This window comes from Primulina huaijiensis, chromosome 8 (genome assembly GCF_012295235.1).
Source record: "Primulina huaijiensis isolate GDHJ02 chromosome 8, ASM1229523v2, whole genome shotgun sequence".
NCBI classification, from domain to species: Eukaryota; Viridiplantae; Streptophyta; class Magnoliopsida; order Lamiales; family Gesneriaceae; genus Primulina; species Primulina huaijiensis.
This window is the reverse complement of record NC_133313.1, coordinates 15,336,782-15,461,416: the sequence shown is the minus strand read 5'-3', so window position 1 is coordinate 15,461,416 and position 124,635 is coordinate 15,336,782. Positions and strand designations below refer to the sequence as shown.

General features: G+C 35.4%; 5 protein-coding genes and 2 pseudogenes across 10 annotated transcripts; 3 read left to right on the top strand and 4 right to left on the bottom strand.

Annotated features, from left to right (window-relative positions):
- Positions 1–11,769: 11,769 nt before the first annotated feature.
- On the bottom strand, positions 11,770–16,662 carry LOC140982778 (uncharacterized). 4 transcript variants are annotated; one of them, XM_073449470.1, is made up of 5 exons: positions 16,581–16,662; positions 15,859–15,927; positions 12,839–13,785; positions 12,527–12,563; positions 11,770–12,094 (listed from the first exon to the last, which is right to left on the bottom strand). In XM_073449470.1, the coding sequence occupies exons 3-4, from the start codon at positions 13,681–13,683 to the stop codon at positions 12,527–12,529; spliced, it is 882 nt and encodes a 293-aa protein (XP_073305571.1). In that variant the 5' UTR covers positions 13,684–13,785; positions 15,859–15,927; positions 16,581–16,662; the 3' UTR covers positions 11,770–12,094. The 4 variants fall into 4 exon arrangements, with proteins under 4 accessions (XP_073305571.1, XP_073305573.1, XP_073305574.1 ...); XM_073449472.1 differs by having other exon boundaries at positions 12,839–13,754; XM_073449473.1 differs by lacking the exon at positions 16,581–16,662 and adding an exon at positions 16,470–16,484 and having other exon boundaries at positions 12,839–13,754.
- Positions 16,663–17,303: 641 nt separating this feature from the next.
- Positions 17,304–21,622, top strand: LOC140983454 (COP9 signalosome complex subunit 5b-like; annotated as a pseudogene).
- A 13,184-nt stretch (positions 21,623–34,806) lies between these two features.
- On the top strand, positions 34,807–40,753 carry LOC140982984 (probable plastid-lipid-associated protein 8, chloroplastic; annotated as a pseudogene).
- LOC140982983 (gamma-glutamylcyclotransferase 2-1-like) lies at positions 39,304–59,790 on the bottom strand. Of its 2 annotated transcripts, XM_073449797.1 has the most exons (10): positions 59,576–59,790; positions 59,373–59,505; positions 59,047–59,123; positions 58,389–58,445; positions 58,189–58,245; positions 58,007–58,047; positions 57,527–57,675; positions 56,984–57,413; positions 40,536–40,572; positions 39,304–40,487 (listed from the first exon to the last, which is right to left on the bottom strand). In XM_073449797.1, exons 2-8 carry the CDS (start codon positions 59,479–59,481, stop codon positions 57,259–57,261), a joined length of 645 nt encoding a protein of 214 aa, XP_073305898.1. In that variant the 5' UTR covers positions 59,482–59,505; positions 59,576–59,790; the 3' UTR covers positions 39,304–40,487; positions 40,536–40,572; positions 56,984–57,258. The 2 variants fall into 2 exon arrangements, with proteins under 2 accessions (XP_073305898.1, XP_073305899.1); XM_073449798.1 differs by lacking the exons at positions 39,304–40,487; positions 40,536–40,572 and having other exon boundaries at positions 57,007–57,242; positions 57,328–57,413.
- Positions 52,207–53,859, top strand: LOC140982103 (uncharacterized). Its single transcript, XM_073448519.1, has 2 exons — positions 52,207–52,449; positions 52,792–53,859. The coding sequence occupies exons 1-2, from the start codon at positions 52,207–52,209 to the stop codon at positions 53,857–53,859; spliced, it is 1,311 nt and encodes a 436-aa protein (XP_073304620.1).
- Positions 59,791–61,361: 1,571 nt separating the features above from the next.
- On the bottom strand, positions 61,362–66,367 carry LOC140982524 (U-box domain-containing protein 35-like). Its single transcript, XM_073449066.1, has 10 exons — positions 65,866–66,367; positions 65,029–65,129; positions 64,829–64,950; positions 64,542–64,756; positions 64,379–64,454; positions 63,650–63,941; positions 63,178–63,279; positions 62,673–63,101; positions 61,704–62,459; positions 61,362–61,563 (listed from the first exon to the last, which is right to left on the bottom strand). Exons 1-10 carry the CDS (start codon positions 66,080–66,082, stop codon positions 61,549–61,551), a joined length of 2,325 nt encoding a protein of 774 aa, XP_073305167.1. The 5' UTR covers positions 66,083–66,367; the 3' UTR covers positions 61,362–61,548.
- Positions 66,368–79,034: 12,667 nt separating this feature from the next.
- Positions 79,035–88,433, bottom strand: LOC140982661 (uncharacterized). Of its 2 annotated transcripts, none has more exons than XM_073449292.1 (19): positions 88,241–88,433; positions 87,845–87,959; positions 87,465–87,692; positions 86,821–86,907; positions 86,305–86,394; positions 86,085–86,211; positions 85,899–85,996; positions 84,362–84,530; positions 84,149–84,270; positions 83,695–83,823; positions 83,524–83,622; positions 83,382–83,439; positions 82,644–82,719; positions 82,433–82,562; positions 81,891–82,048; positions 81,576–81,648; positions 81,122–81,316; positions 80,551–80,644; positions 79,035–79,969 (listed from the first exon to the last, which is right to left on the bottom strand). In XM_073449292.1, exons 2-19 carry the CDS (start codon positions 87,917–87,919, stop codon positions 79,152–79,154), a joined length of 2,826 nt encoding a protein of 941 aa, XP_073305393.1. In that variant the 5' UTR covers positions 87,920–87,959; positions 88,241–88,433; the 3' UTR covers positions 79,035–79,151. The 2 variants fall into 2 exon arrangements, with proteins under 2 accessions (XP_073305393.1, XP_073305394.1); XM_073449293.1 differs by lacking the exon at positions 88,241–88,433 and adding an exon at positions 88,135–88,153.
- Positions 88,434–124,635: the final 36,202 nt, after the last annotated feature.

The window sequence follows — 124,635 nt, the reverse complement described above, 5'->3', positions numbered from 1 at the left end:
TTTTTACCGTAAATTTTTACTTTTTCACAACACGTTATCAGCACGAAGCTCTAAAAGTCCTCCATATTTTTCCAAGCTCCAAAACAGAAGAAAAAGGTAACAAAAGTAATAATATTTATTTTATTGTTTATTTATTTATTGTTTATATATTTAATATATAATATAATGTTATTATAAATAATAAAAATAAATTTTTCAAAAAACTTGTTATAAATCCTGCGAGGATGTTAAGACGACATCCAACACTCACGGTAAGGGATACGACAAGTATAAAAGTCTATAAGGTTTTTAAACAAAATATCTTATGACACCTCATTATAATATTGTGATATGATATACATAATTATTTAAAATATTACTAATATTATATACACCATATTATTACCATAAAATTATACAAATACATACATTTATTTTCTTGTACACCAACGGTCATAAACGGTAACAAAACGGCTAGTTTTTGCCCTATAAATATGATATCACAAACACATTCAATCACTCCAATTTTCTCTTCTTCTCTAAAATTATTCATCAAATTTTTGAAAAAAAAAAGAAGATGACTTTCACAAAATTATTTTTAATTACTTTGGTTATCATACTCACGAGTCTTGTATTTATCGGAGAATATCTTCCTCGTGTGTTTTCTTTATTTTTACTAATGCTTGTACTTGTTGTTTATCCATTACTTTGTATTGAAATATTCATTAACTAATAAAATGCATCATAATTCTTTTTAGTACCACCATGGCTAACTTGGCAAAGCTCGAATTCATTGCACTCGACATAACGGGGAAAAATTATATGCCATGGACTATCGATGTAGAAATGCATCTTGAGTCATTGGGTCTAAGCGAGACTATTAAAGAAAATGGTATATCTTCATCACAAGAAAAAGCAAAAGCTATAATATTTTTGCGCCGACAACTTGATGAAGGTTTGAAATGTGAATATCTCATCGAAAAAGATCTCATGGCTCTGTGGAAAGAATTAAAAGAAAGATTTGAACATATAAGGGAAGTTATACTTCCGACCGCCCGTGATGAATGGAATATGTTGAGATTCCAAAATTTCAAGAAAGTAAATGATTACAATTCGGCGATGTATCGAATAATCTCGCAATTAAAATTTTGTGGACATGAGGTTACAGAATCAGAAATTCTTGAAAAAACATTTTCCACGTTTCACGCATCAAATATAACTCTACAGCAACAATATAGAGTGCGTGGATTTGCGAGATATTCTGAGCTCATCGCCTGTCTTCTTGTGGCGGAAAAGAACAACTAGCTATTAATGAGAAATCATCAGTCCCGACCCACTGGATCAACAGCATTTCCAGAAGTAAATGCTGTAAGTAAAAATGAATTTAAACCTGGAAACCAAAATCAAATTCAAAGACAAGGTTTTTGTCGAGGTCGAGGTCGAGGTCGTGGTCGTGGTCGTGGACGTGGACGTGGAATTGGTCATGGTCGTGGTCGAGGCCGTGATTTTGAAAACAATTGAGATAGTTATTTTTATAACTCATCTCAAAAGGGAGTCACGAACCACCCACTGAAAAGGCATCAAAAGAACATGAGTGTTAATGAAAATCACTCGAAAAGATTTGAAAGTTCTTGTTTCAGATGCGGCACTCCAGGACATTGGTCTCGTATTTGTCGAACCCCCGAGCACCTTTGCAAGATCTATAAAGAATCGATAAAGGGGAAAAAAAAAGAACCAACTTCACTGAACGCAGTGACCGTTTGAGTAATTCAATTCATTTTGATGCTGCTGATTTTCTGAATGATTTCTCTGGAAATGATCAATATGCTGGTGGGATAGAAATGAAAAATATTGATGCTGCAGATTTTCTTAATGATTTCTTTGAAAATGAACAATATACTGGTGGAATATAAATGCACAATATTTTATTTTTCTTGTATTCATATGATAATGTTTTATAGTGTGTTATATTTTTGAATATGTATTGTATTGTATTTTTATAAATGTATTGTTAGTAATTTTATTTCATTGCATATTTTTTTTGAAGTTCAAATATGGAAAATGCTATGAACCAAGCTGAAGTATGCATACCTGATAGTGATACAACGTACACTATCCTCCGAGATAAAAGATATTTCTTGGAACTAAAACCAACAAAAACAATGGTGAATACAGTATCAGGTCCTGTAGACTTGATTAAAAGATGTGGTAAAGCACAATTTTTGTTACCTAATGGTACAAAATTTTTGATCAATGATGCTTTACATTCAGCACAATCGAAAAGAAATTTGTTGAGTTTTAATGATATATATTCACATGGGTATGATACTCAAACAATGAATGAAAGGAATAAGAAATATATGTGTCTTACCACATATAAATCAAGAAAGAAATATGTGATTGAAAAACTACCAATGCTCCCTACTGGATTACATTATACACATATAAGTCCCATTGAATCAAACATTGTAGTTGATAATTTTCAATATTAACTAATTGGCATGATCGATTAGGACATCTTGGTTCAACAATGATGGGAAGAATTATAGAAAATACACATGGTCATCCGTTGAAAGACCAGAAGATCTTTCAGAATAATAAGTTTCAATGTAAAGCATGTTCTCTTGGAAAACTTATTATAAGACCATCACCAGCCAAAATCCAAACTGAATCACCAATGTTTCTTGAACGTATTCAGGGTGATATTTGTGGACCAATCCATCCACCATGTGGACCATTCAGATACTTTATAGTATTGATTGATGCCTCCAGCAGATAGTCACATGTATGTTTATTGTCAACTCGAAATGTTGCATTTGAAAGAATACTTGCTCAAATAATAAAATTGAGGAATCAATTTCTCGATTATACAATCAAGAAAATTAGACTTGATAATGCTGGTGAATTTACTTCCCAGACTTTCAATGATTATTGTATGTCTATGGGAATCGTTGTTGAGCATCATGTTGCCCATGTACATACACAGAATGGATTGGCTGAATAATTGATTAAACGTCTGCAAATGATTGCTAGACCAATGATTATAAAAACAAAGCTCCCTATTTCTATATGGGGACATGTAATTTTACATGCTGCTGTATTAATTCGCATCAGACCAAGTGCATATCATAAATACTCCCCATTGCAGCTTGCATTTGGTAAAGAACCAGACATTTCTCATCTGAGAATTTTTGGATGTATGGTGTATGTGCCTATTGCACCACCGCAACGAAAGAAAATGGGACCTCAAAGAAAGATTGGAATTTATATCGGTTATGATAGTCCATCAATTATTCGCTATCTTGAACCTCAGACAGGCGACGTGTTCACAGCACGTTTTGCTGATTGTTATTTTAATTAGGAAATCTTCCCAATGTTAGGGGGAGACAATAAACATACCGAAAAAGAAATTACATGGTATATATCATCATTGTTACATCTGGATCCAAGAACACAACAATGTGAAAAAGATGTACACCAAATTGTGCACTTGCAAAGAATAACAAATTAAATATAGATGCATTTATAGATGCAAAAAGGGTAACTAAATCATATATACATGCTGTAAATAATCCTGCTCGAATTGAAATTCCAAAGAAACAAATTGAACAAAGTCATGATGTCGTAAAACGCCTGAAGCGTGGAAGGCCAGTCGGTTCCAAGGATAAAAATCCTCGAAAAAAAAATTCATAGAGAAACACAATGATCACAAAATAGAGAATGATGTTCCTGAAGAAACACATGATGATCACAAAATAGAAAATGTTGTTCCTGAAGAAACACATGATGATGAAAATATTCTGTCATAAGCACAAACTGACGAGAATCATGAAATCTCTATCAATTATATTAATACTAGAAAAATATGGAACCGAAAAGATATAGAAGAAATTGATGATATATTTTCTTATCATGTGGCAATCGACATCATAAATGATAATGAAGATCATGAACCAAAATTTTTTGGTGAATGTAAAAATCGGCAGGATTGGATAAAATGGAAAGATGCCATCAAGGTTGAATTAGATTCGTTAAATAAACGTAATGTTTTTGGACCTATAGTCCTTACACCTGAAGGTGTAAAATCTGATGGATACAAATGGGTTTTTATTCGAAAGCGAAATGAGAAAAATGAAATCGTAAGATATAAAGCTCGACTTGTTGCACACGGTTTTTCTCAAAGGCCTTGAATTGATTATGAAGAAACGTATTCTACCGTGATGGATGCAATTATGTTTTGGTATTTGATTAGCCTGGCAGTATCTGAAAATTTAGAAATGTGTTTTATGGATGTTGTTACAGCTTACTTATATGGATCACTTGATAGTAATATATATATGAAAATCCCTGAAGGATTTAAGATGCCTGAAGCACAAAGTTCAAAACCCAGAGAATGTTATTCTGTGAAATTACAAAGATTATTATATGGGTTAAAGCAATACGACCGAATGTGGTATAATCGGCTAAGTGATCACTTGATGAAAAAGAGATATGTAAATAATTCAATATGCCATTGTGTTTTCATTAAGAAAACAACATCATGATGCGTAATTATTGCTGTATATGTTGATGATTTAAACATCATTAGAACGAATAAAGAAATTCAAGAAGTTGTTTCATACTTGAATGAAGAATTTGAAATGAATGATCTTGGAAAAAGCAAGTATTGACTGGGTTTACAAATAGAACAAAAAGAATGTGGAATATTTGTTCACCAGACAAATTATACAGAAAAGATCCTTAAACATTTTAATACGGATAAATCAAATCCTCTAAGTACTCCAATGGTTGTTAGATCATTGAACATAGAAAATGATCCATTCCGTCCATGTGAAGATGATGAAGATATTCTTGGTCCAGAAGTACCATATTTAAGTGCTATTGGTGCCCTTATGTATCTTACAAATTGTACAAGGCCTGATATATCTTTTGCCGTAAATTTATTGGCAAGATTTAGCACATATCCAACAAAGAGACACTGGAACGGAATTAAACATATATTCCGTTATCTACGAGGAACGACAGACTTGGGACTTTTGTATTCAAAAGATGCTAATCCAAGTATAATTGGTTATGCCGATGCTGGATACTTATCTGATCCACACAAGGCACGTTCTCAAACTGGATATGTATTTACTCGTGGAGGCACTGCAATTTCTTGGCGTTCACAGAAACAAACACTTGTAACAACTTCATCAAATCATGCCGAGATTATTGCACTACATGAAGCAAGCCGTGAATGTGTGTGGTTAAAATCAATGACTCAACATATCCAAATCTCATGCGGATTATCATTCGACGAGAAGCCTGTGATACTATATGAAGATAATGCTGCATGTGTTGCTCAAATGAAAGAAGGATACATAAAAAGCGACAGAACTAAACATATTCCTCCTAAGTTCTTCGCATTCACCAAGGAGCTTGAGAAGAATAAATGTATTGATGTTCGTCACATTCAATCAAGTGAAAACTCATCAGATCTCTTCACAAAGGCACTTCCTACGACAATATTCAGAAAGCACATATATAATATTGGGATGCGCAATCTACGAAATCTGTGAAGAATTGTTCGTGTCAACATGAGGGGGAGTTTACGTGACTGCACTCTTTTTCCCTTACTATGGTTTTTATCTCAATGGGTTTTTCCTAGTAAAGTTTTTAACGAGACAATATAAAAACACGTAATGAAGACAATCATTATGATCATCATCACAAGGGGGAGTGTTGAAAATTAATATTGAATATTTGAATATTGAATGTTGAATATTTGAATGTTGAAAATTAGGTAAAATTAGGTGTTGAATATTGAAATTTGTGTGTGATGATGAAGGTAATGATGTAATTTATTTTTGGATTATTTGTAAAAATTTTCTATAAATAGATCTCTCATTTGTGAAGAAAATCACAATTGAGTTGAGAGAAAAATATTATAAAGTGTGTAGTGTGATAATTTTCAAAGTTTGAGATTTTTACTTTTTACCGTAAATTTTTACTTTTTCACAACACTACTAACTCAATAGTTATGTGTGATTTTTCAAAAAACAACTACCAACTATGCTTTTTTCCCCCTTAAAAAAAAGAACTACTGACTCAATAGTTATGTTCATTTGAAAAAAAAAAAAAAACTCAATAGTTATGCGTGATTTTTCAATAGAAAACTATAGCAAGGGCTACATGCACCAATTACCATCCAACTCCAAATTCCTGCAAGGCTACACCAAAGTTTATGTCGGAGAAAATCCATAAACCATAGAATTTATAATGCTAAATCATTAAAAAATTGACTATAAACTTAAGCGAAAGAATACTTGAAACCACAATCTTGGATTCTTTAAAACGTGTCTTGATCTTCCAGGTCTACGTGCTCTTTTCATCGAGAGAATCCTTTACTTTTTTTCTTAACTATTTTTTTAATGGGTGAGAGAATATGAAACATGATAACGTGCGATCTGGGGATCATGACCCATACATAGATAATGTCTATCATTATCTTCTGATATTTCTGTTTTAGCTCATCATAAAAACAGAAAGTACACTTATGTCTACATTAAAGATCTACAACCTATTAGATATATTAAAACTCAATAGCCAAAAATCTTAACCGATCACTTTAATTTTGGACTTAACTTAATAGACAACCCACAACACATAATTATTCACATATAAGCCCATATAAATTAAATTGATCCAATAATATCCCACTTGAGCTATATGTCTAACATTAAAATTTATGTTTGTGAAAATAACCTTATGAGTTCAAAAAATATTGTCATTTCAAAATGTATTTATAATCATACGATCCATCAATCACATCAACATAGGATCAAAGTAGTGTTCGCTACACTCATGGTAACTAGACCCATCAATGATCATATATGTCAACACAACTGAATGACATTGATTAAGAAGTGAATGTGTAACATGCAAATTTCATGCATTGTGATCATAACAAGTCTATTTCCAACTGGTCCTCCTTAAACTTTATTGAGATCAAACTTTAGCCATAATCAGAGTGTGATTTAACTTGAAATTTGTTTCTGTAGAAAATAAATTTATATATCCATAAACCGAATTACTGAACATATCTATAAAAAATTTAAAATTACAAACTCTCGCTGAAGCTGAATATCATTTATCGACCAAACACTCATACAAATAATGTGCACAAAAATCTTTTGGGTGATAATCCCTTAATAATTGAATCAATAATTATGGAGTTTGTACCAAAGTAATTTATAAATAACTATCCACTCTGACTATTCCTTTAACGATCACAAACTTGATTGCATGCAATACAAAAAACTATAAAATCTAGTGTTATGATAAACGATGCTATAATAACCTTTTAGCACTATTTCATGAGACAACACCTTCTGCCAGAAAATAAATATCGCCCAATGTAGTTTTTCATAATATCTTAGCATCCCATGAAATCAGAGTTAGTATACCAAATTATCTCAAACCGATCTAACATCTGATACATGAGCATGTAATCTTTTTTATCATGTAAATATCATAAGAGTCATTTGACTGCTCTCCAATACTTTACTCCTGAATTATTTAAATATTTTCCCGACATTCCATTCACGTATTCATATCATAACATATATAAACCCGAGTAATGCATTAGATTCCTCACTGCTGAGGCATTGAGATTCCGTTGCATTTCTTTTTTTAAAAAAATAATTCTTAAGGTACTGATTGAGACTAAAATTTATCTCTCTTAGCCACAGAGTGATCCGTTGGCTTCCAGTCTTGCATCCTATATCGCTTGAGAACTTTCTCAATATAGTCTTTCTCAGATAATCCAAGAATACCTCGAGAACGATCTCGATGTATCTAGATACCTAGTAAAAAAGATGCATCACCAAGATCTTTCAACTCAAAATTCTTAGCTAGAAATATCTTGACGTCATGTAACAACTCTATATCGTTGCTAACAAGTAGGACATCGTCAACATATAAAACCAAAAAAAATATTTTTGCTCCCACTGAAGTTATGGTACACACAATCATCGACCAAATTCATCTCAAAACCAAACTAAATGATCATTTGATGAAATTTGAAATATCATTGTCTGCTTGAGCATATAGATGGATTTATTTAATCTGCCAACTATATTATTTGTGTATTTGGACACAAAATTTTCTGGTTGCACCATAAATTGTTTTATCAATGTCACCATTTAGAAACACAATATTTACATCCATCTGATAAAGCTCAAGATCGAAATGAGCTATCAAAGCCATTATTATCCTTAAAGAGTCTTTCAAAGAATCCAGAGAAAAAGTCTCTTTATAATCAATGTGTTTTTCTGTGTAAAGCCTTTAACGAAAATACAAGCCTTATATTTTTCCAGATTTCTTTTCGAATTCTTCTTGATTTTAAATATCTATTTGCAACCAATGAGCTTCGCATCTTTAGGCTATGTGACAAGATCTCATACGTCATTGTCCTTCATGGACTTTATCTCCTCATTCATGGCATCATTCCATTTTTGAGAGTTAGAATTTTTCATGGTTTGACGGAAGTTGATAGGATCAGCATCCATCATTCCAATGTCTGCCTCATGTTCTTGAAGAAATACAATATAATCATCTGACATTGTATTTCTCCGCTCTCTAGTGGATCTCTTTAATATAATAGGTTTGGAGGTGCTTGAGTTTGTTCATCTGGAAAGAGAGGATCTCCTATATTGTCTTGTATTGTGTTTTGGTCAAAGTGAGAAATATCACCCTGATCAATGTTCGAGACACCTGTGGGAATATTTACATATTCCTCTTCAAAACAATCACTTTCTTTATCTCCTCTTGAAAATTTAGCATCTCAAAAAACCAAACATTTTCCAACTCGAAAACCGACTTACCTGTGGTATTATAAAACTTGTACCCCTTGGATCTTTCGGAGTATCCAATAAAATAACAATTGACCATCCTTGAGTCCAGTTTCTTTTCATTAGGCTTATAAGACATTGCCTCAGCTGGACATCCTCAAATGTACAAATGTTTAAGACTGTGTTTTTTTTCTGTCCAAAGTTCATAAAAGGTTTTGGTTGTTGTCTTAGTTGGAACTCTGTTAAGGATATATATCGGGGTCTTTAGTGCCTCTCCCTATAGTGACTCTGTAGAATGACTAATCATACGCCTCATCATGTCCTTAAGCCTTCGGTTTCGTCTTTCAGCAACACTATTCATAGTGGGCGAACCCGACATAGTGTATTGTGGGAAAATACCGCATTCATATAAGAATCTAGCAAAAGGTCATGGACGTTGTTCATCTGAACCGTCATATCTACCATAGTATTTATCACCACGGTCAGATCTAACGCTTTTAATATTTAAGCCAAGTTGATTTTGAACTTCAGGTTTATAATTTTTGAGCGCATCCAATGACTGTGTCTTTTCATAAATGAGATAAATGAAGTCATATATTGAAAAATCGTCTGTAAACATTATAAAATATTGTTTGATCATTCCAAGAAGCCAAAGGGAATGATCCACAAACGCATGAACACCTGTTGACTTCAAATCTCTTTTTGTTGGTTTGTTTTTCCTTTATACAATTAATACAATTATTAAAATATGTGTAATCTAAAGGTTCGAGAATTTCGTCTGACACAAGTCTCCTTATTCTATTTTCAGAGATATAACCCAATGTATTATGCCATAACGCAGATGAATTCTCATTGGTTAATTTTTTTAGCGCCTCTACTTTGTTGCAGTGATTCATTAAATGAAGCAATAACATCCAATGAATAAAGATTATAGTATCCTAATAAAGAATAAGAACCAATTAATAAATGAACAAGATAACCAAATTTGTCCTATACAGAAATAGAAATCAAATTTAATCTAAAAGACGGTACAATAAATATTTCAAAAAGATCCGAAATTTGTTGATTGTGTGTAAGGCCTTGAGAAGGCTTCCTGCATGAATAAACATGGTCAAAAGGTAGAACTTGGGAAATATCTGGTGGGTTTGTGTGTATTGTATCAATATCAAGGGTATGATGCGCCTGAGGTTGGCCACTTGGTATGTGGAGAGGATCTAGATTCTGAGGTTCATTGTTCACTTAGCTACCCGGAATTGAGGAAGGTGGAAAGAAAGGGTCGGACTCATTGAAGGTGACATCCATTGAATTGTAGAATTTCTTTATGGTCGGTGAATAACACTTGTACCCTTATTGATTTGGTAAATACCCAAGAAAAATACATTTGGTTGAATGTGGATCAAGATTTCTCTATGTTGAGAATGAATATGCACAAATGATGAGCACCCAAAAATACATGAGGGAATGCTGTGTAGCAAATGTGAGTTAGGGTAGATGCTGAGGAGAGATTGGATAGGTGTTTGGAACTTAAAGACTCTAGAAGACATTCGATTGATCAGGTAAATGGCTGTGACTACAGCATCACCCCAGAAATGATGAGGGTCATTATGTGTGAACAATCAAGAATGAGCCACCTTGAGAAGATGACGATTTTTGCGTTCTGCGACACTATTTTGTTGAGGTGTGTCAACGCAGGAGCTTTGATGAATTATTCCCTGAGTGGTTAGGTAATACCCAAGGTCTATGTTTAAGGGACTGTACGATGTGAACAACTGCAATTGACTGGACATATGAACTGATGCACAAGAATTGACTATCCAATAACTCGATAAATCATTCTGTGAGACAAGAGCAAGGGGAATATCACTTGTAATTGCAGTGCTGTCCATTCCAACGATCCTATCGGAGGAAAGAGAAGTGTGATGGCCAAAAAGCTTCTCGTGCTGGTTTCCAATCCATTGGTTTACCACGTATCTTCCAGCAACTATCGATATTATGAGTAGGTTTCTTGCAAAAATCGCACCAAGGATGTCCGGAAATCATTTTTCCTTTATTATTGTATGAAGATTGTCCGTGGCGAATTCCGTGAGAGGCATGACCATAAGTAGTAGGAGATGATGTAGGTTGACGTCGAAGGACGAGAACAGAGCTATCAGATGATTGTTGCAATGAGCCCAACATCACTTTGTGTCAAATTTCCTCCTGACGCATTGCCGAGAAAACCGCACGCAGGCTGGGCAAAGGCTTTGTGCTAAGGACTCTGCCCCGGACATCATCAAAATCATTATGTAGGCTCATGAGGAACTTGAATACCAGTCTGTTTTCGATAATGGATCTGTACATCTCGTCTGTGGAGCACTTCCAGTCAATGTGTCTTAAGTCAAATCAATTATTTGCCAATTTCGAGTGAGGGCACAGGAATACTCAGTCACAGTGGAATCATCTTGTTGGAGATCGCGTATGGCCGACTCAATTGCAAAGAGTTCAATCGTACTGTCGCTACATGAATAGAATTCACGAGCAACGTCCCAGATCTCTGAGGCAGGGATATCATGTTGTTTTTATGAGGGGAATAGATATGTGGATGGAAGGGATAATCTTGTTATTCTTACTTATTCTCAATGAATACCGTCCTACATATATATATATATATATATATATATATACACACACACACACACACACACACACACACACACACACTACACAAAATGAATGCTAGCAACCTAATCTATTTGAAGATTTAAATTACAAACTAAAGGATAAAAGTTTAAATATGAAAAACATCTTATCCGAGTTTATCTAATCAAATCTTCAACACTTTTTTTTCATACGAAGGATTGGGTACACACAAGTAGCACAATCAATCATCTATATGTACTTGAATACCAAAATTATACATGAAACGACAAAGAATTACTGCGTAACAACCACCATCAAGAACATTGATTCCAGAGTATTCTGAAAATGTAATGAACTCGCATAAAATGGAATTATACATGATACAATATCCCTGTGCACAAACTATTTTAATGGGAACTAAGAAACAAATAATTATACAAGTACGTTATCCATAAATTTCAAACCTCAAACAAACTTTCCTCCAAGAGAGGAAATGTAAATTAGACAAGCACTAACTTAAAAAAGGAAATGGAAATCTGAGTAAATAAGTCAACTAGGAATTTTACATGTAATTAAAGTTCCAATCATGATTCCATTCACTAACCGGTGAAGTGAGATTTGCAAGCTTCTATTCGCATTCCATATCCAAGATTAGCTGTATTCTGTTATAGAATGGACATAGAGATCACTGATAGGTAGAAACAAGAATCCGGACATTGAATGAAGCTAAATGAATGTAGAAGTTGATTCACCGGGGCGTGTATAGTGAGAGACAGTGCAAAGAAAAAAGACATGGTGTTGCTTGGACTAAACTAGATCATCGGTGACTCAGGAGGCAGTGTAAAAAAACATCACAGAACTTCAGGGACAATTGAAAAAAGATTTTCTCGTGTCGGCTAGATTCTTGTATTCAAGAAATTAAAGTGAAATTTAAACATTTTGTAGCCAATTATCAATTTGCCTACCACCTTCTCAATGAGTCAACTCCCGATCCAATGCGAAGCAATATAATACAAATTATTTCACCTAACATGCATCTTACTCTAAACATAATTGTAAATCATGGAGGTGTTTCTTCCTGTAATACTGCTTACCTAGATGTCGTAGAACCGAGAGTGACGCCTTCGAGAGCTGTGTGAGAAAAATTACATGAGAGAGATGATATCCAAGCAACAAAATAAAAATTGAAGGTAGCCATTTTATTATGGTTTTGTCAACAAACAAGACTGACAAATCAGCAAAAAATTTTAAAACATCAACAGATATGTAAAACACATAAAGAAATGAACCATCCAGAAATTTAATTTGCTCATAATCTCAATTTTTATTGAGTTATCTGAAAGATAAAAATAACAAACTGCCACATCATGGGAAACAAAATAGTAACACACTATGCATCCACTCACCTGTTTTGACCAACTCTTCCCCTTGAAACTTCTCTGGCACTCACAAACTCGTCAACCGTGTTTACAGGGGATCTAAAATCGGGATATTCTACAGATGATATAGAACCCTCATCAGAGTTTGAAGTGTCAAAACTCAAACGATTATTTCCTCTTCTGGAAACACCGAGTCTTGATCTTCTTCTGTTTCTAGATGCCCGAAAATTTTCAAATACTTGATATAACATGCAAGATGTCCACCAATTTCTTTTGTCTCCAGGGATGTCGTCAAAATCATCTCCCGAGTTATCTCCATATTCTATCACATAATCACCTAGAACCACTCCACGAGGGACTTCCGACTGGATAGTGCTTAACACATCAATTATCTCGGAAGATTGCTGGAAATTCTCCCAATCCAGTTGGCGGGCAGGATCGATTTTTGAAGGGCAAGCATGAGGATGCTCTACTTGTGCATGTTTTTGAAGTTCCGCGTACGTACCCGAGAATGCACATTTTTCCTCTTCACAGCGGCGTTTCTTGTCATCCAGGTGTACACGAGCAATATCAATCACTATCCATCCAGTAACTTCTCCTCTACACAAGGGGCATGCCGGTTTGCAATCCGATTCCAGATCCAAAGACTGCATAGTTTCAACAGAACTTGGTGATTTAGATCCAGATGGCATCCCACTTGCTTGCTTGAAGCGATAGAGACAATTTGATTGCAAATGGTCTGTGTCGCACACAAATGGCCGACATCCATTATGGTACGACGTACAATGGAGGAGAACACTATTGTGTGGAAACTCCAAGCAGATAGGACAAATAACATCATCCCAGTTCGTATACAGCTGAATCTCATCCATTCCAGTTCTGTTTGGGCTAAAGGCCTCTTTTCCAGTGTCTCAAAACAGACGCAGAGAATCAAACTTTAAGTCTCTAGAAACATGGAGCAAAAACCTTCATGCCTTTTGATAAAAATATTAGAGTCAGAATAATGAATGGTAGATTAACAATAATCCTATAAGTTCACCATGCAAAAAAGTCTTACAAGCAATGGAAAAAAAAATTGAAAATGATAGTAGGAAAGGGCGTTGGGGGAGTGTGACGCCTGGACCCAACCGACTAAGCAATTATTCTCGAAGAATATGCTTCAGAAGAGTTAGCAAATTGCCATAACTGAAGTGGAAATTGAAATGAGATGAAAATATCACATTTTGGTTTGTTTGCGGACTGTTGTGCGGAGGTGAGAAGCACGGCCATGCAATGAATGTGTGTGATATTTTTGCTCATAGACACCTTCATGTTAGCGCACAAATACTAAAATTATGGGACATGTATTTGGTGGTTACATATAATTCCAGATGTCATAATATACTAAATTAAGATGGAAAAAAATAGGGTTCCTTGGTTAGAGGTTTTGTAGAGTTTAAAAGCTTTTTAATCTCCTTTTAAGTAATCTGTAATCGCCAACCAAACAAAACACATATTCGTAATCTACGAGATGAAAGAGCTATATTTTGATGCTACTTTCAAATGATCGATGTTGTTTCTAATTAACCGAAATTTCACAGTAATAATGTACAATGATGTATATGGTTTATTATTCAGTTTACACCTGCCAACATGTTTATATTTTCGGAATTATCATATTGATTTTATATTAAATTTTGAATAAATGATAAAGTGGGGTTCATTTGGATAATGATCTATATCAATTTTATGGTCGTGTTATGTTGTTTGGATAATCGTTTTACAGTCATGGTGTCAAAAATTTACTTAATCAGTGATATTCCTGTACTTGAGTTATTCATTGACACTACAATTGACTACGATGATGTCTGCTAATTTACTTAATCGATGATATCCCGTACTTTGAGTTATTCATTGACACTAGAATTGATTATGATGCTGCTTGCTGGTATTTTAGTATTATATATATAGATATCATGGGAACTCACAAGGGCCGGGAGTAGCTGTCGCAGTAGATGATGTGATATGATGTTAGTTAGATATGATGCACAAATGATGGTTATATGATGATGTTTAATGATGTAGCTTGTGATGGACTGCAAGCATGTGATGCTTAATGATATTGTTCTTCTATGGTGTGCATTTGTGCAATGCATAATGATGTTAGTCTAATATGACACAAAAATGTAAAATGTAGCTGCTGTGATAAGCTAACATTTTACATAAAGATGTTAGCTGATCCTGATGTTTGATATCAATAGATATAGCAAATGGATTTTGATTTCAGATGGTATGATGTGAACCACTTCGAGCAGGGATTTATTGATTAGATGTGAATAGCGATCTTTAATAGAGTATCAAGTGTCTCGTTAATTCATTACCTCCTTTTATTTGTTAGTTGCTATCTATAAGTTGATTTGTGATGATACATCACTATGTTGATGTTGTGTTCACAAGTGGGATTATTTCTGATGAAAAGGTAACAAGTCAGCTCGTGAAGAGTCTATGGGGTAGTGACACATGATATAACTCGTAAAGGTACTTGAGTTACAGGCGATATTTAGTCTTATCCAAGCCTGTAAGTTTTTGGATATTTTCAAATGGCATAAACCTATGTTCAGATTTATTGTTACGTTAATATAGTGCATGATGATCGTGCTGAATTTAGTTTAGGGAAAATGCATTAGGTTTGTGGGATTATATGTATTGATTAGGATTGATGTTTTGGTGGTGTTGAGCTTCAACTTATGCGAAGATTACGCGAAATTTTTACGAAGTCCTAGCTCATAATTGCCTGTTACAACGGTGAATTTGTGGGACATCACATGGAGGATGTAAAGCTTTCTTTTCCTAGTCATCTGAATAATCACAAAGAGGCAGCTGTTAAAACAATCTGCTTTACGAGGAGAAACATGTCTACCTCTCATTACTCATTTATTCCTTACCTTTACTCTGTTTTCAAATCACTTTTCGGCCATTCCCCTGATTCTATATGTGATTCGCCAAAATAAAACAAAAAGGCAGAAACACTAACGCCGAATCTTTGCAGATATTAAAACATTTCTTACGAGATATTTAGGAATAACAATCAATCAGTCGGATCGCCACTTCTTTCCTCAAAGCAAGCTTAAGTACGTCTGCATGAAGAATGAACATCAACTCAAAGAGGAAGTATCACTGCCCTCAATCATAACCGAAATAAAACAAAAATTTCAGGGGAAACACAATACAAACAAATGGAAAATTTTCAAGAAACAACACATGGTCTATTGCAACCGATGATATAAGTAAGTGGGAAAAGACTTGAAACTAAAATTTTGCCTCGCATTTAATAGTTTTTTCTTACATCAACTTCTTCAAATGGAGGTACCATGAATCCAAAAACTACCTCGATGTACCTCACAACAATCCCAGTCTCCCCAAGAGAAAATCTTTTTTTTTAATGATAAAAAATGGAAACAAATCTCAACCAGTCCCCATCCTCAACATTTCACATAGAAATGAGGCCAAAGAACGGGGAAATTCCACACGGGTTGGATGATGAACACTTGTAAAATCCGAAAAACAGCAATCAAACCCAAAAATCAACCAAAAAAACATGAATTAAACCCATTAAAGCAACCCACGGCCATCATGGGATAATCAAAGAAATCCAATCCACTGTTACCCAAAAGTCAACCTAGGCAATTGATTAACATGCAACATCCAACCCCCATCCGCGAATAAAAAGAATCGGAATCTCCCTCGAGTTTGTACATATAATACATGTAAAAGAGGAAGAGAGATGAACCTGGTTATTCTCAAAGTCCGAGGATGGAGAAGTAAAGTGGAGACGATAGGGTCTGTCTATTTTCTGATGAAATTAAATGAATATTCATTCATGGTTGGTGATGTGAACTTTATTGTCTTTTCCTTTTGTTCCCCATTCATTTGATCATATTCATTAATAAAATAATAATAATAATAATATACTCCATTTTATAAATTTGTCATAGTAATTTTATAACTTTTACAAGAAAAAGCAGAATTTTTTTTATTATTTTTTCTTGTTTTTATTTTAAAAATATATAATTCGATATTACAATTGTGTTTCTTCCAAAACGATTCGAAATATTTGGTTTTGACAATTATTTAATCAGTAATTAAATATATTTTAAAATATAATATATTGCTTTTTTAGTTAATGTTTTTTTTAGTAAAACATTATTTAAAATCTTAATGAATTAAATAAATAACCATAAACTAAAAATTGGCAAAGATAATTTTTAATGGACTAAATGATCATTTCATAAAATATACAATATAAATACAATTATTAATCTAATTAAATTGCAATTTTTTTTTGTCGGTTTGTTTTATTTTATTTATATATAATGCGAAATCGAACTATATAAATTCGATTTTCATGTTCCGTTTGAATTTATGATTTTTTCCGGGTTAAACTAAAATTGGAACACTTCGAGTAATTAATATATTCTTTAGAAAATATAAATATTTATTAGGTCAGATATGACAACAAAAAATGAGGAAAATAACAGATTGGCATGAGGTTTTAGCTTTCTACTGCGACAATGGATCCCTTTTCGTCGGCGGCGATTGCTCGGAAAACATGGGAGCTGGAGAACAATATCATCTCTGCCTCCTCCAACGATTCCTCGGCGGCGGCGGCATCCGACGCTATCTTCTTCTACGACTCCGCGGCGCAAGATAAGTTCCAGCAAGAAGCCTTGGGTTAACGATCCTCACTACTTCAAGTGGGTGAAAATCTCTGCTCTGGCGCTCCTCAAGATGGTTGTCCATGCGCGTTCTGGAGGAACCATTGAAGTTATGGGCCTAATGCAGGGCAAAACTGACGGAGATACGATTATTGTGATAGATGCTTTTGCCCTTCCCGTTGAGGGCACTGAAACTAGGGTTAATGCACAGAACGATGCGTACGAGTATATGGTGGAATATTCACAGAACAATAAGCAGGTTCTTATGCTTGATATTATTGGAGTTTAAGATTCCATGCTTATGTTATCGTGATATAGAAATGTCGGGGAGTTAGCGAGAAGTCTTAGGATTGTGTATGCGGAGAATAAATAGGAATTTGGTCGTTAATCAATACACCTTATGAAGAATATTGTAAGTCTGGTTGGCTTGGAGTGCTATTGTCGCGACTGGAATCAGGGGAGATGAGAAGGGAAGGGTGACTCACTGGAATTTGGGACGGTGATATTTTAATTTTTAGTAAAATTCACATAATGTTTTTTAGAGCGTCAGCCGCCCCCCCTGCTGGGTCCTAGTTTACCTTTGATTGTAAGCTTAATGGAAGCTATCATTTATGTTCTGGTGTGTAACAAAGACAAATTATGTACCAAAAGGACTGTAATGGATGATATGAATCAGCTGATGAATCAGATGATAGTGAAATTTGATTTTGTGCCTGTGCATTGGTTTTATTTTATGCGGTACTTTCTTTTAAAAGAATGTGGTATTTATTTAGTCACAAATGTATTATTGTTCCAGGGCATTGTGTTTGTAAACTGAAATGATGCCACCGTCTCTGCCTTCACACAAGCACAACTATTAGTATTAATTCTGATATTGAGAAAAAAATAACAGGATTGTTTTTGTGAGGCTGTAAGGCATGAAAGGTGAGAAGGTCTTTCAAATTCCGATGATTTGTGGACTTTTCGACATCATATCTGATTTTTTAATGTATTGTTGGCTTATAACATTACTCGTGAAATCTTATCTTTCTCGTGGTTATAATAACGCTGTTAATGTATTAATTTGTAGTTGGCACCAACAAAAGTATGGAGGAGTTCTTGTGGTTAAATCCATGGGGTGGTTTATTTTTGTTATATAAGTGGCTTTCCCGCTAGGTGAAAAGAGATCTCACTTTAACATTTATGGTCAAAACGCAAATCCTATAGTTGTAGAATGTTAAAAACATCTAACTTTATTTATTTCCAACGCAATGATATCTTATATAAGTGGCTTTCCCGCTAAGTGAATAGAGATCTCACTTTAACATTTATGGTCAAACCAAACACGAATCCTATAGTTGTAAAATGCTAAAAATATCTAACTTTATTTATTTCCAACAAAATGCTATCAGCGCATACGGTTTGTGCTATTTCCTGTTTGTTTTCTCTGTGAGCTAACTGTCAGGGAGTTGACTGTATTAGTTATTGGACATCAGACCATTTCTCTATGAAAATGTAAAGAGGGATTTTGATTATTTTAGATCATGTAAACACAGAGTGTTTTGTAAGTGATTATGTCATATCAAAATCTTCCGTTAGCTATTTTGGTTGTCATTTCTCATTGCAATTTTTCTCACTTTGATTTTGTTTATTAAGGCGGGCCGGTTAGAGAACGTAGTTGGGTGGTACCATTCCCATCCTGGTTATGGATGTTGGCTTTCTGGTATAGATGTTTCTACACAAATGCTTAACCAACAATTCCAGGAGCCTTTTCTGGCTGTTGTTATTGATCCAACGAGGACTGTTTCTGCTGGAAAAGTTGAGATCGGTGCTTTTAGAACATACCCCGAAGGGTATAAGCCTCCAGATGAACCAGTTTCTGAATATCAGACAATCCCCTTGAACAAAATCGAGGATTTTGGTGTTCATTGCAAACAGGTAAAAGTTTATGTTTCCGTACAAATCCAAAGCACTCTATACTGAATTTGCTCACTTACTCGTGTCTTTTCTTTTATGTAGTATTATTCATTGGATATCACATACTTCAAGTCATCTCTTGATTCTCATCTTTTGGACCTACTATGGAATAAGTATTGGGTTAACACCCTATCGTCATCTCCTTTGCTTGGCAATGGAGACTATGTCGCTGGTCAAATATCAGATTTAGGTAATTTCCTTGGATATGTAAGTTGACGTTTGGTTGGGTGTTTTTCATTATCAACTGATATGTTTTGAGAATAATTTTGAATTACTCGTTGGAAATGTGTTCTGAAACTTTTGGAAGGTTGTATGATTTTTTTGTCATTTTGAAGCTTGAACGATTCAGTTACTTTTTGAAATCGTTGAAATGATTTGTAATTGAAAGAGAATTGTTTTGAAAGTGAGCGATAGTTGATTTTGAAAGCTGATAAAAAAAAAATTAGTCAGAACATTCAGATATTCGTGGAAAATGAATTCAGTCGAAAGTGTTTTTCCCCCCAGCTTGAGCTGTTGGCAATCAGTCTGTGCATTTAATTATTTCGGCATCTACACCTTCTGATATTGCAACCTTATATATCGTGGCACTGTTTATTAATACTAGTTAAATGGAACTTGTGCAGCTGAGAAACTAGAGCAAGCTGAAAATCAATTAGCTCATTCACGTTTTGGTCCTTTGATACCAGCCCCACAACGGAGGAAAGAGGTCAGTGCATTTGACAGCAATTTACTTGTGCATAAAACTAGAACTGCTGTCGGAGTGTGCTAATGCTGTTTTCTGCTGTATTTTGTTTTGTATGCAAAACCCTCTTTTGGTTTCCCATACTCTTTGTTTACAAATTTCTTCCTCTAATACATAACACTTCCAAGTAACGATGTGAATAGTAGTATACTGCTTTGTTAGCACTTGAATTTTTGCGCAATTTATGCTTACAACTGTAGGATTGTGGACGGAAAACTGAAAATACAACATATAAATAATTTTATATTCTGCATATCCGTTATTTTCCTACCATTTTGCTTTATATAGCAAAAGTCACTAAGTCCAGATATTCCGAACTCCACTAATCATATTTTGCCACAGGCAGTGTAAAACTAATTATCTTTTTGAAATTACATGTGTCACATGTCATTACATCGTCTCAAATTGGGGTCATCACATTCATTTTTGCCAATTTGTTGATTTGCACAAAATCAAGATTAGGGAAAATTTTGTGATCCTGACAAATTAATAATGACATTTATTCGTGGATTGTTTTAGTGAGCAATGAACACATTGGACTGCCTTAAAGACAGGCCTGGTGTTTCTTCACTACATCCTGTGAAGTGCTTAAAAAACACCTGCTTGCTTTGGATGATTTTGTGTATGTTATTCTCCGTAGCTACTTAGTAACCAACTATTAATATGTTGGTGAAACTTTTATATAATTCCAAAAATACTATTTAACCACTCGATCACATATTCCACAATTCTCTTTAAATCATATTTTTCTCCTACCATTTTAATTTTAAAAATTGATGCCGTTTATTTTTTTAAAAAAAATTAATTACTTTCTTCATTTTTCCATGGACATGCGATGTCTGTGCCACGATCCGCTATTGTGTATACAAATAATTCAGCATGCAAATATTGCTATAATCTGTGGATGCTTGCCTTTGTGTATTTCAGGAAGAATCTCAGCTTAACAAGATCTCTCGTGACAGTGAAAAGATCACTGTGGAGCAGGTTCATGGTTTGATGTCCCAGGTATCTGTGATTCAACACTTCGCCAACATTTTTATGTCCGCAATACATATGTTGAGTTCTATTGATCTGTACCTTGTTAAACTTCAATTCTAGGTAATCAAGGATATACTTTTCAATTCCGTTTGCCAGTGCAATAGATCTGGGCCAGAACCAATGGTTGAAACCTGAGCCATAAAGCCTTAACATCGTTTTTCCGGTGGTGTACACTCGCTCACTGCAGAACTAAACAGAGGATTTAATGAGTCTCTTCTATTATTACCTAGCCAAGACTCGGCTAATTTTCCCACCTGTTGGCTCTTCGTACATAATCTGCGGCTTTGTTATCGGGAGCTTTATTTGGTTAAAGTTTTTGTAAATTCTTGAAAATGGATTTGAATCTAAATTGTTCACACAGATATTACCATTTAAATACTAGTATTTTAGTTGCTTGAGCCTAATTTAGACGAAACAAAATAAAATGAGAGATTTAATATAATCAATAAAAATGTAATTTTAAAGCAAAGTAGTCAAGGAGTTCAAATGATAACTGGGTAAAACAGAAGGTTCGAACAAGTTATTAAAAGTTATGTCAGTATCTAAAATGTTGTAGTGGCCATTTCTTCCAAAATAATGGTCTACGGCAAAAACACTATCAGATGATTTCTAGAATTAATAAATTTATTTTTATATAATTTTCTATGATATGTCTATTAGGATTTCTTAGATAAAAAAAAATGCAAGAACATATGAAATTCGAACCCTTTATCAAAGGAGTAATGTAGGAAGGCTTCGGAACAAATTCACAAAAGTTAAAAATAATCTCAATGTTGTAAGGTTTACTTTCTCACATTCTCAATTCAAATTCTATCTTGAATGAACAGAAAATCCAAAAGATATGCAGCAATCGGATTAGAGAATTCTTCGACTCAGTCATGAATAAACTAGTTTTTATTCGATCATACACTTTGAATAATATCTCAAATGTTGATCCAGTAGTTGTAAGAGGTCACATGTGTTTTGTGGATTTATGCGTGCATCACTTAAAAAAATACATGCGACCCCTTGAACTAAATCTATTACATTTTTTAATATGGTTAATGTTAGAGTAGATGTCTTGCAAGCCAACGGTTGGCTAGGAAATTTATTGACTCAAGTGAAATAATCAATCTTTATTTTAATATAATTTAACTTTTAATGGTTTCGTTTCACTTTATCTGTATACTCATGCGATCAGCATAGATAAAATCCTTGATTATGCTTTAATACAAATGAATCGTAATTCGATGTTGAAACTCATTTGTAAACACTACATATTCTAAATTTGTTCTTAGTCGATTCAGCCGCCTAAAACATGGATAAAGGTCGTTTGAGCTCGAGACTAGCATATGTGATGTTGTGTACTCCGTTTCTTTGTAAGGGCATAGAGACGTCCAAACATGCAGATGGGTAGTCATATGATGATTATACCGAACAACCCTCCGTCGGACTTTCCAAGTGGTTATGATTCATCGAGAGGATAAGTCCGTGGTTATGATTGTACACCATTAGTCCTTACGACCCGGGACAACACTGAGGCTCTATATGCTATGGATGTGCTTTGACTCGTTAACCGGCTCCAGGAGAGTCATCATGTGGCGAGGTTGGGTACAGTTGCGACACATATAGGAGCCAGTGCATTGTAGTCGGGGATTCACCGCTCACCTACGGGTGTAGATATCCTATGTGATATGATGAAATAATAGTGCATGGAATCTCTCGCCAAAGTATGAGATGTACATTGGAGAAGGAGTTCTCCAATAGTACATGCAATGCCACTATTCATATGTGCCACGTAGTTATCGAATTAATATGCAACCCTCGATAAATCAATGGTTGCAGATTTGATCGGGATATATGAGATGAAGGGACCGTACTGTACATTAATCATAATCGACTGATTCTTGCAGGCACTATCAGTTATACCTAGGGAATCATTGGGCGATGCTACTAGACGCACTTACCATGATTCGATGGGTTTAATCAGAAATATGATTTCTGACATTCTCATGATCAATTATTGATACATAGAATGAGACAAATAAGGGTAAGCCCGAATAAAGGATTATGTCCTGAATCACAAAGAGTTGTGAACCCACGGCTAGCTGTATCCCTGAACTATCGAGGGTCACACAAGCACTGGATCGTTTGTTCCCGTTAAGAGAATAAATTCAAGGAGTTGAATTTATACTATGATATAGTAAATTCAAGCAGTTGAATTTATGATAATTAAATTTTGAGAAAATAAATTCAAGGAGTTGAATTTATGAGATAGTGAATTCAAGAAGTTGAATTTATGAAATTTGGAGAGAATAAATTCAAGGAGTTGAATTTATAAAATTTGAGAATTTAATTTATTAAACTCAAATTTTGAGTTTATTAAATATTAAATTTTGGAGGTGATAAATTTAAAGAGTTGAATTTATAATTTAAATATTAAATTCAAATGTTGAATTTATAATGTATTTATTTTATTAAGCTCAAAGGTTGAGTTTATTAAATATTAAATTAAAATTGGTGGTAAGTATGTTTGAATGGGTTTGTAGGAGTACAAGTCCAACATACTAAATAATTAAAGTTTAATGGGNATATGTATAATGGACTTGTAGGAGTACAAGACCAACATACATATTACTAAGGTTTNGGTCCAATTATTTTATTATGGTAATTATGTCATAGATATTTTATTTAAATGGGAGACCTTAAATTAACCTAGCCTCCATCCATAGACTCCCCATCTTTGAAATTCTCAAAAAGNTATTTAATTTTATTAATGGGTCCTAAGCTTATATATATGTGTATTAAGCTTAAGGTTAAACACGATTCATTCACAATTTTGAAAAACCCTAGCCTCCACACTTTGGAATTTTCAAAATTCTCCTCTCCTCCTCCTCTCCAAAATTCGGCCACTTCTCTTCAGGGAAAAGTTTGAGCCGTCTCTCATACTTTGATCTCCAACGTAAAATCTCTTCTAATTTTTATAGTGCAAATTAGAAGAGGAACAAATCATCTAGTCGTGGACCTGATTAGAAGAATAAAGAAAGGAGTTTCTGAAGAACGTTCGTAGGGAATTTATAAAGAGCTATATCCGCCAACCCTGGATTAGTTGGTGTCAAGTGAAATTATTCACCAAAGGTATAATTCTTTAACATCCTATGAATGTTTATTCATAAAACCATACGAGTGCTCAAACATATATATTTTGATTGTCAAAATAAAATAAAAATTTTAAAACTTTCGCTGCGTTTGGGCACGAGAAAACCGAGATCCAACAGTTAAGAACACATAATTTTGTGCCTAAAGATGTTCAAAAACATAGTGTTTGATATCTATAACTTTTTTTCTTCATTCAACGTTCGGGTATGATTTTAATTTTTCCGATAACAAGCAACAAAAACAAGAAACGACCCAACAAATACATCATCATCCAAATCAAGAAATTATGAATAATCTGAAGACGCCTAAAACTTGAGTAATGCATCGCCCCACATCTAACATCTTCACCAAACATTTCGAAAAAAATGACGCTTCCATCCAGTGATTAACAAGCTAAATGCAAATATTTTTCGAAAAATAACAAATTTCAACAAAAGGTGGTTATGGAATTTTAACGTGACATGTCGAAAAAAATTATATGGTGAAAATTGGTATTGATCGTTCTCAAACTCAAATGCCGACATTCTCGTCTCAAACGGATAACGATTCTCAACTATCTAAATATTCCGAATATAATTTTGAGAAGAAACAGATATATATTGTCCGATTGAACAACTTTCTTTTAGTTTTGTGATAAATTTTTTTTATTGAAAATTAGCTTTCAACAAGTGCAAATTTTTCTATTAAACGTTTTCTACGGAAACCACATATGGAAAAAGACAACGGTTTTTTGAATTTTTTTTTATAAAATTTGTAGTTAATATTAAATTTTGCGACGATTTTGCAAACCCGTCGTTAAATTTAGCGATGGTTGTTTACCAAACCGTCGCTAATTTAAAAATTACGACGATTTTGTTTAACTGTCGCTAATTTTAGCGACGGTTTTACAAAACCGTCGCTATATATAGCGACGTTTTTAAACAAAACCGTCGCAAATTTTAAATTAGCGACGGTTTGATAAAGAACCGTCGCTATTATAATAGCGACGGTGTTTGTTTAACTGTCGCTAGAAGCGACGGTTTTTGAAATTACTGTCGCTAATAGCGACGGTTAAACCAAAAATCGTCGCAAACTGTCTATAAATATCCGGGTTTTCAATCCATTTTCTTCCAGACCACTTCACAACACTTAAACGTTTTCTCTCTTACACGATTTTAGTTTCGAGTTAGGGTAAATTTTTTCGCTTTAATTTTGGTAAATTTTTAAGATCAGGAATATTGTTAGCATAGTAAGATTGTAAGTTTTTTTTTATATTTATTAAATTATTAAATGTAATTTTTTTTTATTTTACTGAAAAAATTAGCGACGGAAATCATGTCAAACCGTCGCTAAAATTAGTGACGAACTTTATAAACAAATCGTCGCTAATTTTAGCGACGGTTTTTCATAAACCGTCGCTAATTAATTTGAAAAATCTTCGCAAATTGTAGCTACGACAATACTCCAAACCGTCGTCTTCGAGCTTTCTCTTTAACCTCAAGGCCTTTAATAACAGTTTTACAGACCTACAACAACGGTTTTCCACCGTCGTCTTTAGACGTCTACGACAACGATTTTTCACCGTTGTCTTTGAGCACACCCTTTGACCATGTGCACATGGCCTTTAACAACGGTTTTATTTGACAGCATACACATGCACGATCAATTCTAATAACTCAGCATGCATAAACCGTAAATAACAAGTAATACGTAGCACGCGCATGCGGTGTACATCGACTCCAGCAAATTCGCCGACATACTAGGCCATAACCGACCCATACCAGGCCTACCCCGGAACCTTAAGACCCTGCCTAGACCCTAGCCACGAGCCCTGGTCCAGCCAAGCAACCAGCTGTGAACTAACCAAGTGCGTGTTGTGCACTTGTTTTAATTTCTGTTGCACCAGAAGCCTATCGGCCCATCCCGGACCACCTAATGGCATCAAAACACGTCCTAAAATATAACCATACAAAGCAGCAAACCATAGGATCGGTCCAGTGAATACGACAATTAAAAACGTGATAAAACGAATAAGTTCAAACGTAATATGTATCGAAACTAGTTTTAATCACGTTCTAGCATATATATAATTAAACCAATGAGTTTTCATGCATATTTTATAAAAAAAAATACAGTATATAACATGATCGATACATAAAAGAAATGTTTAGATATGTTTTTGCGTTTTATATCAACAAATGAACACGTGGGAGAATGGAGGCCGAACGGAGACAGATTGCTATTTTTAATGGCTTGAAAACTGGCTAAATAAATCAAAGATTGTAGTGTAATAGTTGACTTAAGCTTTCTGATGGAGAAAATTGAAAAAATCCAAGCCTTTGCCTTGCAACACTATGGCCGAGAGTTTGAGTCTTGTGTGTCTGTGATTTGGTGTTCAATGTGTGAGTGCGTGTGATGTGTTTTGAATAAAGGTAGGGTTAAGTCTCTTTTATAGATTGATTATGATGTTTATTAGGTGTTTCGGTTTAATTAAAACACTAATTAAATATACTAATTAAGTTCTTACAATTTAAATTACTAATTTAGCCTTCCAACTTTTGAAATTAAGGGTCCTACAAATTTTAAATTCTACCCTTAATTAAATACTACCTAGTTTAATTAATTAAGTCATAAAAATAATTATTAAAACATTTTAAAATACTAAATCTCTTTACTTAAAATAAAAATTATAACTTTAAATTTTTAACATCTTAACCGCTCAAGTCTCCTTTCTTGGTTCGGCATCGAATATTTGTCTGTAAACTAAAACTCGAGAAAATATTTGAAATTGCATAATAAAAATAAATATATATACATTTAAAATAATTTAATATATAGCATGCATTGCTTATATTATTAATTAAATAGATTAATTAATTCAATCATGCATGCGGTTTACGTGTACTAGTTTTTGGGCACTGCACTTCTAGTTTTATTGAGCTTATTAAAATATTTAAATCATTACTAAGTGGTAAATTTTTCATATTAGGTGCATATGTCATATTTTAAATTTGTGTGTTGAAGATGAACTAAAAAAAATATAGAATAACATATCAAACCAATTAGAACAACAATTCATTATATATGGACACATCCTCCATTTATAAAACAATGTGGTAAATTTTGCAAAATCAATGGTATGAGGCCTAAATAGTTTACACGGGACGTTTCAACACGTTGAAATTCAATATATAATACACTAGTATCTATCAAATTTTAAAAGTGTTTAATAATATTAGTGACCAATTATCTGGTATTTATTATCCTACTTCTCTTTTAGTTTTAAAATATTGTTGTAATATTGCATGTATTTTTATTGAACATATTAAATCTAGTGATGTAGATGATGACACTTTCGACATATTGTGATGGAGGTCGTAACAAACACAAGTATATCCAAATTTTTTTATAATGACAAAATAAATTTTAGTTTGCCCCTTTTCATCGGTTGCAGTAGAGCAAAATTTTAGTATCGTGTGAAATAAATTAGATAAGAGACATTCTAGCTTAAGGTCGGAAAATTTGAAAGCCCGATGTTTGCTCAATAATTGGTCTAAAGCTGTTATCGGAACAAAAAATGTTAAAAATGATGAAGACTAGGAAAAAACTGAGGAAACATTCGTAACGACGGGAGAAAATGTGAATTATTGAGCAACGCTACTCCTAAAGATAAATATGTAAAGATAAGCGAACTACGAAGACTTCGATTCATCTACATCAAAAGAGGATACGTAGCCAACTTATATAATTATACTATATAATTATAATTACATAAGTGTAAACCCTTTATATATATATACTATAAAAATGCACGTGTGTTGCACGTGAGAACCAACTGCTGAAAATATATGTACGAAATTTTGATCATATTTAAATTAATTAAACATGGCTAATAGCATTTATCAATTGAAACAAACCAAGTCACAAAAAATAAAAAAACCATGACCATAGACGTTATATATATGAATCGGAGAAGTTATCTTATCCACTTGACACACTTTTTAATATGCTTCTTGGTTGATTTTGACAACTCAACACCTCTTTGTCGTATTTTGTTATAATATGCATATAACCATTTTGGTATACTCAACAAGTAACTGATCGTTTTTAACATCTATTATGTTATTCACAATCCTCATCTGTGATCTGACATGCTCGTAGTTTGCTTCCTTATCACGATAATTTTTCGGTTTTCTACATTGTTTTTATCTGATAATCTTATTTTTCCGACTATTTGTTTTGTTGTTAAATGATTTTTCAGTTTTTGACAATCAATTGTAACTCTTAAGAAAAAATAATTTTAGTCGTGATAGATTTTCACTTGTGACTAAAAATATGCATAACATGTATATTTTTCAACAACATAATCAATTAATAGTGTTGCACCTTCTTCAAACATTGTGATATTTGTGATATCATTTTTATATATTTAGTATCATTATTGTCAACATATAGCTATAATGTTAATAAATTATTAACAACTATTTCTCAATCACTGTGACAAAAAATACTTGAAGATCTCTTTAAATGAATATATCTTAGAATTGTGTCTTCGTTTAATTTGACGCAATTCAGGAAAGTCATCTCGTTCGTCATTTTTTTGAAAGCTTTAGAACAATGATTGCGTGCATCATATCATGAGAATGATATAGTTTCAATCTAATTTATTGAGTCTAGAACATAATATTATATTATTCATTTAAACAAAACGAATTTTCTTCTATTGAGTTGATATTTTGTTTTATAATATTTTATATCTTATAGAACGACATACAAAATTAATAATTGTATTTAAAAAATCTTGAGAAAAGACACAGATAACGTAATTAAGATATGCGTATGAGATATCATTCAAATATATGTCAACATATTTGTTTTATTCAATATCACATCTAATAATACAATTGTTTATATTTCATAAGCATTTTATGATAGTCAAAATTAATTTTATGAAATATTGTAGAATTCTATTTGAATTTCAATATTTGGCTAAGTGAATTTTTTTGGCGAGGAGTTTTCTATGCTAGCATCGTATATCATATTGATTAGTTGGCTAGACACTTTAACTAAAAAAAGTGACAAAAACAACCTTTTAGCCACCTCGAAATATATCGAGATAATATTGGAGAAAATAAAGTGAAACTGGCTCAATGTCTCAACAAAATGAAATAAAATTGATCTATTGTGTCCACAACGCTTTAGAATTATTCTCATACCATTATAAATAAAATGAGAAATATGCACATTTTGTTTTTCATGTATTTTTTTTTCTGAATTAAGAAATTTTTTCTTTTTGAAAAACTATTTTATTTTTTAGAAATATTGACATTTTATATGATATCCATATATCGCAAACCATGAAGTAGCAACATAATCACTATATAACACTTGCGTTAACGTACACATTCAATTCTTCAATATCTTCTTCATTGTGCTTCATTGAAATTTAAATCTGAATCATTCTTGATCTTAACATTTTGCTTTAAATACGAATTAATATATATGTATATGTTTCATGTTGCTTAGTTAGACCTAATTTCAAATATCTATAAAAAAAATGTGCCTAAATTATATCATACAGAAATTAGGACATAGTAATATGTAACATTATTTTTTTATTTAACATGTCTTTTATTCATCCACTATATTTGTCTTAACTTTTTTATTCAAAATCTGACGCATTTCGTAGACTATATGTATGAAGAACCAATAAATTACATATTTCACAGAAACCATCTATTATCCTCTTCGTAGGACAGAAGACCCAAAATATGTGGCTTTGATTGGTGTACTCTCATACTTATTTTCATATAAACAACAAGACACATCATATAATATCATAAAAATCAATTACCGCCAACAATATTAATCAAATGAATAAAAAAATATAACACAAACAACCTCGATAAGAGAAAAATGATGAGTCAAAGTTTAAAAATAATTTATTTAGTACAATAACACAGAAATGGAAATATATATGAGCAACAAAAAGTATAAATCACTCTCAAATTAAATACTAACTTATATTATTCACAATTTGTATAATTTTTCCAATATTTTTTTCAAATAAAGAGAAAGTACTTTATTAACGTCATTATTTCATAGATATTCCACATATGTTTTTAGGAAAAAAAACACACGAAGGGAAAAATGGTGCCTGGAAATCATCATAAAAAAATCATTTAATAAAACCATTAAGAAAATAGTTGTAAAAATATAATATAAAGTCACACAATTTTTCTTAAACCAAAAAAAAAAATTAGACCATTGACAAAATATATCTAGCAACAACAAAACATGTGTTAACTGGTGATATAATTAAAATTTAGAATCATGCATAATCATTGAATTAGAACAAAATCGCATGCCAAAAATCTATTGGATATTATATTTTTTAATAATTTATCCATGTTTGTCGTCCACAAGAGTACTCCTAAATGTACCAAATTTTTTTTAGTCCACCTATTATTTTCACAATAAATAATACTACAAAAATAATATAAGCAAGCACATAAAAACTCAAATTCAAATACCTTCTATCAATCTAAATACAAAAATTTTGAATAGACAATACAATAATGTAGTAAAAATTTTAAATATTGATTTATAGACACGAGTCTGGAAATACATTTGCCCCAATAAATAAAAAAATATTATCTCTTGATATTCTGAGACATAAGGTAAAAAAAAAATATTTCGGCATTTTCAATATTTTCTAAATCACTTCAAACTATATAATCTAAGCAAACAACAAACATGCATTATGTGTTTAAAAATTAACAAAATATCTCAACAATAAAAAATTGAAAAATAACCAATTTTGTGGGATATGTGGCTTTTTTTCTATTTTCTTTCGGTGAACAAAGAAATCACACATACAATCCAAACACAACATGATCAATACAAATGACATATAATAATAAAACATGTTAACTCTAGGCTAAAAAAACTCATCTCATTGCAAGAAAACAAAATGATTATATGGATCATATTATTTAGTAATATTTATTTAGCATCACATATAACAAATAAAAGATAATAATAGTAAGCTCACATTTCAAACTCATATATTTATATTTTCTATGAATTTAATGTCAATGTAAATATTAAAGTGATTAATTTTATATTTTAAATTAAAATAAAATTAAAGTAAAATTAATAAATAACTTGATTGAGTTAAGCTTATGATAGTGATTTTTTTTATGATTTTGATGTCAATATATAAATTAAAGTAATTAAATTTAAAAATAAAATTAAATTGAATTTGAAAATAAAATCAAAATAATAATTATATTGTTTGAGTTAAGTACATTATTAATGACTATATTAAATCAACATAGAAAATGACTTAAATAACCTCATGAACATGATAAATTGTAAAACAAATAAAATGGTAAAATAGTAAACTCACATTTCAAACTCATATATTTATAATAGTATTAGATATTACATTAGATTAGATTAGCAGCACATATAACAAAAAATTGACTAAATAGGTTAAAAACAGTGTTTGAAATCACTTATATACAAATATTTCTCTCAATCATGTATCTCTATTGACACATAAAAAGTCTTAAAATATCTCTATTCTAAATGGGAGAAAGAAGTTTTATATGACCTTAATATTTATTAATAATTTATTTTTATTCAATCCGACTAATCTCCCTTCGTCTTCCCATTATACCCTCAATGTTTGTAATATCAACAATTTATTTAAATTTATAACATTATGATAGTGATTTTCTATGAATTTAATGTCAATGTAAATATTAAAGTGATTAATTTTATATTTTAAATTAAAATAAAATTAAAGTAAAATTAATAAATAACTTGATTGAGTTAAGCTTATGATAGTGATTTTTTTTATGATTTTGATGTCAATATATAAAATAAAGTAATTAAATTTAAAAGTAAAATTAAATTGAATTTAAAAATAAAATCAAAATAATAATTATATTGTTTGAGTTAAGTACATTATTAATGACTATATTAAATCAAAATAGAAAATGACTTAAATAACCTCATGAACATGATAAATTGTAAAACAAATAAAATGGTAAAATAGTAAGCTCACATTTCAAACTCATATATTTATAATAGTATTAAATATTAGATTAGATTTGATTAGCAGCACATATAACAAAAAATTGACTAAATAGCTTAAAAACAGTGTTTGAAATTAATAATTTATTTTTATTCAATCCGACTAATCTCCCTTCGTCTTCCCATTATACCCTCAATGTTTGTAATATCAAAAATTTATTTAAATTTATAACATTACGATAGTGATTTTCTATGAATTTAATGTCAAAGTAAATATTAAAGTGATTAATTTTAAATTTTAAATTAAAATAAAATTAATAAATAACTTGATTGAGTTAAGCTTATGATAGTGATTTTTTTTATGATTTTGATGTCAATATATAAATTAAAGTAATTAAATTTAAAAATAAAATTAAATTGAATTTGAAAATAAAATCAAAATAATAATTATATTGTTTGAGTTAAGTACATTATTAATGACTCTATTAAATCAACATAGAAAATGACTTAAATAACCTCATGAACATGATAAATTGTAAAACAAATAAAAGGATAAAATAGTAAGCTCACATTTCAAACTCATATATTTATAATAGTATTATATTAGATTAGATATTAGATTAGATAGATAGATTAGATTAGATAGATAGATTTTATTGTATGTGATATCTTGAATTTGAAAACTTGAATACTCATTCATGAAACTGTGCTGGGCGACCAACCCTTCACTGCTTGAAAAATCCAGGTCGTGTACCCCGTGTTGGGGTGGCCAAAAATGGTTGCCCTAGCATGGAACATGATCTAGGCAGCACTCTTTGCATGGCCATTGATGACTGCCCCGACCCAAATCATGTTGTTTGGAATTTTTCAGGCTCCAATTGCTATCATCCCCGAGATCGATATGAATCATTGGCGTTGTTTAACAATTTAAAATCGTGAAACAACAAACCATGTAGTACATAAAATAGCCAAAAGTCGGTATATTACATAAATTAGGACTGTTTTTAAAGAGCATAACGTAAATACAAAAGCTATAACGTAACTAAAAATAAAATTAAAATTGATGCTTGAAAATTCATGTATCAAATTTAAACACCAACTCCAAAACATGTGTTATTCATTTTCTTCTAATTGATCTTCGTCTTTATCTAGGGAGATAAGTTAGGGGTGTTTGTTTCGGAAACTTTCAGCATGTGGGCTCCAATAGTACACAAGAATATCAAATATACATGTAAGCCAACTTACCTGATTATTATATATGTGTTTGGGAAACTCTCAGCATAAGGAATCGCGTGGAATGAAACATATACAAAATCAGAGGACATGAAACGAGTAATGTACGATTAAGAACATCATTATTTTAAATTATACATATAAGCCAAATTACCTGATTATTATTTTCAAAATGTGAGAATGATTAATGGAAGCTATTGAAAGTAAAGGCTGTCAAATTGCTTCGAAAATGGACAGAAACTTGGCTTTGAAAAGTTGTTGCTAGGCTTTGATTTTTGCTTCAAAACCTGGACAGAAAGTTAACCTCGGAATGCTGTTGAAAGGCTTCGAAAATGGACAGCAACTTGGACAGGTTTTTGCTTCGAAACGCTGCTGAATACTCGAGTATTTTGACAACAATCATGCTCGAAACAATATAATGGAAGAAATGTAACTTGAAAATGAGCAGAATTTAGGTTTCAAAAGGATGCTGAAATCTGGAGACTTTGACAGCACATAAGCTCGACAAACTCAACTCTTGTGCTCGAAGGTGGCATGGCGTTTGGTGTGGTTTTCTTCTAATCCAATGTCTCTATTTATCGGCTACGAGAGGTGAGCTGAAAGGGTAATGGTCATAAATTGGTTTTTATGAGTAATAAGCAGCCTTGAATTTGCTTGTCAAATTCAGCAATTATCTCGTGCCAAATCAAGCTTTTAGAATTTTAAAATGCAAGGCTTGGATGATTGTTGCATGGTCGGGAGAATGTGGTCAACACCATCATAGTAAATGAATATAATCATGATTGTTGCACAATGTATCTATTTCTAATTCTTGGCTTGGTACAAGAGTGTATGCATAAATGGTGTAATGAATGTCAAATTGATTTCCCTTAAATTCAAAAAATGAAATAAGATATGCACTTTGTCATTTGATATAGAGAAAAATCTCAGATTAGGTCTTTGCACGTTGATTACAATTTTGGGTCTTCACACAGGAAGCTCATTTGTGCACTTTGACTGCGGATTCAAACTTCGAATCCCGGTTGTTATCGTTTCGAGTTTTTCTTAACTATCTTGCTTAATTTTCATTCATTAAAGCATAAATATTAAAAAAATATTTGTTACTTTTAAAATTTAATAAGTAATTTTTTGGAAAAAAAGCGTAAGGGTTGAATCGGATATCGGGCCTAGACCCAGACCGTTGAGTTCAAAACCAGGACCACCGAGTTTAGAACTCGGATTGTAACCATCCCGGCTCTAACCATCTTCTATCATATGGACAAAATTTCCAAACTGATTTCGACAAAAACCGATATGAGGAAAGAAAATCGAACCGGGTAACAAGAAAAAAGAAATAAGTAGTGGCGCGTTCAGGTTCATGGATTAGAATTTCGATCCGCCCCAGGTAGATTTTTATGTGACTGAAGACTGGCTGCTTGCCGACAAAACTCGTCGAGAATGGCGACCGTGGCTGTGTATATCTTCTCTGCTGCAAATGCCTCTGTTAGAATCCCCACGCCTTTTCCTCGGAGAAGGAATTTGGGCAAGCCCTCGTGATTTCTCCTCGTCGCTTGTCGGCCACCGCTGCCTCGGGAATATATGCGTCGATGTCGGGGGCGACGACTCCACTGTTGACTAAGCCTGATGAATTGGTGGAATCCATTCTATCACAGGTGCAAGTTTCATCTTTTTGTTATAAAATCGATGTGTTGTTTACGGGAAATGTATTTTGGGAAAAATAATCCTTTTTCCATGTATTGCTTTTCTTCTGAGTTTCATTTGGGGTGATCAAATAGATCGATTAAGCCACCTGCTTGATTTGTTTTCTGACTAGAATTTGGCGTAGAGGAGGAGGGGCAAAATAGCACAGCCCCATTGGAGAATATTCACACTATTTTAGTGCAGGGTTGGAGTTGTCCAAAGGTGGGGGAGGGGAAGAGAAGTTAGAGTTCCTTGCAACAAAATATTAACCGTTACCTTATTTTTGTTGTAAATAAAACTTTTGTTTTGTTTGATCATAATTGTAAGCTTTTCCATATGTCGTTACTACTTTTTTTTTTGAAAAGACGATAATTTTATTAATTGGAAGAGTTATTACAATCCTCATGCATAGCATCAACAATAAAGTCTGGTATTGAGGTCAAGACTATGGGACAAGCATGAAAACAAGATTCCCTAGCTAGATTGTGGGCAACTTTGTTTGCTTGTCTACGGGTGAAGCGGACCTTATAAGATGGTCTTTGACTGAGAATTTCGCGGCACGCGAAGGTGATGTTCCCAAATTCCGAGTCGTCTTCTCTATGCGAATCTATTGTGTCGACTACTAATTTGGAATCTGATTCAAAGATGACTTCTTGGAGTCCCATGCCTTCAGTCCAACTAAGCGCCTCCTTGAGTGTCATAGCTTCTGCTTCTTTGATTCCCACTAGGCCCAGAAATGCATTGGTTCTAGCTGATATAAAGGAGCCGGTTGAGTCTCGGAGTGCCATACCCATTCCTGTAGTTCTCAAGTCGTACTGTATAGTCGCGTCTATGTTACATTTGAGCGCAGGTGCTTGTGGTTTCTGCCAGTTAAGCGTCTGACTTGTTGTTTCCTGTCTGCTGTCACTTGAATTCCCATTGCTACGCACACCTCTCCAATCCGATAGAAACTTCAACGCTGGTTCAATTACTTGGGTTGCTGACTGAGAGTTCCTATTCCACAACATGTCATTTCTTGCTCTCCATATTCCCCATAAAACCATAGTAATTTTGTCTGTGACAAGTTCAGGAGTGTTGCTGATAATTTGAAAGAACCATTGCACAAATCCTTCCGCTTCGTTTGTACAGGAAAGCACGCGGTTCCATAAGCCAAGTTTTTCCCAGCAATCTTTTGCCAGAGGGCAGAAAATGAACAGGTGCCAAGAATTTTCCCACTCACCTCCGCAGGTAGCACACGAGATGGGCACGTTGATGTGTTTCTTTTGGAGGTTTCCTCTGTTAGGGAGGATGTCCCTTGCTACACGCCATAGGAAAGTCTTCACCTTAGGTGGGATATTTAAGCTCCACAGCTTCTGCCAATTTCCTTGTAGTCGGTAGTCCTCACCGTCTGCGTGAATCTCTTGAACAATTTTATATCCTGAGCGTACGGAGTATTTTCCATTACTTCCGTGATGCCATATGCATTTGTCCCGCCCCATACCCATGTGTACAGGGATGTTCAAGATTTCCTTAGCATCTCGATCGCAGAAGATCTCTTGAATCAGACTTGTATTCCATTGATGGGTGGATGGAGTAAGGAGCTCACTTACTAGCATTGATTCAGTGCCACTAGGTGGATTGGATACTATAGAGAAGTTGTATGGGTCTCGAAGCCATGGATCTTTCCACACACGAATGCTGTGACCATCTCCCACTCGCCATCTAACTCCTTTGTTCATTATAATCTTAGAGCTCCACAAACTCCGCCAGATGAAGCTGGGTTTGTGACCGAGTTGAGCCTCAAGGAAACTCGAGTTGGGATAGTATTTGGCTTTAAGAATTCTGGCCATAAGAGAGTTCGGTTTAGAGATTAGGTTCCATGCTTGTTTACCCAACATTTCCAGGTTGAATGATTCCAGATTCCTAAAGCCCATTCCCCCATGAATCTTTCTAGGGCAGAGGCGCTCCCACTTTATCCATTTAATACCTCGATTGCCATTTGGTCGAGAACCCCACCAGAACGAGTTCATGATACGTTTAAGTTCGTCGGTTGTAGACTTAGGCAGTAGAAATACATTCATGCAGTAAGTTGGTAGAGCTTGGGCCACCACCTTGATCATGATTTCTCGGCCTGCTTTGGAGAGAAACTTGTCTCTCCAGCTTTGGATCTTCTGCCAGAGTCTATCCTTTATGTATCTGAATATATCTTTCTTATTTCTTCTAATGAGCGAGGGGAGCCCAAGGTATTTTCCTGAACGCAGATCATTTGTAATTCCAAAGATATTAGCTAACATGTGTTGCTGTTCTTGGTTCACATTGCCACTAAACATGATTCCAGATTTTGTGAAATTGATAGGCTGGCCTGAAGCATCTTCATACTCACGTAAGAGCTGCTTCATAGTCTCACACTCATCCTCTTTCGCTTTGCAAAACAGAAGGCTATCATCAGCGAACAAGAGGTGAGAAATGGTCGGTCTTCCCCTACTAACTTTGCAGCCGTGAATAAATCCTCTTCTCTCTGCATCCAGGATCAGGGAAGATAATCCGTGAGCGCAAAGAATAAAAAGGTAGGTTGATAACGGACATCCTTGACGTAAACCCCGGAAAGGTTGGATAGGGCCGACCACTCTATCGTTTACTAGCACCGAATAGGATACTGATGAAGTGCAAAGCATTATAAGATTCACCCACTGTCTGTCAAACCCAAGCTTGATCATCATCTTCTCCAGAAATTCCCAACTTAGACGGTCGTATGCTTTTCTAACATCGAGTTTTAATGCCACAATCCCCTCTTTACCCTTAGTCTTTCTTTTGGGGTGATGTATCATCTCAAAAGCTACCACCACGTTGTCAATAATAGATCTCCCTTGAACAAATGCCAATTGGAAATCTGATATTATCTTCTTGAGGAGAGGCTTCATGCGATTTGCCAAGACTTTGGCGAACACTTTATAGAGGACGTTGCAGAGGGAAATGGGGCGGTAGTCCTTCATGCTGCTTTGATTCTCTCCTTTGGGAATAAGGACTATATGTGTGTCGTTCAAGTGGTCTGGGAAGCGACCATTTTGAGCGCCATTTGTTGAATTCAGTGAAGATGTCTTGTCCAACCAAACTCCAGAATTTTTTAAAGAAAGCAGGGTTGTATCGTTCGGGGCCAGGTGATTTGTCACCATTCATCTGGAAAAGAGCTTTTTTTACTTCCTCAATGCGGAACGGAGCAATAATTTCACTGTTATCTGTAGCGGAGACCACTGGCATAGTTTTGGAAATGATAAGATCGCAATCTGCCACTATCGAGGAATACAATTCGTTGAAATATTGCTTAGCGATACAGCACAAATCATCGATATGATCATAAGAATTTCCGGTGTCATCTCTAAGTTTTTTTATTCTGTTTACCTCCCTTCGGGTTGTGGCTGTTCTGTGGAAGAATCTTGAATTTAGATCCCCATCCTTTAACCAATAAGTTTTAGCTCTTTGCTTCCAAAAGTCTTCTTCTTGAGTTAGAAGTCTTATAAGCTTAGAGTTCAAATCTTGATGGTGATGCACTGATTCGCTGTCATTCCTGAATCGGAGTTCCTCTATTTCTCTTTTGCACTTGTCTATCTCGTCTCGAAACTTCCGAGATACCCGTTTTCCCCATTGTTGTAAAGTTTCTGCGATTCTAGCCAATCTGTCAGGGAAAGTCTGGTTGGGTGCATTTCCCAATTTTCTCGAACTATATCGCTAAACCCAGGTTCGTTTAGCCATGAATTTTCAAATCGAAATCCCTTTCTTTTAGCATAATGAAGCTTGTTTTCGGTAGTGAGTAGGATTGGATTATGGTCTGAGAGGGGGGCGCTGTGGTTAACCAGCTTGGCCTGGGGAAAAAGCGAGGACCAACTTGGTGCAACAAGTGCTCGGTCAATCCTTTCTTCGATGACATTCGGTGTTCCCCTGCTCTTGGCCCATGTGAAAGGGTAGCCTATCATGGGTAAATCAATCAATCCACAAGTCGAGATTGTTTCCCGAAATAAAACTTTTGTTTTGTTTGATCATAATTGTAAGCTTTTCCATATGTCGTTGCTACTTTTAGTGAAGAGAAACTAAGATCTTTGGCTTCATTAGGTTGTGCAAAATTATAGAGGAGTTATTCTGTCAAGAAATGAACACCAATGGGTAGCTGAAGTGGCTAATTCATTGCAAAAATTGTGTTGCTGAGCCTACAAAGTGCCCGCTTATATTTAGAGGTCAAAATCCCTATTAACTATAGTTATTTGCCACTGTGATGCTAATTTCAATTTGAATTCTACTGAATGTTTGAGCTATCATTTCTAACTATTATCAAAATGGTGTATCCAAAGTTTGTCAGCTAACAACCTCTCTTTTCACTATGCTTCGTGAACCGAGTTTCCACTTGATGCTCATCCAAGGACTTTTTAATCCCCATATTTTCCAATTTAAATGATGGCCTACTTCCACACTAGATATATTGCATAACCAATGAAGAATAGCCCTTTTCGCTTTCTACTTTATTTTGAGCTACTTCCATGAAAGGAAGACCGAAGACTTTCTTTTGCCTTTATTCTTTTATGTATAACTACTCTTTGATTCCATTTTAGCTTTCAAAAAATGTGAAGATCTTTCCTATAAAAACTTATTTGCAGATGGGATGTGCAGTATTGCTCAAATCCTACATCACCAGGTGGTGGATATCGAAATGCATTCGGAAGTCTGATATTCAAAACCAAGGAAACGATTCAGGTCATGAATCCATGGATACTGTAAAAAACAGAGTAACTTTTTCTGTGCTGGGATTATTCGATGGAGATGTTTCTTTGAACCGTAATTTTTCCCTTGTGATCATAAGCATTTATGTTTTTCTTTTATTCCTCCATCGTATGATAACAATCAGGTTATAGCCATGACTTCATTGAATGACACCATATGAGTTGATGCTCATATTTATTCAAGATGAAGCTGAATTCCATGCTCTAAAACGAACTATTTTGGATAGAGCTCAACTTTTGTAAGAGTTGGAGCTTGCTATGCAATTCCAAGCCTAAAAGATTGAGCCTCGGCTCATGATTCGAGTTTTATTTGAAGTAGTTTCACATGTATCAGAGCTCGACTCATGTTTATTGTCTATATGTATATAGAAAATAACTAGTATTTGAACCTGCTGGAGTAGTTCATAGTCTTGACCTTTGTTGAACTCCGTGAGACTATCTGAATAGTTTGGCTGATAAACAGGAAAATTGACAGCTCTGGATGGAGAATGTGTTCGACTCGTATTCTAGCTTCCAGAACTCAAAGTTGGAGGACGGGAATTAAAAAATGGTGGTGAGTGAAGTGAAGATTCAAATAACATACATTGATGATAAGATTAGGCTTGGAAAGGGTTCCAGAGGTTCTCTCTTCTTCCTCCTTGATTACTATAAAAGCAAAGAGGTTTAGAGTATACTTTGATCAGTCTGCAATTTGATAAGATGACACAATAATGACTAGCTATTAATGGTACTTTAAGAAAAAGTGACACGTATCAGAAAAAGAATAAACGTGTAGGAAATGGTGACGGCCATTGCCAACATCTTTTGACAAAACATGCGTACGACGCCTCAACTTTAGAAAATTGAGACGCGCATGCGCCTCTTCATTTGACAATAAGGCTCCCGCAATCATTCATTGATGGTATGAGAGGCCTATAAATATCGGTGATTGAGGTCCCTAAGCACACATCTCATAAGAAAAAAAATACACCATCTAAGGAGAGAATTGGAGTGCTTAGAAGGTTTCAACTGGAAGGAAATCAGAAAACTTACAAATTCCTCGATGGCTGGAGGTAACGCTCGAGCCGCTTCCGTATATTGTTTATCATGTTTATATATACGTAGAAACATGATTTTTTGAGAAAAATTCTGACATTTGGTATCAGAGTCGTGATACATTTGCCTTGAAAATAATCGTTCTTCATTTTTCTGAAATTCATATATAATGAACTCTTCGAAAATTTGATTCTCAAATTTTGATACGAGATGAGTAAATTTATTATTATTATTTTTTGAAAATATGGATGAGGCCATGAAGGTCGTGACTGGTTTTTTCTGTAAGTGGAAAGGTTGAAAACGATAAAATATACAAATGAGCTACCTTCATATTTTAAACAATTAATATGAATTCAACATATCACGTGAATTCACATGAAGCATTAATGATATGCAATGTTTTTATTATTATAATATTTATTATTATTTTTTTAAAAAATATATTATTATAATAATCTATATGAGATTGTCGGTGGTCATTTGGTCAAATTATTTATTATTATTATTATTTTTAAATAATAATAATAATTAATGTGTATATATATTATTGGTATCAATTAATGTTGAAGGAGACCTACACAAATTTGACAATTGAAACAATTGTCGGTAAAAATTTATTCATTTTATCATTTTTTAATAATAATAATAAATAAATAAATAATTAATGTGTAATTAAGTTATAGCATTTGGTTAAATAATTTGTACACATTAAAATATTTCTAAAGCACATTAAAATATTTCTAAAGTTTATAAATAATTTAATTTGTGCATAAAATTTTTATTTTGTTATATGTATGTATAATTTGTTGTAACATACAATATTGAGTGGAATAAAACTAATGCACTAAAATTAAAATTATAAATATTGCTTATAGTTTTTTTGCAATAGTTTGATATTTCAAATCATTATAATTCACAAATTGTTCATATTTGATTATTATTATGTTTATATAATTTTATATGAATAAATTAAGTAAAAATGTGAATATAACGTTATTTAAAGTTTTGGCTTATAAAGATTCATATAAATATGGATAATTAAAGTGAATAATAATTATAAGGTGACATGAGAAAAATGATCTGGAGGATTTTTTTATAGATCGGTTTAAAACTGTCTTGACTAGCCACTGGTCTCCCTGAGGAACGTTGTTCTGTCTAAGAGTTAGGTATTTAAAGGGCCTTAGCCCTTCTGAGAGCACTCTTGAAAAATGTTGATTGCATTTCTAAATATTTATTATATAAAGTATTAAGTAAAACCAAAATTTTGTCCAGTGAACCGTATAATTTTAAATAATTGAGGAATAGCCACAACATCCTTAATTATGAAAAATTATGCATTAAGTGGATTTGGATCACATAATGGACATCAATTGTAATTAATTATATAAACATAATAAATTTTACCACACATGGATTTTTGTTATATTTATATAACTAATTATGTTAAAATATCAAAATTATATTTTCTTAATTTACCCACAGTAGTTAAGGGAAAATATATTTTGATAGTTTTATCATAAAGTTACAGAAAAATTTTATTGAATTAAAATTTTAGCCCACAAGAAAATTTTATGTCACCAGATTTTAAAACATGATTTACATTGGTAAACATGATATTACCTCAAAATTTTAAAAATAATAAGCATATTATATTTTTATGTAGTTATGCAACCTGTGAGTTTTTCTGATATGAAATGTGACATTCATGAATTGAAGAGCGATAATTATAAAATATGAGAAGAAAGAATTCATCTTCAATTAGGGTGGATTGATATTTATTATGCTATATGGAAAGACGAACTATCTGCTATTACTGAAAACAACATTCCAGATGATGTTGATCTTTGTGAAAAATAGGAGCGATCTAATCGACTCTGTGTAATATTCATAAAGACCAAAATCTCTGCTGGTATGCGTGATTCTGTCGATTAGCATAATAATGTCAAAGAATTACTGAAGGTTATTGATGAACAGTTTCAGTTTTCAGATAAGGCACTTGCAAGCACCTTAATTATGAAATTCTCTTCATTAAAGCTCACTAGTGTGAGAGGTGTGCGAGAGCACATCATGAAAATGCGGGACATAGCGGCTCGACTAAAGACACTTAAAGTGTAAATGTCTGAAACTTTTCTGGTGCACTATATTTTATGCACTCTTCCACAACAATATGGACCATTCATATTTTCCTACAACACACATAAGGATAAATGGTCAATCAATGAATTAATGACGATGTGTGTTCAAGGGGAAGGAAGATTGATGGAAACAAGTGATAATGTATTTATGACTACATGAGAAAATTATAAGAAGCAAGCCAAAGTCAAGGAAAAAGGGAAAGGATTAATTCCACCCCAACCTGACATCAAGAAAAAATCTAAGTGATTCTTCTGTAAAAAGATAGGACACATGAAGAAGGATTGCAATAAATTTAAGGATTGACTTGAAAAGAAAGGTATTCCTTTTTCATTTGTCTGTTATGAATCTAATATGGTTGATATGATTTATAACATATGGTGGATTGATTCTGGTTCTACAATCCATGTTACAAATAACTTGCAGGGTATGCAAAGACTAAGGAAACCTCAAGGAAATGAGCGGAACATCTCTTCAGGAAACAAGGTGTTTTCGCATGTGGAGGTTATTGGGACTTGCTGCCTTATATTGGATATTGGTTTTATTTTAAAATTGAAAAAGACATTTTATGTTCCTAGTTTTTCGAGGAATTTAATTTCGGTTTCAAATCTTGTATCCCTTGGTTATTCATTTCAATTTTTGGATAAATCAATAAATTTATTTTATAAATCAAATATTGTTGGAAATGGTACAATGATTGATGATCTTTTTTCTATTTCTTTACAAAATAATAACATCACTATGCATGTTCAGAGATGTATTAAAAGATGTGTTATAAATGAAGATTTTTCTATATTGTGGCACAAGAGATTGGGACACATTTCCATAGAGAGGATTAAAAGATTAGTGAATGATGGAGTACTTAGTACTTTAGATTTTACTGATTTTGAGACTTGTGTGGACTGCATAAAGAGAAAATAGACCAATAAGTCTAAAAAAGGTGCCAAGAGGAGTACAGAAATATTAGAAATCATACATTCAGATATATGTTGTCCTGATATGGACATGCAAAGTCCGAAATACTTCATATCTTTCATTGATGATTACTCACAATATATGTATATCTACATACTTCATAACATAAACGAAGCACTTGAAGCTTTTAAAGTTTTTAATGTTGAAGTAGAGAAACAATGTGATAAACAAATTAAGATCGTGAGAACTGATAGAGGTGGAGAATATTATGGTAAATACACTGAGAATGGACAGGCACCTGGTCCGTTTGCAAAGTTTCTCCAGGAACATGAGATTGTTTCCAATATACTATGCCTGGTTCTCCTGACCAAAATGTCATAGTTGAGAGGAGAAATCGAACATTATTGGATATGGTGAGGGGCATGTTAATAGTTCAAAACTTCCTAAATCATTGTGAACTGAAGCTCTTAAGACAGCTTTGTATATACTAAACCGAGTTCCAACTAAAGCTTTCCCAAAGACGCCATTTGAATTATTTAAAGGTTTGAAACCGAGTTTGCAACATATACGTATTTGGGGTTGTCTTTCAGAAATAAGAGTTTACAACCCACATGAAAAGAAACTGGACCCAAGAACTATAAGTGGATATTTCGTCGGGTATGCAGAAAAATCCAAAGGGTACATATTCTATTGTCCATCTCACAACACTAGAATTGTGGAATCAAGAAATGCAAAATTTCTTGAAAATGATTTGATTAGTGGGAGTGATCATTCAAATGACATAGTTCTTGAGAAAGATCACATTAATTCGCAACCCTCTTATTCAATGATAGATTGGTCGTTATTCACACCTCTCAAAATCAAATGGGTGTTAGGCAACCAGTTACTGAAGTTCCACAAATCGTTGATGAAAATCCACTTGATCAAGTTGTTAATGAAGAACAATAAGAAATTGTTGATCAACCAAACAACTTAAGGATATCTACTAGAATAAGAAGATCAGTTATATCTAGTGATTATGTTGTGTACTTACAAGAGTCAAATTTTAACATCGAAGCCGAAAATGATCCTGAAACGTTTTCACAAGCCATGAGTTGTAATGAGTCAAAATTATGGTTTAATCCCATGAAAGAAGAGATGAATTCTATGGCATTTAATGGAGTCTGAGATCTTGTTCAGTTTTCTGATGGTGTAAAAAGTCATTGGATGTAAATGAGTCTTAAAAACAAAGAAAGACTCATTAGGCAACATTGAAAGATATAAAGCAAGACTCGTAGCTAAATGATTCACTCATTACGAAGGAATCGACAACAAGGAGACTTTTTCTCCTGTATATAAGAAAGATTATGTTCGTATCATTTTAGCATTAGTTGCACATTTAACTTAGATTTATAACAAATGGATGTGAAAACAGTTTTTCTCAACAGAGAACTAGAGGAAGATTTTTATATGAAACAACCTGAAGGATTCTTCTCTATTAATGGTGAGCATTTGGTATGTAAGCTTAAGAAATCTATAGATAGATTGAAACAAGTTTCCCGTCAATGGTATTTGAAATTTCATGATGTTATCTCTTCATTTGGATTTGTAGAGAACATCATGGATCAATGTATATACAAGAAAGTCGGTGCGAGTAAGATTTGTTTCCTTATTTTATATGTGGATGATATATTACTTGCAACCAATGATAAATGTTTGTTATATGAGGTGAAACAATTTCTCTATGAAAACTTTGATATGAAGGATATGGGCGATGCATCTTATGTCATTGACATTAAGATACATAGAAATCGGCTTCGAGGTATTCTAGGTCTTTCTCAAGAAACTTATATCATCAAAATTTTAGAGATATATTGGATAAAAGATTGTTCATCAAGTATAGCTCCCATTGTGAAAGGAGATAAGTTAAATTTAAACTAATTCCCAAAGAATGATCTAGAGCGAGAACAAATGAAAAACATTCCTTATGCTTCTGATGTCGAAAGCTTGATGTATGCTCAAGTTGGCACTAGATCTGACGTTGCATTTGTTGTTGGGAAGTTTGGAAGATATCAGAGTATTTCAGGTTTAGACCATTGGAAAGCTGCAAAGAAAGTTATGAGGTACCTTCAAGGGGCCAAAGATTATATGCTTATGTTCAGATGAATTGAGAATTTGGAAGTAATTGGATACTCTGATTCAGACTACGCTGGCTGCATTGATTCACGAAATCCACTTCAGGATATATTTTCATGCTAGCTGGTGGAGCTGTATCTTGGAGAAGTGCAAAACAGACATTGACTGCTACTTCCACTATGGAAGCTGAGTTCGTAGCTTGTTTTGAGGCAATCTCACATGGTGTATGGATGAAGAGTTTCATTTTGAGGCTTAGAATTTTGGATTCTATATCTAGGCCATTAAGAATATATTATGACAATTCAGCTGTTGTTTTTATGGTTAAAAATAACAAAAGTGGTAATCGAAGCAATCACATCGACATTGAGTATTTAGCCATACGAGAACATGTTAAAGATCAAAAGTTACTTATCGAGCACATTAGCACTAAATTGATGATTGCGAATCCTTTGACTAAAGGCATGTCACTATTGAAATTTAAGGATCATACAGAAAAAATGAGACTTGGTTCCTTTATGTAATTTTGTTGTAAGAACAAATTAATGAAACTATGATGTGATTTTTTCTCATATTTTTTGTGCACACCTTCATTGATCCGAGAAATATCCATAAAGTTGGACCTTGAATAAACATAAGGTTTATTCATTAAGTTATACAGATTTGAGAGATATAATGCATTGTGATACATGGAAGATAATACTCGTTTTAAGATGACCTATTACCATAATTCATGTATTTTGTTTTCTCATATGGTAAATGAGATATATGTGTCAAGTGGGATAATGTAAGAAAAAATGACACATATTAGAAGAAAAATAAACGTGTAGGAAATTGCGACTGTCATTGCCTACATCTTTTGACAAAACATGCGTACGCCGCCTCAACTTTTGAAAATTGAGACGTGCATGCGCCTCTTCTTTTGACAATAAGGCTCCCGTGATCACTTATTGATGGTATGAGAGGTCTATAAATACCGGTGATTGAGGTCCCTAAGCACACACCTCATAAGGAAAAAATACACCATCTAAGGAGAGAATTATCACTTGTTTCCATCAACAACCTTCCTTCCTCTTGAACGCACATGGTCATTAATTCTTTGATTGACCATTTATTCTTATGTGTGTTGTAGGAAATTTTGAAGGGTACATATTGTTGTGGAAGAGTCCATAAAATATAGTGCACAAGAAAATTTTCAGACATTTTCACTTCAAGTGTTTTTAGACGAGCTGCTATGTCTCGCATTTTCATGACGTGCTCTCGCACACCTCTCACACTAGTGAGCCTTAATGAAGAGAATTTCATAATTAATGTACTTGCAAGTGCCTTATCTGAATACTGAAACTGTTCATCAATAGTCTTCAGTAATTCATTGACATTATTATGCTGATCGACAGAACCACGCATACCAGCAGAGATTTTGGTCTTTATGAACATTACACAGAGTCGATTAGATCACTCCATTTTTCATAAAGATCAACATCATCTTGAATGCTGTTTTCAGTCATAGCAGATGTCTCGTCTTTCGTATAGCATAATCAATATCCATCCACCCTAATTGAAGATGAATTCTTTCTTTCCATATTTTATAATTATCGACTTTCAGTTCAAGAATGTCACATTTCATATCTAAAAAATTTGAAGGCTGCATAACTGCATAAAAATATAATATGCTTATTATTTTTAAAATTTTGAGGTAATCTCATGTTTACCAATGTAAATAATGTTTTAAAATCTAGTGACATAAAATTTGTCTTTGGGCTAAAATTTTAATTCAATAAGATTTTTCTGTAATTTTATGCTAAACTATCAAAATGTGGATAAATTAAGAAAATATAATTTTGATATTTTAACCTAATTAGTTATATAAATATAATAAAAATCTCTGTGGGGTAAAATTTATTATGTTTATATAATTAATTACAATTGATGTCCTATCTGATCCAAACCACTTAATGCATAATTTTCCATAATTAAGGATGTTGTGGTCATTACTCAATTATTAAAATTATACGGTTCATTGGACAAAATTTTGGCTTTATTTAATGTTTTATATAATAATTATTTAGCGCAATCAACATTTTCTAAGAGTGCACCAAGGAAAGATCGGTAGGGCTAAGGCCTTTTAAATATATAACTCTTAGACAAAGCAACGTTCCTCAAGGAGACCATTGGCTAGTCAAGGCAGTTTAAATCGATCTATGAAGAACTCCCCCAGATGATGTTTTCTCATGTCATCTTATAACTATTATTCACTTTAATTATCCACATTTATGTGAATCTTTATAAACCAAAACTTTAAATAATTTTATATTCACATTTTTACTTAATTTGTTCATATAAGTGAATTATAATGATTTGAATTATCATACTATTGCAGAAAACTATAAGCAATATTTATAATTTTAATTTTAGTGCATTAATTTTATTCCACTCAATATTGTATGTAACAACAAATTATACATACATATAACAAAATAAAAATTTTATGCACAAAATAAATTATTTATAAACTTTAGAACTATTTTAATGTGTACAAATTATTTAACCAAATGCTATATGTATATTGAATTATACATATAACTTAATTACAAATTAATTATTGATTTATTTATTATTATTATTAAAAAAATAATAAAATAAATAAATTTTTACCGACAATTGCTTCAATTATCAAACTTGTGTAGGTCTCCTTTAACATTAATTGATACCAATAATATATATATACACATTAATTTTTATTATTATTTAATAATAATAATAATAATAATAAAAAATTGGACCAAATGGCCAGCGACAATCTCATATAGATTATTATAATAATATATTTTTTGTAAAAAAATAATAAAAATATTATAATAATAAAACATTGCATATCATTAATGTTTCATGTGAATTCACGTGATATGTTGAATTCATATTAAATGTTTGAAATATGAAGGCAGCTCATTTGTATATTTTATTGTCTTCACCTCTCTACTTTTAGAAAAAACCAGTCACGACCTTCATGGCCTCATCCAGATTTTCCAAAAAAATAAAAAATTTACTTATCTTTTATCAAAATTTGAGAATCAAATTTTCGAATAGTTCATTATATATAAATTTCAGAAAAATGAAGAACGATTATTTTCAAGGTAGAGGTATCACGGCTCTGATACCAAATGTCATAATTTTTCTCAAAAAATCATGTTTCTACGTATATATAAACATGATAAACAATATGTGGAAGCGGATAGAGCGTTACCTCCAGCCATCGAGGAATTTGTAAGTTTTCTGATTTTCTTCCAGTTGAAGCCTTCTAAGCACTTCAATTCTCTCCTTAGATGGTGTATTTTTTTAATGAGATGTGTGTTTAGGGACCTCAATCACCGGTATTTATAGGTCTATCATACCATTAATGAGTGATTGCGAGAGCCTTATTGTCAAAAGAAGAGGCGCATGCACGTCTCAATTTTCTAAAGTTGAGACAGCGTACGCATGTTTTGTCAAAAGATGTAGGCAATAGCCGTCGCCATTTCCTACACGTTTATTCTTCTTCTGATATGTGTCACTTTTTCTTACATTCATGTCAAAGTTTTTAGAGAGAAATTGTTTCACCTCATATAACAAACCCTTATCATTGGTTGCAAATAATATATCATCCACATATAGAATAAAGAAACAAATCCTACTCCCACTGACCTTTTGGTATATACATTGATCCATGATGTTCTCTACGAATCCAAATGAAAAGATAACATCATGAAATTTCAAATACCATTGACGAGAAGCTTGTTTGAATCCATATATAGATTTCTTAAGCTTACATACCAAATGCTCACCATTACTAGAGAAGAATCCTTCAGGTTGTTTCATAAAAACCTCTTCCTCTAGTTCTCCGTTGAAAAAAGTCGTTTTCACATCCATTTGTTGTAAATCTAAGTCAAAATGTGCAACTAATGTTAAAATGATACAAAGAGAATATTTCTTAGATACAAGAGAAAAAGTCTCCTTGTAGTCGATTCCTTCAGTGAATCTTTTAGCTACGAGTCTTGCTTTATATCTTTGAATGTTACCTAATGAGTCTTTCTTTGTTTTGAAAACCCATTTACATCCAATGGCTTTTACACCATCAGGCAATTGAACAAGATCCCTGACTCCATTAAGTGCCACAGAATTCATCTCTTCTTTCATAGGATTAAACCGTAATTTTGACTCATTACAACTCATGGCTTGTGAAAACGTTTCAAGATCATTTTTGGCTCCGATGTTAAAATCTGATTCTTGTAAATACATAACATAATCTCTAGATATAGCTGATCTTCTTATTCTAGTAGATCTCCTTAAGTTGTTTGGCTGATCAAAAATTTTTTGTTGTTCTTCATTAACATACAACAAAATGCATTTGCCAAAAACTCAGCTCTACCTGCAATATTATAGATTCTAATGATTAATGAGACTAGACAACTATCAAATTTTCAAAAATTATTTGTTTTCATATATTTAAAACAAATCCACATTCGTTTGTATCTTATTCTCCAATAATGTGAAAATGTAATCTGTGTTATATTATTAACCAATTTGACCGGAGAATGCTTTCTCAAGAGGAAAAATATCAACTTGAACGAAGCAAGAAAAAATCAAGGATTTCTACGAGCGATCGAAATTTTGAAGGCGATGATGTGAGTCATGTGACTATGGAGGGACCCTTGAGGGAAAATCAAGAGGAAGGGAAGAGAGTGGGTCTCACGTGAGACCGTCTCACGAATCTTAATCTGTGAGACGGGTCAACCCTACCCATATTCACAATAAATAGTAGTACTCTTAGCACAAAAAGTAATACTTTTTCATGGATGACCCAAATAAGAGATCCGTCTCACAAATACAACCCGTGAGACCGTCTCACACAAGTTTTTGTCAAGGAAAGGACCCTACCCTGATAACGACTGCACCAATTGGAAACTCATTCAAGGATACCTTCCTTGGGATTCAGGCGGTAGATTCTCCATCAAGATATCACGAGGAAGACGGAACTGTTTCGGAAGACGAGCTCTATGATGACGATGGAGAGGATGAGAAGTGCCCGGTTATCAAGCTTTCTCAGGAGGAAAAGATCAGGCTCCGGAGACCATGGCGGCAAACATTAATCATCAAGGTGATGGGCAGGTCAATTGGGTATAATTATCTATTCTGACGCATTAAGAGTCTGTGGAAGCCTAAGGCTCCAATTGAACTAGTAGCCTTGGAAAATGAGTACTAAATTGTTAGATTTGCTTCTTTGGAAAACTATGAACACGCTAAATACGAAGGCCCATGGATGGTAATGGACCAATCGTCAAGGAATGGTACCCCAATTTCGATCCCGTCTCGGATGCTACAGAACAAGTATTAGTTTGGGTGCGCTTTCCCTGCCTTCCGATAGAATATTATGATAAGGACTTACTAATGAAGATGGGGAGCAAGATTGGAAGACCCATCAGAGTTGATCAGGCCACTAGCCTGGTTTCAAGAGGCAAATTTGCTAGAATTTGTGTGGAGGTGGACATTAGAAAACCGCTACCGGCGAAGTTCATGTTACGACGATAAGTTCGAAGGATTGAGTATGAAGGTATCCATTTAATTTGTTTCAAATGCGGAGTCTATGGACATTCTATAGGAGATTGCAACTCCGGAGAGACGTCGGAAAATGGTGGTGGGCCGATGGAACAGGTGAGGGAAGAACGAGAAGAGCACAGAGGTAACCCTTCTGGCCAGAATAGGAAAGTGCAAATCCCAGCGGAAATTACGGAGACATTCGAACCTTGGATGATGGTAGTGAGATCCTCTCGTCGAAATGGAAAGTTTAAAAATGGAAGCTCGGAGAAATTTGGAAAGCTGGACCCAAGGAAAGATTCGGAGAATGCACATAATACTTGTAACCGCATGTGATACTCAAATTTTGACGTGCTAAGGGAAGAAGACAACCTTGATATGGACCAAAATGAGGATGGGCCCAATAAGCCAGAGGAATTACTACCCAAGTCGACTAAACCAGTTGGCAAAGGTAGAAGGCCCAATATCGAAGTGAATTATAAAGAGGCCCAAAGGAATGATAATATTGGTATCCAATCTACACAGAAAGAGAAACAAGGACGAAGCTCAGAAATGAATAAAGGTCGGGTTCGATACCAGAATGGGCCAAGACAAGCAGCTGCAGAAGAAGAACATGTTCTCGTTTGAGGATCACAAGGAGGTAAGCACATAGTTAGGGAGGTGATAAATAACGTCCCGGGTCGAGAAGCTTGGGAATATAACTCTTTATGGGAAGAAGATAGTGGGTTCAGGCACCACCAAGACCCTCTCTTAACACCTAGTAATATGGGTGATGATATGTGTATGGACCATGAAGTGGAGGACAAAGACGACGTCATCGTCAAAGAGAGATGGATGGGGGAAGCCCGGTCCCTTCAAGCTTAAGATCTGTCGATTTTTGCTCGTGGTTTAGTTGCATATAATGTGGTGCGACTCCTTCCTCTGTATAGCGTCTATATGAACTTGATGGTGTGGAATTTCCAGGGTGCGCCTTCTAAAGAACTGAACCGCGTCCTCAAAGATATAATTAAGAAATTCAATCCAAGTGTGCTTGGCTTGCTTGAACCACGTGTTTCAGGATCTCATGCCGATGATATCTGCAACAAGATGGGTTATGATAATTGGTTAAGAGTTGAAGCGGTGGGATTTAGTGGGGGCATATGGATCTTTTGGAAAGATGATTTAGGATTAAAGATCATCTACTCCCACCCACAGTTTGTTTTGGTAAAGGTAGATACTGGAACTTCGATACCTTGGTTCCTATCTATTGTTTATGGGAGCCCCAATGCCACGCTTAGAAAGAGGCTCTGGAACGATCTGTCAAATGAGAACCTTAACATAGAGGGACCCTGGATATCCTTAGGTGATTTTAACTCGGTAATCACTGAGCATGAAATCAGTACAACTGGAGGGGTGGCCTACTGTAGAAGTGCGGGCTTTGCTGACTGGATGTTTAATCAAGGACTTCTAGACCTTGTATTTACTGGTTCAAGATTCACTTGGATGAGAGGGAATAATAGTAATACCTTCAAAGGAGCTCGTCTGGACAGGGGTGTCTGCACCATAGAGTGGAGAGAAATGTTCCCAGAAGCTCGGGTGATGCATCTTCCCATCATCCAATCTGATCATGACCCACTGTTAGTCAAACTTCATGGTGACAAGAAATACAAGTGTAAAGGTCCTTTTCGTTTCCAGGCTGCCTGGCTTACCCATAGCGATTTTCAGAATGTGATCCAGCACGAATGGCAAGACCAACGGATGCTAAAAGACAATGTTATTTCTTTGGCCAATGTCCTGACAGAATGGAACTCTGCAACTTTTGGAAATATCCACAAACGGAAGAGGGAACTAATATCAAGGATCTATGGAGTGCAAAGAATTATGGGGCACCAACCTAGACATAGACTCCTCAAACTGGATGCTAAACTTCGAAGAGAGCTTGATAAAGTACTAGAACAAGAAGAGCTACTGTGGTACCAAAAGTCTAGGGAGGATTGGATAGTCTCTGGTGATAGAAATACCAAATTCTATCATGCCTCTACCACGGTTTGAAGAAGCAGAAATAAGATTGAGGCACTCAAGGAGGAAAATGGTAACTGGATCACTGAGGAGGATCGTCTTAAAAACAATGTTCAAGATTTCTACACATCTCTCTTCGGCCCAAATCCTAACCATGAATCTTAGGGAGCGAATGGTTTCCAAGGCTACCAGAAGCCCACTCCAAGCCTTAAGTGCTTCGTTCCTACCAGAAGAAATAAAGAGGGCCCTTTTTGGCATGTCACCTTTTAAGGCCCCTGGCCCAGATGGCATACCAGCTGGTTTTTATCAGAAAATGTGGCACATAGTCGGTAATTCCATTTGCGAGTTTGCTTTTCAATACTTCAACTCTGGAGAGATGCCGGTGGGTACCAATGATACCCTTATATCATTGATACCTAAAGTTCCTAATCCGGAGTTTATTACACAGTTCAGGCCGATAAGTCTATGCAACGTGGAGTATAAGATTCTCACCAAAACCATGACCAACCGCCTTAAGCTTGTCATGGCTGACCTTGTGGGGCATTTCCAAAGCAGCTTTGTCCCGGGGCGTCAAATAACTGATAACATTATGGTGTATCATGAGGCCTTTCATACTATGCGTAAGAAAACCGGAGGAAACGGATACATGGCCATCAAAATAGATCTTGAAAATGCCTATGACTGACTTTCATGGGACTTTATTCGGGAAACTCTCACTGAAGTTGGCCTCAATAGAGTTTGGGTCAGAAATATCATGAACTGTATTGAATCTCCCAGGCTCTCGATTTTGTGGAATGGGGACCAGATGGAGTGGATCAAACCGAGCAGAGGAATTAGACAGGGAGACTCAATATCCTCATACATATTTGTTCTCTGTATTGAAAGACTAAGTCACATCATCTGTCAAGCAGTTAGTAATGGTTTCTGGAAGCCTATTCGACTTTCTCGGAATGGCCCTCCCATTTCTCATATGCTCTTTGCCGACGACATGGTCCTATATGCAGAGGCTTCCATCGAACAACTCAACATTATTCTTGAGTGCTTGAATAGCTTTTGTTCATGTTCTGGCCAAAAAGTTAACTTCCACAAATCAAAATTTTTTTTCTCTAAAAATGTGGATGATATGGTGGCTAACAGTCTGTCTACTGTGTCGGGGATTCCCTTAACTGACGATCTTGGTAAATACCTCGGAGTGCCGTCCATGCATGGGAGAGCCAACAATAATCTATACAAGCAGGTGTCGGATAGAATTAAGTCAAGACTTGAGGGGTGGAAAACCAAGTATTTGAGCTTTGCATGACGGAAGGTTTTGGTAGAGTCTGTGCTCAATGCAATTCCCCTTTATACCATGCAAACAAGCCTCTTACCCATGGGAATATGCTCTGAGATTGAGAAAAAAATTCGGAATTTCCTTTGGGGAGGACAATATGGGGAACATAAATGCCATTTGGTTAAATGGGAAGTGGTTACTAAACCCAAATCTATGGGAGGCCTTGGGATTAGGAGGATGCAACAAATGAACCTAGCCTTCATGACCAAACTGGGCTGGAGACTAATGAACGACAAGAAGAGCCTCTGGGCTCAAGTGATGAAAGAGAAATACATGCACAAGACCAATATCAGTAAAGGTATTCAAGCTAGACAGGGAGCATCCAAGACTTGGCAAGATATTTCCAAGGCCATGCAAACACTAGAACAAGGGAAGAGAAGTGTAGTGAGGAACGGTAAATCTACAAGTTTTTGGACGGATAAGTGGCTGGGAAATGAACCACTAAATACTTATCTTCTCAAAAATATTGAAGCAGATGGGAGGAACAAATCTGTGTTTGATTATTGGATCAAAGGAGAGGGATGGAATTGGGGAGCTTTAGATGGGAAGCTTCCCACTCACGTGGAAGATAAGCTGGCTGCGTGTATGCTGAGCGAAGAAGATGATACTGTTGACAGCATCTGCTGGGGCTTAACCAGCAACGGCAATTTCTCGATTAGTTCAGCCTATGAGCAGCTGATAATGGGCATACAAAATCACACTACTGATAACTTATGGGGAATGATTTGGAAACTAGAATCCATGAAAAGATTATGAGCAATGTGGAAAGAGTTAAAAGAGGGTTTACCACCAGTGGTATGTGTGTTATGTGTCAGAATGATATGGAAGACGTGGATCACATTTTTCGGAAATGTGAAAAAGCTCGGGAAATATGGAGATGTTTCATGTCTACTAATGCGTTCCAAAATATTCTGAAGCTAAGCTTCGACAAATGGTTTAGGGCGAACTTGGGCCAGGAACGACAGAACATGGAAACAGGAATTGGAATGTTCTATTTGCCATTACTCTTTGGTGGCTTTGGAAATGGCGAAATGATCTCGTTTTCAAGGACAAGAGACTAGATGTGAATCTTAAAGTGAAGCAGCTAAAGAACCAACTCAACGAAATTAAATCAGCTTTCAGTTCTTCAAGGGTTATGCCAGGTCACACCCAGAGGTATACCAATTGCGTAGTCAGGTGGATACCTCCTCCGGCAGGGTGGTGCTCAATCGAGGTTGATGGGAGCTGTAAGCAGTCTATTCGGAAGGCTGGTGGGGGCGGATTATTGCGGAACGAATATGGTGATTGGATGATTGGCTTCATGCACAACATAGGGTGGTGCTCGATCGGGGAAGCAGAGCTGTGGGCCGCCTACAAAGGGTTGCAAATGGCATGGGAAGCAGGTCAAAGGAAGATCATGCTGGGGATTGACTCAATAGAAGTGATCAAATGGCTTAATAATAAGGGTATGCCATGTTCATCTCTCATCAACTTAATCTCATTGTGTGCTAGCCTACTGGCTAGAAACTGAAAGGTTAAGCTACAGCATATCTACAGAGAACAAAATAGGGCTGCTTATTTTTTGGCTGCGGAGGCTCTGAAAATGGAAAGAGGCTATAAAACTGTGGACTCCTCATGTAGGCCTGCATGCCATCATCCAGGCAGACAAGGCGGGATTTGGCTCGTGTAAAGGAATAGTTGTTCGATAGTGAATAATCTTGGGTGACCCCCCTCTCTTGTAACCAAAAAGAAAAAAATAATGTGAAANAAAAAAAAAAAAAAAAAAAAAAAAAAAAAAAAAAAACAAATGAGGAGTTTAGCGCAATAATCATTGTGATCTCGTTTAACTTTTTTTATTATTAAAACGAAAGTGGATACTCGATCCCGCGTTACCATCGTCAGCAAGCCGATTCCTCGGCTCATCCGTGAACGTGTAATAACAACAACTCAACGAGGAATACTAAAAAACTTGGGCAACTTTTTTAGAGGAAAATTTGTAACATCTGTTAGCATCTATCAGCCATCAACGGCTGTAACTTCAGGCAACGGTTGTCATTTTCCGAGTCGATAAAGTAGCTGTATGTGGAACGAGGGATGGTCCAAACACCTTGATTTCCTTAACTTCAGGCAACGGTTGCGATTTTCCGAGGCGATAAAGTAGCTGTATGTGGAACGAGGGATGGTCCAAACACCTTGATTTCCTTAGGTACGATTCCTGCAATTCCAAGGACCTTTCTCACCTGGTTTGCGAGCTCGATAATGCTGTCATCTTCATGACCTGTACAGATGCACTGGTTGATTTAGAACTTGGAAAAATGACTTCATATGGTCCAGAGAATTTCTAAAGATCATCTATCTTCCAATATTAAAAGTCGATTCCAGGGCATTTACCGATATCAAACAAGGCCTTCTCTAATTTGAAAAGGTAGTCTCGGTTGTTCCCGCGTGGGCCAAAGGCAGTAGCTATTTGCTTAGCCATGTCCTCCAAGGAGGCAGGCCCGAGATAGTACTTGTTCGATAATTCCGGCGTGGATGTGAAACTGCAACGTTACCATTGTTGAACCAATGACACAGCAAGCATATGATCGTTTTTATTTCCAATCAGTGCTCTTTATTTTCGAATAAACAAACAAACATCACACCCTCATTTCCATTTTCAAATTTTTCCTCGTGTTCAAAACAAGCAACATAATCGTTAATCTAAATTTAGCTTTTAAAAGTTGATCTATGATTATCAGCTTGCATACCACACTTAAAAGAATTTACAAACATTCTCCTGTATATTTTCTGAAAAACTTTTTACCAGAAAACACTGAAATTAAAACCAGATAGAGGACAACATTTTTTGGTTGAATGTTTGAGGTCACTTACACTATTACCCCATTAACAAAGGGCATTTCCGAATCTTCATCCTGCATTAAGAAAACACAAAAATACAAAATAAGCAACCATGAAAATTGACATGCTTTCAAAATGGCTAAGCTAATGAAACATGCAAAAAGTTCGATATGGTATAGTGCAAGGACAATGAACAAGAAGAGACTGAGACTCACTTTGAAAAAGTCTACCAAAGTTTTTCTGTCATACTCGCATTCTCTTCGTTCCAGATACTAACAAAACATATATAAACAAAATAATTAATTCAGAATGCAACATTAAGATATCAAATTATGAAGTCAGTATATATGGGAAAAGTGAAATCCCAAAGGGAAAATTTGTACTCGAACCAAATAAACAATTAAATTTATCATACCGCCATTGCTTCCTTTTCTTTTTCTGGCCCTCCCCGCACGCAGTAAGCGGCTCCCCACTGAAATAAGAATTGACATATCAAGAAAACCTTTCAAACTAGACAAGGGCCACATCCATAAACAAGACAAGCATACAATAAATGGGAAAATAGTTGTCCAAATTGCTGGAATAAATTGACCTTCTCTTAAAGCTTGAAAAAAATTTAGTGACATAATCAATCATCTAATAACTGAAAACTCGTACAAAATAGAAAATGTTCAGATTTAAAAATAAGGAAAGTATACGAGAAATGGAAAACGCAGGGGTCCAATTTGTAGGCAAATTTTGGCCTTTATCTTGAAGGATACATCAAATTTCGGCACAGAAACCCAATCACCTAATTCTTGATGACCTCCAGGACCAACAATCCCTGTTCATCGATCTCAAAGATGAAAGAAACCATGTCATAGAAAGATTTTGAGCTGTGGTCCCAGTGCATTTAGCACCTCAAATTTTCTTTCAGTTGACGAACAAACAAGACACCAAAAACCAGACACGTTTCACTTAATCAGTATCACTATCTGAAAGGATTTCGACATTTTACTTTGTGTGGCTCATAGCATTGGAAGAAATATCATTTCAAAGGAAATTAACAAACGTTTAAGAGGAAAAATCATTACGCAGACTGCTCCTTCATGTTCTTCCAAAGTGCAGGTTCTTGCTGGGTGTTCCGGCGTACCTCTGTGATCAATGCAGGCTGAAAACCATAAAAGTAAATGTAATTAAACAATAAACTAGCGGTAAATTCTTAGAATTGTTCTGAAAATTATCAAAGTAAGTTTTAAGAGACTAATTATACCACTCCAAATACAGCTGAAAAAGGTTCGAGTTTAGCAGCAACAAACTAAAATTACTCAAAAATGAAATCGAAGGGGTCTGCTAAAAAAATCAGAATTTAAAGAAATAAAAGACTAAAAAATTCCATAAATTACGAAAGAAAACATACCCAGATCAAATACACGCCTGTAGTCTCTGATAAACCCAATCACCTTTTCGTCATATCCAAATCCTGGGTTCCACACCAATGACCCGTACCCAAAAATCCAGAACACCATCTTTCGTTGCTTGATCAAAAATACCTGCCCAAGCGAAGAAGAAAAATCAACAATCCACCACAAAAAAGTCCTCGACACCCAAAAAAAAACTTACAAAAGAATCAAACGCAACGAATCAGATGTGAATTAAACTCGGAATGGAATCGAGCAACGTGGATCCTGCAAACAATCGAAAAGGTGAAATGGGGATGGATTTTCTTTCGATCTTTGTTGGATCTCTCTCTGTCTAAAGATTTTGTCGATCTCTGCGAGAGAGGGAGGGAGGGAGGAGGTGGAGGAGAAACTCGCGATTTATTTGTAGGATTCATGATTGATTATTTTTTGAAATTTTTCCTCAAACAAATTATTTATAAATTTCATAATTTAAAAAATAAATTTTCATTAAGACTTTAACATGGATTATATTCACTACAATTTAAAAATAATTATTCTTATATCCGATTAAATAATTCTTTTTAAATTTGTAGTGAATATAATCCATGTTATGTCCTAATAATTTTAAGAAAATTATATTATAATATAAATATAAAAGAAAATTAAATATATTATTTCCACATTAATAAAACAAGTTGACAAACAAATATAAAGTTGGGGGATTTAGGGATGTCAATGGGTCCGAGTTTTACCCAGACCCGCAATGGACCCATCTCATCTAGGACGAGTTTGGGCATACTAAATGGGTCATGGGACGGGTCTTGGGTCCAATTTTTGAGACCCGTCTGGGCATGGGTCCTATAATATCCAACCCATACCCGCCCCATATATGTGGATATAAATTGATGTGCTCGCGAAGATGGTTGTGAGGTGACGTGGAAGGTAAATAAATCACATTTTTATTTTGTCATTGTACTTTCATTTTAATTTTGTTACTATACTTTCTCTCTTTAAATTACATTTTTTTACGGTTTTAAATTACAGTTTTATTTTTTCAATGTACTTTCTCTCTTTAATTTTGTAAGTAAGTCTTCAAGTAATTTACCAACTTGTCCCACCATTCTTGATGAAGAGGGAGATGATCCTGAATAATGTGTCTGAAAGATTGTTTACTCGCTGATTTTACATTGATCTGTTTAAGTTCTGTTATGACTTATTTTTGAGGATGTCAAGACTTTTTATTGGAGAGCTACTAACTCTTTTTTTATGTGATTCATTATGTCGTGAAAATAATTTGTTTGTTATTATTAAGTGTGGTCGAAAACATGAATTAGTTTTCTATTGTGTTGTATTTAGAGGATTGTTTGTTTCATAATTCAGTCATATGATAAGAAGATTATTGTTTTCATTTAAAAAAAATTCGGGTCTCACCGGTTTCGCGGGTCTACCCGGCCCCATTTCGTTTTCGGGGTGGGGTGGGTCCGAAGATATTTAACCGGGGTGGGGCGGGTAATGGGTCCAAGTTTTCTTCATGGGACGGGTGTTAGGTTTAGCCATACCCGTCCCATTGACATCTATAGGGGGATTCGTCAATCATCGCACATTTTGATTAAAAATATAGTGTTAGATTATCCAAACGTCAAACTCGTTTTTCCTTTTAAAAACATTTAAAAAAATTGGAATTATTTTTTTAAGTTAAAATATCTAATAAATAAAATATAAAATTAATAAATATCTCGATATACATACATATATATTATAATAATAATTGTTTTTTTTTTTATTTTTTAGTTTAAAAATCCTTTTTCATGTGCGGAAACCATCCAGGTTCACTGAACGTGCAGATGTCTCATCCGGGTTAAAACTACTGGACCAGCAATGAAATTAAAATAGAGATAAATTAACATCTACCACAATGTATTATGATGTGAGTCAGTGACTGGACTAATTTTTTTAATTCTTCCTGTTGTTGGTCATATGTCATCGTTAATCTTATCTCACGTATCGAACAAAATAATCAAATGTACATAAAAATAATCGTTCCAAGAAAAAAATCAGATGAAAAACGGGTGTGTAATACCCCAACAATGTATAATGTTAGAACACTTTTTATATGGCATCATGTACAAAACATACATCTAAGTTGTGCAACAATCCATGCTTAGCCTTTCGCCATTGTATCGAGAGGATGGGTCAACTCTCGTCTTCCTGCAAAATTCAATGTTAAATCTGTTTCATTATATGCTCAAATGCTAGACAAATCAAGTCTTTCATTCATCATGAATTCAAATAGTAATTGCAAAATGGAAATAGAGGCTTAACAAGATATATGATGCAACTTCACTTACTTTAGACATTGAAACTCGGTTGTGTGTAGGTGAGCGGTCGGCGATGCCTGGAATCGAATCAGACATGGTATCTTCAGCCAGTTCTCGAAGTTTGTTCAATTGTGGGAGCACAACTTTTCCAAGGTCCGGCCTATCTTTCCTTCTAAGTTCAGTACATCTGAGTGCTAACTTGGCAAATGACAAAGCCTCTTCCTCAGGCCAATCTGGCACCGACGAATCCAGCATTTCAAGAAACGTCCCTTTCTCAATGGCTCTTTGAACAGTATGACTCAAACCCATTGGTGGCTTCCCTGTAAGGATCTGTAAAAAGATAATACCAAGGGAGTATATGTCTGATTTTATGCCCAGCAGTCCTGTTTGCTGATACTCAGGATCGATATAACAGAAAGTTCCAGCGGCGGATGTCATCCGATATTGAGTGACAGTGTCGGCTACGGATGGAGGGACAAGCCTGGCTAAGCCAACATCAGCGATCTTGCTAACATAGTTGCGGTCCAGAAGAATGTTAGCTGGCTTTAGGTCCCGGTGAACCAATGGCTCCGGTTTAGTCTGGTGGAGAAAAAGGAGGCCTGTTCCGATCTCAGCAGTGATTCGAAACCTTTGCCTCCAAGATAGTGGAGGAGTGTTTCCACGCCTGAATAATCGGTCTTCTAAGCTTCCATTGTGCATATATTCGTAAACTAAACAACCAAACTCGGGGCATGCACCTAGGAGAAGGACCATGTTTGGGTGTCTTATGCAGCAAAGAATTTCTACCTAAAATAACATATCAACGATGAATAAGAAGACACTTATTTTAACAACTAATTTTGGACACAAATAGAGATCTTTAATGTTCTATCCCCTATTCTGTATGTGTGCCTACTTTTTAGGCACTATACAGTTATACTTTCTCAATTAACTATTTAGTAGAGCTCAAGAATTATAAATAAACGGAGATAAACAAATAAGTTGATCAAATTCACGGACCTCTTGGTTAAACTGGGATCTTCCTTGTGTAGCATCGGGACGGAGGACCTTAACTGCGACTGGTGTATGATCCAGATAACACTTGAATACTGGCCCATACCCTCCTTCTCCAATCTTCCTAGATTGTGAAAAAAATTCTGTAGCACTTTCGATATCCTCGATCGAATATTTCCTGTACCTGTAATCCGTCTGTGCCATTGATGTTACTACCTTAGCCTTCTCTTCTGATTCTTTCAAGGCTGTCGTTTCTGCACTAGTTCTCTTTTGAGCTTCTAGCTCCGCTATCCTTTTAGATGCTTCAGCGTGCTCGAGGGCTGCCCTCGACTTGGCCTTTTCATTTTCTGCAACTCTGACCGCCTCTTCTTCAGCTAATCGAGCAGCTCCTAACCTTTGTTGTTCTTCCATTTTCCAACGCTGGAGCTCCTTTGCCTGAAAAGCTGAAAGATATTTTGAGACATGCAGATAATAATTATTGAATCAAGAGGAAAGAAAAAGTCTCCCATGCCTTCTCTTGAGCTGTGAGAGCTTCCTTGCATGCAGTACTATACATATCCATTGTTTGCTTAAGCTCTTGCTTTAATCTTCTCATTTCTGCTTCTACTTCCTCCTGCAAAATACAAACCCAAGTTTCAATTTTTCATGTGGTTTAAAGCGTACTTATGCAACCCTGGACCTTAGGCAAAAGGACAAGCTAAGTGTCAATTCTATGATGAAAGGTCCATTACATAATCTGCAAATTACTGAATAAGAATACAAAGTAATTCGAAAAACCATAACATAAAAACTAATATCTATAAGTATACAAGCAAATATGAATATGAAATTTCAACTTGAAGTCATAATCATTCATTCATTCATTAGTGGAAGAGGCATACTTAATCCCTGGATGGTAATTTTTGAGGCACTTCACTGCGCTTTAAATGACATTAATAAAAATGTAAGTCCTTGAGTACTGAATTTGTAGTAAATTTCCTTACCATTGTCTGTGCGGTATACGATTTACCACTCTCAACTGAAGCATAGGAGGTTCGTTCTGGTGAGGCCGCTAAATCCAGGGATCTACGTCCAAGTTGCCAGGAATCTAAACCTTGGTCTATATCTGAGAAACCCGAAAGTCGAGGAGGGGTATGATTGCCTTCTAAGCTTTCGGCATATGAAGGAAACATGTCGATACTTCTCCGTCCATTGCTGACGAATGATATGTCACTCTCTGGTTGAGAGAGTTCGTATGGTTTTCCATTGGGTCCCTTTCTGTGAGTGAATGGGGATCTGCTTGCAGTAGTAACATTTCCAGTTAGTTTCCACTGGATCAGGGGTGGATGCATGATGGTAATTGGGTTGATTCGATCATTTTTTGGAAAGGGCAAAAGATAGATTTAAAAATAACTACACATGCATTTTATTTTTCGTTTGAGTGGGGTGATTTCATGTCTGTCCATCCTTGCATGCCAGTCTATATGAACAATAATTCGATATGATTTCATTTACAAAAGCAAAGAAATGAAGGCCATTGAGATCAGTAAATGGGATAAGTCTCCAATCTGGTAGGTGGATGGATGAAATATCACCCCATAGAAATAATAGATACATGCAATAATTATTGTCATATCATTTGGAATAGGATATCTTCGAGTGCTCGTTGAGTCACCTGTATAAATAACAACAGACGGTACACTAATATGCATTATGGTTTAAGTATGACATACTTGATGGAGCTCGCATCTCTTTGCTTGGCACGTGGAGACAATTCCGATCCTGGCCTCGAATGTCCTGAAAACGAACCTGCACAGAAGTAATTCGTGATTAATCTCATCTTTTAGATAAATATGATATAAAAATATACAACTATAATTCAGAAAGATGGCCAACTTCGGGAAACCGTGCTGGAGGGTTCAAGCGGTTCCGTTGCATTGGATTTTTTATTGGCTTCGATCAGTATCTGCCGATGCAGCGGGCTGACAATTGATGGGGCTGGACGGGAAGCAGCTCGAGTTGATGAAATTTTTCCTTTATGGATTACATACACAGTACAAAAATCAGGTACCCCTTTGAGAACATTTCCGGGAGTGTCTTTCGCTTTGAATCTGAGGTGTAGAAAAGCTAAGTAAATGAAACTCTAGACATAGTGTTCTTCGACAAAATGCAGAGCGTAATACCTGAAAATTCCTCCTTTTGCAGTAGCACCAAGGACCAAAACATCAATTGCCGACTGCTTGATGAATTCAATAATTGCTGTTGTTACATCAGTGTCATCTATCACCACGTCAAAGCATTGTATCTGATAAACGAATCCACAGGAAACTGAAGAATTTTTGAAACTGCTTGAGAAATAACATACCTAAACCATGAAACTTACGTCTTTGCGCGTACAAAAGACACGGAAAGGAAGGAACACTTCCTTTGTTTGGGCATCCCATTCTCCAGTTTCGTTGCTCAAGTCAGAAATGGAGGTTGGTCCTGTGCCATAGGTAACATGAAAATTAGTTTTAGAGTCTTGAGAACTAAGGCAAAGGTAAAGCACTATAAAGAAAATATGTACTTTTGGACACCATTCCACCAAATCAAACAAGTATCTCAATATAAGTGATGCTAAGTTCACATATTCAAGTTACTGAAACATACTTCATTTTTACGAAGCATCCATTAGTCCAGATTGTGCTTGATTCAATTAACTTGAACTCTGATTAGTATACTAAACACTAAGACCTTCTTCATGTTATCCTTATACAAATTTTTTTTGAAGCTTTAAGCATCATATGTTGAATAAAGAAGACTCCAACATATGACGACCAACAAAAGTTTAAACTAAATGTAACTTCAGAATTTTCTCTTACAAGATTTTGCCACAACACAATGATCTAAACAGTAAATGTTGGCATCCACTCAACATATTAAGTAGAACACATGATGATTAACAACATCAAAGAAACCAATAGATCCCATGCAAATCAATCAATATAGTTGCCACTAGCCAAGATTCAAGAACTAATGCTTGGAATAATTTGCTAACAAAGCTTNAAAAAAAAAAAAAAAAAAAAAAAAAAAAAAAAAAAAAAAACACATGAAATTCGAAGTTTTGCATCGCCCAAGTCTCCCCTTGGGCACTTAGGTCCCTCAAATTTAATATTTAAAGCTCAGTTTAGATGAGGACAACATTTAAACACGTATCAAAAGGAGAGGAATAAAGAATTACTATTGGCAGGCATATGTGGTGGTGCAGATAATTCATTCGAACTCTGTTTAAGTTTAACATGAACCAAAATTATAGTCTGCCCTTGAGAAACAAGATTGTCCGTAGCCCATTTCAATGCAATTTGGCTCCCTTTATCTCTGTCAATAGCCACAGCGACCAACCTAGCCATCGGAGCCACTCGCTCCCCATTATTTCCCGGCGACGGCGGAGGCCACATTTCCTTGCTCTTATGACTCCCCTCGAATCCTTTTAGATTCTTCGAACCATGATTTGCATTTTAAGTACCGTATCAAACAAAATGTAATGGGCCGCCATTCCAAGAAAATAACGATCTTCTCTCTGTTTTTTAGGTTCTTGAATTCCTTGACGATTTCTTGATTTTCGGAAGATATGTCTTGATTAGAAAACAAATCGAAATTGGAATTTTGTTGATCAAAAAAACCAAAAGAAGAGTGTTCTTTCACGAATTAGAAAAGCTTCCCCTACTCAGTGGAGCTCCGTCTTTGGTGGGCTTACCGCTACTTTCTCGTGGGGGAATTTTTGGCCACCGTTGCATGGCCATGCTCTTAACAACGTGATAAAAAATTTAATATAGTATAGCTTCTTTCTTAAAAAAAAAAAAATGGGTTTCTTTTAAGACGGTTTTACAAATCTTTATCCGTGAAACGGGTCAACTCTGCTCATATTTACAATAAAAAGTAATAATTTTTCATTGATGACCCAAATAGAATACCCGTCTCGGAAAATTGATTAGTGATACCGTCTCACAAGAGTTTTTGTGCAAAAAAAAAGCTTTAATATTAGTTTTGATATGATGCATACACATCATGCACATTTATGTGAGTATCGATTAGATGTCATTCACCTATTGGATGTATAATTTTTCAATGTTTCATCACATCCAATAGGTGAGTGTCACCTCATCGGTTCTCATATAAATATTCACGGTGGATATATAACATATCAAAACTATATATTTTATATGTAGTATAGCTTCTTTCTAACAAACAAAACAAAACAAAAAAAAAAACTTTTAATATAGAGTTTGTTTTTTTTTTTTTCAAATTTACAATATATATATCACAAAAACTCTTGTGAGACTGTATCATGAGTCAATTTTGTGAAAAAGATCCCCAACTCTTACATAATTACCAGTGTACAATAAATATATTAAATAATTCATAATCAGAGTAATAATAATAATCCGTACATCAGTTAAAATCATATAATCTACTAAATGTGTAAACCGTAATATCCCATCTACATTAGCGATAACCCTAACTATAACATTACACAACCATGTCAAATTTGTATCTCCAACCTGAAATTTAAAAAAAAAACAACTAAATAAACCTAAATAACCTTGTCGAACCTCCTCGGTAATCACTGGTCTTCACTAGCCACTTCTCGCTCCGCATGACACTCTAACATGAGATTTTCCCATGAGAATAGGGTGTTCAAGATAAAAGCAAGTATGTGAGCGACATAATCGCAGAGTACATAATGTATGATTATGCAAGCGTATATGTACTTGCACGAACCATGAATTGGTGATCAAGGATCAAATTGAAAACTCATACTCAGTATGTGTCTAGGCGCCAGAGTATGCACGCATTGTTTGCCAATCCAATGGGTGCCTCGTATACTCGTAGAGATATTTGACCTGTAAATACCCTAGGTTAACACACACACTTTTTAGTCGATCTATTTGGTGCCTCATAGGACCCAGTCGTCCAAGAAAGAGAGCTGAGTGACCCTATTCAACAATACTCTCAAGGGATACAAGGCTCGATAGGATATGCAAATGTCACATACAATATAATGATAAAATAAACATGCATCATAATTTTATGACAAATAAAATGCAACATATAAGACTGCAAGCTCAGCTGGATATGTCGATCAATACCTATGTACGTGTAAACTTTCCTAGAATATTGTATGTCTACTCACTGATCTTAGAAATTATAACCCAATAACCTATATTACTCACCAATCATGATTTAAAAATTATCCCCCAATTAACAAAGCCATCGGATCATACATTTGTCCGGCGTCAACCCTGCATCATTCGATCCTTAGGTCGTCAAATCTTTTGGAAGCACTTTGCAACTCGTACAGCCTTTGGGAGCGACAACAAATGTTAGAAAACTGCTAGAATTGTTACGAAATGTTATCATATGGTGCAGGAATTCTGATTTTTGGATGGCCTATTATAGGCGGAGTTTGAAAGTTCCGAACTCGGATTCGGAAGCTCCGATCCCTACGTGTCATCTTCTGATAGACACGATGGCACCTTTCTAGCTTCTTGGGTTCGGAAAGTCTGAACTGGTGCATGGTTAGAGTGTCAAACTCGATTCAAGAACTCGCCCATTTACTGGATCAGAAGCTCTGATCTGACTTAGGAAGCTCCGAATGGTCCGGTGGTTCCGATCTAAGCTTCGGTGGTTCAGAATTGAATATTGAAAAATTAATTGAATTTACCTAATTAATGATGTCTTAATCGTGTTTAACAATTATCTTATTCAAAAGAGAATTTGAGTCATTACACTAGTGTAACCCCATCCAAGTCCACCAGATTTGAGTTCAGTGGACTTTGAATGAGGTTCTAGTTGACTTGAATTGAAGTACTAGATAGAACCCCATCCAAATTCATCGAAGCTCAATGTACTTGAATTCAAGTCCACTTAATCCTATTAATTCTAGTCATTTTGTTTTCTTTTTTGTTATATATTTTCTAATATTGTTATGTAAATATTTTGTAGGTCATGATGGTTACAAACATTATATTTCAATACGATGGACAATGAAAAATAAATTATGATGAAATTTGCAAACGGTGTGTATAGTCTACTAGTAGATGGCCATCGATTTTAGTCAATGATGATACATGTGTTAGAGTAGATATCTTGTAAACCAACTGTTGGCTAAGGAATTTATTGACTCAGTTGTAATAAACAATTTTTATTTTAATATAATTCATTATTTCATGGTTTGTTATTTCTTTATCTGTATACACATGTGATCAACATAGATAAAGACCTTGATTATACTTTAATACAAATGAATCTTAATTCGATATTGAAACTCATTCGTAAACGCTGTATAATCTAAATTTGTTTCTAGTCTATTCAGCCGCCTAAAACATGGACAAAGGTCGCTTGAGCTCGAGACTAGCATCTGTGATGTTGTGTACCGCGTTTCTTGGTAAGGGCATAGAGATGTCCAAACATGCAGATGGGTAGTTATATGATGATTATACCGAAATGTCTTCCCTAGGACTTTCCAAGTGGTTATAATTCATTGAAAGGATAAGTCCGTGGTTATAATTGTACACCATTAGTCCTTACGACCCAGGACAACACTGAGGCTCTATATGATAGAGTTGTGCTTTGACTCGTTTACCGACTCCAGGAGGGTCATCAGGTGGCGAGATTGGGTACAATCGCGACACATGAAGGAGCGAGTGCATTGTAGTCGGGAATTCACCGCTCACCTACAGGTGTGGATATCCTATGTGATCTGATGAAATAATAGTGCATAGAATCTCTTACCAGAGTATGAGATGTACGTTAGAGAAAGAGTTATCCAATTGTACATGCGATGTCACTATTTATTCTCAAATATGTGTCACATAGTTATCGAATTCTTATGCAACCCTCGATGAACTAATGATTGCAGATTCGATTGGGATATATGAGATGAAAGGACCTTACTGTACGTTAATCATAACCAACTCGTTCTTGCAGGCACTATCAGTGATACCTAGAGAATCATGGGGCGATGCTACTAGATGCTCTTACCATGATTCGATGGGTTTAATCAGTGATATGATTTCTGACATTTTCATGATCAATTGTTGATACATAGAATGGGGCAAATTAGAGTAAGCCCGAATAAAAAATTATGTCCTTAATCACAAAGAGCTGTGAACCTACTGCTAGTTGTATCTCTAAACCATTGAGGGTCACACAAGCACTAGATTAGTTGTTCCCGTGGAGAGAAAATAAATTCAAGGAGTTGAATTTATATGAAATAGTAAATTCAAGAAGTTGAATTTATGATAATTAAATTTCATATAATACATTCAAAGAGTTGAATTTATGATATTTAATTTGGAGATAATAAATTCAAAGGTGTTGAATTTGTAAAATATGTGAATTTAATTTATTAAACTCAAAAGTTGAGTTTATTAAATATTAAATTAAATATAGTGAGAAATATGTTTAATGTGCTTGTAGGAGTACAAGTCCAACATACTAAATAATTAAAGTTCTTAATGGACCTTAATTAATTGATTAAACTAGTTGGACTAGTCCAATTAATTAATCAAGCCCATTAATGTTAATTAAGGGGCCCAAATATAATATTATGGTAATTAGGTCATGAAGGCTTGGTTTAAGTAGAAGACTAAAACCCTAGCCTCTACAACCATAATTTTCGAAAAGCCTCCTCCCTCTCCTCCAAAAGTTTCGGCCATGCTATTGGAATAGGGGTTGAGCCGTCTCTCGATTTTGCTTTCCAACGATGAAAGTTCTTCCAAATTTACTTAGTGCTATTTGGAAGATGAATTAATCTTCTAGTCGTGGACCTGATTATAAGATTGAAGAAAAGAGCCTCGAAAAACGTAGATTTACAACAAGAGTTAAGTTCGCTTATACCAGCGTAGTTGGAGCCAAGTGAAAATTGTTCACTAGAGGTATATACTACACATCCTATGAATGTTTATGTTTATTAAAATCATACGAATGCTCAAACAATATCTTGAATGTCAAGAATTAAAATTTTTTAAAACTACCGCTACATTTGGACATGAGAAAACACGATTGACAACAACTTGTAGATTGAAGATGTCAAGGATCAAATAGTAAAGGTTTTGACATTGACCTCTGATAATTTGAAATTGATAGTACTTTGACAAAGGTGTTTTATTATAGATGAGCAGAATAACAATGAAATTATAAAATATGTTCATGAAGATATATCTAGTGGACCTTTAGAGGATCGTTTTGTAGAACAAGTGGTTGATGGGGATCGAGGTTTTTTGGTGATGGTATGTATTCATTCATCATAGATGGTTCCAATTGCATGGGGCATCATTGATGTATAGTCCATCGCTTCATGAACATGGTTTTGATGAGATTGCCAGGAGGTTTTATCGGATGATGAATAACTGATTATAATTTTAGAAATGAACCAATGCATTGTTGAGTACTGTATACACAAATGTTTGAATGATGATTTATAAAAATATAAAGATAGTTGATGTTATAATGTGATAAAATATATAGTGCAGAGGACCTTAGCACACTATGCAGTGCTATCAAACGACATAGTATTGTTATTTTTTTTTGTTTCAATTAGGCTTGCTAACTACATGGGCCCAAATCATTGATTTAAATTAATAGAAATAAATTATATACATTATTTCATATAAAATAAATTTAATTAGAATTTAATATGTCATTAATTAAAATTTTATACTTTAATTAAATTTTTTTTTTAGTTTAATTTTTTAAGTAAAGTTTGTCAATTATTTATCATTGAATTATTTTTTGATTTTTTAATTTTAATTGTAATACAATTTGGGTCGTCTTTTTACAAGCCCAACAAAAAATTTGGAGAAATTATAAGAAACAAGAAAAAAGAAAAAAACATAATAAGGTGTCATTTGATAGCAAAACACTGCACAACATTGTGTGATGTTGTCCTCTACACAGCAGAGGATCGAGACCCAAAATTATTATAAATAATTGATTATTTGGTGTGATTGATGATAAAAGTTATAAATTTAAAATCATACCCTAATTTCCTAAAGTGCCCTCAATTGAACCTTTTTTCCACATCTACATACAAGAAATTCACTCAACCCTTCATGGTATCTCATAGACCACAAGAAAACATCATTATGTCTTAAAAACATTCGCATACAAAAATTGACATGCTACATAACAGCCACTCCTTCGGAAACGGTAGCCAACTTCACCAACATCATCCGACTTCACTGTCGACTATTTCCATATTTATTTCCATATTTTTTAACAGATCTTCAAATATGTGATTTTAGATTTAATAATTTAGTTCCTTATTATCAATAGGTTTGTTATTTTTGGGGAGTACCAATTTTTTCATAATTTCCACTGGTCTTGTGTCATTTAGCAAATAAGGTCGACACAGATTCATAAATCTTGTGTTTTAGAAATAATATCTTGTAACTCCAAAGAAATAATTGTTACTTTTCTTTTGTATGATGATCTTCTCACCTAATAATTAATTTGAAGCAGAGATCCCATGTAAAAATATAAAAATAAAATCCGGTTTTAGTTTTATTTCAATTTCTCTTTAATGCAGATTATGTGAAATGTATGTTAGTATAATAAAATATTATGTTGTGCGCCTTTAGTGGTAAGAGTTAAAATATTATGAATATCCACTCTTCAAACACAGTGAAATGCAAATTGAATGATTCACTCACCAACAAAAAGAATTGGCTTCAAATTCCGGACTGTAGCAACCCATCATTTCAGCAGTGTAGCTCCCAGTCATCTTCATCCCCCCTTAAATTTCGTTGGAAAAAGTTACTGTGAACTAAGTACGTATTATCATTTCAAACCTCACTTTTGGTTTTGTTATGACTTTTGTAACGTAACGCTATCTATGTATTTTGGATGTTTGGGCAGGTTTATAATATATGTATATTGTTTTTGTATGCCTTAGTGCATAAGAAGCTACTGCCCCAGTAAGAGATTCGCAACAAAAGTCGAATGGTTCGCCTATTATTGCAGTTACATTGTTCTGGGTTTGTTATCATTTAACTTTTACAAGATACATCAATTACTTGTTCGTTATTGTTTCACTAATCATGCTTGTTATTTTTGTCAATCCATCTAAGAATATTTTATTACAGTGTTAATATAAAAAATTCAATATAACGAACTTGTTGATAAAGTAATGTTTACAGATACAAAGACTAAGAAAATGAAAAGACCTACAAACCACGAATAAAAGGATCAAGCATATTAAAAAAATACAAATCTAAAATTGGACAAATAAAACCAAACATATATTTATATGAAAACAAAAATGTACATATATATATATATATATATATATATACATATATACATAGACACACACACACAAAAATTAACACACAAGAAGAACCAAATTGCAAACAAAATACTTACATTTAAGAGTGCTAGGAAAGTACAATATTGTGTATTTCAAAACTACATGGTTTGTTCACAATAAGACATTCACAATCACAATATGTCATCCATTTGAGGATGAATATCATTATTCATGTTAGGTACACCTTGCACGCACAGCATCTGCAAAACTCTCTGTGCGTTCCCCCTTGCACGATCACTCCCAAAGATCTCACACCAATCATAATAATATGGCCACGATTTGTATCGCATCGGACGGACGTTGTTATCAATATGTGTAAATATATATTTAATAGATCTCACACAACATATTACTATATAAAAAAATTTGAAAATATTTAAATTAAGATCAACAAAACCTTCAAATAGTAATCCCAAGCATCGTCTGTGGACTCAAATCATTTTTTGGTTTCATTCTATCCGATCCCACTTCATCTTAGCATCGTGACCAGATTACCATGTGTTTTCTTCCACACATATATTTTAGAATTTATGTGTGGCACGACTCGTATATCAGTATATGGAAACACTTTCTTCATAGCACCTTCAAGGAAAACCAAGTACCCAATTTTGAACTCATTCTCACTTTTAATCCCGCGCTGGATGGAACCTTTTAGTGCTTCAATCAGGACTTCCTCCTCACAAGTACTCCACACACGCCTACCTTTGTCCGATTTCTTTGCTTTGCCACCAACGGTATTGTTGGATGCTCCAACATCCATTGCTCATATATAATACAAATGTGTTCCCTGAAATGTAAACATGATTGTGTGGAAAAATGGTAAATGACAAGTACTTAATCTTTCTATGAAAATAATAAATAGAACAACACAACTACATTAACCCAAAGCAATAAAGAAATCAATAGTTTTAAACATTCCAAAAACAGAAAACAATAGTTTTGAACATTCCAAAAACAGAAAACAATAGAAGTTAACATCCCAAACAAAGCCACAAGTTTTCTCTCATATGTCGGCACATGGTCAAGATATTAAAGTAGAATACAAGCTGCCGAGAATTTATTAATTAATTCTGATACAATGACATCGCTAAATTATCTCTCCAAATGTCCCAAACTGGTGATGACTCCATATTTTTTATGAACTCGGATTCGATGTATTCATTAGAAGTATAAGTTCCATCATCGACTTCCTTCATTGGATCGTCTGGAATTTCAGAACGAATGAAGTTGTGTAGGAAAATGCATGTCACAATCTTATGATTTTGGACTTTTAGGGGTAGAATATAGGACTTCGGAGTACAGCCTATTGTCTTTTTAATAGACCAAACACCTTTTCAATAACATTTTGTGCGTGACAATGCTTATAGTTGAAATTTTCCTTATAGTTCATTAGAGCACTATTGCCAATGGCCCAATCATTCATATGATAACGCATTACTCTATATGGTGTTAAGAATCCCTCGACGTGCCCATAACCACAGTCAATTAGATAGCAGCACTATGTCATGTTATTTATTGTGAGTTTAGTATCGACAATAAATAAATACTCATAAAAAACACTAGTTATTCACATTTCATAATTTAATTCAATATGTTTTCAAAATAATGCATATCACATATCGGAATCTTTAAACCATCTTGTCGATTAACAGCATCTCGCAGAACCTTCCCATTCCGTTAGGGCGTAAAAGAACTTCATCCCACGATCACAAACCCCCCAAAACATTAACAGTTGTAGAACCTTTCCTAGTCCTATATTTTGCTTTATCCTTGCTAGAAACTTGAACGCTGACATATATACCATTCAATGCACCGAGGCAGCCTTGTGTTACAAAGTGTAAATGAACTAGCTTACAAATTATGTGTACAAATCATATATATGTGGTTGGTTGATATGTTGAATAGCAATGTGAAAGAAATAAAATTCCCAATATAATTATAGCACACATACGTTGAACCATTTCCATGGTTCGTTTGAGCAATTGTTGCCCACCGGAACAGGCTTCACAAGAAGTATTGTGTGTAGCTTAAGAATAGCTTTGAGTGCCTCATTGTAATAAGTGCTTACACAGTGGCAACTTCGTAGATAATCATGTTCGATAATTTTATTCTTCTTATGATGAGCCAATATCGACAAAACATTGCTACCTTTTCCTCAACACGAATATATCTAGAATCTACAAGACCACTGGCATGTCTAACTAGGTAACATAATCTTCCAAAGCCATTTCGATTCATCGTCAAATTGACAACACAATGCACATCACCTACTTCGATAATCTTGTGTAGGTGGTTAAAGTGAGAATGTATTCTTCATGTAATGGTATAGGACAAGTGTCGTCCACAGCACCTACGCTTAGTTTGTGTTGTGAACTTCTTGTAATAGTGAGTTACAAAAATCAAGAATACCAACGAGCTTATAATCATTGTCTGATGTAGAACTAGAAAAGGTAGTATAAAACAATCTTCATTATCCATGGCAGATCAATTTCTGCGACATGGTCAATATTTGTATACACATTTTATTCAGTGAACTTCAATACCAAAAGGATGAATTTCAGATAATATATTGTGAAAATGAAATCATAAACAAATCACTGATTTGCACTTTGATAAGCTTCATTGGCCTATAAAATTTACTTCATGGTGCAACAAAAAATTGTTCTTCAACAAATTGTATTACACAAACATAAAAATTTAGATATTGTTCACTCATTGCGGAAAATTACACAACTATGAGCTTGTTTGTAATAGACGCCTACTGTCCAAAATACTAATTCAATTAAACATCACCATCTTCACCACCGACTCGGCCATTAAGTAAAAACAACTTTAAAAAAATAAGAATAATGAGCACTATCTTAGTTGAATCTACAAACCATTGTTTAATACAAGAAACTTTAGTTTTAAAAATCTTAAATTTAGCCAATGTCCCATAATTTTTCATGAGGTTTTAACCTATGTTAATTGTAAAAAATTCCACCTAAAGGAAAAAACCATATTTCATATCTTTGGTTCACTCGAAATGAAGTCAATATTTTTTTCACAAATATCACAAAACTTTAGCCAACAATGCAAAAGAGGCAAGAAAAAGAAATTTGGTGGTTTGTTTCTTTCGAAGCATCGTCGAAATCATAAAGAGCTGCAATAACTTGTGATTACTCTTCAATGGTAGGAGATATCAGACATATTTATGGTCTTTTACGAGGTTTCCATATATTTGCAGTGAAACTACAAGGAAATAGAAGCTGAAACAACAATTATATTTTTGAGAAAACAAGGATACAAAGAAATTTACCTTCGTCTGATTTGGTGTTCACTCGACTCACATTCACTTGCTTTCCATCTCACCCAACATTTGACATAGATGTCTCACTTTAATTTTATTTTATAGGGTTTCATTGCGAAGCGAGCATATTGAAAAAATTAAGGGTTTTATTCATGGTACTATACAAAGATAGAATAGGTGAGGATGCTTCCTCCTGCAATTAATGTGAACCAAACGCCAGATGCTGATTGATGACACATTAATATTACACTCATCCATGCTATCAAACGGGACCAAATAAGTACAATAATTGACTTCCAAACAAATTCGTTCAGTTGTTGAGTGTTTGATGTTGATAGAATCTCATGTCCACACGCCATTGCAGCAAGTGATGCTGCCAATATCGAACTTTATTCCTTGTGTTCACGTTATTACTCATCTCATATGTGGTCATTAGCTTATTCAGATATGATATATTTGGTTCTGGATCGGAGTGATTAATGGACAGTAAATGATGATATTTCCCCATTTTTAACAAGACGTGGAAGAAATAAATAAAAATAGAATATCTTCTCGGCTATATTCTGATCAAACCAAAATATCACAAATAATTATGACCAAACCAAAACATCACTAACAAAAAGTTAAGTACATGAGCAAGTTTATAAACATTCACAAATTTTAACATATTGCTAAACCGACAGCGACTCAGGTTCAAAGTCATTTGAAAATCATCCATTAACTATGTCATAATTAGGGGTGGGTATGGTACGGTATACCGTACCGAGCTACGGTACCGTATACTATACCGTAAATATCGGTATGGAATTTTTCCATAACGATACCGGAAATTCGGTATACCAAATTTTCGATATGAAAAAAGTTCATACCGGATACCGTATCGACACCGAAAATTTTGTCGGTATACCGAAAAAATGTCGGTATACAGACATTTTTCCGGTATATCGAACTTAAATTTTAAAAAAATAATAATAAAAAATTATTTTCGGTATTTCTGTATATACGAAAATACCGAAAAAAAAATAATTCCGTACCGATACTGAAAATTTCGGTACGGTATCAATTTTCGGAATATCGATTTTTTCGGTAATTTCGGTACGATTTTTCGATATTTCGGTATTTCGGTATTTTTTCCCACCTCTATTCATAATCTGAATCACACTCGTCTAAATTTTTGATCTTATTCTCAATCATGATATTTTTTTACCAGGAAAAAAAATACAAATAACCTTAACTTGAGAAATGAAAAAGTTCACGATTATCTGACTTGGCAGTCGGAACCGAACGGCTTTGACAATGAAGATTCTTACCTTTTCTTCTCTTTCTTTTGGAACGGCGTTGGTGCAGATTTGGATGAGGGTTTAACTAATTCAATTTACATGTATTTTTGGGGTGCTATCCAACCTCTAAATTAAATAATTCAATTAACTTAAAATACTAATGATATATCATTTATCTAGAAAAACTCATTATTAATTGTAAGATAATATCAAAATTGTGTTATGCATAACATCTCTTTTTTTCAAATATTATCCATAATAAAGCTTATATTATTTTAACTAACTATATAATTTTATTTTAATATTGTTTGGCTATTATTTGGGATGTTACATTTCTTATTTTTTAACAATTTTTAATTCATTTTTATGAGGGTAATGACGTCTTTTTCTTGTGGAGGCTATTTTTTTAAATGAGACGGCACAAAAACCTTTCCACCTAAATTTTCTTACATTGTCTTGTTCTTGCACGTTTAAATGGTGTGGATCTTTATGATATTATTCTTCACGAGTTTTTCAAATATGATAATCATTTGACTACGACTCTCGTTGAAAGATGACGTCGTGAAACGCATACGTTCCATTTTCACGTGAGTGAAACAACAATAACTTTGCAATATGATAAGATGGTATGAGATCTTTAAAATAAAATTCACCTAATTAAAAAAATATGAGACTACTTTTTATATAATAAAATGAAAATAGTATAAATAATTAGATATATAATATAACTTAATATTCCAAATATATATTACCTCATACAATATAATACAAAAACATTAACTATCTTTGCTATATTATAATAATTAAACCATTGAATAATCGTTTGGATCATGGTTTATTTTCGAATTTAACTAAAATATCATTTAGTACAATCTATTTGGTTAACTACATAAATGAACTAATTTTTCACCAGTGAAATTAATATTTTGATTATGTAATGTCAAAAAATTTGTGGCAACAGCATAATATATATTTTGGTATCTTTGCTATTTAATATTAAACATCATTTTTATCGAAATACTTTTATAAAATATAAATATAGTAGTTTAAGTCATACATAATATTTGTGTATTATGTTACACAAGTAAGGTGTGGCCTTAACGACTAGTATATATTATCTAATTATTATAATATACCGTCTTACATGAATTTTTGTGATATAGAAATTTATAGAATCTTGATCCTGAACTCGCGATAGATGTCCTAAAGAAATCTGTGTTTCTCGGTATCTTAAGCGAAAAAAGACAATCAAAGGCCATAAAAATCGATCAACATATAAAGGACAGAACCCCGCCACGCCTACTGTTATATTTTCAAAGCCCCCGGTCGACACTGAAGGTGGAGGTTTAAAAATGCAAGTATCCAACGTCTGGAATATGATTNTAAAAAAAAAAAAAAAAAAAAAAAAAACCCTTCACACCCACCCGTTGTATCAAAAAAAAATAAATAATAAATAATAAATAAATATATAAAAATTCAAGTATGTAATTCATTTAAATTCCATTATCTGTATTAAATTTGTATCATGCAAAACCAGATCAACAAAAATAAATATGATCAAAAAAATATACACTATAAGATGCTTCTCAATTAATCAAAGGGCTAGCCACATCTACCTCATTCTCATGTATCCTCTCTGTAAATCTGTAAAAATCTGCAGGCAATGGAATATCAAGTTCTGAACAAATTAACTTCATCACCTTTGCAGTCACACCTCCCAAGTTCATTTTATTCAAAGTCACAGAAATCGCAAACCGGTTGTTTATGTCGCAATATCCGGTTGAACCTCCCATGCCCGAATGGCCAAAACCGATTAATTTACCATCCTCCGAGTAAGATCTCTTGAATCCAAGCCCAAATTGCCCATTCGGAAGTGTCAAACCCTCGTATTCTCCAACTCCCATGAATTGATCGTGAATGTTACTGTTAGTAAAAAGCTTCGTAGTTCTAGAATTGCTATGATAATCAGGTAACGAGCCATTGGAGGTGGTGTCATTGCTCGGAACCTGAGAGTAGTTATTGTCACTCAACTTTTTAGTGGAGCTACCCCTGAAACACGTCCGTTTCTTGGAGGTTCTTGGAGACGAGAACTTGGGAATGTGCAGATGGCTGCCGAGTGGGGGCTTGGTGGAAGAAGAATGTGGCGGTGGAATGGCACCTTTATCGACAAGAGCTGCATAGTAGCGTGCCAAGGCTCGAGCTGAGCAATGTGCATTAGCAGCAGGTATGATGGCACGGCGTGCGTTAAGTGTGTTGAATAAGGCAGGAAGAGTGGATGCCATTTGAGAAACATCTTGTATTTGGTTCTGAAAGGTGGATGGTAGGTCTGGACGCTTACTGATTTCTGAAAATTTGTGTATTTCGTCCATATCTACGGTAAGCGTGGCAAGTCGAGATTCCACACCTACGAGAAAGAAACTATACGGTTAGGCTATATGCCGGAAAAAAAAGGACAATTTCAAGCTTATAATTTTGGCAAGGGAGAAGTTAATATCTTGTCCCCAAAATGGAACAAACCCAGAGGCAAAGAGCGCAGTCGAATTCTGGGATCGCCCATGCTTTTAACAATTACGCAAATATAAATAGATGTAAAAAATTAACAAACTAACGAGTGACTAAAAAATTAGTAAACCGAATGTTCCAACCCTCAAGGTTCAGAAAAACCTCCCATGCCATAGCCATTACCATTTATAACTCCACCGAGGTTTAAAAATACTATGTTTTGAATTGAAAAAATAATTTGATCCTCAGTTAAGGGGTGATGAGATGGTACCCTAAGGGCATTACCCCAATGATTCATGGAAATTAATTTATCAATACAAGTGGGATGTTTTGATAAGTATTCACTCCTAGATACACCCTTCTGGGTAGTGTGAAACATGAAATTTCCCTTCAGTCAAGATATTCAATTGAGTCAGCAAAGATGGACATAGTGTATCAAGAGCACAAGTGAGTGTGAGCAAAACAGTTGATCAATGGACATGCCTGGAGGAATTCCAATGTATAGCTCGCCATCTATATTAAGAGGACGAATAAACACTTCTTCAAGAATCTCCTGAAACTTCTTTTGGGAGGCATACTGCACAACGAGAATGATGACGATATTTTATTATCTCCATATCATGCCAGTTCAAATATTGACAAGTTTATATGCAGTATATCAAGGCATATAAACAGAATATGCAAAAGGATCCACCACAATCCTTTTTTCTTATAGATTTTTAGCAGTATTGCGACAAAATCCATTCAGCAGATCGTTTCAAAATCTTTCTAAGCCATATAACTATTTACTAGTGGATATATAATCATGATTAGGCATGATAATTACAAGTTTTTTCCTTCATTTCCCCATCTACATACATTTAATATGTCAAATAAATAGAACTTTGAATGTAAGGGTCATAATATGTGAAACGTTTGCTGCTAAACAAATCAGGTATATCAGGCATTTGATGGCATTTAAACCTCAACCTGAAGTAACTCGAAAAAGAATAAAGATCCATTTTGGATGAGACCAGAATTTATATGCTTTTCGTTTTAAAAAGATCTGAAATACCTCAATAATACCGCCACATAGCCATCCAAAAGATAAATAATGGTACAACTGCTGATGACCGGGTTCAGTCTCTGGTGCCGCTTCCGTAATACAGTTCAGACACTCATCCCAATCAGTCATTAGCAACGGATTTTCACGTGTCAGACTGGCCAAGGCATTGTGTAACCCAGACGTATGATTAAGTACATGATGAACCTAATTTTGCATAAATAAAAAATATATATTTACATTTTGTTCAATTATGCTAAACATAAACAAATAAAACAAAACAGGAGTTCTACTTGGGAATTGTAAACTGCATCTTACTTTTGTCAATTAAAAGGTTGGAGTTCAGAAACTTCAGATTTTCTAATTACCATCTTCGTTATTTTTCTCAACGACTACAAGTTTTGCCATAAATAGATGATATACTTCAATAGCATCGGCAAAATTAAACCGCAGCACAAAAAGTTACCTTAATTTGATCTTTTCCGCTGGATCCAAAGTGAGGCCAGATATTTGCAATTTTTTCCTCGAGATTCAGCTTCCTGCGACGAGAACTTGAGATATGGAGTTTGGGATGCTTTATGATTTAAAATATTTGATTTGCATTATTATCACTAGTTATAATTTTCTGTAAAATGACAAGTATTTGATCCCCAAATCACGGTGATAATCCATTAAACTATTTAAGTGACAAATATTAAGTGACTAGTACAAAATATTCAAAGCACAATCACTTAAGATTTTCCTTGCAAGGGACAACAGAAGCACGGAAGCTTTTGCGTACCCGTTATCAATTAGGCAATGTACCATGCCTGCCGTGATCCCTTTTGATACAGAAAAAACAGGGAATAAACTGTCCGGTTGAACAGGCCGAGGATCATATCTTCCAAGCACCCCAGCAGCCGTGTCAATAATTACTTCTCCATCTTTATAGGCACATACCTATACATTTTCAAAACAGAAATGAAGGCCTGTCAAAGAAGCCACGAGAATTTATGAAGAGTCAAATCAGCCTTCTCAATAGAAGAAATAGACAAACTGAAATATTGTGTCGGACATACTAACAAATTAGTCATTCATTGTAAAACAAATGACATAATTTTTGCCGAAACAGAATTTTTTTCAGAAATTTTCATGTTATCATATAAAAATAAACAAGAATGTACTAGGATAAATCCTATATCTTGTTAATCTCTTATACACTATTCCAAAGCTCTAGATGAACGCAGATATCAATCCTCTGTCAAGTAACTACCAAAAGCACTATCTATGGGGAAAAAAATGATTAGCTGTCTTTCGGACATGTCATGAAGCAGTAGTATGCACCTGGATCCCAAGTACTTTATCAGCATTCCCAAGATCAACTAAGAGCCGCCTCAACTTGTCTTCAACATTAGATAAGATCGGAGTGTCATGGATCCATCGTGCATTAAATGCTGGACCATTGTTTAGGTTGCTGAGAGAAGTTACACAAACAGCAAATGAGGCAAGCGACCTTGAAATTATTAAAAAGAGGGAGAGAGAGAGCAAAGCTTACGATTGCAAAACGGATTCAGCAAATGGTCTCATGATATCCACATATACTATGCGTACATTCATGGATGATGAAAGCCCTGATATCCATGCCGTTTCCCAAATTCAGGAGAAATTTATAGAGAAAAATTTATATAATAATTATATGTGCATCGTAATCTTTTTAACTTAATAATAATTTGCTAAACTTACAAAATAAATAGAAACCATGACTTTTTTTTTTGAGCCGGCAACTTTTTAAAACAAGAATATTGTTTCTTATTTTTCTTTAATTTAAAAAATAATTAAATATCATCTCTAATTTATCTAATTAGATCTAGAAGTTTGTAATTGCCTTATCATACTATAATAAGAATAAAAAATCACGAAGTGTTGTTGATACTTGTATACTTCCTTAGCTGTCACACCCCAAAACTATATAAATTTAAATTGACTAATTGTTTTCTATATTTAGGGCTTTGATTTGCTTCTAAATTTATTGGCATACTAACAATATCATATAATTTATTTACTCCTCTTTTATTAATATTTTGCTTAGTTCATAACATGATAACAGAATAATTCAACTTTATTAATATGCACATGATTTTTTAGTTGATGCTCATTTAATCCTAGATTACTATGTAAATTAAATAAATTATATATTTAGTGTATTGATTTTAAATATCTCCTTTGTCGATAGAATTTACGTGGTCCAGATGCTATTAATATATAGAGATTATACTATATGTATGTGTTCCACCTCTCAGGAGATTAATTACTCTGCCAAAAATAATGATATCACCAGGAAAAGCATCGACCTGAAGAAATGTTTGAAATATCTTAGAAACTAATTAGAAAAGATAGCTCATCGATATGTTGATAGTAGCAAACCGAAAACTTACAGGATTAAAACGTTTCATTTCTTTCTTATTGAGTTTCATCTTGTCTTGCACAATCTTCATGTTTCTAGCCCTTTGCTCAGCCAAGATTTTCATGTTTTGCTAGTCCAATGAGTAAAGTTCATTGAGTACACAAGTGGAAAAATCACATTATAACAAAATGTGCTAGCTTACAGGAGCTTCATTGGCCACAGTTGAGGTGCGGAAGAACACATTTGCTATCTCCATCATTTGCTCTGGAAGGTCCAACCGCATCTTTAGTCCCATTTCTGCAAAGGAAGACAAAAGTGCCACGTAATCACCCTGCAAGAGAGAAAGGGTGTTTTGTGATGTACAAGTTAGAAAATTCAATAGCAGCACAGTTCCATGCAAAAGGAGGAATGAAAGTATCAGGGGATGGTTATAGATTGGATGGTGCTTTCTAATCATTTATGAGCTTCCACGTGTCAATTAATAAAAAGAACCACAATAAAAGGATAGTGTAAAAGGTGGAAGGCATTTGACTTAGCCATACAATTGAAGTTTCAAGTATCGAGGGATAGTTATACATTGGATTGTGCTTTCTAATCATTTTGGGCTATTACGTGTTAGCTAATATAAAGAACTAAAATAAAAGAATAGTACTAACCTCGGCAGATGCTAGAAACATTTTTGCCAGTGCTTGTGTCATACTTGCTGATAGATGCTTTGTAAGACCAAAATCTAACAAAATTGGTTGATGTGGAGGAATCTTGCTCACAAGGAAATTTCCTATTTTACATCCCATAAACAATGAACAAATTGTGGACTATTTGGAAAAATAACATACATACATGTAAAAGATAGAGGGAGCAGAGAGTACCAGGGTGAGGATCACCATTGAAAAAACCATCAACATAGATTTGATGGGCATAGGCGCGTGTAATTTCCTCCACAAGTTTTTGTTTGTCCACACCAAGTGCTTCCAATGATTCTGAGTCATTTAGTCGTACTCCATCCATATACTCTAAAATGAGGACCTTCTCAGTTGACTTAACGAAAAATAGAGTGAAAAGTTAATACAACTCCCTTCACAGTAAAATGCAGGAAAAAGCAAAAATTGAGGGTGGGTGGGGTCTTCAGTAGAAAGGAACATTTTCCCACACCCAGAGAACTATATTCAGAACAATTTGTACATAATAAATGAAAACAACTAACATTTTATTGAATCTCATGAACTACCTTTGTAGAGCAGTTGAAACCAATTGAAAAACTACAAATATGGTATCACAATGTTGTAGCTGCCATCCGGTTAGGTATTAACCATTCACCGACTTTTGCTAACATAATAACATATTACAAAAGGAAGTAGATTTATACTCCTATTTTCTTTTTCCGTGGAGGCATGGAGCTTCAATTTGATTGATAGAGATACCTAGAGAGCATTTTTGGTCTGTCTAAGGCATATAAATACAGAAGTTCTTAAATGTAGAGTAAGCCTAGTAAATTCAAGTTTTTACCATCACAAGATAGAAAGAACAAATTCAACAAAGCTTAAAGAATAATTCAGTGTCTTGCTATTTCTGAAGAAAAAACCAACTCCAAGCCACCTTTCCTAAATAATCTGTTTAATTGTACTTCCTATCTAAGTTGTACTTCAAACAAAAATAAAAAATATTATTTATCGTGGCCTTTCAAGAAAAACCATTGGCAATAAACTCAAAGATGATAAATCTCACTTATGATGCAGCGCATCACTCATTTTATCGTTAAAACCATTATTTTGATTTTAAGTTTGACAGAGCAAATAAGGCAAATCACATTGTATCCTCAGCAATTACATCTCTTTCTATCTTCTTATACATTTTTTCCCTTAACATTTGATACAAGTGTACAAGTAAAATTTGAATATTTTCGATAATAAACAGCTAAATGGGATCCTCTCAAAGTTTGAATCCCCGGTGAAGACTAAGTTCATATCAAAGAAAAAAAGTGCTCACAATTAGGCTCATCAGCTTTTGAACCTCACAAGTCCGCAAATTTCAAGCTTCATCATAATACTCGAGGAAGCTAACAAAACAATTGAGCAGGCTCAACTCATATTGAACCTGCCACCCACACAGACAGTGGTGCACTTGTCGGTAGGCACTTGAAAAGTGGTTTTGTTGTGCTTCATTGCTATAGGTAGGGCAGGTTAATTTTTTCATTGCCTCTAATAACAATCACAAAAAGAAAACGCTTTTTTACAAAAAAATTGTGAATCTAAATCTTTAACACTTTGAAAAAAAAAAAAACAATTATTTTGTATTCACTACTGTCATTGAAAATTTGACAAGCAATCATGATTGTTTAGTTCCTCAAGGAAAAGCACCAATCTATGTAGACCAGAATTTCATCTCAAAGATTTAGAAAAAAAATACCATAATAACTTCTGGAATTAAGACGTCCACACGATTTATATTGTCATCACCATGGTTACTTTTGCAGCAAAGATTCCTTGAAACTTTCCGAGTATTTTCTACACAAAAAGGAGAAGCAACATAAGAGTTAAATGATACTGCAAGTGCAAGACAAAAGATACAACTAAATGCAGAATTCACACCTACCAGCCTCATGGTTGAAGTCAAGTTCCTTGGGTGCTTCTTTGCACCACTCATCTATCATGGGATTGAAGTTATACTGTGGTTCTGCCCAAGCAATCCAATCAACTATAGACTTGGCATTTCTCAAATCCTGCAAAAGTGAAAGTTTGCAATAATCCTTTTATTGTACAGCACATTACTCAAACAGCATCCTAACACCCCAAGAACAAAGGTCTATAATGACCTCTAATATAATTTCCTTAATGCCCTCATGTTGAACTTTAACAACTACTTTTTTCCCATCCATCATGGTAGCCCGATGAACTTGAGCTATCTGCATAAAAGATCAAACAGATCATTATGTACATCCAGCATATAAATCATTCCGCCACAGTCAAAAATGGAAACAACGATAGGCAAAATAATATTTATGTTCATAAAAGATAAAATGAAAAAATATCAGAATGACCACTAGTCCTGTATCTGGGAAAAAAGTAGATATCTGTAGAGAACTTATTTATTCATGATCTTTCTTAAGACACTAGGAGAACAGCTTCAAATGATCAGCAGAACTACTCTTGTCTAAAAATCTCCATCACGAAGAACAAGTACAAAGTTGTCACAGTAATGGTATAATATCCGTTCCTTTCTACTAACAAAAAAATGATTAATTGTACTTCAACGTGTTATCAAAAAGCAATAATCTGCATCCACAGTTCCTTGGTTCTCTCAGACAGTAATATTTGCACAAGGGTCTTACTGATGCAGTTGCCAGAGCAATTCTATCGAAATCCAAGAAGAGCTCGTCCATGGATCCCCCTAACTCTCTTGTGATAGTTTGACGAACCTGCATAAAAGAATCTAGTTATAGGTTTCCCAAGAACATTTGCACAAATTTCACCATTTGAGGGTAAAACTGATTTATTTGCTCAAATTTTTATCTCACAATGGTAAGCATATTCATATACATCCAAAAAAAATTATAAAAAAAAAATAATAGATGAGATGGCTAGGATTGGTTTCCCCAATCATGCAGGTTTGGCCTATCCACTTTTTATCACAACAAATTTCCACTCTCATTTAAACTCAAAAAGCTGTTTTTCCCCACAAATTTTTGAGGCAGTGTAGCCATAAAAAATGTAGATATCTGTGGTACAACAACAATATAACCAAAACAAAAATGCATATTTCTGATAGCCATCATATGGGAGAGTGACATGGTATATATGCAAATTCCTGGTAGAAAATTTTGGTGCATTCATGGATGTCGAGGATGGTGACTACAACCTCTAATAACTTGTGATCTTCTTGATTTGGCATACCTAAATTTTAGTTAGAGTGGAACCATGCTCATCTTCCACTAACTTTCACAAAACCGATAAATGTTAAAATCAAAGTAATCACCTCTTCTAAAGGGCGAGGAGGAAGAGAATCCTGCAGCTGTTTTAAAAGCCGAATATAGGCCTGGGGAAGCACATCAGCTCGTGTAGATAGATATTGCCCAAGTTTCACCCACAAACCTTCCAGCTCAACTATCAAATTAAGAACACGCCTAGCATTACGTTCGTGAGCTTTCTCCCAGAGATCATCACTGTCAGACTTTCGAATCCATTTCTCCCTCTGTTGCAGAGCCTATAGATAAAAAAATAATACAAAAATGAGAGGAAATTGCCTCAGGATTATGAGGCATTAAAACAGAAAGAAAACAAAGCAAAGAAAATGGTTTCCATTTCGCAGCATGAGTAAATAATCAGGTCGAGGTAACCGAGAGAAGCACACTGTACCTTATAGTCGAGGTAAATTACAACAGCTAATGTAAAAACCTTGGCACGCCTCTTGTAAATGCTTCCCAATCCCATCAGAACACTAGTTCACAGCAAAGTGGAGATTCTTCTGATACTATATTCACAAACATCACATATAATTCATCAGAATTGAAGACATCACTATCCATAATTCCGGATAAACCAAAAAACATGATAATCATAACCCGAGAACTTAAACAAGCATTCCCAGGAACATCTCATGAACAAACAGATTCAATCCAACAATTTGATTTTAAAAAACAACTCACTAATAGCCAATGAACGTGAATGCAATCATCATTTACCTCCAAAATACCACAAAACAAATCTTTTTTTTTTCCAAAGTAAATGAAAAGGGTTATCATCGAAGCTCACCAGGAAAAGGGATTAAGGAAAGAATCGGAATTTAGAAATCGAACGCGTAAGAGAATCGGATGCGAAGCGCACAAGAGCGTGAATCCTCGAAATAATCGGTGGAGCAGCAGTATTTAAAGAATGTCGCCCGTGCTGGTGGAGATTTGGTGGGTACGCTTTCGGCCGACGTCTCCATTTATTGGTGAACGCTAGGTAGTGAAGTTTCTGCTTAACGACTTTTCAATTTCTTTTTTTCCTTTTTAAATAATCATAAATTAAAAAAAAATATATTTATTTTTTGTGTATTTTTTCGTGCCTATATCTGCAAAAATTCTAGATTATTTTCATTTTCATGTATTACATTACAAAATTAAATGTATTTTGTGCATACATAAAAATTTATAAAATACTTTCATCGTCAATTATATAAATAAATATCATAAAACTATTTTAGTACATTATTTATAACTATCATATCTCAATAAAATATTCGAAAATTTCGTACTATATCATTTAACACAAAAAAATTAAAAGTACAAATAAAATATAATTTATTTGAATGCTTGAGATGAAACAGTGAGGACTCGTGGCATCCTTGCGAAACTTCAAGATTTATAATTTAAATTCTAAATATAAGAATTAATATTTTATATTATATTGTATATAATAATAATAATAATAATAATAATAAAATAGGTGAGTAGAACTTAAATTATTGAAGAAATAAACGACTTTATATATATTTTTAATCGAAACGTAACATCGAGTCATAAATGTTGGCATTGAGTGCACCGAAAACACCTAATTTGAGGTGACAAAAGTCTCCATAGGCGACAATGAAATAAATACATGAAATTAGCTTTCAACCAGCCTAAAGGGAGGTATGCAAATTACTTTTTTTTTTTTTTTTTTATGTCGGAATCTCCGGTTGGATAAATCATTGGACTAACGCAGTAGTCTGCAAATCACATCAGTCAGATAGACTATAACGAGCAAGTCATGTGTGTGAAGTTTGTCTGAAATGATGTTGGTATGAAAAATCGAACGTCTGATCATTAATCAATCGTTCACACATTCCATCAAGTCAGAATATTCTCTTTATGGACAACGACATTTTTTTCTTTGACTTCTACTAATCTTGCGTTGATGAAAAGGTGGGTTGACTGCACAAATGTGTAATGTGTATCATATTTCTACGAACAACTTGCTATGTTGCATTGAAAACAAAAGAGTCCAATGACGTAGCCAAACACGAGAATTGCTTAGAAAAGTACTCGGTAGAAAAAAAAAATTGACGGGAGTAATTAAAGATAATACTACAAAATTGTGTATGAACGACACAATTGGTCGCAGAGAAATGGGATTTGGATAGAAAAAATAGTTTTCAAAAATGATAAAAAGTTACCAAAAGTTGATCAATCGGGTTCTACCAACTGAAAATGATGGAGGCTTTAGAGGAATGAATAATTTAAATAAATTTTCAGATATTAAATTATTTTTTCAAAATATTTGTCATTGGATTAAGAAATACACCTTATTGATTAATTAAATAATTTTGGTATGTACGGTAAGATATTTTTTGTTCTACCTAAAATATCTTCATTAGTTTTGTAGGATCGAACACTTATCATTTTATCAAAAGTTATAGCTAGTAATGATGGTACAACTCTAATCTTTTAAATCGTACAGCAGCTCAAGCGCTACGTTTTGATTGTTGTCCTAACATGGACATGTTGGTCTCACTTGCTGTAATTTGAGATAATAAACTCAAAAATAAAGAATAAACTGGACACCGAGATTTACGTGGAAAACCCCTAAAAATTATTAGGATAAAAACCACGGGCAAGATGAAAAGAATTTTCACTATAATATTTTGTGGTGTACAACTCACTCACTGTGTTTCCAAAGAGAACACACACTCTCTTAATACAGGAGAACAAAAACCTCACAAATATTATAGAACTAATCACTCAAATGCTATTAGATGAGAGAAAACTCGAAGAAGAGATGATTTCAGAATAAAGGAGAGAGCTCTATTTATAGAGCCTCTGTCAGTGTGAAAATGCGTTAAAAACGCGTTATTTCCGTCTGAAATCCATGCGCCTTATTTTGACAATTATAAGCCAACATTTGCATCCCAAGTTTTTTATTTAGCAGCCCTCTTTCTTTGACTTCTTTGCCGACATTTCTCTTACTTGGAGATTTGATTGAGAATCAAACATATCTCCACACATCCTTCAATCTTGCCATTACCTGCTGCTTACGTTTCCGCTAGGCTACTTGAGGATCTACACCACTCAAACTTATCAGTGTTCACTGGCTTGGTCAGAAAATCAGCTATGTTATCCTTTGTATGGATTTTCTGCATATTCACGCTTCCTTCTTCTACTACTTCTCGCACAAAGTTAAATTGGACTCCAATGTGTTTCGTCTGGAATGAAAGGCTGGATTCTTTGCAATGTGCAAGACACTCTGACTATCACAAAACAAGGAAACATTTTCTTGTTTCTGTCTGATCTCCTGCAATAACCTTTTAATCCATATTGCCTCCTTGCAGCCTTGAGTAGCTGCGATGTATTCTGCCTCTGTTGTAGATAATGCCACAACTGTCTGCAGTTTTGAAACTCAGCTTACTGCTCCCCCTGCAAGTGTAAACACATAACCAGTAGTAGATTTCTTTTTATCAGGATCACCTACATAATCTGAATCGACATAGCCCCTGAGTGTAAAATCCGATCCTCCATAACATAATGCAGCATTCGAGGTACTCTTAATGTATCTAAGGACCCTCTTAACAGTGCTCCAATGCTCTCGTCAAGGATTCGCCATATTCCGACTAACTGCTCCCACTGGTTGAGCAATGTCTGGTCTTGTACAGATCATAGCGAACATCAAACTCCCCACTGCTGATGCATACGATACTCGAGACATCTCCATCCTCTCTGCTTCACTGCTAAGACACATCTCGGAGGATAACTTGAAGTTAACAGGAAGAGGGGTCGATATTGGCTTACTATCTTTCATGTTGAAGCGTTGCAAGACTTTCTTCAAATAATTTTTCTGAGAAAGCCAAATCTTTCTGTTAGTTCTATCTCGGTGAACTTGCATCCCTAGAATCTTGTTTGATGGTCTCAAGTCTTTCATATCAAATTCCCTAGCCAAATGTGCCTTCAATCCTTGGACATGATCTTTGTTGGGGCCTGCTACCAACATGTTGTCAACATACAACAGCAAAATGATATAATCATCACCATACCTCTTGAAATACATACAAGGGTCTGTACTCAGTCTGTTGTATCTAAGGCTCATGATAGAGGAATCAAATCTCTTGTACCAACACATCGGCGTCTGTTTGAGACCGTACAGATATTTGTTCAACCTGCAAACCAATTTCTCTTTGCTTTTTTCAGCAAAACCTTCTGGCTGGAGCATATAGATTTCTTCTTCTAGATGTCCATGAAGAAACGCTGTTTTCACATCTAGTTATTCTAGATGTAGGTCAAACACCACACACAATGCCAACACTATTCTGACTGTTGTAAGCCGAACCACAGGTAAAAATATTTCATTGAAGTCAATGCCTTCTTTCTGAGCATACCCTTTTACCACCAATCTAGCACGATACCGCTACACTTGGTTATTGCCATCACGCTTGATCTTATATACACATCTGTTTCCAGTGGTTTTCCTCCCTCGTGGTACTGTAACAAGATCCCAAGTTTTATTCCTGTCTAATGCCTCTAACTCTTCTTGCATTGCTATCATCCACAAAGATACATCCGAGCTTTGAGTAGCCTTATGAAAACTCGATGGCTCACCATACTCTGATAATATTAAATATGCAATGTTAGTTTCAGTGACATAATCTGAAAGCCAACCTGGTGGTCTTCTGTCTCGAGTTGACTGCCTCACATTGGCAACTTCAGACTCAGCATGTTCTTGTTCTTCGTGCTCTGGTACTGCTTCACAAGAAACTTGACCTTCGTCCGTCTTATTTTCCACCTGAAATATAGTATTTTTTGAATTCGATGTGCCTTTGTCTACCTTTACTTTATCTTCCTCGAAGATAACATCCCTGCTGATGACAAGCTTGTGGACAGTAGGATCACACAAGCGAAACTACTTTACTCCATCAGCATAACCCAAGAAGATACATTTTCTGGATTTCGAATCCAACTTTGATCTTTCTTGCTCATTGTACAGAATGTACACCTGACTTCCAAATGTATGCAAATGAGAATAATCTGTCGGCTTCCCAGTCCACATCTCCATCAGAGTCTTCAGATCAATTGCCAATGAAGGAGAACGATTGATAATATAACAAGCGGTTTTGACTGCTTCTGCCCCAAATAACTTGTCTAGACCCGCAGTCCTCAACATAGCTCTTGTTCTGCCCAACAAGGTTCTGTTCATCCGCTCCGCCACTCCATTCTGTTGAGGTGTGTAAGCCGTTGTAAACTAACTTTTGATACCTTCATGTTGACAAAATGCATCAAACTCATCACTGGTATATTCTCCTCCATTATCAGTCCTCAAACACTTGATTTTCTTTTCAGTTCAACCCGCTCTTTGAAATATTTGAAGATCTGGAAAGCGTCTGATTTTTTCTTGATTGCATACACCCAACATCTTCTAGAGAAATCATCAATGAACGAGAAAAAGTATATCGCTCCTCCTAGGGATACAACCGGTGCTTGCCAAACATCCGAATGAATCAGCTCCAATATGCTTTTGCTCCTGGCAGTAGAAGTACCAAACTTTAATCTGTGTTGTTTATTGGTAACACAATGCTCACAAAAAAGTAGTGACACTTTTGTAAGTCCTGGCAGCAACTTCCGTTCTGAGAGAATTTTCAAACACCGTTCTGACATATGTCCGAGCTTTCTATGCCATAACATTGTTAATTCTTCTCCTGAACCAATAGATGCAATAGCTAGTTCCGCCTCTTTGTGTATATCTCCCAAAAGTACATATAGATTTGCAGCAACTTTTTTGCCTTCATAACCACAAGCGCACCCTTAACAATTTCCATTATCACGTTCTCGATATGTGTTTTGCACCCGATGTCATCCAATTGCCCCAAGGACAAAAGATTTTTAGTAAGTCCCTGTAACGTACCGTACTTTTTACTACTTATAAATTTGCGGAAAAAAAATTTAAAATTTTCTTAAATGAGCCGTGAACCTTCAAATTTTGATAAAATAAACTGTACGTCTCAATGGTTGTTGCAACTGAAGATCTCAAAATAATGTCTGCCAAAAATATTTGCCAGAACATCAAAACAGTAACGTAAAATCAGAGTAATTCAACATTTCAAATATCATTAAAACATGAGCGGTCCTCGGGTCTAGCCTCCTGCTCAGTCCAAGCCAGCTCCTTGGTCCCCACCCCTAGTCTCCTCATCATAGCACTCACCTGCATTGATCAAGTCTAGTGAGTCTAAAGACTCAACACGTATAAACTGGAAGTAAAGAATAGTAAGTAATAAAACCACATGCAACTTCAAAATAGAGCGTACATACGTGAAACTTGAACTTGTAATTAAACTTGAACATACATACATAACATAGACGTGCCATAACATGAAAACTTTTCATAAATATGCTTGCATATTTGTACATACATAACTTCATCATTTTGCGTAGAGGTATGTTTCAAAGCAAGTGACCCATACATAAATATGCCTGATCAGACTAAACCACAGTACTGGGCTGACAGGGAAGATCCACTGCCACATACATGAGATCTCCGTTCATGCTTTAACGGGTGGATTGGTCTCCGTTCATGCTTTAATGCTTTCCACTCCTGATCTAAACTCGTTCATGCTTTAACGGGGTGGAGAGGTCCTCGGCCACGTTCACCAACTTCCAAACCCATTCATATTTGCAGAGGTTCCCGGACATGTTCTCCGGCTTCCAAACCCGTTCATAATTTGGTCACAAGACATTTAGCATACCTCAAAAACTTAAAATATTTTGCACGTCGAACATACTTACTTGGCGTTGAGAGATTCGTTGGATCTCGCTTGGGGCCGCTGCTGCAACATACTAAGATGAGTTTACATACTTAACACTGCATAACTTAGACGTAGGTACTTGAGTGATACGAATCCTCGTACGAATAAATAGCAAACACGATTAAAATCGAATCGCGCCCTCTATTCAATAACGAGCAACGATCGATGTGTTGTCCCGATCTTTTGAATCAAGTTTGTGTGTGATTTTCACCTCTAAACTATGAAAAGTTTAGCAACAAATAATCACGGAAAATAAACAACCGAAATTATAACGAACCTTCAAAGAACAAGCCCTTGACAATCCGCACAAGAACGATCGACAAACGCCACAAAGTTAAAAACTTTGATAAGTTTGATTTTGATTACAAAGCAAAGCTTTGAAAAAAGTTTGAGAGAAAAACTCAAAACTATTGCATAAACTCAATAATATCTCAATTGTGTGTTAATTTTCGTTCAAACATGTTTTAATAAACAAAAGATATCTCAAATCTAGTCTCCAAAAAAATTAAAACTCTAGAAAGGAAACAAATCCGCGCAGAAAACACAGGACACGGACCCCGTGTTGACCTCCGTGTACGGGTCCGTGTTCGCTCGGGAGAATCAACTTCAGCTGGAAACAAGGAGCACGGACCCCGTGCCCACCTCCGTGTATGGGTCCGTTTACGAACTGTATTAGGACACGGACCTCGTGTACTGATCTGTCACACCCTTACTCAATACTTAGCATAATTACCAAAATCAAAATAGGGTTTGACTGATATAACCGTAGTATGAAGCAAATCAAACAAGGGACATCACTTTGACGGTTTATAAAAATTTTGGCATGATGTCCCCACATTCTTGTAAAAACCAAAAACTAAACTCAAGCATCAACATCAACACATATATATAATCGTATTCTNCGTGTAGACATCCGTGTAGTCTCGGCCGTATTCAACAATGCTTGAATAATATTCCTTTGGTCTCCAAACGTGCTCCCATGCATCACGACCCCTTCATGCTTGCTCATGACTCCCTGTAGTGCCTCCTTGAACTTCTTTAGTCGTCCCCTCGTTACTGGTCCTGTCGGCAACTGCAAAGGATCCCATGCTTTCCTTGGAGCTTGACCACCCGTGTTCGCATCATCCTCCCCTTCTTGAAAAGGATTTGTCCTCAAATCTTGCTCATCACCTACAACAAACAACGACAAATCACTAACATTGAAAGTGGAACTCACATTGTACTCACCTGGTAGGTCGAGTTTGTAGGCGTTGTCATTGATCCTCTCAAGAACTTGGAATGGTCCATCGCCCCTGGGTAATAGCTTGGAACGTCGCTTCTCAGGAAACCTTTCTTTCCTCAAGTGTAGCCACACCCAATCTCCTTTCTCAAATATCACCTTCTTCTTCCCTTTGTTGGCTTGCTTGGCATATTGCTCATTTCTCTTCTCAATATTGGCCTTGGCCTTTTCATGCAAACCCCTAACAAATTCAGCCTTCTTTTTGCCATCCATGTTTAACCTTTCACTTACAGGGAAAGACGTCAAATCCAACGGAGTCAAAGGATTAAAACCATACACAATTTCAAAGGGCGAATAATTTGTAGTAGAATGCACGCTACGATTATAAGCAAACTCAACAAATGTCAAACAATTTTCCCAATTCTTCAAGTTCTTTTAAGAATAGCACGCAAAAGTGTTCCTAATGTCCTATTGACAACTTCAGTTTGTCCATCCGTTTGAGGATGACAAGTAGTAGAAAACAACAATTTAGTGCCAAGTTTAGCCCACAATGTTTTCCAAAAGTAACTCAAGAATTTAACATCACGATCAGACACAATAGTCCTAGGCATGCCATGCAACCTAACGACTTCTTTAAAGAACAAATCCGCAATGTTTGAAGCATCATCAGTTTTATGACAAGCTATAAAATGTGCCATTTTAAAGAATCTATCAAAAACAACAAATATTGAATCCCTCCCCTTCTTAGTCCTAGGCAACCCCAAAATAAAGTCCATAGAAATGTCAATCCAAGGCTCACTAGGAACAGGAAGTGGTGTATACAATCCATGTGGTTGTGTCTTAGACTTAGCTTGCCTACAATTTATGCACTTTTCACAAACACGCTCAACATCACGTTTCATATGTGGCCAATAGAAATGTTCATGCAATGCACTTAAAGTTTTAGCCACACCAAAATGTCCCATTAAACCACCCCCATGTGCCTCCCTAACAAGTAATTCACGAATTGAAGATTTAGGGATGCACAACTTATCTTCTCTAAATAAGAAACCATGATGCAAATAAAATTTATCATGTGGACCATGCATACATGTTTCAAACACACCTTTAAAATCCTCATCTAGTACATATAATTCTTTCACATGCTCAAATCCCAAAATTTTTGATTCCAAGGTAGAGATTAGTACGTACCTCCGTGATAGTGCGTCGGCCACTACATTTTCCTTACCTTGTTTGTACTTGATGATGTAGGGGAATGTCTCTATAAATGCCACCCACTTTGCATGCCGCTTGTTCAGCTTTTGTTGCCCCTTGAGGTGCTTTAGAGACTCATGATCCGTATGAATCACAAACTCCTTAGGCCTCAAGTAGTGCTGCCACGTCTCTAGAGTCCTCACAAGTGCGTAGAACTCCTTATCATACGTGGGATAGTTCAGCGCTGCTCCATTGAGCTTCTCACTAAAGTACGCCACCGGCCGTCCTCCCTGCATCAACACTCCACCAATACCTACACCTGAAGCATCACATTCAATCTCAAAAGTATTAGCAAAATCAGGTAAAACAAGTAAAGGAGCATTAATTAACTTTTGCTTAATAAGATTAAAAGACTTCTCTTGCTCCTCGCCCCAATGGAATGGAACGTTTTTCTTGATCACCGCCGTCATTGGTGCTGCCAGTGTGCTAAAATCTTTTACAAACCTCCTATAGAAGCTTGCAAGACCATGAAAACTTCGAACTTGACCAACAGTAGTAGGCGTTGGCCAATCTCGAATGGCACTTACCTTGTCTTCATCAACTTGTATACCCTGTGAACTTACCACAAAACCAAGAAAGACAAGTTTGCTTGTACAAAAATCACATTTCTTTAAGTTAGCATACAAATTTTCAGCCCTTAGTGTGATTAGCACAAGCCTCAAGTGATTAACATGCTCATCCAAGTTTTTGCTATACACTAGGATATCATCAAAATAAACAACAAACTTTCCTATGTGTGCACGCAAAACATGATTCATTAACCTCATAAAGGTGCTAGGAGCGTTAGTTAAGCCAAATGGCATTACCATCCACTCATATAACCCGTATTTGGTTTTAAAAGCAGTTTTCCACTCATCACCTTCCCTCATCCTAATTTGGTGATAACCACTCTTCAAGTCAATTTTACTAAAGACACATGCACCATGCAATTCATCTAACGTATCATCTAGTCTAGGTATGGAATGCCTATACTTAATGGTTATGTTATTGATTGCCCTACAATCCACACACATACGCCATGAACCATCTTTCTTAGGAACTAATAAAACAGGGACAACACAAGGGGACATAGACTCACGCACAAAACCCCTCTCTAACAACTCACTTACCTGCCGTTGAAGCTCATTAGTCTTCTCCAGATTGCTCCTATAGGCGGGACGATTTGGCAATGCACTCCCAGGCAGGAAATCGATTTGGTGCTCGATTCCACTCAATGGTGGTAAGCCTTGAGGTAACTCCTCCAGAAACACATCTTCAAATTCCTGCAAAAGTGAAACAACGACACTCGGAAGAGACCCGGTTATATCACTTGTGTTAAGGAGGATCTCCTTATAAACAATCAACACAAGTGGTTCATGTGTGTGCATCAATTGTTTCAACTNTCAAAGGCCATCTCACTTTTTAGTTCACTCTTTTTTTCGGCCTCATCTCTCTTCTTTTTTTTCAAATGGTCCTCCAACACTTGCTTTGGGGACAAAGGAAGTAATACAATGGATTCCTTCTTCAATACAAATGAATACCTATTCTTGTACCCATCATGTGTCACTCGCCTATCATATTGCCACGGTCTACCCAACAAGATATGACAAGCATGCATCGGTACCACATCACACAAGACCTCATCCACATATTTCCCAATAGAAAAAGGCACTAGCACTTGTTTGTTAACCTTCACTTCCGCACAATCATTCAACCATTGAAGCCTATATGGTTGAGGGTGCTTTAATGTAGGTAACCCCGATTTCTCCACCATTTCAACACTAGCCACATTAGTACAACTCCCCCCCTCTATGATTAGATCGCAAACTTTTTGGTTTACAAAACACCTAGTATGGAACAAGTTCTCCCTTTGGTTAGTCTCCTCCTCCTTGACTTGGGCACTCATGATACGCCTAGTCACTAGTGCTTCAACTACAACCGCCTCATATCTCTCATCAGGATCCTCTAACGCAGGCATCTCATCTTCATCACCTTCACTATGAGACTCATACTCACCATAGTCATTTAGAATCATTATCCTTTTATTAGGGCATTCACTAGCAATATGACCTAATCCTTGACACCTAAAACATTTAACATCTCTAGATCGATTAGAAGGAGTTTCAGATTTACCTTGCACTCCTTGTTTAGGCGCCTCTTGTTTGGTCTCAAATTTGGGCGTGGTCACCGCCTTGTTCTCCTCACGTTTCACCACATTTGATCGCCATGAAGATGATGAACACCCAGTTGGATTGGTGCGGCCAACTCCACGCCTTTTGAGTTGTTGCTCTCCTTTTATGGCCATTTGCACCATCTCGTCTAGATCCAAGTAATGCCGAAGCTCAACTTGATCTTGGATTTCTCTGTTCAAACCACAAAGAAAACGTGCCATGGTCGCCTCATTATCTTCATCAATATTGGCCCAAATCATGACTACTTCCATCTCCTTATAGTAGTCCTCAACACTCTTCACCCCTTGCCTCAAAGTTTGTAGTCTCTTAAACATCTCCCTATAGTAGTGTTTAGGCACAAACCTTTTCCTCATGACCCTCTTCATCTCATCCCCAGTTTCAATGGGATTCTCATTATACCTCCTCCTAGAGGTCACTAGTTGATCCCACCACATGAGAGCATAGTCTAGAAATTCCACCACCGCCAACCTAACCTTCTTTTGCTCGGAGTAGTGGTGACATTCAAACACAAACTCTACCTTCTTTTCCCACTCTAATTATGCCTCCGGGTCAGATTTCCCATGGAACGATGGAATTTTCATCTTAATACTACCCATGTTTCCATCCTCTCTATTCCCATCATATCTACCCCTTACGGCCTCTCTTTTCCCTCTACCAAATCCTCTACCTCTTCCATTCCTACCCCAATTTTCGTTTTGGCTCTCCTCATCTCCTCCCAAATCATATTCTTCCTCTTCTTCTCCCCTACCCATATTTTTAGGCTTAGATTTATCTCCACTAGTACTAACTTCAAGCCTATCCAACCGCTCATGTAATGGCTCTAACTCGGTTCTCATCATCCTACTAAAATGCCCAAATAACGCCTCCATTTGTACTTTAGATAACCCCGGGTTCGAACTATCTCCTACCTCCCTCTCCATTTAATTTCAGTTTGTACCTGCAAGAAAACGTTAGTAGAAAACAATATGTTCCTCACCCAAATGCTCACGGTCACTCCAAAGAAAGTCGCTCGTCACTCCTCTCTAATTTTTTTTTTCTCACAACAAATACTCACCGTTCACTCCAAAGAAAATTCACTCGCACTCAAGTATTTTCACTCAAATTCATGGGTTCCCTCAAGGTGCTCAAGCTTTGTATTTGCGTATATCAAACAATCAAGTTCAACTTGTTAACAGATGTGATCGACTCACTTGGACTGCGTAGACAAGAAATTTGAAGGTATAATTTTTTTTTGTTTGACTATGAGAGACAATTGAATATGACTCTATAAAGAAAATAGAACAAAAACCCAATAAGAAATACTGGGGAATTTTCGGATTTTTGGTACTATTTTTTTTTTTTTTTGCTTTAAGAATTCCGAAAATTCAAAGAAAAATAAATAAGACACAAAATTTCGTGTATCACAGATTCACGAACGACGAAGAATGATAGAACCAAACAGATTTGAAAGCGGAACTAAAGGATAATTAGATCTGATAATAGAACGAAGGATAAACTTACTTGAATTCAATTAACCTAAAGCTCTGATACCAAATGATACGAATCCTCGTACGAATAAATAGCAAACACGATTAAAATCGAATCGCGCCCTCTATTCAATAACGAGCAAGGATCGATGTGTTGTCCCGATCTTTTGAATCGAGTGTGTGTGTGATTTTCACCTCTAAACTATGAAAAATTTAGCAACAAATAATCACGGAAAATAAACAACCGAAATTATAACGAACCTGCAAAGAACAAGCCCTTGAAAATCCGCACAAGAACGATCGACAAACGCCACAAAGTTAAAACTTTGATAAGTTTGATTTTGATTCCAAAGCAAAGCTTTGAAAAAGTTTGAGAGAAAAACTCAAAACTATTGTATAAACTCAATAATATCTCAATTGTGTGTTAATTGTTCGTTCAAACATGTTTTAATAAACAAAAGATATCTCAAATCTAGTTTCCAAAAAAAATTAAAACTCTAGGAAGGATACAAATCCGCGCAAAAAACACAGGACACGGACCCCGTGTTGACCTCCGTGTACGAGTCCGTGTTCGCTCGGGAGAATCAACTTCAGCTGGAAACAAGGAGCACGGACCCCGTGCCCACCTCCGTGTACGGGTCCGTTTACGCACTGTATTAGGACACGGACCCCGTGTACTGATCCGTGCTCGGGTCCGTGTCGGCACGCACATTCTTCATCCTCGGCTGTAAAGGGCACGGACCCCGTGTGCAGGTCCGTGTAGACATCCGTGTAGATCCCGGCGTACGCCGCATCGCTAGAAAAATAATCCTTTGGTCTCCAAACGTGCTCCCATGCATCACGACCCCTTCATGCTTGCTCATGAATCCCTGTAGTGCCTCCTTGAACTTCTTTAGTCGTCCCCTTGTTACTGGTCCTGTCGCCAACTGCAAAGGATCCCATGCTTTCCTTGGAGCTTGACCACCCGTGTTCGCATAATCGAGCTCACCATCAAAGTGATTAAATAGCTTATGACATTCTAGTTCACTTGGGACTTGACCTCTTTTAATCATCGTACTAATCCATGACATAAAACCTCAACGTAATCAATAATATTTCCCAAAAAGTGAGGTACATGGACCCCGTGCTTGGGTCCGTGCACAGGTCCGTGTAGGTACTGTGAAGTGTGTCGTGAGGAAAAGGGAAGGCACGGACCCCGTGCCTAGGTCCGTGTAGGGGTCCGTGTACATACTGTAAAAACACATCGAAAAGAAGGAATGGCACGGACCCCATGTTAGGATCCGTGTAGGGGTCCGTGTAGGCTCGCAAATTTGACACCAATGAGGAAACAAAGGCACGGACCCCTTGTAAGGGTCCGTGTACCCGCGGTCGGTGAAAACCCACGAATTTTTGTACATGTGCTACTTAAAGTTCTAAACTCGATTGTACGGACTATGAATTGACACCCCGAGACCCATCCTAGCATACCCTAACATTGAACCAAACTCGTACAAACACCCCAAAGCAACGACGTTCACCCTACGACACATACAATTCGAAAACACGACAATTGACACCAAAGCGTTTATTATGACTTATCATGAATTCAAGTGCCTATCGACACTAATCGGCATTCCAAATACCAACCCGACATCATACTAAACATACCTAGACGTAGCAACGATCACCCGTCGATCCCCAACGAAGCCTGCAACAATAAAGCTTCAAGAACACATCAATACATAATTTTTCAGAAAACACAGTTTGAGCAGTCTCACAAAAAATATCATATCTCACTCAATTTTCATTTAAAAATTTCTAATCTTATATCAAATCGAAGATATCAAAAATTTCTACGTTTCATATGTTGAAATTTTTCTCATAACCAAAAAATCGCAGTTTTCAAAAAGAACGGTAAATTTCAAAAATTTAGATCTAAAAACGTTTCAAAATCAATCCAACATGTTTCTGCCCAAACCTTGCACATCATACATGAATTTTTACGCATAAAACAACGCAACACATACTATGACATGATCGACACACAAAAAAATAGAATATACGTGCCTTTGATGTGAAAAACTCACGATACGGCGATACCGAAGCGGAGAAAGATGCGAGGTTGATCCGGGACGATTGTGGAACGGTTTTATTGCAATAAAATCAACAAAATTTTGCTGGAAAGATTCAGAGGAAGGGCGGCTGCTCTATGGTTTCAAGAACCCTAATTTTCTCTTTTAAAAATCTGAAATAGAGTGTATAGAAGTGTTTGTGTGTTTTGGTCGTATGGTGTGTGTGCATGTAAAAATGTGTGTGCGTGTGTTTTATAGAAATTAGGAGATAAATTTGGCATAATCAAATCATTAACAATTAATTAAAAATGCTAACTTTCCTCTAACTTAAAATAAAACCCTTAATAATAAAAAAATTAAAATGTACATGTGCTAGACTTTAAAAGTTTTAAAATCTTAAAATTACTAAATAAATCAATTAGATTTTAAAAATGCTAAAAACTTATAAATCACTCAAAAATGCCCCAATCCTAGCTTAAAATAAATTACCACGTTTTAAAATTACCAAAAATCGTCCCCGGTCTCTTCTTCTCGATCCCGCATCGAATAATCGCCTGAAACATGAAACTCGAGAAAATATTTTAATGTGCATCACATAAATATTAAAATAATGCAATTTAAATAAATCATGCAGCAATAAAAATCATTTTAAAATTAAATAAATGATTTAACTATTAAATAATTGCATGAGTTTTACGTGTACTGATTTTGGGCTCTACGGTACTAGCGCAATTGGTACCAAGATTGCTGCCAAGATCTATATAAGTTCAGGAGGTCTTGGGTTCTAATCTTGGGAAGGCAAAAGCTCCAGTGCCTGGGCTGGAGAAGTTTTATGAGTAATGGGTAATGGGATAACCGTGAGAGGACTTAAGCCCAATCGGGATAGCCCATGTGCATTACAAAAAAAGACGCTTTTTTTTGTAATGCACATGGGCTATCCCGATTGGGCTTAAGTCCCCTCACGGTTATCCCATTACCGATTACTCAATTGGTACCAGGATTGCTCCCAAGATCTATATAAGTCCAGGAGGTCTTGGGTTCTAATCGTGGGAAGGCAAAAACTCCAGTGCCTGGGCTGGAGAATTTCTATGAGTAATGGGTAATGGGATAACCGTGAGGGGACTTAAGCCCAATCGGGATAGCCCATGTGCATTACAGTCCCTTCACATGTCGTACCTCTTGTATGATGCGAATGATGCCATCAAACATTTTAATTTTGATAGTACCAACCCCAGCGATTTCCATGGCATGATCATTTCTCATGAATAAAGATCCTCCTGAGACTGGTTCATAATGATCAAACCATTCTCTCCGAGACGTCATGTGCCACGTCGCTCCTGAATCCATAATCCATGTGTCACAAAATTTGTGCCTGCCTTCTGCAATAGTTGCTGCTTCGCGGAATAATATTTCACCACTGCCTGAAGTACTGGCCACATTTCCTTGAGAACTCTTCTTGATACTCGTACACTCTTTCTTGAAGTGCCCTTTTCCGCCACATTTAAAGCAGTAAATATTTTTCTTCTTACTTCTCGACTTTTATCTACCTCGTCTTTGACTCTCACTGGAGTCACGGTCCATAAATCTTCCTCTTATCATCGTTAAAGCCTCTGCCTGCTTAGATGTTACCAACTTATCTTCCTTATTCTTGCGCCGGCTTTCTTCACCGAGAACCGCATTTAAGACATCGTTGATTTTTAGAAAGCCCATAAGAATATTGTTGGTAATGTTGATGATAAGTTGATCATATGAATCTGGCAGACTTTGAAGTATAAGCTCCGCACGTTCATTTTCTCATATTTTATGCCCCATGTAAGTGAGTTGGGCAAATAGAGTATTTATAGTGTTGATATGGTCGGTCATCGATGAGGATTCCGTCATCCGAAGAGTATGAAGCCTTCTCTTTAAGAAAATCATGTTGTGTAACGACTTGATCTCGTACATCTTTGTCAGAGTATCCCAGATAACTTTTGCTGTTTTTATCTCAGAGATACTTGACAATCTTCGTCTGCTATAGCCAAGTGTAGATTGGCAACAACATTATCATTCATCTCATTCCACTTTACATCGTCCGTAATTTCCACCGGTCTATCTCCAATAGCCGCCAAGCAATTTTCTTTTTTTAAAACTGCTTGTATCTTTTTTTTCAACAGCATAAAATTGCTTCCATAGAAATTTGCTATCTCGTACCTGCCCACCATTATGTCTACAACAATTTAGTACACTGAAAAAAATAATCCCGTCTTAATAAAAAATCTCAAAAAATCTTTTCTTATGTGGAAGATCAGTCTAGGCTGCAACCACAGAGCAGACTCAGAATTTTAAGAAATTTTAAACCAGGATCTGATACCACTTGTTGTTCCCACTTGCGATAATTTGAGATGATAAACCCGAAAATAAAGAATAAACTGGACACCGAAATTTACGTGGAAAACCTCTAAAAATTATTAGGGTAAAACCACGGGCAAGATGAAAAGAATTTTCACTATAATATTTTGTGTTGTACAACTCACTCACCGTGTTTCCAAAAAGAACACACACTCTCTTAATACAGGAGAACAAACACCTCACAAATATTATAAAACTAAGCACTCAAATGCTATTAGATGAGAGAAAACTCGAAGAAGGGATGATTTCAGAATGAAGGGGAGAGCTCTATTTATAGAGCCTCTGTCCTTGTGAAAATTAAAAACGTGTTATTTCTGTCTGAAATCCATGCGCCTTATTTTGACAATTATAAGCCAACATTTGCATCCCACGTTTTTTATTCAACAGCCCTCTTTCTTTGACTTCTTTGCCGACATGACAATTATTGCACAACAACAATCTTTTTTCCAATAATTGCACTTGCCGCTTAAACACAAACTATAGTTAATAATAGTGTAAATCTAATCTTTAAAATTGTATAACATCTCAAATTTCATGTTTCAATTACTCTTCTGACACGAGTTATTGCATCCAAAAAATTTGGACCTCTTATACTATTTTTTTTATAAACTTAATATCCTATTTTTACCTAAAATACCTCTACTAGTTGAAAGGATCGATTAGAAAGTAATAAGTTTTTAGAAGGGAAGGTTGAATAAACACTCACGGATTATATGTTCTTTTCGAAAATTGAGTTCAGTTTAGTGACAAACTGACACTCGGTATCTCGTCAGTCGATAACAATCAGTTTAACTGAAAAAAACAGTTGCGGAAGTAAACTAACTGAAAGATAGAATAAATGAAGTAAAATGATAACTGAAATAAAATGCACACGGTTTGTTTCTGGATGTTCGGAGAATAGAATAACTCCTACGTCACCCCTTCTATCACGAAAATTGGATTTCCACTAAAATACTTTGATCGAATACAATAGTTGTACTGACCCACTTCAGTTTAGACTTACACTGCCAAAACTAAAACTCTTAGTTACAAAAAAAATTCTACAGTTCGTGACTGATCTTAGCACAACGTAAAGAATCTAGCAAAGATTACAATGTGCTAATAAGCTAGAGAATGTATCCTTGAATGCTACTGATAAAACTAATAAGTGTGAGTTTTTGATTTTCGTAGTGATTTTAGCAGCGTAACAGCTTGAATAGAATAGTTGCGTTGAAATTGTTTCGTTCTTGTTCAGCTGCTCTCTTCAGCTATTTATAGGCTTCTCTTCCAACGGTAACTTGATATGATATTTGAATATTATATTCGTTGATTGCCACGTCAATATTCCTCTGACATTCGTACACTGTAGACTCTGAAATGCGGCGTTCCACTACAAGTTGCAGTCTTCTTTGTACTGATGTCGGTTGAATGTCCTTTTCATCTGATGACGTGTATAGCTGAACAATCAGCCGATAAGCGGTAGCTGATAAGCTCATACTGAGTGAATCAACTGAAACTGATCAGTCAGTTGTCTTCGAAAGTCCTGTTAGGTTCAACTGATCAGTCAGTTTACTTTGTCAGTTCAGTTCAGTTCAGCTAGATTCAATTGACTTTGATAATTCACGCGATACTCTTTAGTTAGGCAAGCTGTGTAGTTCGATTACTTGATCAGTTAGTCCAATAAATAAACAGTTTGTCAAACAGTCGAAATTATGTTTCCAACAATTTCCCCTTTTTTGGTGTTTGACAAAACTAAGCAAATAATAACTAATAAATTGAGCTTATAGACGTCCTTAAAATTCGTTGTAGATAAAATAACAGCTGTCGTGTACATATTTGTACAATGAATGAAAGAATAAAATAATCTGCAAAAAGGAATCCATTTAATCCATCTTAGCTTAGGTCTCTTCCCCATTTTTGTCAAACGCCTCCATTCTGATAGATAATCTCTTAACATCGATTGAAAGAACCTTAACAGAAATGGCTACGTCTGAGACTACGTTGAGCATAGTAGTTTGCATCAAGTCTAACTTTCTGAAAACAAATGTCTCCACAAATTCAACTCTCTTGCTGATTACATCTTGAGTCAGGGAGAGACTTTCAGCTATACCTCTATTCTTTCTGATTTCTTCTACTGCAAAGGAGAGAGAGGTCACAGTAGCGTGAATTGCCTTTAGTTTCTCTGAGTTGAATGCTTTTGAATGTTCCAGCTTCAGAGAATGAGCTAGTTGCGTATGCTGAATCTTGGAAATGGCAGTAAGCATTTTATCAATGTTATTCTGAATATCCTGAATTTCTTCAAGAACTAAGTCAAGATCCATGGATCAATGAGGAGGTGACTGTCCAGACGTTCCAGGTTCATGTTCCTTTGAGACTTGATCAAAGACCACCAAGGTCCTGTCAGATACCACCGTCTCAGCAATAGTCTGTACTCGAACATCTGTTTCAGTAACTTCTACCAGATCCTGAGGAGGTGAAGACTGATCTAGCACAACAGTTTGATCATCTGGTTCAGCAGAGATAACAGGCTGAACTGGCTCTTCAGTTAGGATAGGAGCCTCTTGAGCTGCTTGATCAATTGAATGATCAACTGATTCAGAAATATGTTCATCTGCTTGAGATTCTTGTACCACTGACTGAATGATTTTATCAATATTAGCAAGTGTCAAGTCAGCTTCTGAATACTTGGGATGATCAGCAGCAGAGGATTGTGGCACATCCTGGACTGGCTCTTTAATTTGTTCAAAAATTGCCTGTTCAATCACGGCAACTGACTGAACTGGCTGCTCAGTTTCTTCAAAAATTGCCTTCTCGGCAAGTTCTTCAGTTAGATCCTCTGTCGATAAATCGTGAGAAGATTCTAGAAAGACCAGTTCTTGATTCATTTCCCAATTCTTTATCTCCATTTGTAATGAGATAAGATCCGTTTCCAGTTGATCATGCACAGCTTTGTCATTAAATGCAGTTGGACTGGTAGGATCAAAGTTCTGTTTCAGTTGAGCAACTATCTTCTGTAGCTTTTTAGATCTCAACTGATTGAAGAAGTAGTTCTTCCGTTCCAACGCCTGAACAATGGTTGGTGCCTTAACCACTCTCAACCCTGCATTTTCCAACTTAATGAATTTCTTCAGCTTGGATTTTCTCTGTAGTTCCTTGGCGAAGACATGCGTTCGGAACTTTACCCATGCATCATAGGTTTTGAGCTTATATGCTGAAAATTCATCGATCTCTTCCCAGATAAGATCAATGTGAGTTTGAATGGCGTTTGTTGGCCTAGGCTCTTCTTGCATTTTGCCTTTGCCTTTAGAGTAAGCCAGGACATGAGGAATGCTCAGCCTTGAAGTAGTAGCTTCAATTTGTTCTCTGATCACTATCCCTTTTGATCTGACAGTAGGTAAAGGGGTGAAACCAGATATGGTAATCATGATAGCCTTTACTCCAACAACTTTCTTCTTGTCACCTGGTTTGGTGACCGTTGTCTTCTTTGGGAGAATGAAAGATAGAGGCAACTGATCTTCAGTTGAGGGTTCAGCTATAACTGCTTTCAGAGGAACAGCCTGGATTGGCTGTTGAGCTGTTGATTCCATCAATCTTTCAATTGGTATGGCTTCAACTATAGCAGCAGGCTTGGTTTTCAACGTCCTTGGCTTCTTTGTAATATTAGGTGATGGTGTTTTCTCCAAGTCAGATTCTCTGACGATCAACTTCCTCTTGGTAGTCTTTAGTTGTGCCAGAGTCTTGGCCTTTTTAACTGACTTGGGAGCAGCCTGCTGCGTCCCACTCTCCTTTTTGATCTTCACAAACTGATCAGGAGAGATGTCCAGTTTAGCTTTTGGTGGCTGAACATTTTTGGCATTGAAAACTTTGAATTTTGATGACATCTCTAAATCATCAGCCACCAACCCTTTGACTTTCATCAAATAACTCAGCTGAACTGCAAATCCTTTGAACTGCTTGGTGGATTGAAACATATTGTTCAAGATGTTGAAGATAAGGTGCTTCCAGTTAAGTGTTCGTCCAACCATGATAACACTAATGGCTTGAAATTTCTCCAAAGTTAGAGCACCAAAATATCCTGCCTTCGCCAATAGCCCTTTAGCTGCAATATCAGCCGGCAACTGAACTTCGTGATTCAGTTCTTTCTTTGGATCGGAAACTTTGATTTTTCGTTCATCAGCAGAGAGTAGGGTTTGCATTTCTTCGACAACAGATGCTTTGACATCAGCAAGGTATGCCAGTCCATCAGAAAGCAACAAGAATATTTCTCCAAAAGAATCTTCAGAGATGGTCAACAACTGACCATTGACAGTAGAAATGATGCTTCCATCAGAATTGATATGTCCATTGGAGTAGAAGTCTTGAAGTTCCTTTGGGTAGATCTCCTGTGAAGATTGCTCCAAGAATGTCCTCAGCCCAGTTGATTCGAGCTTCAGAAAGACGTTCTTGGCATCGGCTTCTCCGAATGATAGAACTGATCCAAAATTGATAGCCATAGCATTCAACATGTGAGCGAGAATTTGATTTGCCATTAGAACTGAATGATTTTATGCTGAAAAAAAAGCTTGAATTTGCTTTTGCTCTGAGAATTTTAGATAAGCATAAGGAAGAAGAACTGAAATGGAGCGGGTAAAGTGCTTATGTACGTGACTTTTTGAATTTTTGGACACGTGTCAGTCCAGGAAATTTTTAGTAAAGGACGTGTGTTCGTGTGGTAAAAACGTGTGTAGTAAATACATGGATCATGTGGGTCCACGTAGTAAAATACTATTGATCATTTAATGCGAAAACTGTCAGTCATGTCACTTAATTTGGAATACAAAATGGTTAATTGGTTAACGTATGTGAGAAGATTAGTGAAATAATCAGCTGAACGATCAGTTGTAAAACTGTGTCCTTTCAGTTGAAGATTTACTAACTCATTTCTTCTCAGTTAACCTCTTAAAACCAATATTCCCCCTTAATAAATGCATATAAAGATTACGTGAACTTAAGCAAGACGAATCAAATTAAATCTTATGCTTAGAAGGTTAATTGTCTGCTGTAGCGACTTTGCCCTTTCATCTTCCTTGACCCTGTGCTATAAATAACAGTAGCTTAGTTAGTTTCAAACATATCAGCTAATAATATTCAGCAGCTAGAATGGCAGGTACGGGTAGCTCAAAGACTCCAGATATTGCTGAAGAATTCATGAGCGCAGCTCTGGAAAAGCGAAAAGCTGATATGGAAGATGAAGTCTTCCAAAAGATCCTTCGCTACTGGGAGGAGCTGCAAGGACTCCAGTTTTTTTATGAGTGTGAAGAAGCTAACACTCCTAGACTGGTGGCAAAACTGGAGCAATATCGGGAGCGTTTGCATGTTGTCGAGATGGTGAACATCTTTGAAGATGACTATGTCTATCAGCTGATGCTCCACAAGGAAAGGAAGATCCTGGAGCGTATAGCTGACTCTAATAGCTTCCTTAAGACTTCCACTGGAAATATAACCCGTTGGTTGAACAAGTGGAGGTCTTTCGTTGAGGAAGTATTTTCCGATGTAATCCGTAACAATTTCTTTAAATAAATAAAAAGCTCATTTTGGTTTAACTTTGTTTTTTATTTTCCTGCAATAGTTAATCTCATTAGTTGAAAAGTAAATGACGAACTGAATCACAATAGCTGACAAATAACAAACTGACAAGCTGATAGATGTCATAAACTAATTAACAGCTGATATATAAGCAGTAAAACTGATTAGGATAAATCAATTAAACCAAGTATATTGCGAAAGTGAGAAAACTTAGTCTCGGGCAAGGGTTTGGTGAAGATATCAGCTGCTTGCTGCTCACTTGAAACGTATTCCAGTCTGATGTCCTTCTTCAAGGCATGATCTCTGATGAAGTGATGCCTGACATCTATGTGCTTGGTCCTCGATTGAAGAATTGGATTGTAGGTAATAGCAATCGTGCTTGTATTATCACAGAATATGGACGATTCTTTAGCGTCAACTCCATAATCTCTCAGTTGTTGCTGAACCCAGAGCAGTTGAGCACAGCAACTTCCAGCAGCAAGGTTTTCTGCTTCAGTTGTGGAAGTTTCTATGGATGTTTGCTTCTTGCTGAACCAAGATATCAGTCTGTCTCCTAGAACCTGACAAGATCCACTGGTGCTTTTTCGATCTAGCTTACATCCTGCATAATCTGCATCTGAATATCCAACTAAATTGAAAGTAGAGTCTTTAGTATACCATAATCCCATATTTTGTGTGCCTTTGAGATATTTTAGAATTCTTTTGGCAGCTGAGAAATGCGATTGCTTAGTATTTGCTTGAAATCGAGCACACATGCAAATAGCAAATACAATATCAGAACGACTAGAAGTTAGGTACAATAATGAACCTATTAAACCTCTGTATAATGTCACCTCAACTGATATTCCCCCTTGATCATTGTCCAGTTTGACTGATGAACTCATGGGAGTGCTTGCTGCTGAACATGATTCCATGCCAAATTTCTTGAGCAACTCCTTCGTGTATTTTGTGTGACTGATAAAAATACTTGTTTCCAGTTGCTTCACTTGCAGTCCAAGGAAAAATATCAGTTCACCCATCATGCTCATTTCAAATTTGTCCTGCATTAACTTAGCAAACTTCTCGCATAATTTGGGGTTAGTTGACCCAAATATAATATCATCAACATAAATTTGAACGAATAAAATATGATCATTCTTAGAAAATTTGAACAGAGTCTTATCAACTGAACCAACTGAAAAGTCATGATCAGTTAAGAATTTTGAAAGAGTTTCATACCAAGCTCTTGGAGCTTGTTTCAGACCATATAAGACTGTGTTCAAATGGTAAACATGATCAGGAAAAAGATGATTGACAAAACCTCGAGGTTGTTCCACGTAGACTTCTTCTTGCAGCTGACCATTCAGGAATGCACTCTTTACATCCATCTGGTAGACTTTGAAATTCTTGAATGATGCATAGGCAAGGAATATTCTGATAGCGTCCAGTCTTGCAACTGGTGCATACGTTTCATCATAGTCAATTCCTTCTTCATGCCTATATCTTTGTTCTACCAGTCTCGCCTTGTTGCGCACAACTGAACCATCTTCGTTCAATTTGTTCCTGTACACCCATTTTGTACCTACAACGGTTTTTGAAAGTGGTCTTGGAACTAGGTTCCAGACATTGTTATGTGTAAACTGATTCAGCTCCTCTTGCATTGCATTTATCCAGTTTGGATCAGCAAGGGCTTCATCAATTTTTTTCGGTTCCAATTGCGATACAAAAGCTGAATGAATAAATAAATTGAGCATCTGATTTCTTGTTCTTACCGGATCAAATGGATTACCTATCACCAATTCCGGAGGATGTGATTTCTTCCATCTGAGTTCAGCGTTTGTTGTATCAAAGTTTGCAGGTGTTTCTGTTGGCAACTGAATGTTTTCAGTTTCAGTTGGAACTGTATCAGTTTGTAACTGAATATCTTCTGTTTGTTCCACCAACTGATTGTTAGGAACAAGTTCCTGTTGTACTGATTGATCTAGTATTTCAGGTTCAGGTGTTTGGAGGTTGTTTTGATTGATATGATTGTCCTCTTCTTCATCGTCCTCCAAACTGATCTCTGTAAATCTATCAACTAGCTCAACTGGCTCAGTTGGCTTATCAGTTAGTACGTTTTCTTCAAAATCAACATGGATAGATTCTTCAACATTTAAAGAAATTTTATTAAAAACTCTATAAGCTTTGCTAACTGAAGAATATCCAAGAAATATTCTTTCTGCAGATTTGACATCAAAGGTTTTTAAATGATTTTTATCATTGTCAAGAATAAAACATCTGCAGCCGAATATCTTGAAATAAGAAACCACATTTTTTCTTCCATGCCAGATCTCATAAGGTGTTTTCATGTGATTCTTATTAATCATCGATTTGTTCTGAGTGTAACACGCAGTGTTTACTGCTTCAGCCCAAAATCTTTGAGAAATACCAGAATCAGCAAGCATTGTTCTAGCAGCTTCTTTTAGTGTCCGATTTCTTCTCTCAGCTACACCATTTTGCTGAGGTGTTCTAGCTGCAGAAAGCTCATGCTTGATTCCACTATCTTCTAAAAAATTTGAAAGATTTTGATTGATAAACTCAGTCCCTCTGTCAGACCTTATTTGATCAATCCCAACTGATTTTTCATTAAATAGTCTTTTGAAAAGCTCAATAAGTTGTGCAGCAGTTTGGTCCTTGAATTTGAGAAAAATAACCCAAGTAAATCTTGAAAAATCATCCACAACCCTAAGGTATATTTCATTCCCCCTAAACTCATGACTGGTATTGGACCAAAAAGATCCATATGTAACAGCTCTAAGAATCGGGAAGATGATTTACAACCTCTATTTTTAATTGTAGATCTTACTTGTTTTCCAAACTGACATGCTGAACAAATTTTATCTTTTGATAAATCTGTTTTGGGCAGACCAGTTACAAGATCATGTTTGCTCAGATAGGCAATAGATTTAAAGTTAAGTGGTTTAACCTCTTATGCCACAACCAGTTTTTTGAAGATTTTGAAGCAATAAAACATAACGGTGCATAAGGTTGTTCAATCCAACTTACTTTGTAAGTATTTCCACAACGATTTCCAGTTAAGATGACTTCACCAATTGAGTCTCTAATTGAACAAGTGTGTTTATCAAACTGAACTGAGAAATAATTGTCGCATAACTGACTGATGCTTATCAGGTTATACTTCAAGTTTTCAACTAACAAAACATCTTTAATTGTAAAGTTACCATGGATAAGCTTACCCTTACCCACAGTTTTACCTTTAGAGTTATCTCCGAAACTGATGTTTGGTCCAGTATATTTGATCAGTTGGGATAGCAAACTTGCATCCCCTGTCATGTGTCGTGAGCAGCCACTATCCAAGTACCAGATTGATTCCTTGCTTGTACCTGTTACCTGCAATTACACAAGATATAATTTTGGTACCTCTTTCTATTTGGGTCCTAAACTGATTAGTCCTTTAGGAACCCAGACTTGGATTAGTCTGACTGATTGTCCAGTTGTTGTATTCCAGATGGTCTTTCTCGATTTGTGTGTGTTTTGTGTGTAGTGTGCAGATGAGACAACATGTGATTTAGCTTTGTTCAACTGATTGTTCAGCCGATATCTTTTCTGAACTGGATTGCTGTTATAGTAATTTGAGTAGTCATTTGAATAATTTCTGCTAAATCTTTTTGACGACTGACTGCGTGCGTCAGTTAAAACTTTTGGACTATAACCAATACCATATCTTCTAGCCTTGTTCGTACTTTCAGTATGATGTTCAACAAGTTTATTTGGCTCAGTTTGTTCTTGTACCACAACTACAAAGTGAATGTATTTCCCCTTGTCCATATTCAGTTTTGGTCGATTATCATTTGGAGACATTTCATCTTGGTTGCTAAACCCTAAACCAGTTTTATCAGTGACTGATTTCTGTGAGTTCTGCATTTCAGTTAAGCTGAAGTTAAATACCTGTTGACTGCTTGACTCCACTTCTGTATCACCAGCCATTAGACACTTCACTTCCTCCTCACCATCACTGGAACTGCATGAGGTTTCTGGCTCTGACTCCTCGCTGTCAGTTTCTGCCCATTTAGATTTACTTTCTTCAACTAAGAGTACCTCATACTTCTTCCTGAAAGTCTTTTTGTCATCTTTGGTTCTTCTTCTGTGCTCATAGGGCTTCTTTTTTTTTTCAGTTGATCCTCAACTGTCCTTCTTTGGCTTAGGGAAGTCTGCCATGAAATGACCAGATTTGCCACAGTTGTAGCAAGCATAGGATTCTTCTTTGGGCTGATTTCTCTGGTATTGCCTCTGGAAGTTTCCTTGATTCTTCCTCATAAACCTTCCAAATTTCGTGACAAACAATGACATTGCATCATTGCTCAGTTGATCAGAAGACTTCTCGACTGAACCAGTTGGTTCTGTTCTGACAACAGCTAATGTAGTTGTGACTGCTGGAGTGGAAGGTTCTCCTTCTCGAGTTTGCAGCTCAAACTCATAGGCCTTCAGATCAGCGAATAGGTCATGAAGCTCAACCTTGTTTAGATCCTTGGATTCCCTCATTGCCATGGTCTTAACGTCCCACTCCTTGGGAAGACCTCTGATCACTTTTAATGCAACTTATTTGTTAGTATACACTTTTCCAAGTGTATTTAGCTCATTGATGATACAACTGACTCTTTCATCATATTCATGCATTGATTCTCCAGTTCTCATCTTGATATTGTCAAACTTCTGAACAGCAACAGAAAGTGTATTCTCTTTAGTTTGTTCATTTCCTTCACACAACTGGATCAGTTTTTCCAAAATTTCCTTAGCTGTCTTACACATCTTGATTTTGCTGAATGTTACTTTATCCAGTGTTTTGTACAGTATATCATTTGCCACATTGTACAAATTAGCTTTTCTTTTGTCTTCTATCGTCCATTCATCTCGGGGCTTTTCTATGCGATGAGGTGCCCCTTTAGTAATAGTGACTGATGTATTGGCTTTCAGAATTTTCATTGGTCCGTCAGTGATGACGTACCAAATATCATCATCTTGTGCAGCTAAGTGAGCCAGCATTCTTATTTTCTAGTCATCGAAATCCTCTCTGGAAAACATTGGGATCTTATTGCAGGAAGACATGATGAACAATTTGAGTAGAAATATTCTGAGACGAGATACAACTGCTCTGATACCACTTGAAAGGATCGGTTAGAAAGTAATAAGTGTTTATAATGGGGGTTGAATAAACACTCACGGATTATATGTTCTTTTCAAAAATTGAGTTCAGTTTAGTGAAAAACTGACACTCGGTATCTCGTCAGTCGATAACAATCAGTTTAACTGAAAAAAACAGTTGCGTAAGTAAACTAACTGAAAGATAGAATAAATGAAGTAAAATGATAACTGAAATAAAATGCACACGGTTTGTTTCTGGATGTTCGGAGAATAGAATAACTCCTACGTCACCCCTTCTATCACGAAGATTGGATTTCCACTAAAAGACTTTGATCGAATACAATAATTGTACTGACTCACTTCAGTTTGGACTTATCACTGCCAAAACTGAAACTCTTAGTTACAACAAAAACTTCTACAGTTCGTGACTGATCTTAGCACAACGTAAAGAATCTAGCAAAGATTACAACGTGCTAATAAGCTCGAGAATGTAGCCTTGAATCCTACTGATAAAACTAATAAGTGTGAGCTTTTGATTTTCGTAGTGATTTTAGCAGCGTAACAGCTTGAATAGAATAGTTGCATTGAAATTGTTTCGTTCTTGTTCAGCTGCTCTCTTCAGCTATTTATAGGCTTCTCTTCCAACGGTAACTTGATATAATATTTGAATATTATATCCGTTGATTGCCACGTCAATATTCCTCTGACATTCGTATACTGTAGACTCTGAAATGCGGCGTTCCACTATGAGTTGCAGTCTGCTTTGTACTGATGTCGGTTGAATGTCCTTTTCATCTGATGACGTGTGTAGCTGAACGATCAGCCGATAAGCGGTAGCTGATAAGCTCATACTGAGTGAATCAACTGATCAGTTTCAAACTGATCAATCAGTTGTCTTCGAAAGTCCTGTTAGGTTCAACTGATCAGTCGGTTTACTTTGTCAGTTCAGTTCAGTTCAGTTCAGCTAGATTCAGTTGACTTTGATAATTCACGCGATACTGTTTAGTTAGGCAAGCTGTGTAGTTTGATTACTTGATCACTTAATCCAATAATAAACAGTTTGTCAAACAGCCAAAATTATGTTTCCAACACTAGTATTAAATTATCATCCTATCTTCCATGAGTACACATCAAACATTATTTTTAAAATTATTTAAATAATCACTATCTATAATTTTATTTTATTATTCGGGTGTTGGATTGACACATTCTTCTTTTCTAACGAGTGTGTATGCTCTGACTGAAATTTTGAGTTTTGGTACAAGTGGCGATTTGTCCTTCTTGTTCGAGTAGTCTTGAATATGATGCTTGTCATTTAAGCAGACCACATATTTCCCATGTTTCTTCCAACATTTTTCCTCGTTGTGGATGGGGTTACTGCAATATCTGCATTTCTCTTGATAGTTAATGTTTGTGTTTCTCGAAACTTTTTGCATTAAGGTTCTTTATGTTGGTCTAATTGAGTCTCTATTTCAGGACTTCTTTTCTGATTACTTGGTATAACAGAGTTGGGGATCCCATAGTTTTTTTCACCTTCTTTTCTCTCGAGCAGCAGTTTGATTTATGCCTCCACGCGCAATACTTGATTGACAGCAGAATTATAATTCAAGGCTTCGACAGATAAGGTTGCCCAACCAATATCAAGGTTAAAGCCTTGAAAAAATTCCTTTGTCTTTCTTTCCTCATCTTCCAGGAAATGAGATGCGTAGTGAATCAAAAGATGGAATTATGCTTCGTATAATGCCACGGTCAAAGAACCATGGACTGAGTCCATGAATTCCCGTTCACGTGTGTTAAGTATTACTTGAGAGATGTATTTTTCCTCGAATTCTCGCAAAAGGTTATGAGAGTGTTGTTTTTCTTCAACTGATGATCAACGACTGAGTCCATGAATTCCCGTTTGCGTGTGTTAAGCATTACTCCAGCTTGTTGTGCGTCAGGGGTACCATAAAACTTGGGGGTGGAACCTAAGAAATCTTTCAATAGTTCGATCACTTGCCTCTTCGATTCTATTCAGACATCAATTATTTTTCCAAAGTTTTTTGTTAGTGGTTGCTGACATAATTGCATAAGCTAATTAAATTTTTTTTGAATATATTTGTTGGATTTTGCTCTTGCCTTGAAATACGTGGTTATTGGCTTCCTATTGCTTGGGAGTGATGGTCTTTATCACGGTTGGAGATGTCATTTCTTTTTATTGTGCATGATGATTGATCTCAATTTCTAGCCCTTAGTGACGTCATACTATTTATATAGTAAAAAAAACTTTAAATAGTATTTATTTTAAAACATAAATTCATAAGGGTATCACTCAAAGATCAATTGTGAGGAATTTGGCATAGTATTATCAGTTCTCTTTGGCATTCTAAATTTACCTTAAATCAAGATACATCAAAAATTATGAACATGTGAGGCTCAATTTTTGGGTTGAAACTGACAACAAATGTTTTATTTTATTTTCTTACCAAAAGGTCTTGAACATATTGTTAGGCACTGGCGACTTCCATTATAAGGCATATTCATAATAATCCAAAATGATAAATATCTTATGTAATTTATTCTCTCACCAAAATATTTGAGGATAAACCCGATGGAGCTCTAATACCACTTGTGAACCTCGATTTTTAATATCATCATGATCATATACTTACAGTAGCGAAAGTGTGAATAATCATTGTCTTAAAAAAGATAACCTAAATACTATCGGTACAATCTCAAATTAAAGAAAAACATAATTTTACTTTCTTACTAAGCCAATATTTCGACTTTCATCATATCCGGAGTCTTGTAATCACGTGTCTGTAATTTACAATAAATAGAAATATAATAGAGCTTAAGTATTTGAGAATATAGTGAAGGAATAAACTGTGTTATATGTAGTTATAACAAGTCAAATGGTAATATATCCGAGGAGTAATTTAATGTGAGATAACATGAATTAGTAGTGATATATCATCAAGAAATATCTTGTCGAATGAAATGCAGTGACTGTTCAGGAGGTTGAAATTGATATCGTGGGATAAAGAGATGGCTACCATCAACATTCGGTGTAGAAATTTTTCTCACGCAATCAAATAGGATCTGTACAATCGATCATTTACGAACCAAGTTGAACACAAATTTCCAACCTAAAGTCATGTTGTTCAGATAATCATATACTAATGTTTAAACCAATTGTTCATTATACTCACTTTCCTGACCGAAGCCACGTTGTACATTGGAATAGCAATCCTATACATTGACCATTGTCTAGGGCTCCGATCATTCAATCAGTCAATAGCATATAGGTAATCAGTCAGGAACCAATGATTCCGGACATTCAAGTATGCAGAACAATATGATCAATAAAATGTGAAATAAACAATATAATGCAATATATATGAATAAATCAAGAGTTTATGAAATTTACCGCAAATTTCAGGCCAAATGCCAAAATTTATAATTTAAAGAAATCAGTAGTTAACCTTAAGGTAGAAACCTCACCTCGGTATTTTACTAGTCCGTCTCTGTTGATGAACCCAAGCAAAGATAATTTCTTATAATTATCAGGTGAGCAATTTTACACTGCAAAGGATCGGTAGTGGGTGTTGGAACCTTTAAAAAATCATTTTGTACAGAACTTATACTGAATAGTTTTGGATAAAATTTTAAAAAATCATAACAACTAAAATACATGTCATAAAATCATGAAAATTTCCAGAATGGCCGAGAATGCACCCAAAAGTGTTTGGCCACCAAAATCCTGACCATCAGAGTGGCGCGTGAAACTCATGTGATAGGATCGATTAACGTATCAAGAGTGTCTAGAAGGGGGGTTGAATAAACACTCACAATTAAAATGAATCTTTTAGAATTTTGAATTCAGTTTGGTGACAAACTGATTCTTGGAATCTTGTTGGTCAATGAAAATCAGTTAAACTAAGAGTAGTTGCGGGAAATAACTGACTGAAAGATAGAATACAAAACTGAAATAAAGTACGCAAGGATTAATGTTTCTGGATGTTCGGAGATTTCAATCACTCCTACGTCACCCCTTCTATATCAAGGATAGGATTTCAACTAAAAGACTTTGATCGAATACAAGACTTGTACTGACCCACTTCAGTTTGGACTTAACACTGCCAAAATTGAAACTCTTAGCATACAACAGCTTTTATCAGTTCGTGACTGATCTTAGCACAACTGATATATTCTTGAATGAATTACAAAGTGCTAACACGCTCAAAGTGTAGCTTTAGATGCTACTGATATGTCTGATATACGTGAACTGTGAATTGTGATTTTAGCAGCGTAACAGCAAGCTTCAATAATGCGTTGATGGTTCTTTTTCTCAGCTGCATTGTTCACTTATTTATATACTTCCTTTCCAACGGTAACTTGAGATGAATTTGAATCTTTGTATCCGTTGATTTTTACTTGATTATTCCTTGGATATTGTTTCCTTCATTTATTGTGATGCGGCGTCTTAACTGCTTTCGCCGAAATGCGTTGTTCTAAGCTGTATTGATTTAAGTGCGGCGTTGCAATCTTCTATGTCTCTTTGTCGGTTGATCGTTCTTTCCCGAGACATGTTCAGTTGAAGAAAGCATACGGCTGAATATATCAACTGATCGGTTTCCAACTGATTAGTCAGCTGTCTTCGAGAATTCAATTAAGTTCAACTGATCAGTTGGTTTTCTTCGAAAGTTCAGTTTAGATGGGTTCGGTTGCCTTAGATAATATGCGCGATACTCTTCAGTTGGGCAAGCTGTATAGATCGAATATTTGATCAGTTAGTTCCAATAAATAATCGGTTTGTCAAACATCCGAAATTAAGTTTCCAACAATTTCCCCTTTTTTGGTGTTTGACAAAACTAAGCAACTAATAACTGATCAATGAAGCTTATATGATCTTCAAGTTCGTTGTAGATAAAATAATCAACTGTTGTGTACAGATTCGTACAATGAAAGAATGAAATAATCTAAATGAAATAATCTGTAGCTTCATTGTATCAAATCTATTGAGCTGATCTCCATTGAACTGCTGATCTGATGATCTATTCCCCCTTTTTGTCAAACACCTCCATTCTGACAGATAATCTCTTAACATCGGTTGAAAGAATCTTGACAGAAGTGGCTACGTCTGTGACTGCATTGAGCACAGTGGTTTGCATGAAGTCCATCTTTCTTGATACGAGTGTCTCCACCGCATCAACTCTTTTGCTGATAGTGTCTTGAGTCGCTGAGAGACTTTCTGCTATACCTCTATTCTTTTTTATTTCAGCAATTGCAAAGGAAAGAGAGGTCACGGTAGCTTGAACTGCCTTCAGTTTCTCTGAGTTAAATATTTCTGCATGTTCCAGTTTCAGAGAATGGGCAAGTTGAGTATGCTGAATGTTAGAGATGGTAGAGAGAATTTTATGCATATTATTCTGAATATCTTGAATTTCTTCAATAACTAATTCAAGATCATTAAATGAATGAGGTGGTGAATGTTCAGAAGTTCCAGGTGCTTGTCCTTCGGAGACTGGATCAAAGAACACTAAGGTCCTGTCAGTTATAACTGTCTCTGCAATGGTCTATTCTGGAACAACTATTTCAGCAACTCCAATTTGATCTAGGGGAGGAGAAGATAGATCCTGAGTAGCAACTGAATTGTCCGGCTGAATAGGCAAATTTGTGGTATCTTCAGTCGGAGCATCAAGAACTGTGCTTCTGCTGGAGATTCAGCTGAAACGAGGACTGGCTCGTCAGTTGGAATATTTTCAGAATGTAGCAACTGAGCCTCCACATTTTCAGTAGTTTCTTGACCAGGTGACTGAGCTGGCACATCAGTAGGTTGAACAAGCTCTTCAGGTAAGACGAGATCCTCTAAAACTGCTTGATCAGTTGAGTGATCAACTGAGACAGAAACAAGTTCCTCTGTTTGAGATTCTTGAATCACTGACTGAATAATTTCATCAATATTGGCGAGTGTCAAGTCAGCTTCTGAGTACATTTGAGGATCAGCAACAGAGGATCGAGGCATATCCTGAGCTTGTTCTTTATTCGGTGATGTGGATTCTTCTTCTTCTTCTTCGGAAGGCCCTCCATGAATGACCAATTCCTGATCTCTTTCCCAAAATTTTATCTGTACGTGCAAAGAGGTAAGATCTGAATCCAATTGAGTAAGCATTGCTCGATCATTGTAGGCAGTTGGATTCGTAGGAATGTAGTTGGTCTTCAGCTCTTCAACCACTTGTGCCAACTTTTTGGCTCTCATTAGATCAAAGAAATAATTTTTTCTTTGCAAGGCCTGTACGATAGTGGCAGCTTTGACTATCCTCAAGACAATTTCTTCCAGCCTGATAAACTTCTTCAGCTGGGACTTTCTCTTTAATTGTTTTTCAAAAGTATGAGTTCTGTACATAGTGATCTAGGCGTCATAAGTTTTCAGTTTGGTTGTGGCAAATGCATTTACCTGTTCCCAAACGAGGTCGATATGGGTTTGAACTGCATTTGTTGGCCTGGGCTCTTCAATCAACTTGCCCTTCCCTTTCTTGTCGGTGAGAATGTGTGGAATGTTCAATCCTGAACGAGTAGTTTCCACTGTCTCCCGAATAGAGATTCCCCTTGGTCGAGCAGGAGCAAAGAAAATAGGGCGATTAACTGTTTTCAGAGAGGACATGATCCTAACTGACTCCTTCTTTGATGGGTCAGTTGTTCGAGGCAACTGATCTATTGCTGAGGCTTCAGCTGAAACGGTTTTTAATGGAATAGCCTGAATAGGCTGTTGAGCGTCCAATGATTTCAACCTTTCAGTAGGAATAGATTCCAGGGAAGCTATTGGTTTTGTCTTCTTAGTTCTAGGCTTCTTGACAACCTGAGGAGACAGAGTTTTCTCCGATTCTGATTCACTTATAATCAATTTTCACTTTGTAGTCTTCAGTTGAGTCAGCGCTTTTGCCCTTTTTACAGACTTGGGAGCAGCCTGTTGAGCTCCAATTTCCTTTTTGATCTTAATGAACTGATCAGGATTGAGATCCAGTTTGGCCTTGGGTGACAACACATTTTTGGTATTGAAAATTTTGAATTTGGATGATCTCTCCGAATCATCAGCCACCAATCCTTTAACTTTCATCAGGTAGATTAACTGAACAGCGAATCCCTTGGACTGCTTGTTGGATTGAAACATGTTCTTCAAAGTGTTGAAGATGAGGTGCTTCCAGTCGAGTCGTCGGTCGGCCATAATAACAGCAAGGGCCTAAAATTTTTCCAAGGTTAAAGAAGCAAAGGATCCTGCCTTTGCCAAAAGCCCTTTGGCTACAATATCAGCCAGTAATTGAACTTCATGTTTCAGTTCTTTCTTTGGATCAGAGACCTTGATTTTCCGTCCATCAGCAGAAAGAAGAGTTTGCATAGCTTCAACATCTGATGCTTTGACTTCAGCAAGGTGTGTCAATCCATCAGACGGCAGCAAAAATGTTTCTCCGAAAGAGTCTTCAGATAAGGTCAACAATTGACCATTAACAGTAGAGGTGATGATACCATCGGGATTGACAGAACCATTGGAGTAGAAATCAAGAAGTTCCTTCGGTTAGATCTCCTGGGAAGATTGTCCCAAAAACATTCTGACACCAGCAGATTCAATCTTCAGAAAAACGTTCTTAACATCAGCTTCCTGAACTGATAAAAATGAGTTAAAATCAATGGCCATAGCATTCAACATGTGAGCTGGGATCTGGTTTGCCATTTGAACTGAATGATTTCCTGCGAAAGAGAATGCTTGAATTTGTTTTTGCTCTGAGAAATTTGGATAATCGTAAAGAAGAAGAATTGAAATGGGGCGGGTAAAGTACTTGTGTGCGTGACTGTTCGAATTATAGGACACGTGTCAGTCCAAAAAAAATTTGAATAAAAGTATGTGTACGTGTGCTATAAGCGTGTGTACAAAAAGTGAGTAGTTTTAAAATAGGCCACGTTATGAAACTACAGTCACGTCAGTTGATTTGGAATATAATCATTCTTAATTAGTTAACATATGTGAGAAGATTTGTAAAATAACCAACTGAACGATCAGTTGTGAAACTGATCCGTTTCAGTTGAGAATTTACAAACAATTGTCATCTCAGTTAACCTCTTAAAAACTAATATTCCCCCTTAATGGGTGCGCAAAATAATTAAAAATGACGATATAAAAATAAATTTAAAGCTTAAGGAATTTATTGTTTGCTGGAACGTGCACGGCCCTTCAGCTTCCATAACTCTCGGCTATAAATAGAAGTAACACAGTTAGTTTCAGTCATATTAGTGAAATATTTAAGATAAAAGAAATGGCTGGTGCGAGTAGCTCGAGTGCTTCGCCGTTTTCTATGGAGGCCAGGAAGGCTGAGATAGAAGATAAAGTCTTCTATGAGAATCTTCAGTACTGGGAGAAGTTACAAGAACTTGAGTTCTTGTATAACACTGGAGAGGCTACCACTCCAGAACTGGTGGCAGAGATGAAAAAGTTGTGGGAGCACTTGAACATAGCTGAGTGGATTGACGTCTTTAAGGATGGTCATCTCTATCAGCTAATGCTTCGAAAGGAGCTGAAAATTCTTAAGCGCATAGCTGGTTCTCAGGGCTTTGACAAGACATCTACCGGACCTTTATCCGCTTGGTTGAAAATGTGGATAATTGTTGTAGAGGAAAAATAGGATGATGTAATCCGTGCAAACATTTATGGTTGAATAAAGTATTTATATGAGCTTAACTTTGTTTTTCTCTTTCCTGCAAATGATAAACTTCATCAGTTGTTATATATATATGAATTGAGAACTTTAAACAGATGAACTGATGAAAGATTAACTTCTATCAGTTGACTATGAACTGAAATCAGTTAAGCATTAAGTAATAAATGACAAACTGATATCAGTTAATAATGAACAACTGATAAATAAGAAGCCTGGGTAAATGAGAAAAACGTTTCGGTTGACTCGAAACTCTATAGCTTCTTCAACATGTAATGTCATCTGTCTATAAAAAGGACTATAGAGATAAAATGTGATATCGTAACAGTTCAATATGTCGGATTCAAGTAATTCTGATGCATGTAGCAGTACGCATATTCAAGTTACCGAATAATTAAGTCCTTATTTAGAAGAGTTAAAGAACACGATGGAGAAATATGTCTTGACGAACGTGATGTCAACATGGTTTAAAATTCATGATTTGCAGAAGATAAGT

Bases quoted from the DNA above. Each gene is read 5' to 3' on its own strand.
- LOC140982778 (XM_073449470.1), bottom strand. From the start codon at position 13,683: ATGGATGAGATTCAGCTGTATACGAACTGGGATGATGTTATTTGTCCT. The intron at 12,564-12,838 runs GTGAGTGGATGC...TTTCTCACACAG, and splicing joins GGAAGAGTTGGTCAAAACAG to CTCTCGAAGGCGTCACTCTC.
- LOC140982103 (XM_073448519.1), top strand. From the start codon at position 52,207: ATGGACCAAAATGAGGATGGGCCCAATAAGCCAGAGGAATTACTACCC. The intron at 52,450-52,791 runs GTTTGAGGATCA...TGGAATTTCCAG, and splicing joins CAGAAGAAGAACATGTTCTC to GGTGCGCCTTCTAAAGAACT.
- LOC140982983 (XM_073449797.1), bottom strand. From the start codon at position 59,481: ATGGTGTTCTGGATTTTTGGGTACGGGTCATTGGTGTGGAACCCAGGA. The intron at 58,446-59,046 runs GTAATGATTTTT...TTCTTATTTCAG, and splicing joins AACATGAAGGAGCAGTCTGC to TGGGGAGCCGCTTACTGCGT. The intron at 57,414-57,526 runs GTAAATGCCCTG...GCATCTGTACAG, and splicing joins GAAGGCCTTGTTTGATATCG to GTCATGAAGATGACAGCATT.
- LOC140982524 (XM_073449066.1), bottom strand. From the start codon at position 66,082: ATGTGGCCTCCGCCGTCGCCGGGAAATAATGGGGAGCGAGTGGCTCCG. The intron at 65,130-65,865 runs GTAATTCTTTAT...CCTATGGCACAG, and splicing joins ACCACATATGCCTGCCAATA to GACCAACCTCCATTTCTGAC. The intron at 62,460-62,672 runs GTCCGTGAATTT...ATGTTATTTTAG, and splicing joins GATCCCAGTTTAACCAAGAG to GTAGAAATTCTTTGCTGCAT.
- LOC140982661 (XM_073449292.1), bottom strand. From the start codon at position 87,919: ATGGGATTGGGAAGCATTTACAAGAGGCGTGCCAAGGTTTTTACATTA. The intron at 82,563-82,643 runs GTAAGCTTTGCT...AACTTCTCTCAG, and splicing joins GCTGAATCCGTTTTGCAATC to CAACCTAAACAATGGTCCAG. The intron at 82,049-82,432 runs GTGCATACTACT...GAAAATGTATAG, and splicing joins ATAAAGTACTTGGGATCCAG to GTATGTGCCTATAAAGATGG.